The 121896-nt window shown below is 31.8% G+C and overlaps 17 protein-coding genes across 42 annotated transcripts; 10 read left to right on the plus strand and 7 right to left on the minus strand.

Annotated features, from left to right (window-relative positions):
* Positions 1-426: 426 nt before the first annotated feature.
* On the plus strand, positions 427-6342 carry LOC114415110 (proline-rich receptor-like protein kinase PERK15). The gene is made up of 8 exons (XM_028379650.1): positions 427-1490; positions 2130-2582; positions 2786-2872; positions 3460-3530; positions 3718-3803; positions 4069-4213; positions 4602-4763; positions 5725-6342. The coding sequence occupies exons 1-8, from the start codon at positions 740-742 to the stop codon at positions 5989-5991; spliced, it is 2022 nt and encodes a 673-aa protein (XP_028235451.1). The 5' UTR covers positions 427-739; the 3' UTR covers positions 5992-6342.
* A 3335-nt stretch (positions 6343-9677) lies between these two features.
* Positions 9678-15354, plus strand: LOC114415111 (signal peptide peptidase-like). Of its 2 annotated transcripts, none has more exons than XM_028379652.1 (12): positions 9678-9823; positions 10067-10174; positions 10451-10566; positions 10674-10825; positions 10914-10999; positions 11768-11895; positions 12165-12215; positions 12612-12698; positions 12833-12902; positions 13533-13669; positions 13766-13843; positions 14984-15354. In XM_028379652.1, exons 2-12 carry the CDS (start codon positions 10135-10137, stop codon positions 15062-15064), a joined length of 1026 nt encoding a protein of 341 aa, XP_028235453.1. In that variant the 5' UTR covers positions 9678-9823; positions 10067-10134; the 3' UTR covers positions 15065-15354. The 2 variants fall into 2 exon arrangements, with proteins under 2 accessions (XP_028235453.1, XP_028235452.1); XM_028379651.1 differs by having other exon boundaries at positions 9817-9958.
* A 9031-nt stretch (positions 15355-24385) lies between these two features.
* On the plus strand, positions 24386-29278 carry LOC114415112 (sulfite exporter TauE/SafE family protein 3-like). Its single transcript, XM_028379653.1, has 12 exons — positions 24386-25090; positions 25957-26116; positions 26585-26785; positions 26865-26929; positions 27176-27203; positions 27305-27384; positions 27460-27546; positions 27638-27691; positions 27869-28090; positions 28459-28552; positions 28670-28810; positions 28920-29278. The coding sequence occupies exons 1-12, from the start codon at positions 24875-24877 to the stop codon at positions 29003-29005; spliced, it is 1434 nt and encodes a 477-aa protein (XP_028235454.1). The 5' UTR covers positions 24386-24874; the 3' UTR covers positions 29006-29278.
* Positions 29279-31352: 2074 nt separating this feature from the next.
* LOC114415116 (coiled-coil domain-containing protein 25-like) lies at positions 31353-34672 on the plus strand. Of its 2 annotated transcripts, XM_028379655.1 has the most exons (7): positions 31481-31739; positions 31865-31931; positions 32293-32420; positions 32685-32788; positions 32940-33027; positions 33208-33269; positions 34210-34672. In XM_028379655.1, exons 3-7 carry the CDS (start codon positions 32309-32311, stop codon positions 34360-34362), a joined length of 519 nt encoding a protein of 172 aa, XP_028235456.1. In that variant the 5' UTR covers positions 31481-31739; positions 31865-31931; positions 32293-32308; the 3' UTR covers positions 34363-34672. The 2 variants fall into 2 exon arrangements, with proteins under 2 accessions (XP_028235455.1, XP_028235456.1); XM_028379654.1 differs by lacking the exon at positions 31865-31931 and having other exon boundaries at positions 31353-31739.
* A 3180-nt stretch (positions 34673-37852) lies between these two features.
* On the plus strand, positions 37853-41356 carry LOC114415117 (la protein 1-like). Its single transcript, XM_028379656.1, has 10 exons — positions 37853-38019; positions 38108-38186; positions 38299-38448; positions 38630-38769; positions 39187-39335; positions 39667-39768; positions 39847-40234; positions 40487-40634; positions 40920-40998; positions 41120-41356. Exons 1-10 carry the CDS (start codon positions 37969-37971, stop codon positions 41214-41216), a joined length of 1383 nt encoding a protein of 460 aa, XP_028235457.1. The 5' UTR covers positions 37853-37968; the 3' UTR covers positions 41217-41356.
* Positions 41357-43484: 2128 nt separating this feature from the next.
* On the plus strand, positions 43485-50185 carry LOC114415118 (transcription factor MYB3R-1-like). 2 transcript variants are annotated; one of them, XM_028379658.1, is made up of 12 exons: positions 43485-43742; positions 44472-44671; positions 45059-45113; positions 45505-45562; positions 45839-45933; positions 46074-46177; positions 46369-46497; positions 46574-48308; positions 48387-48664; positions 49006-49120; positions 49200-49433; positions 49860-50185. In XM_028379658.1, the coding sequence occupies exons 2-12, from the start codon at positions 44595-44597 to the stop codon at positions 49977-49979; spliced, it is 3000 nt and encodes a 999-aa protein (XP_028235459.1). In that variant the 5' UTR covers positions 43485-43742; positions 44472-44594; the 3' UTR covers positions 49980-50185. The 2 variants fall into 2 exon arrangements, with proteins under 2 accessions (XP_028235459.1, XP_028235458.1); XM_028379657.1 differs by having other exon boundaries at positions 43485-43706.
* Positions 50186-51136: 951 nt separating this feature from the next.
* Positions 51137-55927, minus strand: LOC114415119 (aspartate aminotransferase 1-like). Its single transcript, XM_028379659.1, has 12 exons — positions 55557-55927; positions 55026-55097; positions 54750-54811; positions 54570-54653; positions 54377-54476; positions 54159-54279; positions 53886-54049; positions 53473-53610; positions 53140-53261; positions 52676-52770; positions 52252-52372; positions 51137-51403 (listed from the first exon to the last, which is right to left on the minus strand). Exons 1-12 carry the CDS (start codon positions 55761-55763, stop codon positions 51319-51321), a joined length of 1371 nt encoding a protein of 456 aa, XP_028235460.1. The 5' UTR covers positions 55764-55927; the 3' UTR covers positions 51137-51318.
* Positions 55928-57550: 1623 nt separating this feature from the next.
* LOC114415120 (eukaryotic translation initiation factor 3 subunit L-like) lies at positions 57551-61645 on the minus strand. The gene is made up of 6 exons (XM_028379660.1): positions 60664-61645; positions 59533-59872; positions 58753-58901; positions 58544-58637; positions 57978-58049; positions 57551-57879 (listed from the first exon to the last, which is right to left on the minus strand). The coding sequence occupies exons 1-6, from the start codon at positions 61512-61514 to the stop codon at positions 57835-57837; spliced, it is 1551 nt and encodes a 516-aa protein (XP_028235461.1). The 5' UTR covers positions 61515-61645; the 3' UTR covers positions 57551-57834.
* Positions 61646-62431: 786 nt separating this feature from the next.
* On the minus strand, positions 62432-65424 carry LOC114415121. Its single transcript, XM_028379661.1, has 3 exons — positions 64729-65424; positions 63352-63432; positions 62432-63241 (listed from the first exon to the last, which is right to left on the minus strand). Exons 1-3 carry the CDS (start codon positions 65105-65107, stop codon positions 62823-62825), a joined length of 879 nt encoding a protein of 292 aa, XP_028235462.1. The 5' UTR covers positions 65108-65424; the 3' UTR covers positions 62432-62822.
* Positions 65425-66459: 1035 nt separating this feature from the next.
* On the plus strand, positions 66460-69248 carry LOC114415122 (D-amino-acid transaminase, chloroplastic-like). Of its 2 annotated transcripts, XM_028379663.1 has the most exons (6): positions 66460-66560; positions 66701-66747; positions 66838-67016; positions 67911-67952; positions 68043-68584; positions 69074-69248. In XM_028379663.1, the coding sequence occupies exons 1-6, from the start codon at positions 66518-66520 to the stop codon at positions 69166-69168; spliced, it is 948 nt and encodes a 315-aa protein (XP_028235464.1). In that variant the 5' UTR covers positions 66460-66517; the 3' UTR covers positions 69169-69248. The 2 variants fall into 2 exon arrangements, with proteins under 2 accessions (XP_028235464.1, XP_028235463.1); XM_028379662.1 differs by having other exon boundaries at positions 67911-68584.
* A 3980-nt stretch (positions 69249-73228) lies between these two features.
* LOC114415123 (TOM1-like protein 9) lies at positions 73229-79914 on the plus strand. Of its 6 annotated transcripts, XM_028379666.1 has the most exons (11): positions 73232-73458; positions 74286-74789; positions 74974-75052; positions 75675-75773; positions 75857-75970; positions 76229-76389; positions 76822-76903; positions 77043-77128; positions 77292-77489; positions 78375-78856; positions 79159-79914. In XM_028379666.1, the coding sequence occupies exons 4-11, from the start codon at positions 75717-75719 to the stop codon at positions 79755-79757; spliced, it is 1779 nt and encodes a 592-aa protein (XP_028235467.1). In that variant the 5' UTR covers positions 73232-73458; positions 74286-74789; positions 74974-75052; positions 75675-75716; the 3' UTR covers positions 79758-79914. The 6 variants fall into 6 exon arrangements, with proteins under 6 accessions (XP_028235465.1, XP_028235467.1, XP_028235466.1 ...); XM_028379664.1 differs by lacking the exon at positions 74286-74789 and having other exon boundaries at positions 73229-73458; XM_028379665.1 differs by having other exon boundaries at positions 74286-75052.
* Positions 79915-81121: 1207 nt separating this feature from the next.
* On the plus strand, positions 81122-83957 carry LOC114415129 (protein PEROXIN-4). 2 transcript variants are annotated; one of them, XM_028379685.1, is made up of 7 exons: positions 81122-81320; positions 81410-81447; positions 81672-81791; positions 81878-82006; positions 82765-82894; positions 83482-83533; positions 83637-83957. In XM_028379685.1, the coding sequence occupies exons 2-6, from the start codon at positions 81442-81444 to the stop codon at positions 83520-83522; spliced, it is 426 nt and encodes a 141-aa protein (XP_028235486.1). In that variant the 5' UTR covers positions 81122-81320; positions 81410-81441; the 3' UTR covers positions 83523-83533; positions 83637-83957. The 2 variants fall into 2 exon arrangements, with proteins under 2 accessions (XP_028235486.1, XP_028235485.1); XM_028379684.1 differs by lacking the exon at positions 83482-83533.
* Positions 82854-89860, minus strand: LOC114415127 (putative esterase YitV). 11 transcript variants are annotated; one of them, XR_003667317.1, is made up of 15 exons: positions 89631-89858; positions 89445-89518; positions 89284-89370; positions 89052-89183; positions 88830-88916; positions 88198-88251; positions 87970-88060; positions 87825-87895; positions 87666-87735; positions 87091-87143; positions 86759-86852; positions 86312-86409; positions 85767-85801; positions 85292-85370; positions 84809-85174 (listed from the first exon to the last, which is right to left on the minus strand). XR_003667317.1 is itself a non-coding variant. In XM_028379680.1 (14 exons), exons 1-13 carry the CDS (start codon positions 89716-89718, stop codon positions 85778-85780), a joined length of 1023 nt encoding a protein of 340 aa, XP_028235481.1. In that variant the 5' UTR covers positions 89719-89858; the 3' UTR covers positions 84809-85174; positions 85767-85777. The 11 variants fall into 11 exon arrangements, 8 of the variants coding, with proteins under 8 accessions (XP_028235479.1, XP_028235481.1, XP_028235477.1 ...); XR_003667316.1 differs by having other exon boundaries at positions 85767-85811; XR_003667318.1 differs by lacking the exon at positions 85767-85801.
* Positions 89861-92283: 2423 nt separating this feature from the next.
* LOC114415125 (putative esterase YitV) lies at positions 92284-96765 on the minus strand. The gene is made up of 13 exons (XM_028379671.1): positions 96447-96765; positions 96268-96341; positions 96108-96194; positions 95866-95997; positions 95665-95751; positions 94998-95051; positions 94759-94849; positions 94608-94678; positions 94449-94518; positions 93990-94042; positions 93645-93738; positions 93293-93390; positions 92284-92620 (listed from the first exon to the last, which is right to left on the minus strand). Exons 1-13 carry the CDS (start codon positions 96724-96726, stop codon positions 92531-92533), a joined length of 1281 nt encoding a protein of 426 aa, XP_028235472.1. The 5' UTR covers positions 96727-96765; the 3' UTR covers positions 92284-92530.
* A 1842-nt stretch (positions 96766-98607) lies between these two features.
* Positions 98608-103779, minus strand: LOC114415126 (putative esterase YitV). 5 transcript variants are annotated; one of them, XM_028379672.1, is made up of 13 exons: positions 103496-103778; positions 103318-103391; positions 103137-103223; positions 102914-103045; positions 102711-102797; positions 101762-101815; positions 101528-101618; positions 101368-101438; positions 101201-101270; positions 100724-100776; positions 100386-100479; positions 100003-100100; positions 98608-98987 (listed from the first exon to the last, which is right to left on the minus strand). In XM_028379672.1, the coding sequence occupies exons 1-13, from the start codon at positions 103704-103706 to the stop codon at positions 98898-98900; spliced, it is 1212 nt and encodes a 403-aa protein (XP_028235473.1). In that variant the 5' UTR covers positions 103707-103778; the 3' UTR covers positions 98608-98897. The 5 variants fall into 5 exon arrangements, 3 of the variants coding, with proteins under 3 accessions (XP_028235473.1, XP_028235474.1, XP_028235475.1); XR_003667314.1 differs by having other exon boundaries at positions 98963-98987; positions 100003-100144; positions 103496-103779; XM_028379673.1 differs by lacking the exon at positions 101762-101815 and having other exon boundaries at positions 103496-103779.
* A 419-nt stretch (positions 103780-104198) lies between these two features.
* LOC114415130 (protein SENSITIVITY TO RED LIGHT REDUCED 1-like) lies at positions 104199-108063 on the plus strand. Of its 2 annotated transcripts, none has more exons than XM_028379686.1 (2): positions 104199-104620; positions 106797-108063. In XM_028379686.1, the coding sequence occupies exon 2, from the start codon at positions 106858-106860 to the stop codon at positions 107686-107688; it is 831 nt and encodes a 276-aa protein (XP_028235487.1). In that variant the 5' UTR covers positions 104199-104620; positions 106797-106857; the 3' UTR covers positions 107689-108063. The 2 variants fall into 2 exon arrangements, with proteins under 2 accessions (XP_028235487.1, XP_028235488.1); XM_028379687.1 differs by lacking the exon at positions 104199-104620 and adding an exon at positions 104712-106180.
* Positions 108064-113390: 5327 nt separating this feature from the next.
* LOC114415131 (protein tesmin/TSO1-like CXC 5) lies at positions 113391-119095 on the minus strand. The gene is made up of 8 exons (XM_028379688.1): positions 118294-119095; positions 117155-117262; positions 116837-117014; positions 116335-116682; positions 115931-116031; positions 115741-115835; positions 114512-114904; positions 113391-113911 (listed from the first exon to the last, which is right to left on the minus strand). Exons 1-8 carry the CDS (start codon positions 118605-118607, stop codon positions 113697-113699), a joined length of 1752 nt encoding a protein of 583 aa, XP_028235489.1. The 5' UTR covers positions 118608-119095; the 3' UTR covers positions 113391-113696.
* Positions 119096-121896: the final 2801 nt, after the last annotated feature.

The raw sequence follows: 121896 nt of genomic DNA on the forward strand, positions 1-121896 counted from the left end.
ATCTTAGTAGATTCTGAAAAAGGTCACTCTACGGGGACCAATACTATTATATATTTTTCGTAAAGGTCAACCACCACATGCAGGTCACTCTCTCTCTCTACTTTGATACCAAGAAAACATTTGAAATGTTTATGAATTTGTCCTAATAGTTGGTTAAAGAAATTTTGTTTTCTTTCAATGACTGTTTTCGTTCTTATTCTTCATGTACTAATTAAGTTTTTAACACAAGAAAACAATAAGAAAAAAATGTGTTGTAAGTTTGTTTACTCTTGTACAACACTTGTTCACTCTCATTATAACTAAGTTAAAAACCATACAAAATGTTATTTGTGATTCAATAATGTGCAAAATTGTAAGTATAAATCATTAAACTCTTAAAAAAAAACTGTTATAAACTTTTCTTTCTAAGTATTTGCTATCATTAGAGTTTATACAATTATGTCAAATATCCAAAAGATAGAGGTTTGTTGTCTATGATCTCTGAACCAACAAATTAATAAACTTATCCCAGTCCAAATACATGTGGTTGATAAAGTGTTGGTAACTAGAGTTGGATTGCACTAGCCATTAGTGGAGCAGTGGTGCTGGCACCATAGCGTTCGTAGCTCTTCATTTTCACTTCTCACTACAAATTGCAAAACGGCCACTATTATAATCATGTATTGCTTCGCTGCTTCATGTGCATCAATTTCTTCATAACCATTGTTTATTTTATACAAAGAAAAGGAAGACAAATTTCATGCTTGCAGTTGCACCATATTCCCCGGCGGCCCCGCCACCACTGTCGTTGCTGTTTGACATAACTCCTCCGCCGTCACCTTCAATGTATCCGACGCCTCCAGCACCTCCAGTCACCCCGCCGCCGGAAACTTTACTCGTTCAAGATTCGCCGCCGCCATCTTCAGTCACACCACTTCCTCTCACGGAGCCGTTGTTGCCGTCTCCCTCGCCGGAATCTCTGCCACCGCCATTGCCATCGTCCACTGTTACGCCATCGCCTCCAACTCCGACCGCCGAATCTCAGCCACCGCCGTTTCCATTTGCCACAGCTCCTGCACCGACAACGTTTCCGCCGTTTGCAGTTGCACCGTCGCCTCCAACTCCAACCGCCACTTTTCCACCTGCATTGCCAGAAATGCCTCCGGCGACAGCGGCGACTGTGACTGTTCCTTCGCCGCCTCAACATCCACCATTCATGACGGAACCTACTTTGGCAACGCCGTGGTTTCCTGCGTTGCCGGCATCGGCGCCGGAAGTGAATTTTCCGTCAACAGCACGAGGTGGAAGTTTGCCGGTGGCTGTGGATGTTCAGAAGCCTTCAACATTCCACGTGTCAAGTGGTCTCATTTTTGGGCTTGTAATTGCAGCTATCGTTTTCGTCTTTGTTTTTACTGTTGGATCAGTGCTACGCTGGAATAGGAAGAAAAACAAACACAATAATCTATCCACCCCTCACTATAAGGAATCATCTCCCTCTCTTGGATCCAAGGGTTAGAAAATCTTATCCTTTTACTTTCTTTGTTAATTAAATTTCCAATAAATTTATGGACAAAGCTTAAAATTAGATTTTTTTTCCTGCTCCTAATGGGTATTTTCACAAGTCACAGAAAGAGAAACTAATCTCATTTGCGTTAAATGAATCATATATTCATTTCTCACGTATAAACACATCAAAACCTTATAATTAAAACACTTTCCTTTCTTTCATAAGTTTCAATAGGTATTTTGGATGATGTTATCCAATAAGAAGTTTTACTAAACTATGTTAACCTTGAATGTAGATCTTTATTAAATGAATTATTGAGAATAAACTTCAATTTTTATAGAAAACACTAAAAAAATGCTTAGAATTCTATCTAAGTTTTGTTCATTCTTTAATATAGTTTCATTTCCATAACTCATGCTAACCTCTAATTTAAAGTTTTATTGCCTATTTAGCGAGAGAAAACTTCACTTCTAAGAAATATTACTAATAGAATTTAAAGGTTGCATCTAAGTTTTTTTTCCCCTATATTGAAGAGCATAGTTTAATAGTACATGTGATAATAGAGTTCAATGCTTTTCATGTTTCATTAGATTTGTTTGATAATTGTTGAGATGCTTGCACACTAATTTAAGCTCATCATCAGGGTCTCATGTTATTCGAGTGTCACCAAATCCAACGCTGCCACCACCGCCACCTCTCACTGAGGGCGGTGGAGCTTCTGGCTCTTTTAATTCAGTATCTGTGAAAGCAATTCCAAATCATGCTCCAAGAGGTGCCTTTGGTCCCGCGAATGGTATTTTCACGTATGATGAATTATTAGTGGCCACTAAATGTTTCTCTGAGTCCAACCTTCTTGGAGAAGGTGGTTTTGGGTATGTGTACAAAGGAGTTCTCCCATGTGGAAAGGAAATTGCAGTTAAGCAGTTAAAATCAGGAAGCCAACAAGGAGAGAGAGAGTTTCAAGCTGAGGTTGAGACCATTAGCCGAGTGCATCATAAACATCTTGTTGAATTTGTTGGATACTGCGTTACAAGGGCAGAGAGATTGCTCGTTTACGAATTTGTTCCAAATAACACATTGGAATTCCACTTACATGGTAAGTCTAAAGTCTAAACTAATTTAAGGTAACTTCATAAAAGCTTTTCTGGTGTGCTGATGCTTGGCAATGGCCTAGTGGTTTCTTGTGACATAATGTTATTTTAAGTACCCTTGCTTTGTTATGTCTAGAGTGGACAGGTTTTTTTGCTGTTCCATTTTACAGTTGCATGGTATCGAACATGACATAAAAATGTATTGCAGGGGAGGGGAATACCTTCTTAGAATGGTCGATGAGGATTAAAATTGCCTTGGGATCTGCAAAAGGGCTGGCATATCTACACGAAGATTGTGAAAATTCTTCCCTAATCTTTTGCTTTCTTGATTTTTTTAAAGCCTGTCTATATCTATTAAAAATTTGTTGCTGCATATCTCATTACAATGACAATTTCAAAAAGAAAAAAAGGATTGAGCGCCAATAAATTCATTCAGATGAAAATTTAAATTTTAATATCTAAAAGTAAAAAATATGCGATAAATTAATTCATCTATTAATTTCTGTCCATTACTGTTAATGAAAAAGTATTTCAAAGACAAAAATAACTATTTACCTAAAATATAATTTAACATCTTTCTAGTTAATGAAAATTAAATTATATTATAAATAAATAGTCATTTACGTCCCTGAATGTATAATTCGTCTTTGAATGTTACATTTTTTTATTTTTAAGGATTAAAATTTAAATTTTCATCTTTTGAAGACGAATTTATTAGTATTCCATACGTTTAGGAATGAAAATTATTATTTATTCAAGAAAAAAAAATCATTTCTCACATGAATCCCTTGAAGTTTACATACTTATGTCTCATATAAACACACCGTGCTTATGGGGATTAGGAATGGTAATTGGTTTCAATTATGATCATAATGTCCACAGGTAATCCGGCAATTATTCACCGAGATATTAAAGCATCTAATATCCTTCTTGATTTTAAGTTTGAACCCAAGGTAAGCCATACTATACTATCTTGTTCCCATAATTGCTTATTACTCTTTAAGACAGAACTTTTGTCTTCTATATTTTCCCAGTGCATCATCCAGCACATGAAGTGTTCCTATGTTAATACTTTGGTCTGAGACGTGTGTTTCTCTAATTCTTTGGAAATATATTGATGATGAGCTTCTGTTTGTTTAGGTTTCTGACTTTGGCTTGGCAAAAATCTTCCCTAACAACGATAGTTGCATTAGTCACCTCACCACTCGAGTGATGGGAACCTTTGGGTAAGACCACTTTTCATCTTACTACACTACACGTATCATAAATGCACTACTTGACATTGGTCCTCATTGTTTTATTAATAGAATTGTTTTTATGTAAATAAGCATCTCACAGTTTAAAATCAGGCATGCAGAGTATACGTGTTAACAAAAATGGGTAAAAATGCGCAGTTTGTATGTTCCTATACATCAATGATGTGTTGACAACGTTGTCTACTGTACTACTATGTCAAGAGCAGCTTTAGTCAACTTTAGAATTTCGTTGCAGGTATCTAGCTCCGGAGTATGCATCAAGTGGTAAATTGACAGATAAATCAGATGTATATTCCTATGGCATCATGCTTTTAGAACTTATAACCGGACATCCACCAATCACTACAGCAGGATCAAGAAATGAGAGCCTCGTCGACTGGGTGAGTTGACCAAGTTCTTTCCTATAACATGTTGGAAAATGTCATTTTGTTTTTTAATCAGTTTGAGTGCTCATGCGTGTGGATGGTTACTAGGATGATAATAGATATTTTATTGTTGAAGTACAAATATAATATGAGATGAAGTCCCATAACATAAAAATGAGAAAGTTTCAAGGTTTTGGGTTGAAATGTGTATTCAAATTCAGTAGCTTGGTTATTCATTACCTATTAATGTAAATTTCGGTGGTGTTTACTCCTCAGTTTAACAACATTTACCAACTCAAAGCTGTAGTGAATTTGAGGGGCAGTTTTTTCTTGTTGCTCACAAGGTCTATTTTTCTGCTAACCCTCATAGTATAAAAATGACATTGCAATATGGTGATTACAGGCTAGGCCATTGCTTGCTCAAGCACTACAAGATGGTGACTTCGACAATCTTGTTGATCCAAGGTTGCAGAAAAGTTACGAAGCTGATGAGATGGAAAGAATGATTACCTGCGCAGCTGCTTGTGTGCGCCATTCAGCCAGGCTTCGACCTCGAATGAGCCAAGTAATAATCTGTTTGTTGTTTTTCATTTACATCAGCAATTCATAAGGGGAGAAAGACGAAAGAATGAATCTAATTAGAACCTTTTTCTCTAAATCCCTTGCTAGATCACTGAGAGTAATTCTGACAGAATGATAATTATAGAAAAAAAGATATGGAAATAAATAAAGGCAATTTTCTTCATAGAAATCAATTAAGGACATTAGACAACACTTAAAAATCTTAGAAGTAGTTCTTTAAGTGTTTAATTATATTGTTCTTCAATCCCTTGATAGATCACTGAGAGTAATTCTGACAGAATGATCATTCTAGAAAAAAGATATGGAAATAAATTAAGGCAATTTTCTTCATAGAAATCTATTAGGGACATTAGACAACACTTAGAATCTTAGATGCAGTTCTTTAAGTGTTTAATTATATTGTTCTTCAATCCCTTGCTAGATCACTGAGAGTAATTCTGACAGAATGATCATTATAGAAAAAAGATATGGAAATAAATTAAGGCAAAATTCTTCATAGAAATCAATTAAGGACATTAGACGACACTTAGAATCTTAGATGCAGTTCTTTAAGTGTTTTATTATGTTGTTCTTCAATCAAAATGAATTTTCACTTCAATATTTTGTGTAATGAAAATTTGTATTAAAGGTCAACATAAATTACCAAAGTAAAACACTTATGCAATGGTATCTAAGTTCTGTCCATAAATTAATATCTTGGCGAAATTCTTTGGAACTACTTTTTTGATGGATTTGCTTCAACCTCTTCCTAAATAAAATGTATCCCCAATCCTCTTACAAAATTATGAGTATAAAATATTTCAACCTTCAATTCGGACTTGCAAGTAGACAATTAATTCTTAGTAGCTAGATTTCCTTTGTTAAAATCCCAAAACATGGAATGTTTTCAAGAAGTATAAATACATATATGAGTCTCTGATCACAAAGTTCACAATTTGTAACAGATAGTTGGAGCCTTAGAAGGAGTGGTTTCTCTAACCGATCTTGTTGGGGATGTTACAACAGGGCTTACCACAGACACGGTATACAATTGGTCAAATATTTTAGATTATGATGCTGGCCATTACCAGCAGGACATGAGAAATTTCAATTTGGCATTATCATGTCATAAATACAGCTCCAGCGGGTATAGTGAAACCACTAGTGCTTATGGGCTTCACTCATCAGGCTCAAGTAGTGAGGCTCAGCAATCATTTCGAGACATAGTATAAAAGAGGTCAAAGATAGTGGAATGTATTGTGAATTCTGAACTATGGTAATTATGTTCTGCTCAAGATGTAAAGCTCGTACTGTCCAGAGACTTGAGTGACTAGATGTTCAAATTCTTAATCAGTTTTCAATTTTTTTTAACTTATTATTAAAAGCTTCCTCGGCTTACTGAATTAGAGGTTTCAAACGTGAATTAGAGTTGATATATATTTTGGCAAAATGATGAGGATTGACACTTCGAACAGTGGGTCCAAAAACACACTAGCAGGCACACAAGAGCACTTATAGGAAATTTGAAGTTCTTTTTTTCTGATTCAACACTACAAGACAGCAGCACCAATAGACTTTATGGATCTTGCATGTTTCTTTATTGTTTTCAATCCATCTATCAATTTACTTATCCATATGCCATCGAATATGACTGATAATATATATATATAGATAGATATATAAATCTGATGCGCAAGATGCACGTGGAGTCGGCATATCTAAGGACACTCACTATTATCAAACCATGTTAACATGATCATTCTTTGTTAAAAGAAATGATAATTCTCTATTATGAAACCACGTCATTCATCCTTACCTGCAATTATAATTCTTATTTACATTAATGTTTCTTTAATTAGAATGCTTCAATTTTTCCATTACATAGCAATGATGAGTTTGGATAATTTGCTTAAGATCTTTTTTTATGTCAATTTGCACAAGATCTTTGAACCTTATTATTGTCATAAGTGGCGGATCTAGTAACTTGAGGCGTCGGTGTGGGCAACAAAGCTAACTAGGATGTAGTGGTTTTAAATTAAATATACTAATTAACTAAAGGTGCTCAAAACACGAAAATTTAAGATATTTATTTGTAGTTTTATCAAAGTCAGAGGAGTGCATTGCACACCTTAAATTATAGATAGGCACATCAATGGTAGGGATGTTCAAAGGGTCTTGTGAATCCGTGATTTTACCTGATCTAATCATATTCAATTTAGGTTGAATTTTTTTAAATGTTTATATTAAACTTAATTAGAATTCGATTATATACAGGATGAGTTATGAGTTTTATTTTTTTAAGTTGAATTTAACTTATATTATATAATTAAATTTATTATTATATATAAATTAATTATTAAATAAAAATACATTAATTTTTAGTTCATATGATTTATTAAATTATAAAATTAAATTACTCATGATTTTTTTTGTTTTTTAAGTTATTATTTTATCATGTCTTGATTTTGTTTATATTTTTTCATATTAATATAATATTTTATCTCTATCTAAAATAAAAAATATCGTATTAGCATTAAAATTATTAATTTTATTAGTAAAATAATATCACAATTTTATCTCTTTTTGAATGCATTGAGTCATTATATAATTACAAAGTTTTAAAAAAAATAAATTCTTATTCTAAAAAAATAATTTTTACAAAATAAAAAAGAAATTAGATATTTAGATCTGAATAATAATTTTGAATACATTAAGTCATTATATTATATGATTGGATTAGATGATGTATGTATTTTTTTTTTTACAAATTTGATTCAACTCAACTCGTTAAATTTTGATCATGGATAATAAATTTAACCAAACTCAATCCAACCCAATCAACAACCAGCCTTAATCTATAGTTGGCATTAATCATTATCCACGAAAATGAATGTTTCAGTTTTGTAACTCTAACTCATTGTAATTGTAATTATTCATAAATGAGGGATATCAATGCTAAATTTTCAGTTTTTACACCTTGTAATTAAATGTAATTATTCATAAACGAGTGGTATTAATGTTGAATTTTAAATCGATGAAGAGATGAAATATGTTTTACTAATTTTTAAGATGATTTTTTTTACGCAATGAAAATGATTATTATTATTCATATTATTGCTAATTATTAATATTAGTAATGTTGTTATGATGATAGTTGTCATTGTTATGGTTTTTTTTTTCATCCATCCAAGTTTAAAGATGATTAGAAATCCATTCTTTAAGAATTTCCTTAAGTAAATAACTTTCTTTCTCTTTTTTTTAGAGAAAGGAATTTTCTTTCTCTTAAGGTATCACTTAATTGTCCATTATAATAATCTTCTGCTTAATATTTAATTTATTCACCGAATATTCTTTTAGGTCTTTATCTAGATTTTAAGCCATTCCTTTCCTTTCAACCAAATATTCTATTTGTCATTGGTATTATGAACGTTGTTGTTGTTCTTGTAATTATTATTATTATTATTATTATTATTATTATTATTATTATTATTTATGTTTATAAAAATCTGCACATATGTTCTTATATATATACCCGAATTGTATTTATTATTCCTATGATCATTCACATGTGATTTAATAAGTTGGGTTTATATCTCAAGAACACAACCTGGCTTGGCTGAGTGGTTCAATTCATTATTATTTTATATTAAGACTTATGAGAGGCGTAATTTCTTTTTATTATCATATTATTTACATTTATCATTTTTTTATCTTATTTAAGAAAATCAAATGACTCAAACAACTAGTAGAAACATATAATATTATTAATTTTTTTGTTTACATAATTTATTATTAATTGAATTATTTATGTACTCGTAAAAAAAGTTGAATTATATATATGTAACTGCTTTACTATGAATAGGTTGTTTACACTTGAATGGAAGGCTTGTTAATGTTATTGCTGTTACACAATTAATATACCCTTCTTAAACTCCTTATTTAATACATTTTATAAATTTAATATGTTTTAATACTAGGGGTATTTGCGGCCGGTTCAGATTGATTTTGGTCAAATTTTTAAAAATCAATCCAATCAAATTTTATTGATTTGATTTTATTTGGTTTATACAATTTCTTATAAATACAATTCATTCATGAACACTTTGGTTTGGGTCGATATAATAGACTATCCATTTAAATTTGATATTTTTTTATGACTATTATTTTATATTATGATTCATCTAACCACATAATATAATTAACATAATATTATAAAATATTTAAAAGTAATAAAATTGATTCATTTAATACCATCAACATAATATCCTAAGGTAAACTAATATAAATTAAAAAAAATTCAAAGAGATTTACTATCAGAATCTTAATCACAATTATTTCCTGCCAACTAATTTATTGTATTAAGCTTTACTACAATTCAGATTTGCTAAAAATAAATGAACAAAACTTGATCCAATAATATTATAAATATGACAAAAAAATAAAAATGAAAAAAAATGAAACAAACAATAATATTCCTGAAAGTAATATGTGATTGTTTTGGATTGGTTTGAGTAAATTCAAAATCGCGAATGAGTGATACTTGTGAGTACCCTTATTTAATAGATTACATATTTTATTTTATATATTTACTAATTTGATTATATATTATATTTAATAAATATGATATTCTATAGTAAAATTTACCTATTATATTTTAAATATGACATTTATTATTACATATAATATAATTATTAAATTTAATATATATTTTAATACATTAAAAAATTCTACATTTATTTTTTTATTTTTTATTCATTTAACGGTTTGACTACATATTAAATGCGATATTTATTGAATGTAATATATTTATAAATAAAATTAAATAAATAATAGTCGTGATTGAGATTTAACAAAGACAGAAGTTCCGAAATCTTACGTGGCGGCTTGCGAAAATTTGATTGGGTGAGATAGCTCAAACTACGTGGGTCGGTTTAGCAATAGCAGAGTCAAAGTTTGATGTATCGTCACCGTAAGTAACCGCGGCCCAATTGATTTCTCACAGCACATAACAATCACGGCCACTTTGCCACGTTCGCAATCAAACCTCTCTCTTTCACTCTTCCGGTAAATCTTAAAACCCTACTCTTCAATTTCTTTTCTTTTTTTATTTTCATTTTCCCAAATCAATTTCTCTCTCTTTCTCCGATCTGTTTTGCTTCTGGGGCTACCCGCTCCTGCAATTTGCTTTTGCGATTGGAGGTTCCTTTCTTTCTTTCATTCACCACGTTTTATCTCTCTCTTACAAAATTGATCGATGAATATTTTTTTATTATTTTTTTAAATTTTTTTGCTGTTTCTTGATCGCAGTGGAAGGCCATTCTCGCAACGTTTGAGTTCAGCAGATCCAGAATTTTTCAGAAACCAGGTTAAGGAGAATGAAGAATACGGAACGAATTGCCAATTTGGCTTTAGCAGGTTTGCTTCTCGTGTTTCATGCTTCAGTTGATACTCAAAATTTATTATAAGAAAAACCTTCAAAGTTACTACTGTCATTATAAGAAACCTTCAAAATTGATTATAAAATTGCTTCTCTCTTTTGGCATTCTAGTACAATGTAGTTGCTATATCATCCATTTTCTGATGGACTAGATGTTTTTCGAAATTTGATTCTGAATTACTAGGGTCTCGGATTGGGGGAGTGGGTCTTGTTTTTGTTTCTCAATGTTGATGGCATTTTATTTGTAATCACAGGTTTAACCTTAGCGCCGCTTGTTGTGAAAGTAGATCCGAATTTGAATGTTATTTTGACTGCTTGCCTCACTGTGTTTGTGGGATGTTACCGCTCCGTTAAACCAACCCCACCAACTGTAAGTAGTGATTCTCTGCTTATCCTATTCTTTGTATTGTGTTTTTCGTGGTCCAAGATATGATTTCCGTGAATCGTGTTGTTGATGTGTTGCTAATGGTTTTGCAGGAGACAATGTCCAATGAACATGCCATGCGTTTTCCCTTTGTTGGGAGTGCAATGTTATTGTCACTTTTCTTACTCTTCAAGTTTTTATCTAAGGACTTGGTGAACACTGTATTGACAGGCTACTTCTTTGTACTTGGGATTGTTGCACTTTCGTATGTTCTTTCCTCCATGCCCAATGTGCTTGTCATTTAGATTCAATAGAATATTTTTTTTAACATATTTGCTATTTTATGTCTACAGGGCAACATTATTACCATTTATTAAACGTTTTCTGCCAAAGCATTGGAACGATGACGTTATAGTCTGGCATTTTCCATATTTCCGTTGTATGTGACACCCTGCCTCCTTATTTTGTTTTTTCTTAATGTTAATATTCTTGCTATGAACTTGTGGTGTATCTAGCCTTTGGCTATTATTACCACTGATGACATTGACTGCTACTAGTTTTGTGATGTACTCGATGAAATATCAAAATGTTTGGGTTCTTTATTTAATGTCGAATTGACAATGAATATATTTTCCTCTTTTAACTATATATGTAAGTTTTAACCCTCCATTTAGTGATATTAATATCGATGAGTTGGTTATGGTGTATTTGCCTATACTTATACTACTTGCACGACATTATCATCTTGTAGGTTCTAATTGCATTCTTGAATGAATTTTGAACTATTTTCTAGAGAAGGGATTTGAAATTAACCCAGTATAACACAAAATAATGATAAATACACTCATACCTCACAGATCCCACATGGCTTATCACAATAATTAGAAGGGTAGTCATTCTATGATCATTGTAAAAATGGTTGACTAGCTGGCTATTCTAGCTATGCCCACTAATTATATGATTTTTTTATTTATAAGTTCTGTTGGTCAAAGTATGATCAGTAATTTCTTTGGCTAATTATTACACTTAACTATCTATGTTGTTGGTTTTTTAATACCTTATTTATTATCATGATATGATTATCCTCTTGTGTTGAATTGTTTGTATTGTTCTGTTACTTTTAGCTGTTTGCACTTGATCTAATTGACATTAACTTGCTTGTATCACGCAGAATGATATACTTTTGCTTAACAATTTTCTTACACAGCTTTGGAGATTGAGTTTACAAAGTCACAGGTCGTTGCTGGAATCCCTGGGACTTTTTTTTGTGCATGGTATGCTTTGCGGAAGCATTGGCTAGCAAATAATATATTGGGTCTTGCCTTCTGTATTCAGGTTTGTTGCATTTTCTATATATAAATGTCTGATTTTTTGGTCAATTGCGCCAACCAATTGATTATATTTTTTATACTAAATTTTGGGTATCCATTTTCATGGTTTGAAGCAATAAAATTTTAGAATTAAGCTTATTGCTTAGAAAATTAATTTAAAAATAAATTAAAATATTCTATCATATATGCTATGAATGTTTGTGTAATACTGTGAATCATTTTTGATTACTAGACAGTATTTAACACCGATGACTACATATTTATCACTTACAGGGAATTGAAATGCTTTCTCTTGGGTCTTTCAAGACTGGTGCTATTCTCTTGGTAGGTGTTTTTCTTTCTATCTTTAGTAATTAATGGTGCTCAAAGCTTCTTTTTAAGAAAACATATATACCAATAATCCTTTGGCTGAAGATAAACCATACCAATTGTCTTTGTCTCGTTCATCAAGACAAGCATTGACCCTTTTTGGTCTTAATGGAATACATTTAAAGGCCTTGACCTCAATTTGCTCTCTCATCTGATTTCTTAAGTTTCTTTGACCTTTTCAATCAAATGTGAGCTCATAAAATGTCGCTGATTGCATATTATGTTTTATTCCATGCAGATATAATAGAATTAGTCAGTTATTAAAAGATCAAACATATGCTTTTCATTGTATAATTCTCTCTTTTTGTTTCAATATGGTCTTTGACTCTCTTACATTCATGTATTTTACAGGCTGGTCTATTTGTGTATGACATTTTCTGGGTTTTCTTCACTCCAGTGATGGTTAGCGTTGCAAAATCATTTGATGCTCCAATAAAGGTTAAGTTTTTTGCTAATGAAATGGAGATTTCTGTTTGTCTTTGTGTGAATTTTAATTGTATATTTACTATGATATCAGATAAGAAAAATGTAATAAATCTATTCCTAATATTGTCATTCAAATTATTTTGCAGCTTTTATTCCCCACAGCAGATTCAGCAAGGCCATTTTCAATGCTTGGCCTTGGTGATATTGTTATCCCTGGTAGGATGACCCTCAAACTCTCTTCCCCTTCACAAGTTTTGGAACTTCCATTTAAGGAGACTTGTTCCCTTTTCTACCTTCTTACTTCAATGCCTGAATAACTCCTTATCCAAATAATAACAGACTCCTAAAGCTAATTTCAAAATTAAAAACTCTTGTGGTGATACTATCCCACTCCCCAACTAAAAACTCCTTCGTAAGAGACATTTTTCTGACCCTTATTTTTCTCATTGTGTGTAACTGTTTTGTTGAGTTAAACTGTTAAATTTGTTGAGTTTGCCTAACTGGTCTAACTTTAACATATGGCAGTGGTGACTGTATTTTAATGTGGATTTTATAAATATATTTTGCATTTATAAATCCAATCAGGTATAGTAGATGCAAATTCATGCTTTTGCTGGTTTAGTTTTACAGTTACAACGTTGAATTAGATTGATAAATAAGTATCTGTCCTTAGCTTTATGAGGATCTTTGACAATTTTGATGTGTTTTTACTTCCACGTTTGAAATGTTTATGCTGCAACCAATTGATGTATAAGATCCATGCATACATGTGAAAGGAAAAAATTTCTGTATAATCATTTGGTTGTTACTTCTATTTATTTTGACTACATATTTTTTTCCCTCCAGGTATTTTTGTAGCATTGGCTTTGCGATTTGATGTGTCCAGAGGAAAACAGCCCCAGTATTTCAAGAGTGCATTTGTAGGATACACTGTTGGCTTGGTCCTTACAATTGTTGTGATGAACTGGTTTCAGGCTGCACAGGTAACTGTGGTGTGGGGTTGTGAAACTATCATGGATTTTTGGTGATCAACCTTCTCTATTATTTTTCACACTTTCTAATTGTATTTCTTTTGCCAGCCGGCTCTTTTGTATATTGTACCTTCTGTAATTGGGTTTTTGGCTGCTCATTGCTTATGGAATGGTGATGTCAAACAGGTTTGTTTTCATTGCGTAGTTTTTCGATTTCTCTGGTCTCATATCAATGTTAATCATCCTTTTTATGCATCTAGTTTTCTTTCAATCATTAGTTTTACTTCAGTATAATGCTTCATGTTTTGTATTACTATTATGTAATTTGTATATGAGAAGTCTGTAAATTTGATTTATATCACGTGTTAAACTATTTACCCATCAATAAACAATAGGTGCGACATCAATATAATATTGCTGTAGACCTTTTGATGATTTTTTAGGAGGCATGAAATAGTCACTAATATTGGAAATTGAGTCATTGACAATATACCAAAGTTAAATTCTGTAGAATATTAGAGTTTGTTTGTTTCAAGTCATACAAATTTATTACCGGGAATGCGAGTTGGGAATGGATCATTCTCATGTTTGATACAAGTTATAAAAAATTATTCCGGGCATGATCTATTCCCTGGAATATATATTACAAATTTCTCTTTCTTTTTTAAAAGGGTGGGAAGTTATTTTATGAAATAACTTCTTACTATCACTTTATTCTATTTTTTTAGTATTTTTATTTTTTAATTGAAATAAATTTTTAAAATATTCCAAGAAATGTTAAGTAGTTACCAAACATGTTGAGGGGAATAGTTCCTAGGAATATCATTCCCAGGAGTATAATTTAGTCCGCGTAACAAACACTCCCTTAATTGACATGATCCTTAGCACCAGTGTACCAGTAACAATATGTACTAATTTTACCTTTAAGTAGATTGCTGAACCCTCTTTACATTTAAAGGTGCACCAAGTTATGAAATAGCTAAGCTATTTACAGATGATTATATTATATGTATCCATGCTTTCAAATTAGTTTATGAAGGATATCATTACCAGCAATTTAAGCAAACATGTAGAAGATGGGCTTCTGTTTACTACTTTCTAAAGGAAATTTTGCTTGTTATACACAGTTTTAAAAGGTTTCATGCAATGTATTTTGTTGGATTGGAAAACGACTATATTTTGGAAGTTATTGGAGATGTGATTGTGTCATTTTAAATGGTTACATATTAAGATTTAAAGATGGCTAGGATTTATGCCTACCGTGTATGCTTCCAAAATGTGGTTTAGCTAGTTCTAACAGCTTTTCTTCCTTTCTATCAAACGCAGTTGTTGGAGTTCGATGAGTCAAAGACTGCCAATTCACCTCAAGAGAGTGATGACGACAAGTCTAGCAAAAAGGTTGAATAAGTTGAAGCGTGCCCAATACCAATACTTTCGAGTCACAGAAAACCGTTACTTTTAAAGCTAACTTATTCAGCAGCACACCTATGTAACTGATTTTGATTTTAAAAAAATGTATTACTTATTTTTCAAATTGGCATTTTGCTTTTACTGCCTGACTGCCCGCCCAATCTGGGTTTCCATAGCAAACTTTTCAAGAATTTTCTTCTCTTTTCTCTCGAGCGCACTCGCACATGCAATTATGCTCTGCCTAAGATAATGAAAATGACACATTTTCAGCGGTGTTCTGTGAATAATTCTGAAATCTAGTCACTAGTTAATATTCTGTAGCATCTGCAATTGTTTTATTTGACTTTAGTTTGTTTACCATCCAATAAATGGATGCACCATGTTTAACACTCACAGGTAGAGCTGTCAAAACGGTGAGCACCCTATAAATGATCAATTTGATGCGACCCACTTAAGGTTGAGTCTTGAAATAAATGACCTTGTCCGATCCACCACGTGTTGGTGGTTAAACGGGCTGGTTCACAACCTACTTAAAATAAAATTAAATAAAATTATTTTTTTAAAAAGAAAATCCAAAAATTCATTTTTTTAGAAAAATTAAATTTTGAATAAATTAAAAAAATATTAGTTAAATTAAAAGTTTTACTATTCACACATCATAGCTAGCTACAACAAGAACTATGATAACAAAAATTTAGAAAAATAACAAGGATTTTATGTTTACATAATAATCTAAAATAAAATAATTTTGAACAAGATATTAAATAAATAAATTAAAATATAAAACTTTGAAGTCTTAAAATAATAATACAAAATAATAAATATATTTTGTAAGTGAATTATTTTTTTAGGTGAACCAACTAAATCCAACAGCTGGAATGAATTTGATAAGTTTTTCAACCAATCGTAAATTCTATATTTTTATGGGTCCAATTCGATCAAAATTCATGATGGGCTCGGTTATCTCGTGGGTTTAGACCCATTTTGATGACTTTATGGGTGGATTTTCTCTTGGGTGTTGCTAGGTGCACCAGGAATGTTGCTTGTGCACCCAGCATACAAAACAAATTTTCTAAAATGCCCTTCATACGGATCATCCGTATGAGTTATACCGATCACCTCCTGATCCATAAGTGTTTTTCCCAAGCAAGAATCGAACTTGTGACTTTCGCGTTATTAATGCAACATTCTAACCAACTGAGCTAATAGGTCAATCATGTTATAAAATAAATAATGGTGTTATATATAACAATAAAATTTCTAATGTATATTTAATGCGCATGTAAATTTAAATAATAAGTCTTGTGACAATTAATTTGATATAACTTATACGATTAGTATTAAATATACATTAAAAATTTTACTGATAACAACATTTATTTTATAACATAATTGGTCTATTAGCTCAGTTGATTATAACTTTGTATTAATAACTTGAAAATCACATAAAGGACATTTTGGAAAATTCACTTTATATACTGGGTGCAAGCAACGTGCCTGCTGCACCCTTTCCTCATTTCAACTAATTTTTTTTCTACACCCTCTAAGTGAGGACTTAAACCATTAAATATATATTTACGAGACCCGAGCCTATTGTTATCATTAATTACTTATTGGTTGGCTTTTAAAAACATGTCAACAATGTTCTTAATACATGGAAAGAAAAATATAACAAAATTATATAAAAAGTAAAAAATAAAGATAATTAAGATAAAAAGTAGATATACTACTCACTAGGATCAATTTAACGATAAGGGTTAAGGTAATTTGTACGAAATTTTGTTACTGTTATTGTAAAAAAAATTAATAGGCATAATTTTTTTCAAGTCAAAACCCACTTTGTAAGACGTGACCGATAAGAGAAAGGAAAACAGACTCTCCATCTTATTAGTAATTTCGATTGGAGGAGAATGAGAGAAAGAGAACAGGAAATATTTTTTTTTTTAATTTTATGACATTTGATTTAGAAATCTAAAAAAGGGAGGAAAACATAGAAGAATGAAAATAAAAGAGTACGTTGAAAAATTGTATTGTTAACATGTTTTAAAATATATTATTTTATTACAATTTTTTTAAGGTATCCTAATTAAGATAATAGACTAAATCAAACACATCACCAATGATTGATTAGACACAAAGTATTTAAAATGTAAGATTGTAAAGTATAAGACAAATGCTAACTATTAGGGGAAAAAAATATTAAATACTGCCGTTAATGTACCTTTTTCATAATTCTTAATAAGTATCTCAGACATTGTTTAACAGCATCCTAATTCCTAACTATAAATATCGGTGGAAGTAGTAGCACATGTTTTTTGTAAGCAAATAGTAGCAGCACATGTTAAAGTTATATTTTTTTTTCTTTTTTTCATTACTTTTCTTTTCATCTTTCAATCAGTTGCAGGTTGCAACTCAATAAATAATAGCAATAATTTAGTATATGCGTCAGCAGATTATTATAATGTGAATCTCGAGGACACAACAAAGGTACTTACTACATATCTACAGTATTCAATTTAATATTTATAATTAGCTGGTGCTGGTAAGTATAAGGTTTCGACATGTATATAATTTTTTTTTTATGAATCGACACGTATGTAAATGTTATCATGTCACTTAAGAAAGGCTTAAATATTTTCCTAAAATTTAAATATTTTATTTTTCAATGTCTATAATTTTTTTGATTATTTAATTTTTAAAACATATTTTTATTTCTTCAGTTTTTATCATTAGATAATTATGTAAAAAATGTGATGAGAAATAAAGTGGTACCTCACCGTATTAGTTTTTTTTTCATTCATTCTCACCGTACTAGTTGTCCTTAAAAAGTAAATAAAATATGTTGGTTACGAATATTTTAGAATATTAGTTAAAAATTAATAAAAATGCATTTAAAATCATTAGTTAAAGTTTAATAAGAAAATTATTAAAAATACATCTAAAATCATTATAGTATGTATTAATAATATTTTCTAATAATTTTATAATTTTAGTTAATACTCTATCGAGTTACAATAAATAAATTACTTTGGAGATGTAAAATCCATAAAAATAACATAATTCTTTTGAAAGAAACTCACTTATTTATTATCCGAAAGAATTAAAGACAATATTATAAAATTTATAATATTTATATGTGTTCAATCAATTGAATTAAATATCTTTTAGTAAAATAACTATTTAATTGTTGATGAGAAATTAATTGTTAATATTACATGTGTTTATCTATTATTTTTCACATATTTTTATTTAAAGACAACCTTATTTGATAAACTATCATATACTAAACATCTTTAAGCTAAGATTCGAAGTTCATATCTTGCTTCACCACTTTGTGAGATGTCCCAACTCCCTTTGATCTACATATGTGTCTAACACACTTAATGTTGATGTATGACTAAGGTTTTTCATGGCCATACATCATTTGGCGTATTTTTTACATTATATTATATATTGGACAATTAATTTTTTTCTTTTTCTTATTAAAGCAGACATCTAACTAGGTTGAAATTTGTTCTTTCAGAATATTCACATGTGCAGATTCAACATCCAAGATCCGAATCTGAAAGAAAACAATGAAGATGTCAAACAACTGCGAGATACAGATACAGTGGTACAGAACTATGGCCATTGCAATAACTCAATAATTCTTAATGCATTCCCAACAAACATAGACTTTTATATATCATTGAGAAGATTTAGCTTGCCGTTAAATAATATATTAATTTCACTCCCCGTTAAATAACACGCACTCGCGCAGAGTCTAGCATGAATCGCGTTGGATTATTTTATTTTATTTTATACATAAAAAAGTCTGTCTAATTTGCTACTCGTTGTTTGACTGAAAATTGTTTGAGTCATCATCTACAAATTTAATCTTAATTGATTTTAATTTTAGCTAAGAATAATTCAAAACAATGATTGATTCTGTTTAACTGAACGGAAAAATTGTAAGTTATGTTGATATTAAATATTACAGACTCGACCACATTAACCATCTCCAGTAGGTTTAATTTGTTCAATGGTTTGGGGCTTCTTCTATTGGCTATTGCCTGTCTTGGAGAAGCATGTTCCAATAAGACGTGTTATGGGGGAATAGAGATCGAGAAAGTTGTTTTGCCATCAAAATATAAGATGAGTTGAATGATTAAAAAAAAATTACCAATTTGATCTCTTATACTAATAAAATTAATATTTTAATAAATTAATATTTACTCATAAAAAAAAGTTATTTCATCACAGTGTTGCACATTAGGGAAGTTCTCAATGAAGATTGGGAGGTAATACACACTACGGATTCAAGCACTAGAGGTTGATGTATGTACGGCTTGGTTGCTCTAACTCAACTAGGCAGTAATTTGGTGTTTTTGTGAGATTTTTTTTTGTTAAATTATTTATTTCATCTCTATAATTCATGATTCTTATTTTTTTAATTTTTATAATTTGAAAATAATATTTTTAATTTCTATAATTTATATTTTAATTCTCTTTTAATCCTTCTAGTTCAAAAGAAAATTAAAATATATATTATACAAATTAAAAATATCACTTTCAAAGATTAAAATAGAATTAAAATATAAATTATAAAAACTAAAAAAATCACTTTCAAACTATAAGGATTAATATAAAATTATAGGAACTAGTAATTTAAACTTTTTTTATTTTTTTGTTTTTAACATGGTCTAAACGCATTTCTAAACAGCCTACGTTTCAGTCTTTGATTAGCAATTTCTTATATCTTGACAACCTTTCAGACACGTTATACATACTGTATCTAAGCTTATTCGACGTTGATAAACCATACTTGACGCAACAACACACTGAATTAATAATCGTAAGGTGACGTTGACAAACACCATAATACCAACCCTACATTCTAAAAGTGGCATGAAAGATGAAACCATGATAATTTAAAATGACAAAGCCAAAAGAAAGTGACTTTTACAAAATGGAATAGTAAATGTGACTTTAAGCTTTATCATACAGACATACACCTTTTGAACTGTGCAGAGGGACAACACAGACAAATTGTCTGACTTTCATTTTCATATCCATGCACCTTCCGAATTTCATCCTTGAAGTTTCAAATTCGATTATTTTCTTCTTACATCTAGCTTATTCTGTCGTTGTTATGCTACATGGATTAAATATTTGTTTAAAAGTTAAATAATACATAATTGATTTTAAATAATTAAATAAAATTGAACTATATATATGATTAAATTAATTAATTTGAATCTTATATTTAATATATCAAGCATTTAAAGCATCAAGTGAAGGAATAGAAACCCAACTTTGCTAGAAAGGCAGCTGGACCATTAGCATCGATCTCTTCCAACATAGGCTAGCTACTTGCACCGTCCATTGACTCTTGATAATTTCTGTGATCACATCAAAATTTTGAGTATGAAATTCATTATCAGAATCTTCCTTATGTAAAAAGAAGAAGAAAAACTTTAAAAGCATCAGATTCCAAAGAGAACAATTCTAATTCCTCTGTCCCAACTACTACTACTACTTGGTAAAGATCACACCATTCTTAATTGCTATTAATTCAGCAAGAGGTCATCTCCATGACTATCAAAACTAGAAAAACCAGCTATATATCCAGTTCCCCCTTTGAATCACATCAACTGAATTGTTTGAGTTTTCTAGCTATAATTTCAGAGACATGTACACATCACAATCAGTCTGTAATTCATCGATCTCTTCTATTGATCAATGAAATTCTGCTTTTAAAAAAGAACTATTCATGATTTCGACCTAATACAAGAAATATATAATTCCTTATTTAAAATAAGTTATTATTGTACGTTGTTACTATTTGCTATTTAAAAAATGATTGGATTTCATTTTTCACCACCACTAAAATTTATCAAGCAGTCATCGTTATTGACAAAATTTAGTTAAATTATTAATGATGTAAGTTTTCTGACAATATGTCATTGCTCTTTGTTTATAAACAATTTATCTTCTTTTGTTTTAGAAAAGTTTGATCCTTATTTTGGTGCTTTAATTTAACCTTTAAGTTAAAACTTAGAGTTTTGTTATATTCTTTCATAACACTGTTTGTTTATTTATTTATTTTAAACATTATCAAAATTATATACGCACACCATTCTGTATTGCCAAATTCATATACTTGATAATTTATAAAATTAATAATGTTTTGAAACTATCCAATGATACGTGGACGTAGCATAAACGGAATAATACAGAGGTATATAATTTATTATTTAGAAAACATCATGATTGTATTGACTTTTGGGTATTGGAGAACATAGAAACAATTAAGGTAGAATAAAACGCTATGTTGCGCTGACAGTGACACCACGTTTTTTTTTGTTTTTTTATAGAGTGGCATCACATATTACAAACTTCATAATGTGCTGGCTATATATTTATATATGCACTTATATCATTTGATAGGCACTTGAGATTATCGTTGATCGTGCAGGTCCTACATCGAATTAATTTCGATAGGTTATGGTTTATTTTTACTGCAGGTTATTTTTTTTAAACTGAGTATAAGTGTCAAGTATTTATTGATTTATTTAATGATTAGATTTTGTTACAGAATTTGATTGGATTTTTTCAGTGAGTTTTTTTTTTCTTCATTTATAAAATTTGAATTTCGAATTTTACTTAAAAAAACTTAAATGTACACTAACATAATATTTAGATAGGCTATATAAATTTCCAAAAATGAAAATAAATGCCGAAAAGAAAAGTTACCGTGTGTAGCATATATAATATTTTTTTATCCAGCAAAAAAAAATTTGATTATCTTCTCATTATCATTAATTTTCTTTATAAGTTTAATTCTATGTTAAAAAATTAATTTTAGATCCATAATCTGAATTAAAATAAATAATTTTTGTGTTAGACTAAAAAATTATACTATGTCCTACTAATAATTTGTTTTATAATATTTAAACATAAATTACATCATTTAAAAATAATTTTTAACCAACATTAAATTTATAAAATTAATTTAACTTAAAGTTAATATTATCAACTCTCACTCAAACATATTCCTACATTATACCTATCTCTCAAAAAATATATATTATTTTTTTGAAGGAATCTCTCGATATATTACATAATCTAAAAAACACATTTCTTTTTTGGATTTCTTTATGTCCTGACGACGTTGGAAATAAAAATATTTTGTAATTCTCCACCAAGCAACTGACGTCGGAAATTCTTATTAGAGTGAATATAATAGAATATTCCTCACATTCTAACTACCGGAGGAGGAATCTTTAGTTTCCCTTGGTTTGAACGAAGAAAATAAATTTAAAACATTATATCTTAAATTTCTTTTTCTTTCTCAAATTTAAAATGTTTTCAATCTGGCAAATAAATAATCATGTCCATTTCATGCCGCCCTGCCCCCAATAAGTCATTTAAAATGCAATATTAACCTAGTTTTGCTATACTCAAAATTTTATTTAAACGATGTAAAAAAAATTATATTCATTATTATTTTGAGTAATATCTTATTTTAACACTATTCGTCTAGTTTAAAAATTTTAATTTCATGGAAACATTTTTATTCCTCTTCAGAGAAAAAAATGTTTTTTTAAAAAAATACTTGTTATCTCGTGGAAAAAAAACTTACTTTTTAATTTACTTTAAAAAACTATTTTATCTAACACATTAGTAAAAAGTACCTTTAAAAAAAAAACAAAAGATTCAATCTTTGTTTTGACTAATAAAGTAAAAATGATTATCATGCGAATATTGGTTTGGTGGTGTCTGTCTTTAATCCCCCATTTGTCTGGTCGTGGTCGTGGCTCTAGTAAAATCCAGCATCTTTCATATATCGAATAAAAAAAACCCAGCATCTTTCAGGTTTAATGTACTAAAAAAAGGTTAAATGAGTTTAATTAGTCTGCAAGTCAGTGGCCCCTCTCTCTCTCTATACTAAAATATCTAAATATGATGATGTACCACTAGGTTAATATTCAATCCGATGGAAGAAGATTTAAATTTAATTTTCATTTTTTTAAAGTAAGGAAAATGTTATTAAAGATCAAAAGTGAAGAAATAAGATGATCTAATTTAATTGATTGAATAATTTGCATCAATTATTATGAGTTTATTATAAGCGTGTTAATAGTATCTTTTGATTCTCATACATTTTTAAAAAGCATCAACCATTCCACCAAAATTCAATGCACTTGATGTCCTTCATGAATATAAAAGCCATATAGTAAGAACTTATCTTCAGTTCAATAATATTACCCTATTCTCTCTTAAAAACAAAACATCCAGTTCATGTGTGCTGGTCTCCAAACCTGAAACATATATAGGAAACAATTTTAGGGAAAAAAAAATATTATTAAGAGAATGTTGTTGGTCATTAGTCATAAAAGAAGTTTTTTTCTTTTCGTCTTTCTTATTTTTATCACTTACGAAATTAAAATTCAATTAATATCTTGTTCAAGATAAATTAAGTTCTTTACTATGTGGACCACCAAGTATTGATAAACAAAATTATTTTTGAGTGACTTAAACCCAAGAGAAAATAAGCTATGCATTGAAAAAAACTCCCGGATGAATAATCAAACATATATGCTCACCCTAATATAGGATTTTTTTTAATATATATAATATCACAGGTATCTTGATGTTGGTTTGGATTTAAAATAGAATTTTATCTATATAAATTACATAATAAAAGTCAATATTAAAAAGGTTGATGTATATTATTACAGTAGCATTAATTTTAATTAAACTATAGCATAAAAAATTACATATTTTAATTAAGTCACTTAAAAAGTTTTTTTTTTAAAATATTTGATAAAACTTTTGAGAAACTTATAATTTATTCGACCAAAAATTTGTTATCCTCACTTATCAGTCTATATAGTAAGAGCTTTTTTTTCCTTTCTTTTTCTTAAACAGCATATCAAATTTTTAGTTTGGTAAGTATTAAAGAGAAAATATGTTGTCAATAAAATAAATTTATATAGTCATTCACATGTAACTTTGTGTGTATGATAAATTTGTTAACTTTTATAATAGATAAATTTGTTAATTTTTATAATATTGATGTATAATCATTAAATTTATTAAAAATAAGAAAGACTAAAAAAAATCTTCTATGACTGATGATCATATGAAAAACATTTTGTTAATAATTTTTTTCCTAGAACTGTTGTTGATGTCTGTCTGTCTAGTTTTAGTGAATTTCAACCGACTCACCAAAACATGTAATTCAGAAATTTTTTTAGGGAAATAATAGAGTAGTTTCTCTCTCTCTTTTTTCTATTGCAAACACAAGGAAATAGTGAATCTCAATTATTTTGATTGCTTATAAATGGTAGCTAGTAGCATGGCAAGGAAGGATGACTTAGAATATAACGAGAGAGACACAGCGCGCAATTCGCTGCTGATAAACCCGCTCACTGCAAATTGTTGTGATCCCTACCCATCCATCCTTCATTTCCATCTCGTTTTTTTGTTTCAAACAAAGAAATCTTTATTTTTTTCCTATTATATTTTCAATCACGCGAAAGTGAAAGTTCTTCGGTTGTTGCTATTGCTCATTCATTTTCTCAGGGGAAGAAAAATCATTTTTGTTCCCCCGGATTACGTTCCTAGATAATAGCTTTTAGCCAAATATCAAATATCAAATATCAAAACCACATTTTTTCTTCGGTTCTTCTTTTCCTTGTCCGAGTCTTCTCATTAGCGGTCAAACACAGACTCTGTTGATTTCATCAATCACCGGAAGGTTATACAGTTTAGGAAAAGTAGTAATTTCAATTGAAGAAATACATATAATATAACAATACGATGGCCGAGTTTGGAACGAGAACGGGATCTATATGGACGGTGCTGTTCTGTTTTGCGTCGGTGGTGGCGATCGTTGCTTCAGAAAGAAGCATTATGAAAATGGAAGTGGCGAGATTCAATGTTACCACCTCCCGAGAGCCTCAACAGAGTTTCCTCACCAAAGCTTTGAATTTCTTATGGCAATCTGGAGAATCAGGGTACCAACACGTGTGGCCGGTAAGATCTCCCTTTCGTGTTGAATTCATATGGTTTTGTTTTTCTTTAAGCCAAAGGTAAACAAAAAAACTAAGCAAGTTTCTTTGCTTTTTTTTATTTTTATGTTTAGCGATTGGTGAGTTTGAATTTGGATGTGGATGCGGATAAGCTCATTTGACTTCTTTGATGTTCTCTTTTTCTTTACTCCATTTTGTTGATTGATATGTTTTTTTGTGAATTAATGTTTCGATTGGATCGAATGAATGACAAAGCCAACAGAGGAAGTTAATAATGCGTTGATTGGATCGGATGAATAAGGCTATTAGAATTCTCTGTGTAATTTATGAATAATTAAAATATTACCATTTTACTATAGTTTTTAATTTTTTTTATTACTACTGTATTATAAGTGCAAAATACTTAGTGAGTGACTAATCTTCAAAGAAAAAAACCTGACTGAGCATAACTTAAAATTTAGGGTCTAGTTTAAAATGTTTGTTCAATATTTAGAGGCTATTAAACATGATTTCCCATATTTTTAAGATTACTTAGCTACTAGTTTTTCACTTTATGAGCTACTCAAGAGAGAATAAATATTTCAAGGATAAATTTCATGATTTATCCTAGAACATTTTGGATTGAAATGAAAGAGAAAATGGAAGAAAAATAAATTGTTATTTATGTATTTTTCCCTCTCGTGTAAAGTGAACATGGGAAAAAGTATTTGGCTGAAAAGGTGGTGATCATGGATTTGTTCGCTTTCTGTGGTGGACTTTCACTTTATTGTTGCCATATTGTCACTATTGTGAATTGGATAGATATCATGCCATGCCATGCCAAGGAAAAGGAAAAATTATGTTATGGTGGATGTTATGTTACTTTTGCAGGATATGGAATTTGGATGGCAAATTGTCGTGGGTACTTTTGTTGGGTTTTGTGGTGCCGCGTTTGGAAGTGTTGGTGGTGTTGGTGGAGGTGGCATATTCGTCCCTATGCTTAGCCTAATCGTTGGATTTGATCAAAAATCATCCACAGCTATCTCAAAATGTAAGATTTGACTTGATTATTAGTTTGCTTTTTTAGTTTTACGGTTTATTGAAAGAAAAAAATATTACTGCACACTCTTATAGCAGTTGGATAAAATAATTATTTTCTTTTTCAATAATACTATTTCATTTTTAATTATTTAAAGCCAACCATTAAACTTATATTAACAAAATTAATTATTCTTGTATGTCCTAACATCATTAAATATACCTTTAAAAAAAACATCATAAAATATGTTCGACTGGATGCAATCCTATTATTAATAGGATGAAGAGAAAATAAGAAAGAAAATGAAAATTTGGATTAAAAAATAAAAGATTTTTTTACAAATAAAGTTTTCCTTCTCTTTTCTTTTCATAAAAAATGTTTCACAATATTCGTACTTTTTTCTCTCTATTTTCATAAAAGACTTGCACCTTTCAAGAGCCCCCACCACATTTAATTACCAAGTGTTCTATTTTGTGGCAGGTATGATCATGGGCGCAGCCGTGTCAACTGTTTACTACAACCTTAAGCTAAGACATCCTACGTTGAATATGCCCATCATTGACTATGATTTGGCACTTCTCATTCAACCAATGCTCATGCTTGGCATCAGCATTGGAGTGGTCTTCAACGTTGTATTTCCAGATTGGATTGTGACTATATTGCTTATTGTTCTCTTCTTAGGTAACAATTATTTTAACTGTGATTTCAATTAGTCATTCTTCTTTATGCTACCCCTCTAACGGATTTTATTGTCTTGCAGGCACATCAACAAAAGCATTCTTTAAGGGGATTGAAACATGGAAAAAGGAAACCATAATGAAAAAGGTCTCCTTTAACTAATCATTTATATTTTCACTGCATATTTTTTACTGAGATGTTACCATAACAAACAACAGAATTTAACGAGAAGAAAGTAATGTTTTGTTAATAACTTTGTGTCTTTGGATTTATTGACCATAAAAGATCAATTTATGAAGGTTTTCTGATTAATAGTTTAATTATGTGTGTTTTTGTATATATTTAATATGGAATTTATGGCTAAATGTCTGAACACATCTTGTTTCAATTCAGGAAGCTGCTAAACGTCAAGAATCAAACGGTGAGTTCCGACTATTCATTAGCACACCAAATCATATTAAAGTTTTACCATATCAATTTCTTTCTGATGTCAGAGTACATGCAACTTTCCTTTTGGTGTAGGTTCTGGGGCTGAAGTGGAATACAAACCTCTTCCCAGTGGACCAAATGGTGCCAATGAAAAGGACACCAAGGAACAAGAGGTCATTATTCTCTGCTCTAGTGAGTTCTTATGGATGTGAGGTGATTTTCATATCTAACTAATGTGTATTTTGCAGGTGACTATTATTGAAAATGTATATTGGAAGGAGTTTGGCCTTCTTGTATTTGTTTGGGTTTCATTCCTTGCACTACAGATTGCCAAGGTTTGTTTGCTCTTTCATATCTACTAGTACCAAAGAATAGTTTATATCATGCAATTTATCTAACTCGAGACCAATAATCTCCTATTGACAGGAAAACTATACGACTACTTGTTCAACATTTTATTGGGTACTGAACTTGTTACAGGTAATTCTGTTCAAGAGTTGGCACCAGAGCATTACACTACCCTTATATATATACAATAAGTCTCTTTGCTTTTAGTGATTGCACATGTTATGCTATTATTGGTGCTTCTTTTAAAAATAGATCTGGATGTAATATTTGGAAAACGTTTGAAGCATGCTTGTTTTCCTTGTTATGCAGGTTCCAGTTTCAGTTGGAGTAACAGCATATGAGGCAGCTGCCTTGTTCAGTGGACGTAGAGTAATTGCTTCCACGGGAGAACAAGGGAAAGATTTCACTGTTCTCCAGCTAATTATCTATTGTGTCTTTGGTGTACTGGCTGGTGTAGTTGGTGGCATGTTGGGACTAGGAGGAGGATTCGTTATGGGTCCACTTTTTCTGGAACTGGGAGTCCCACCTCAGGTGAGTTTCAAACTGCATTTTGTAAGAAGTATTTAGGTATATATCAAATGAAAAAAGTATTTATATGATAAAGGTGTGAGGAATAAATCAACACTTTTTTTCATCAGACAAACGTTAGTTTTTGTTAACAGAAAAGATTGAACAGACAATTTTTCTAATCTTTTTTTTTTAATCATTCAACCCACCTTATATCTCTTGAATAAACCCACACTTATTTAATAATCACATAATTACTTAAAAATGTTTCATGATTTTTGTAATTTAATATTAATCCTTTATGATTTGACCTGTCTGACTCTCACGTAATAATAGTCCCCTATTAGTTTTCGGTTTGAAATTATTCACAGGATTGAATGTCTTGTGTGCAGGTTTCTAGCGCCACAGCCACCTTTGCCATGACCTTTTCCTCATCTATGTCTGTTATAGAATACTACCTGTTGAAACGTTTTCCAATTCCTTATGGTTAGTGTCCGAGAACTTCTAAGTTCTAATTAACTGTGTATATTTGATGCAACTATTCGATTAATTAACTTGTTTGCCTCTAACTTATGTGTTTTGTTAAATGTTTTGTTACAACAGCTCTTTACTTCGTCCTTGTGGCTACTATTGCTGCCTTCGTTGGACAGCACATTGTGAGAAAACTAATCATCTTATTTGGGAGAGCATCTCTTATCATCTTTATTCTAGCCTCTACAATATTTGTCAGTGCAGTCTCATTAGGTGAGCATGCATCGTAACTTTCTTTTGGTTTTTCTCAAAACTTATTACATGGGTGACATAATATTAACGTGCTTATGAATTCTTAAACGTTTTTTCACTCACGTGTTAGGTGGAGTTGGCATTGTAAATATGGTACACAAGATCGATAATCATGAATACATGGGATTTGAGGATCTCTGCAAATACGGGTCATAGCACATATTGGAAGATTATTTTGTCGTATTTACATTATTATTCAAGGTCCCTACCAAAGCCAAGAACCAAGGTGGCCAAAATTGACTTCAATTTCGTGCCATGGCTACAATAGTGTTAGTTAGGTGTCATTTATTTTATTGCTTGCCAAGTCATGGAGTGATTCGGTGGGGAATTCAGATACTGAATTATTCAAAATATTCATTGTGTTCAGCTTCAGCTTTTGTATCATCTAAGATTTTTTAAATTATAAGTTCGCGTGATCTTAATTTTTCATTTTTTGTGTTGTTTAATGACAACTTGGCAATAATTTCGATATTAAAATATCAATTATAAGAGAAAACGTAGGGGAATCCAATCCAATCCTTTTATAAAGAGGAATCAAGGTGTGGGGTCAACTTCTGTACCATTCGCGCTGTGATCACGGAAAAAGCTTTCATACGGAGCATGCATAAATGCATTCGTGTATGGCTTGAAGCTTACTGGTCATTATTAATTTAGTATTGGTAAAAATTCGGGTTAATCCGGTTTCTTTTACTATTTTGTTTTATCCGTAAATATTAATTATTCATTAATTCAATTCATTTGCATTTAAATAAATTTGGTTGGGCTAAACCGCTCATTAAATGGATCATATTTTTATCTAATTTTTGTCTAATTAACTTACTTTACCCACGAGTTAATGGACAACTCTACAGGCCCAGTAATTAAAAAAAAACATATAAAATATTCAAAAAATATGTAACATAAGATTAACGACAAAAATATAAGAAAATATGCACAAATTAATAAATCTGTAAAATTTAAAAGAAAACTTATTTTACATCACTCAAAAAATCCATGTCTTTAACTTTTTACATAATAAATAATATTTTAAAAAATATTTTTTATTTGAGTTGGACCATAGATTAAAAGACTCAATTATATATTCAAACTCGTATACCCATCTCTAGTGATTATGCATAAATAAAAATGCAGAGTTGTATTTGCATACTATTTTTTCCGTGTTATCTTTTTGCGGTTATACCACTTCCAATATCATAAAATTGATTCTAAATGAGGTTTGTTTCCATAACACATTGGTTCAAATTAGAGGTGGAAAACGACCTACTTGACCAAATGTGGTCCAATACAAGCTAAGGCTTCCCGAGTAAAAAAGTTATAAATTAATTTGGATTTCTAAAATGAAACACTAGCCTCGTAAAAGTTTGTTTTTTTAGAGCTAAGTTCACATTGTACCATAATTGAATCCGACTATAAATATTTAAATTTAATTTGAACTCAAAATTTAAGTCCAATTCCAACATTGGATTGGATGAATTCAAAATTGGTTTGATTAGTTCAATCCATTTTGTCACTTTTAGTTCAAATTAATTTATGTGCCAAATATAAATATAAAATGATAGAAAATATGCACAATTGATATTAAACGAGTACTATTATGTACTCTATCATAGGGCTAATTTATTGATATAAGTTATTTTGATATAAAGGGTTGCATCAACCTAAAGTGTAGGGATTTAATGAAATCAATGTCCAGACACTTGTTTTTAAGATGCACACACGCAACCAATTGCAATGAGTTATATTTTGATCTAGAAAAAAAGATACCTTATAATTACCCCACAACAAAATTCATATTATCTCTTTAGAGTCCAAAATCCAACTCATTTCAGGTTTTTAGAGACATGGCAAATGTCATTATAGTAAGTAAACATTTCTAATATAATTGTTATTATGATAAAATCATTATTGACCTGAAGTGTGACAATATCTTTTGCAAGCACCTATACCTGATGATGACATTTTGATCATGTTGGAGAGTTTACCATTAATTGTTTTGTTAGACAAATGATAGAATAATATGAAGATACACGAGTTAGATTCTAAAGTGTTTTTTATAACCCAATCAAATTCCTCCAAAAGCACGTTAATCAAAGTAATACTTTGATTTTGATTGTTAAATAAAGATTGAATTAATTTTATGCGCAATATAGTAATAATGACCCTAAAAGAAAGAAAACCATAACATTCACAACAAAGATTCGATAAAATTGAATATAAATAAAGTTCGGGAATTAGAAAAATATGGACCAATGATTTTATACTTGTCTAACTGTTATTATTTGATTAAAATTGTGAATTTTTTAAAATAAAAAACTAAAATTATGAATAAAAAATTATTAAAAAGATTAAAATTACAATTTAACTTAAAATTTACAAGCATTTTTCAGTCATTTTACTAATAAATTGTTAGTTGAATGATGTTAAATTTGATTCTTTTAACAAAGTGTTAGAGTTGGAGTATGCAAAAGAGATGTGTTATTAAAAATGTTCACCCGGATGGTGCTAATGGATCATGGTAGAAAAAAAAATTGTTTGCATTTGATGAGAAGCTGAAAATTCCAAAGCAGGTATTATTATATTATTTGTACTAGTAGCCAGTAGCCGCCACAAAGGCGTATTCTTGGGCTTTAGTAAAAGGTGAAAGGGAAGGTTCCGTGATTTTGATTTACGCAGCGATTCGGATAACGAAAGCAATTTTGATTTGTGTCGAGGAAAGGACAGGTCTTAGAACCCTTCTTTTCTTCCTCGTGTGCGTGAAAACGAAGCAACGCCACACGATGGTGTTCTACTTCAAAGCGCGCCCTGAAGCCGGCGATTTCACCATCTTCATGGGCCTCGACAAGTTCGAGAACGAGGAACTCATCAAATACGGTTTTCCCGAAGACATCTGGTAACCCTAATCTTTTAATTCCTCCATTTTTTTTTCAATTTAATTTCCGTAAATTCTCTGCTCCCGACACAGATTATTCACACGACCTATGTCTGGAACTCGATTTGATTTGATTTTATTATCAGTTGTTTGTGTAGCGAAGATTTTTATGCTGTTTCGCTTCGATGTTTTGCATCACCTAGAAAGTTGAAGGTGAACATTTGTTAATTTGGTGGTTAATCTTATCATGTAATAATTAATAGTCAGGTGTCTTCACAATTGTGATTCAAATAATTCTGTTCTTATTGGAACACGATCTTTATTTTTGCGCGTGACATAATTTCGGTTGTTTTCATATAAGAAGCAATCAAATCTTTTGGGATATGATATTATTTGTTGGCTATTTGTTCTATTATGGAATAGAAGTCCCTTTACACATTTATTTCGAAAGTGCGTTGCCTGGAATTGTTACTGCATTATATTTTGGTTTGATTTGATGATTGCCTAGATAGTTGTATTATTGTTATTTTTGCTTTCTATGAGGTTCTTTAATGATAAAATCTGTGTATTGTAGGTTCCATGTTGATAAAATGTCTTCAGCCCATGTCTATGTCAGGCTGCACAAAGGCCAGACTCTCGATGACCTGAGTGAGGCTTTACTGGAAGATTGTGCTCAGCTTGTCAAAGCAAATTCAATTCAAGGTAAATGCCTGACTGAGTATATTCCTCTGGTTTATTAGTTTTAATTGATTTAAAAGTCAATTTTATGTATCATTGCAAAGCTGGTAAATAGCATGTCACGATGCCCTTATTTGGGTTTCTTTTGTTATATTTACAATTGGAAGTTGGTCTCGTACTAGTTTCAAGATACATATATGTAGTAATTTTTCTTCAGATTCATGTATTTCCTTCCAATTACAAAATTCTATGTGTGTAGTGCTCACCATTTTTCTTTATTCATGGCAGGAAATAAAGTGAACAATGTTGATGTTGTTTACACTCCCTGGTCTAATTTAAAGAAAACTGCTTCAATGGATGTTGGGCAAGTTGGTTTTCACAACTCAAAAATGGTGAATTTTCTTACACTTAGATATTTTGCGTATTCTTTCACTTTTTTTTTCCAGTTCTTCGTCTTTTGCCTTTTTTTTCACAGTGGGTGGGTAGATGAATGGTTGAGCTTCCGTTTTCAGAGTATCATTTTCTGGTTTTCGTGTATTTTAGGTTCGAACTGTGAGAGTTGAGAAGCGGATAAATGAGATTGTTAACAGGCTAAACAAGACAAAAGTGGAAAGGAAACCTGATTTGAAAGGTACTTCATAAGTTTGCCCTCTTTCCGTTGAATACAGTTTTCTTTTGAACATTTAAGTTTTAATAGCTAAGAATTCTATTTCTTTATATGCTTACAAACTTGATTTGACTTATCCGATCTTGATATGTAATAATATGCTTACAAATCTCATGTATATTAAATATACCCAATGTGCTGCAGGTGAGCGAGAAGCAGTCGGTGCAGCTGAGAGAGCTGAGAGGAAACAACAACTGAGAGAAAAAGTGTGTATTGCTGGATTGTTCTTTATCTTTTGTTAATTCATTGACAACCAACTCATGGCTGCCATTGCCCTTAATATCTGTGCATATTAAATTATGGTTAATAGACTTGGATCTAATAGAGTAATAGTGTAATTTACTCTTGATGCATTGTCAGTGCAAAAGGTTTTACACTTTCATCCAATTGCATCATTTAATAAGTTTGACATCTTCATGTAGTTTTTTACCTATTTAGGCCTGTTTGAATACATTTGTCCGTTAGCACGTAATGTAGAAGAAAATAAGAATATAAAGTGATTTGAACTTCCATAAGCTAACTAAAATCAATTTATGCTCTGAACTTTTATGGAAGCTCTCTCATCTAACTTTTCCAAAAGCTGAAGTGCATATGTTGATTTTAGCTGATGGGAGAAGCTCATTTTGTTTTTTCTTATTTTCTTCTCTTATAAGTGCTTATGGAGAGGTTTATCAAAACAATGTTCTAAACTAACTAGTTATCATATCAATGGATTTAATTGAAAACTTTTTATGCTGATGGAGCATCAAATTAAACTCATAACCTCCATGTTGCGTACCATTCTGATGCGTAGTTTTCTAAATTATATTTTTGTTTGGCCTCATCCACTGCTTTAGTTCTTTTGAGTTACATTGTAGCTTGTTGCCCTTTAGGATATTTTGTTCATGAACTTTGTTAAGAAATAGAGGATCCAACCCAAGGTTTCAAGGGTGTTTGACTCTGCAAACTTTGCATGATAAAATGAAATGTATGCTTAGAGGTGTAGCATATGTGAAATTATATTACTATGCTTTAATTGATAACTTGCCCTAGTGTCTTCTTGCTTGGTTTATAGTTCAATCTGCATATGAAAAAGATGCTGGAATGAAAAATGACGTTTTTATTGAACAATTTTTCTTTTATTTACCCACATGTTTCTCCATCCAGAAACGCCGTGAGGAATTGGAAAGGCTTGAAAAGGAGAAACAAACAGAGCTTAGGAGCTACAAGGGTTTGATGGTTGCAGAAAATATGACATCCAACAAACAAATTGCATCAGGAAGCAAATCATTGCAGGAACTGGAGGAGGATTTCATGTAATCAATCATTTTATTGTTGGGTTATAGGCAGATGACTGGTGGCCAACTTACCACCTGGCAGATTTATGTTGATTAAACAACCCTACTTTGGATTCTGAAGCTGCATTATCTTGTTTGAGGAAACCAAGTAGTGTGTACACAAATTGTGATTGAGGGATAAAGGAAAAGGATGGGGGCAATGTAATGAATGGACTATGTTCCTGGTAAGGGCAATATACCTTATCTATAACTATAACTTTGCTTAAGACAATGGTTTTTGTTATTGATATTCTCACAGTCGATTAAAAAACTGAAATTTCTTGCTATTTTTATCATGGTCGTTTACGCCTGTCCGGTTTTGAAATTTGTTTCCCTCTTTGAATTGATGTTCACTGCTTGCGAAATTATTGGGGACATTATGTAGTGTTTATGGTACTGGCAGAGAAGCTTTCTATTCTTCATGATATTAAGACTAATGATGGGACACCAATTTAGCGAGATCATACCCTGTAAGATTTGCATATAAACAAAAGTACATGCAATGGAATATCTGCTACCGTATATTAATATTTGCATGATACGATGAACTCTTGTTCGGGAAGTAAAAAATGTAATTAAGTATAATAATTAAATATATGAAAAATAAATGACCATATTTTTAGACAATATTATGGAGTGATGGTACTAATATATTTAAAATTTTGTTATGTAGGATACATACTAATTATCACCCTGTATTTTTTTAAGAGATTATTACCCTGTATTTAGGAGTGAAAATTGGGCAAATCAGTTCTCGAGGGTGTAAGATTTAGGTAATGTTTAGTTATTAGTTGAGGGACCTTCGAAACGTAAAATGAAAAAAATAATTGTTTGATTTTAAATTTGTTCCGATTGTAAACTGAATTTGCCTCAACTATGTCTTGAAACTCCCTTTGAAACAGAAAAGGTAGGGTTGCCTTTACAAACTTAATTTTTAAAATGTTGTTTATTTAAAGTTTGTAAACTTTAATCTAGATGTATTTCTTTTCATTTGGTATAAGCTGGATTTATTTATTCAATGGGTGAGGACAATACTTCTTTTTTAAAAAATATTTGTTTAAAAAGTTTAGGGTGTGTTTGGTTTGTATTTTTATTTTTTGAAAACAGTTTTTATTTTCAAAATATTAGAATTATGAAAATATATTTTGTTTGACTTCTTGTTTTTTGTTTTCATGAAATAGAAACACTCAAAATTTATGATATATTGACTTCTTGTCTTTTTTGTATTTTTAGATTTGTTTAAAATTATATTCCTTTCCATCGTATTTTCATTTTACCCACCATTTTCTGTTTTCAGTAAAAATGAACAAAAAACCTTTCAGATTATCCCTTCATGTATGTCTTGTATAGTTCAGATATATGCATATATGCAATGCACAAACCTTTTTTTAAAGTCTTTCATAACACTTCTTTTCTTTTGTTATATAGTTATAGGCTTTTTCTAAGTCAATAAAAAAATTATATGTAAGTATCTTCCTTTAGTTTTGTACCCTTTCATTAACTTTTGTAAAAGATAAATGTCTTTTGTTCTAGACCTTCTCGCATAAAATCAAATTGGTTCTCTGTTATCCTTGTTTTTTAATCTATGCTCAATCAACATTTTTCATAAATTCACAATGTAACTCATAAGTTTCATACCTTTGTAGCCAACACAATTTTAAATATCTCATTTGTTCTTAGATATTGGGGCCAAAGTGTTCTTCCTACACTCATGACATTTTCTTATATGTCAAAATCTCATTGAGAAGTTTAGGATACATTTGGGATAATGACAAGTTTTTTATTTTATTTTCAAATGTAATTTTTAAAACAAGATATGTTTAATAAAATTAGAGCTAAAATAATTATTAACTCAATTTTAAAATATTTTTATATTCGTTTTCAAAAGGAAAAAAAATGAATTCTAAATTTAGTTTTCAATTTTTTAAAACACACTCTTACTCTTTTGTTACTACTATTTTTAGTAGGTTTTGTTATTTTTTGTTTTTAATTATTTTATTTGTCAATATTTTTTCTTATATTGTATTATTTCATAATCAAGAGAGATAAGATGGAATATTTAACTCATTTTATTTATCTTTAATTTGCAACGATTTTTTAAAACTAAAAACAAAAAAAAAACTGAAACTAAACTGATTTTGGTTTAACAATTTTCAAAATTGAAAATAGAAAACCACTCCAAACGGAAATGAAATTTTGTTCTTTCGTTCACTTCCAAACTTTCTATACAAAAAAAAAGAATATTTTTGGACAAACAATTTTTTTATATGATTTTCTTTTTTAAAATGCTAAAATACATTTTTATTTCTTTTATTTTCTCAAATCTATCATTTTAATCTCTTATTTTATTAATTGATAAATTTTATCAGTCAATTTTTAAAAGTTTGTCATTTTATTTTCTTATTTTTTAATTGACATTTCGTTTCTCACTTTTAAAATAAATCATAATTTTAGTCTTTATAATCAATTTCAAAGGTAGATTTATGTATTGTGTAAACATGAATTGATACATGTTTATTTATTATTCACATGACAATTTTTTTTTTAAAATATTTAATTGCTAATAAATTTAATTTATTAAAAAAAAGAATTAATAACATAGATAATCAAGTTTGAAATTAAGAAAGAGGATTAAATTTACAAATTTTTTAAAGTAAGAGACAAAATGTCTCAATTAAAAAATATGAAAAATAAAATATAATTTTTAAAAAAATGGAATATAAAATGTTTCAATTAAAAAATAAAAGAATTAAAGATCGCGGATTAAAAAAAAAAAAAGAGAACTAAATTACATTTAAGTCAAAAAAGAAAGATTTTCTCTTCTCTTCTCAAACAATGAAAAATTGTTATTTTTGTTCTAGTATACTCTATTTATGTGAAACCTAACACATGATTAATTAATAGAGATGAAGGTTGACGTCATTCTCTTTTAAATACACATGTAATTGATTAGAATTTATTGAAAAACATTAGTTTTGATATTCTTGCTTCTTATTAAATAATATTGACTCATGAAATGTGTATATAATATACTTGTTATCTATTTAATAATTATATTAAAAGTTATATTATGGATGATTTCTAATTATTTAAAAATTACACCGACAATGCATATTTTTTCCCCGAAAAGTTAAGCTCAAACTTTATATAACCAACTCAGTTCTATGAATTTGATTCTTTTAAGGTGAATAAATACATAAAATAAAATAAAAATATTTATTATGAATTTAAAAATGATTTATATTATAAAGTACGTTTATTAAAATTAACAGCAAATATACACTTTATTTATTTATTTTGTACATACATTTATTCGTTTTGAAAGAGATAAATTTCATTCTCATCTCTCCTTTAATTTGTTGAAAAAAAAGTGGACGCTGTCGGTTTGGAGTTGGAGTGCGTAGTGGCGTAGTACATTCAGTTATCTTTATCCCCCCATATTTCGTGTTTATATTATTTCTAATTTCTAATCTAAACTGAGCTTTTAAAATTACAAAAGAAACACCATACTTTAAAGCCCAGAGTGCAACGTACTTTGCAAAAACCCTAAACCCTCTCTCTTTCTCTCTCGGCGACTCTGCACTCATCAATGGCAACGCAATCGTTAGACGAAGAAACAACTAAGAAAGTCATACGACAGGTATCACTCATACTCCAATCTTGCTTTCTATTTCAACTTTTATTTTTCTATGATCATTCAATTTTCGAGTTTTTTCTTTTTGGCTCAGGTTGAGTTTTATTTCGGCGATAGCAACCTTCTCACCGATGGTTTCATGAGGAATAGTATCACTGAAAGCGAAGATGGCAGTATCCTTGTTCTTCAGTATTAACTGTTCTTATTTATTTATTTATTTTAAGTGTAGCGCTTTTGTAGAGTAATTTGAATTTTTCATTGTTGGCCTTGACTGTGGTCTCACAGTGATTAGTTTGGCGCTGATTTGCTCGTTTAATCGAATGCGAAAGCACCTTAATTTGGGTGATGTAAAGCCCGAAGAAGTGGCCCAAGATACCGTGAATGCTGTTGCTCAAACTTTGAGAAATTCAGCTACACTCAAGGTCTCCGAAGATGGTTAGTTTACTAAGCTCAGGTTCTTTTTGTTTTTTGGTGATTGAGAGATGAATTCGTCATAAATGAACTTATTTGCTGTTTAGTTGTCACTCAAATGTTTATTTTTGTATGTTCATAGGTTAAATGAAGAATGATTAATTATATCCTGGGTTTTTCCTTCTTTTTTATTTGTATGTTTCAGGGAAAAAAGTTGGCAGGAAAACTGAACTTCCAAAGCTAGAAGAGGTTGAGCAGGTGGAGATAAGAACACTTGCTGTATCGCCATTTGAACATGATCTGAAGCTTGAAGATGTGGAGAAACTCTTTGGTCAATATGCCAAGGTAATAATATTAACACTGGGGAGTCCGGGACCTGTATCATGATTTACATGCTAACTTTTGAGTTAAAAAGCACTGTGTTTCTTTTACTTATCCGAGTTGTTAATGTATGGTGTGAGCCAACTGGAGTCAAAACTGCATGAAAGAAGTTTCTTAATGTTCTTGATTGACAGGGAATTAAGACTATATACAAAATGCTTCTCATACACTTAGGACATTATGCATCATTTAAAGATAAACCATGACATTGTATTCCTCTGGTTAATTTTTGAGTGCTTTAGATTTATGTAGTATGTATTACTTTCAATGAGTAGACAATCCGTGTTGTCTAGCTGATAGTTCTTTAAGTGCGAAGTATTTTGTGTGAGCTCCTTTCTTTCTAATTTAAATTTATATTATATATATATTTTGGGGTTTCAGGTTAATAGTGTCCGGCTTCCCCATCATGTTGGAGACAAAAAGTTCTTCTGTGGCACTGCTCTTGTAGAATTTTCTTCAGAGGAAGATGTAGAAAAGGTCATGAAGGAAAAATTGGTATATGCTGGGGCTGAGTTAGAATTAAAACCAAAGTAAGAAAATTCTTATAGCCTCCCAACACCTGAACCTGAAATTAATTATATTAAAAAAAGGTCAAATATTTGGCTTCTTAAAATAATTTCTAAAATATGTGCTATGAGGGGTTCCTTTATGTTAAAGAAAGTATTGCAATAAGAATTGCACATTTATTCTCTATATTTCTGAAAAATATAAATAAAAGGAGTTCCGTTGGTGCCAAGTTCTCCTGGCATAGTTTTATGAAGAATTTAAATTCACTTCATTGCTGCTTGTAACTTGTGCTTGTGTTACTAAGTTTGAGAATTTTGGTATTTGAGACCGTCTGATTATATTTGCCCAATTCAGGAAGGACTTTGATGCAGATAGAGAAAAAGAACTAGAAGATTATAAAAAATCTCGTCCACCTGTGGGTTCAAATCAGCAGAATAACACAAATGTAGAAGAAGAGTAAGAAGCTACCAACTTTTAATCGCCCAAAAGAAAGTACATATAGAAACTGATAGTTTTCATTCAATTTCATAACAGCTACCCTAAAGGCTTAATTATTGCCTTCAAACTAAAGAGCATTTCAGATGAAATTCCTTCAGAACAAAATGGTGTTGACCAACAAGCCAAGGACAATAGTGTTGTCTCCAAAACAGATGAAAACCCCCACTCTGAAATTACTTCAGGAGAAAATGACCAAATGGTAACAGAAAATGTTGGCGATGATGAAGAAAACTCTGAGACGAAAGAAGCAAAGGAAACTGAAAGTGAAGAAAACAATGGGATGAAAGAAGGAAAGGTAACCGAAGGTGAAGACAAGAAACGACAAGCTGGTGGAAAATTTTCTGCCGCTGCTTACAAGGACAACATGGATGTTGTCTCACGTGAGGATTTGAAGAGTGTCTTTGAGAAATTTGGTACAGTGAAGGTAATCGGGTTTCCTCCTTCCTCCAGCCTGTAGAACCGTACGCCTTCTGTTAAATGTTTGTTCTAGGTTTTGCAGCTGTCTATTATAAGTTATAACTATCACCCTCTCCCCCTGGAGTTTGTTTTACTGTTTCTGGAAGGAGGATACATTTCTTTTTTGGATTTGTTTGATTACCCTGATGGCAGTTAGATTCCTGTAACTGAAATTGTCAAACTTTCTTAATTGATTAAATACTCTTGATTTCCTGCTTAGTACATTGATTTCAAGATTGGAGCAGAGTCAGGATACATTCGCTTTGAAGAAACTGAAGCTGCTCAGAAAGCACGTGCTGCTGCAGTTATTTCAGAAAAGGATGGCTTGGTTGTAAAGAATTATATTGCTATTCTAGATCCAGTGACTGGTTAGTTCTACTTCAATTTCTTTTTTTCTTAAACAGTTATCTAATTTTTGTTTGGATTTCGTTTGTGGGCTTAAAATACTATTTCTCATAATCAGTTTCCAATGTACTCTATTTAAATTGAAAAAAATATTGCACTCGATGAACAAAACCTCTTAACTAGGAGGAAAGGGATTTGGATATGGGAGAGAACAGTAGCTGAGATTAGTACCAAAGTGGTATCTTCTGACAGTGAAAATTGGATCGGGTTAAGTTGAGAGCCACTTTTATTTGTTATGGTGATCACAGGTGAGGCCGAAAAAGAATACTGGAACCTGCTTCGTGGTAATCAAGGCAAGCACCGTGAATTTAAGAATAAGCAGGGAAGGTACGTGACTGGATTCAACGATGCCGTGAATTTGACTTTAGCAATTGTCTATACTTTTTTACTGTGTTGTTGGATGCTCATAAAAAGGTGGAACTTAAATTAATTATATCTCTCTTTGCAGGGGAGGATGGCATGGTAGAGGGGGCAAACATGCACGCTCTAGAGATAACGGGTCTAGAGATCGCCGAAATAAGGCTCAGAAAGTTGATGCTGCATAATGGGTTGGTTGCCTGATGTATTATCCCCTAATATATACTCAAGTTTTGATTTTATGGTTCGTTGTAACATGGCACATTATCATTACTTGCAATATTTCTTTATAATTTATAATTTATCGCATGCCATTTATTTCTCTCTATTCAGTCTATTGTTTGTGTGGTTCATACTGAACCTAATTATGGATTAGAATATCGCAGAGTAGATGATTCGATAAAAAGTTGATAACTAAAAGCCCAAAAAACAAAAAAAAAAATTATATAACCCTAAGACATTATTTTCACCTTTTGTTGTTTCTTGCAATTCTATTCATTGAATTGTAGAGAATAGAGTACGATATGCGGTATCAATGTCTAATAATGGTGTATATTGTTGGGGGTAATAAGTAAAATCTGAGGTGGAAAAATACTTTGTTTTTTTAAACTTATGGAAAAAAATATTTTTGCAAAAAAAGAGTGTCACTAGGAAGGAAAAGACAAACGATCAAAGATAGAAGGAAAACAGAGTGTCGATGGAAAATTGAATGTTCACACTTTAAAACATCTCAAAACATATGTAAGAATATAATAAAAAATATAAAATTAAGTTGTACACTAAAATAATTAAAAAATATAAACATTACGAAATAAGATTACTGTGACTTGAATTAAAATTAGTAAAAATCAAACTAGTTGTGAGTCGATTTTGAAATAATTATTGTATAAAGGATCCTGAGTACTCCTAGTTTTGAGAGAATAATTTTTTTATTATATAATTCTCTTATTTTATTTATTAAAAATACCAAAAATAGAATGAGAAAATTTTGAAAAAAAAATCTTTTAATTTTGATAAAGAGGACATTTAAATCAAGGCATATCTAAAATGATATAATTATCTTAAAAAAGTATATGTTAATTTTTTTAAAAACAGAATTTATTAAAATCATTAATGCACTTAATAATCATAATTTCAAATAAAAATGCTTTATTTGACAAAATTCTATAAAATTAGTTCTCCAAAATTAATTTGCCACTGATAACTAATATTATAAGAACATTAATTAAGAAATATGGAAAAAAAATTTATTAAAAAGAACCATTAGTGTATTCTTAAAATAATTTCGAGTGTATCTTAATGTAATTTTAACACTTTTAAAATATTAATTCTTTATTTAATAAACATTGAATAACAAGACCCAGTTAACTTTGGTTGTATAAGAATAAAACTTAAGAAGTATTCGAACAGTAGCCTATCATTGACTCAAATTATATGGTCAATTTGAATGATATACTAATTGATCTGTTTATGTGTAAATTTGTTGGTATTAAACAGGAATAAACGCGACAATCACATATGCCATGTTTGATATTTCCCATGTTGCGTTCGGATTTCTGAGGCATATCTAAAATGAGTATCAAACTATCTTTGACTATTAACACAATCTTAGTTAACATGAAACTACTATTATTAGCATTAAAGAACAATTAGTTCAATTGAAATATTTCAAAGTTAGTTCATCCATCTCTTTTGATATAAACCTTTTTCAATATTTCTACGCACTTCGCCACGATATACTTATTGGTATTTTCTTGATACAATATTTATTTGTCAGCTTTCTTTTCTTCTAAAAAACTTGTCTATTATTTTACGATAAACTCTACTTTAAAAATAACCGAAGTTTCAAATCTTTAATCATTTTAATTTTTATGTAAAAATTAAAATTTTATTCTGATGCTATACTATTTTTTGAAGTATGTATTAAATGCATGAATAAAAGAATAAAAGATATGGTAAATTTTGATAAAAAAAAAAAGATATAGTAAATTCTTTCAACCGTTTTCTTGTATCAGAATTACATTAACCGTCGTGAAACGTAAGATCGACTAATTTTAAAAAAGATTTGATTTTTAATGCTTATTAAATGTAAATTTAATAGCACTAAGAGTAATAATAGCTATCTTTACCTTTAATGTAAATTTTTATTCTCATTAAATGTAATTTTAATATTACTAATAGTAGTAGCTAGCTTTATCTTTATTGTAAAAAAAAAAGCAGGATCACTCTAAATAAATAAAACAATGAGTATAAATTTGAAGAAAGAAAGAAAAAAGAGAGAGAGAGAGAACAGAATAGTATATTTTTTAAAAATAAAACTTGCCCGTTGTACTTTTCGAAAAAAATGTACGCTACCGTGCCGAGATGGAAACATTTATCCGACGTGTCGAGATCTGAACCTTTTATATGCCAAAGATGTTCGAGCTTTAAGCATAGGGTTTGAAACGCAAGAGTCCGCCCCTTTATGTTTGAATAGAGACGAGGACCGTTTAATTTAACTCTTTTTCTCTCTTTTGTTTTCTTTTCCTTCCATTCTTCTATTCTGGGTTGTGTGGTGGTTGATGTGCATTTGCAGATCTTGTTTACTTCGCCATCGCTCGCGTGTGGATCTGCAAATGCGCACCGTTTCGATCGCTTCAGCTTCGTCTATTATCAATCTTTCTCTGAAGCTCAGTCCGGTGAGATATCCTTAACGGTCACATTTGCATCTTCGTGTTCGTTCTCCGATCTTCAAATTGTCTTTTCTTAACTTTGATCTTGTTAGGCGAGGAATTTTACGAATCCTTATTGGATTCCGAGTTTTTGAACAACTTTAATTTGAATTGCTCTGTCTTTTTTCTTCTTCTTCTATTATTTTAATTTTAAAATCATGTTTGTGATTTTGAAAGTTTGAATTTGTCCTCTTCGACTGAGATTCTAGTAACGAATTATGTAATTGGGCTAGTGGTTGATGGTGGATGTAGCTTGTGTGGTGCAAGCGGTCGAGCTTCAAAAATGGTGATGTTTTTTGGTTAATGAAAAAATTCTGTTCTTAAAATCATGTTTTCTTACCTTCGATCCTGATCGCTGTGGAATTTTAGGAATCTTTATTGGATTTTGAGTTTTTGACAACTTTAATTTGAATTGCTGTGTGTGTGTGTGTGTGTTTTTTTTTTCTTTTTTAATTTTAAAAATCATGTTTGTGATGTTGAAAATGTCAATTAGTCTTCATCCACTGTAATTTTAGTATCGAATTATGTAATTGAGCTATTGGTGGATAAGTTAGATGTTGACTCGTGTGATCGAAGTGGTAAATCTTCAGAAATGGAGATATAATGTGATTTTTTGAAAATTTTGAATATTCTTTTCTCCGATTGTTTGGTTGAGAAAAAAAATCTTTGATTCTTTTTTTTTTCTTTCTATTTTTGCTTTTAACTTCTCCTGATTCCTGTGTTTGTTTGCAGAAGTTTGTTCATGGGATCTCTTAATTGAGGGAGGGATTATAATGATTTGGAGAAGCAACTGGAGAGAGAATTGCAGTCCAGTGGGAATTGGGGTATTCTATTTTAGTTATCTGCCAACAAACTATGGAAGGTGACCAGACAATCCCTGCTGCATCAGATGTGGTGATAGAAGGTGTTCAGAAAATTAGAGCTCTTAATGGGTAATTCTTAAAATCATCTCTGTTTAATTACATTCGTTCTTTTAATATTATGAAGGCCTTTAGCATTAGCGTGATACGTGAGTGAAGTGAAATTATACTGGTGTTTAGCCTGTTTCTCTCTAGTTCAACACTTAACAATTGACATGTTTATAAGTGGAGCTGTTACATGCTATCTTTTTAAAAATAATTTATTAATTTCCTAATAAATTTTTTATGTTCCAACTTTATTCTTGCTCTCTCTGTGTCCTGTCCTTTCTCTTGAACAAATAATGTTTCACATATAAAAATAAAGAAAGACAAAAGAAACCTTTGTAGATAACCTTAGTAAATTGTTTCTATGAACACAATGAAGTGAGTTTTTTCTTACGGTGAAATACATATATGTAGGAGGACTACTGGCCCTACAAGGCGCTCTACCAAAGGACAATGGACACCTGAAGAGGTGAGTTTTTTTTAAGCACTTAAAACATATTTCATTTTTGGAAATATGGTAATGTTTTGCTTGTGCTACACTTTTTTTTTTTAAATTTATCTATTTATAGACTGGTAATGTTTTAATTGTACTATAAAATTCTGTAACTGGTGAAACTAAGCATGTTTACGACTTATTCAAATGAATTTTGCATGTAAAAAATATGTTTACTTACAATCAGTTATAGTTTATTTTTTTGAATTTTGTTACCACAAAAAATGGTCATAATACATTTTTTTTAATATTTTTGATATGTTTGTGCATTTAGAACTTTAAGAGTTAAGAGCTTCTAGGATATAAAGTTTGATTGATAATTATATTGTATATTATTTGGTGATATTCATGTGTTTTGTTTTTGCAGGACGAGATTTTGCGGAAGGCTGTTCAGCGTTTCAAAGGAAAGAACTGGAAAAAAATAGGTACTATTTTGGTAGCAGACCCACTTATATAGTGTGCATTTCCAATTTTATTAAGTTATATGCTTGAAATTTAATATGCTTAACGGGGAGATATAAATTGGGGGAAAAAGGACTACGTTTCATGGGGTTCAATATTTTGGTCCCCTCCACCAGTTTGGTATTTCTACTCTATTTCTCACATACACACAGAGACATATTAAGCACTTTTAATTTACCCAAACTAATTATGCAATATTTTGTTATGTGACCTGTTCTGATTGCCGAATTTGTATGTAGCTGAGTGTTTCAAGGATAGAACTGATGTACAATGCTTGCATAGGTGGCAGAAAGTCTTAAATCCAGAACTTGTCAAAGGTCCATGGTCTAAAGAGGTAATCTCTACTTTCCATTTCTTGCCCGTGCTGATCTTATCTCTACATGTTAGTATTTATTTTGATGTAATATTAGAATGTATAATTTTTCTGTTTACACATCTAATGTGAAGTCATCTATCGAATCTGAATGCAAACAGGAGGATGAAATAATTATTGATTTGGTGAATAGATATGGACCTAAAAAGTGGTCTACTATCGCACAACACTTACCTGGACGTATTGGTAAGCAATGTCGAGAAAGGTATGGAGGCTATTGGATTTCTATTGCTTTGCGTAAGCCACTAGCATCATTAATGCATCTTTTGTGATAAATTAGAGTATAATAATAAAATATTTTATTCAGATTACCTTTATTCTTATTGCCTCATATCATATTGGAGAATTTCGATAGATGTAGTTAATTCTCACTTATATAATTTGTAAAATGTATAGGTGGCATAATCATCTTAATCCTACTATAAATAAGGAAGCATGGACGCAGGAAGAGGAGTTGGCTCTCATACGCGCACATCAGATTTATGGGAACAGATGGGCAGAATTAGCGAAGTTATTGCCTGGAAGGTAAATACATATTGAGTTCCTTCTTTTTTGGAAGGTAAATACACATATTGAATTACTTGTGCTTATGTGGCAACAGGACAGACAATTCTATAAAAAACCATTGGAATAGTTCTGTAAAAAAAAAATTGGATTCTTACTTGGCATCAGGCCTGCTTACTCAGTTACAAAATGTACCACTTGTTGGAAATCCGAATCAACCTATTGCTTCCATCTCTTCGAGGTTGCAGCAGAGTGGAGATGATAATGGTCCCAGGGGAACTGAAGGAGAGGAAGTTTCACAGTGTAGCCAGGAGTCAGCTAATGCTGGTCACTTTTCATCAGCCAGAGATATGAGCAGTGTTGTTTTACAAACAGGAGAGGAATACAGACCAAGTGAAGAACCTAGTCAAGCATCCTGTTCAGAGCCATATTATGTGTCTCTGGATGAAGTAACTGCATCCCTTCAAGACATGGCTGGCCAAGAGATTTGCACTTCTCAATTCATTGAACAGAAATATTCACACAAACCTAGAAATTCCTCAAACGGGGACTGCCAGCTTGATTTACTTGACTTGACCAATATTTCCTCACTGGACTTTGGGCAGGAATCATCACAGATGCAAAATGATTGCGTAGCTCCTAGTGAAAATCACAACATTGTGAATGTTCCGTTTCAGACTTCGATGGGGTTAGGTGTTGCAACGACCATGGGACCTACATCTGTTAAACCAGAACACATGTTGATGTCTGATGATGAATGTTGCAGAATCCTATTTTCAGAAGCAATAAGTGATGAATGCTTTTCTTCTGGAGATTACAGTAAAGGTGTAAACATGGTTAACTTGTCAGGATGTACCTCATTTCTTTGTCAGTCATCATTACCATCTGTCCCATCAGTAGTTTCTTCTGCTGGTGATAGGTTGACGTATACATATACAGCCGAAGCCAATCAGTTGGTTGGGTCTGAGGATCAGCAGTTTGTCTCCAGAACACAGGACAACATAATTTATGCTAATGACTTGTCCAGTTCTCCTTGTATCCATAGGATAGACAGCACAGAAATGCAAGAGCCATCAGATGTTGTGAAAGGTGATTCAAAATTGGTCCCTGTAAATAGTTTTGGCTGTGGATCAGACGCTAAGCAAACTTCCTATCCAACGGATGAAAAGCCAAATATGCTTACAGAACAGGAGGACAAAGGTGCCCTATGTTATGAACCTCCCCGCTTTCCAAGCTTGGACATTCCTTTCTTAAGCTGTGATCTTATACAATCTGGGGGTGATATGCAGCAGGAATTCAGTCCCCTAGGTATCCGCCAATTTATGATGTCTTCTATGAATATGGACCTAACTCCTTTTAGATTATGGGACTCACCTTCTCGTGATGATAGTCCTGATGCTTTGTTAAAAAGTGCGGCTAAAACCTTCACAGGTACACCATCTATATTAAAGAAACGAAACCGAGACCTTTTATCTCCACTATCAGATAAAAGAATTGACAAGAGACTTGAGATTGAAATGACATCAACCTTGATAAAAAACTTTTCCCGATTGGATGTCATGTTTGATGACAATGAGACTCAGGGAGCAGATTTGCTTCCTGCATCTTCAATGCAAAAGAGGGACTCTGGTACCTCTGTTGAAGGTGATAAACAGAATTGTGGACAAGCTGTTAAAGTGGAACAAGTAGAGGATAAAAACAAGTCTGCAATTTTGAACGACAAAAAATCAGAAGACGATTCGGGTGATAACAATTCTCTGGATAAAATTAAGCAGCAACCTCTTGATGTTGATTCTGAGATAAAGAATGATGCTAGTGCTGCTGCTGAAATTGTAAGTATTATTCTCTTGTAATAAGCTGTTAATCGAAATTTGTAAATATTTACTTATGCCGTTATTTTTTTTTGTCAGGTGCAACAACCATCTGGAATTTTGGTTGAACATGATAGGAATGATCTGTTACTGTATTCACCTGATCAGGTTAATTTGAAATCAGAAAAAAAAATTAGTTTAAGCGCTAGAACTAAAAAAAATCCATGCTCAAGGATTAACTCACCATCTGCTTGGGTAAAGGAGCATGAAAGACTTTCAGTTGCTGTTACTTGTGTACAGTCTATCAGTTCATCAGGCCCGGGGGAGAATTCGGGTGATCACATTGGAAACGATGGTGGTCTTGAAACATGTAACATGTAATTTTCTTCAAACTAATTACATTATCATTTGCTAACTGTTTCCATTTTCCATTATTTATTTGGGTTTTTATTAACAAGGCCGAGTTATTTGATCAACCTCCAATAAGGAGTGAGGCTTCATCCATTTAACCTTATTTGATGTTACTGTTAATAGTTTAAGCTGCTGCAATGGAAAGTTCTCCCGTTATGCGGCACTTGAAATATTCATTTATCTAGTTTTTGTTATTTGCAACGTTTTGAACTCTAATGACAATTGTTGCCATTGACCTTTTGCTTTAATTTTCAAATTATTCAGTGTCAACTCACTGTGGTTCTGACAACTGCTTGTTTGATTTCAGATTTGGTGGAACACCTTTTAGGAAAAGCATTGAATCACCTTCAGCATGGAAATCTCCTTGGTTCATGAACACTTTTTTGTCCAGCCCCAGGATTGATACTGAAATTACAATTGAGGTACTGTAGGTTCTGTTGGATAATAATTTTCTTGAAGTAGATTTTAATTCACCACAATAAAAACAGAGCATTTTTACAGGATTTTGGGTATTTCATGAGCCCTGGTGACAGAAGCTATGATGCAATCGGGTTGATGAAACAGATCAGTGAACAAACTGCGGCTCAATATGCCAGCGCTCAAGAGATTCTGGGAAATGAGACTCCTAAGGCATTACCAAAAGATGCTTCCAGAAACGACAGGGATGAAGATCAGGAACATATCGATGCTCATAATCAGCATGGGAACCATTGTCAGTTGGCTTCAAGTGCTCTGGTAAAGCTTAACTTAGTCCATTGTCCTTTGATCGACATATTCACTTGATCCTTTCCCATAAGTCCTATCCCTTAAGTTTTTCTTGAAAGCTGAAGCATATGTAGATCTATATATTTCATCATGTGGCAAGAGAAACACAAATAACATATTTAGAATATAGATATCATAATATTTCACCATCAAGGAGAAACACAACTATCCTAGTTAAAACTATAAGTGGTTTATTATGTGTGTCTGTTTAGAAACAAAGCTGCAGCTGAATTCCATCCCCCTTTCCGGTGTTAAAAGTGACACACAAAATCTTCACTAATAATTTTATTTTTCACTTTAAAAAGCATAAGCTTAAAAGATTTGAGCCATTGGAGATTTCAGGATCCCTGCACTGCAGTTATTTTCTTATGCTTAAAGGAAATTATATGTTTGCAGGTGGAGCGACGTGTACTTGACTTCAGCGAATGTGGAACTCCGGTCCGAGGTGATAGCAGCAAATCCTCAGCTAAGAACTTTTCAAGCCCTTCTTCGTATTTGTTGAAGGGCTGTAGATAGTTGATCGTTTGCACCGAAATGCTATAAAGCCTTCATCTCCAAGTATATTTTATATATAGTTTACTATTTTTTTTTATCTATCTTATATAGTGATAAGACTTGAATTTGTAATTGTAACAAAAAATTCTATTTAAGCTTGTGACGATTCTTGATTCTTAATTTGTCACCTCTATAGTAAGCAAATACACATGAGATGATTTATAACATTCTTCTTGGGTTATATTTTTTTTCTCTTACCAATTGTCCGCGACAGTCAGCACCTACAATTACAAACAGCTATGGAGGTAGGTGAAAGAGCAAGAAATCTCAAAATCTTGCTCTTTATAAATCGTATTACAATGATAAAATAATATTATTATAAATGAATTATCAAATTTTTTAAGTCATCATATTTTAATATCAAGAACGCAATTGCTATGCGAGTTGATTAAAAATAGGATAAATTATTTGATTAAGTTTGTCGTTATTACTACTTATATAAGTGCAACGTTATTATAAATTTCCTACATTATATTTGATTCTCACGAATAAAAGAAGATAAAAGTCATTGGCTTTCTTTCTGGGTTGTCTATTGATCTCATTAGTTCACTCAGTTGAGGAATGTTCCTTGAGTCTTTTGAGTTAAAGGAGCTGATTGGTGTTCAACCAATGGCTAAGTACCCTAAAAAAGTACTTTCTAGGACAAGACTTAGCAGAAAAAAATTAAGTTAAACACTTCCTTCTAACAACCTTAACATGAAATGAATGGTCAATACTCTTATAAATATTTTCGTACTTTCTCTCAACCTCTGATGATAGAAGTATAGAAGTATTGAACATCCAATATACTCTTTCTCTACTCATCTCTGAACCACCGGTTTTTCTCAATGTCACTTTATCCTTTTTCTCTGATAAACTCATTCTTAATCTTATCGGAGATATTCACTCGTGCACCATTCTCATATTTACATTATATTTATTCATAATACTTGGTTCCATATGACATCCCGAGTCTTTCTAATAGTATGATTTAGACATTCCGTTTCACACACCCCACCACAAATCTATCTCGCCACATTTGAGTTTAAACTAATCCATCGGATGTTTGTTTCTTTCCAACAAGGACCCTCGGAAAAAAAAATCCCCCTAAGAAACATTTGATCATGCCACATTGGGAAACGGAATAAAAATGTTATAATGCTAAATCTCTGGATGGAGCCCGGTAGGCAGAAAAGTTTCCTTTAAAAATCTCACATCAAATAAAAGGTTTCATTGTTGATGTTGACAATTATTAAACAAAAATAATGGAAGTTCTCCTATAGGGACTAGGGAGCATGTTGAAAACTGTTGTCAACATGTTTTAGACAACTCGGGTTACAGCTGCATGTATCGCATCCGCCAGAAGTGGGACAGTTTTGGAACTCAGACCAGCCATGCTAATCCTCCTGCAAAACAAACCGTGCATGTTAAGTCATTTGGAATTTCGGCATAAAAGCATAACTATATATAAGGGTTGTCAAACACGTGTTCAACATAATTGACATTTCTCTTTATTATCCATAACTAAAATATGTGTCTGTGTCTATTTATATAAATCATATCCTGAAGAAAATTAATGACAATGCCTATGTAGTAGATTTGCTGAAAAACGTGTTCAACATAGTTGACATTTCTTTTTATCATCCAAATTCCAAGAAGATAAATCTAACTCGGGGACAAGTTTTCTTCCAAGAGGGGAAGAATTGATATGGAATAATATTTGTTTAGACAATGGTTGCTAGGATACTTAGTTGTTTATCTGACAATGTTTGTTTTAGGTTTATTCCTTCTGGTAAAGATGATTTAGTCAAGTTGTTAAGTTCTATTATCTTGTTCCTTAGTGTTAGGAAAAGTTAGGTGAAAGAGGCATATATATATATATATATATATATATATATAGACCTAAACTAGCTACTGTGAAGCATTCAAATTCAAGTATACAGTAAGTAAAATAATAGTTCTTTGCTTTAAGTGGTATAGCTACTATTCGTGTAATGACTATTTTCCCCCCTTCTTTCTATTATCCTGCATCAAAAAGGGTTTCAAAAAATGTAACCTCTCATCATGGGACATATTCAACTTCATGTTTATTTTACACCGGAAAAGAATTAGACAAATACATGGTAAGCAAGATAACAAGGAGCATTGCTGCCATATTCACAATTGACTGGAGCATAGAATATGCAGAAAAGAGAATGCGTATCATATTCATTTGAACTCATTCAATGAAGTCATAATAAATAGAGTATCTTACCCATCAGATGTCATGTATATATGGAACTCTTTAGTCATGAAGGAAACTTGTTCCGCATTCAATCCAGTGAAAGTAAACATTCCAATCTGTTTGATAATGTGACTCCAATCGCCAGGTGTGCCTGACCAGTTAAAGGAGAAATCAATATAACTGAAATAAACGTATCACAAAAACAGAAAACTAGAAAGAACAGAGTAAGATAGTAAAGAATGATCAAACAATTAATAGCTTCTTGCGTACTAGTGCAAGTGCAACAATAATGATACAGATCCATCCAAAAAGACAAAACTTAAGGAATTGAAAAAGGAACTCAGTAGAGGCTGACCTCAGAAATGAAAAGCATAAAAAAGAAAAAAAAAGGATACAGATCCATCCACAAAGACAAAACTAAAGGAATTATAAAAAGAACTTTGTAGACGCTGACCTCTGGAACATAAAGCATCGAAAAGTTCTTGGCGCATACTGATGATGCGATCAGCCATTGCCTTCAACTCAATAGTCCAGTCATTGAACAAATTCCTGAAAGAGAAGCAAAGACAAGTGGGAAATTTTAACAGAAAAAAGTCACCTAGCAAAAGAATGTGTACTAAGAACACCTCCTAGGCAGTATTCAATATATATGACGAAGCAATCACAACCAGGAAAATCATCATCTTGGATAAAGACAATGCTCAGTATAATCTCCCTTCTAATCAAACATATATTGGAAGAATGGCCTCTATAAATACCAAAGTAGTTACAACCATCAAATTCATTACCACTTGACACTACCATTCAAGACTAGCATTCATCAGAAAAAAAAGAAGTGGGGAAAGAATAATAAGATAGTCAACAACAAATCCTTCTTTGTGTAGTTCATCTTAGGAAAGCAGAAGCTTGGCTCATTACCGGTCCTTGAGAATGGCAGCCACAATGGATGCACCATGAATGGGAGGACTTGAGTACATGGGCCTAATCACTAGCTTCAGCTGGCTCTCAACCCTGCTTGCAACATCAGCTGACTTGCAGACCTAGGTGAGTTTATTTTAAAAAAATTAGGGCAACTTATCAAATCACTAGAAGCTTCTGTCATCAAAGAAAAATAAAAGTGTAAAGTACACTATCTTCCCTTAGGATACAAAGAAAATAACAAGATTCAATGGGACAAAAAACATGCATAATTCAATTATCGTCACTAATAAAAAACTTCATTCTCTCCATTTAATGCTTTGAAGTTCTTACAATGCTTAAGGCGCCAACACGTTCCCCATAAAGACCCAGATTCTTTGCATAGCTTTGTGCTACCAGCAATTCGCCTCCATCAGCAACAAACAAACGAACAGGTTGGGCATCTGCATCTAGACTTCCACTAGCAAAACCCTTTAGAACAAAAAATGATAGTTTAAAAAAATATGTTTTTAATCAAAGAATAGGCATCTGAGACATAGTAAAGATAAATTCTTCTGTGGACATGAACCACCAGGGAAAATGCCAAGAAAAAGGAAGCTAAGCACTCAAAGTTTGATTTCTTCTGCCGGTGCAAAACACCAGGATTCAAGAGATTTCAAGTGGACGGATTTGTAATTTTAATGCACACACACAAATTTCACAATGGTGAGAAGCAAGAAGTTAGTTGCAAGCAAAAGGGGGCTTACCTGATAAGCACTGTCAAAGAAAGGTAACAAAGCTTTTGATCTTATTAGCTGCCTAATCTGCTCCCATTGCTCAAGGGTTGGATCCACACCAGTGGGGTTATGTGCGCATGCATGTAGCAAAACAATAGATCCAGATGGAGCAGAACCAAGGTCTTCCAGAAGTCCTGTAAGGAACAGAGGGAAAAATAACATTAAATAAACTTGATGAATATGAAATTGATCATGATACAATAAGTAACAGACACTTCACAGCTTGATACAATAATTTACAACCTTGAAAGTCAAGTCCTCGTGTTGCTGGAGCATAGTAGCGGTATGTTTTGACAGACAAGCCTGCTAAGTTGAAAACCTTCGGGTGATTGCCCCAAGTTGGTGTTGGCAAGTATATAGTCCGCTGAATTGACAAGTGCAGTAAAAAATGTTAAGGTGGGATCATTAAATTAACATCGGTTAAAAAGGAGGACAAAAAAGTCAAGGACAAAGCACTTTACTTGGTGATAGTGTTTAGCCAAAAATTCACCCCCAACTCTTAAAGAACCAGTTCCAGACAAGCATTGAACAGTGGTAACCCTGTTGTCTTGAATAGCAGGGCTATGACAAAAAATGTAAAACATAAACAATTAGGTACTGATTAGGAAAAATCTTTACAAACAAGAAACCACTGATTTTGTTTCTATTATTAACCTGTCAGCCCCAAAAATAAGCTTAGCACTCAATTTATTAAAATCAGCAAGCCCAACGATCGGAATATATTCCTTGTTGCGTGACCTGAAAATAATGCAGAACAGAACATCATAAAAAGTTCAGAGCATAATGTCACCGGAAATGAGAAGAAAGAAAGTATATTTATAGTGAGGTACTAACACGTCATTTATGAGTTGCTGTTCAACTCGCCTCACTACATTCAAAACAAGAGGTTTTCCTTCCTGGAACGGAACAATTCACAGTATTAGTAAAACTCACAAGTTTCCAGTGGAAGGATTATATTCGATAATTGTTAGTTACATTACAACAGGACATTCTCATGATTCATCCGCTAGCATTTTCAGAAACCAAATTAAATTTAACTACCGATTATATTTATGAATTAACATAATCTAGTAAGAAACAAACAAAAGTGTAACCAAATATCACTCTCACCTCAGTTCGGTAAGCACCAACTCCCAAGTTGAGCTTAACTGGACTTGGATCTTTGTTATAAGCGACAGTTACCTATTTTTTTCAAACACGCAACGAGAGTCAATAAAACGGAGCAAAAACTGATAACGTTTCGTATGAAAGTAGCTCAAGATTAACCGCTTCGGTGTAAAATTTACGTGAACTAATTCTCAAACGCAACGCAACAAGACACAGGCAAAAGGTGTCGTGCGGCTTCGAAATTCATACGTAAACATAATCAGAGCTTAAGATCACGCAAGGAAACAATGAATTTGCACAATAATCAATCCATACCTAGATTCAGTAAACAAAATTAATATCGAATAATCATAATCATCCAAAAAAAAAGTCACTCAAATGATCTATAGATCGTTGAGAGCGAGATCTTAGAAACTCGGAGAACGAAAAGAAAAGAAGAGAAAAAAAGAGGAGGAAATCGCGATCTCGTGTCAAGCGTTATATAATAGTTATGAAATAGAATAAATAAAGAGTGATGCGAGAAGAAAATAGTACCCCGAGGATAGGATCTTCGGGAGCACGAACGAGGTGATTGAAGACGGAATCAGAAGCGGAGGTTGGAGAAGCGGAGATGCTGTCGTGAGAAGCCATTTGCGGAAGGAAGTGTCTAGCGAGAGTGTTGAGTCTGCGATCACAGGGTGGTGAAGAAGAAGAAGAATCCAAAAGAGAGGTGGTAGTTTTGAGAATAACCGGTGGGCGCATGCTGCTGTCTGTATTACTATTAATTATAATTTTCTCGTCTGTAATTAAAGTGCGTGCGTAATGGAAAAGTATTCCCTCCACGAATTACAAAGTTGAGTTTTTCTTATTTCATTTTTTTTCTTCTCCTTCCCCTATTATGTAAGAAGAATGAGTTTGTTTTTTCTTCGCTACTATTATCAAATGGAGTATTAATATGTAATGGATGGCGATTGAAATGTCACCGCTTGTATCATCGTTTAGTCGGTGGGTCTCCTTATCGCTTTCTTCGCTACTGTTCGTCGCTTCTACTTTCTCGATGCAATAAAAGCGTGATACATACCATCTTCTAACATAACCTATTATTATATTATAACTAGTCATTGAAATTAACACCGTGCAAGGTGACAGCACATATATTTTATTTTTATTTTTTAAAAAACATATTTTATATTGTAATAACAAAGCTGAGTAGTAGGAATATGAATATATAAAATTTTCTGTAGCTTTCGTCATTTAAAAAGAATGATAGTATTGGTGGCACTTGACTAGATTGACCTTCACGACTCACGAAAGAATATTTTAATTAAAGTTAATCTTTTGGACATAAATCTAGTTCGATCATGACTTTATCAATGCTTTGGACAGAGATCAAATTATATTATATAATTATGTATATTTAGATATTATCTATAAATAAACCATAACATTTTAAAATAAAAATTATATTAAAATAGATTTTATAATATATTTTAAATAAACTATACTAATACATACACTCTTATATATTATAAAAAGAATAATATAGTATAAGCCTTAAAAGAAATACTTTACAATATTTCTTAAAGAAATGTTTTTTTAGAAGCACTACAAATATTATCAAGAAAGTGGTTTTGTTTTCTTCTTTTTTGAGTTCACCCTAGTAGCATATTTCATATCCATTTTTGTTAATGTATTATCATGAACTGCATAAAAATATTAATTTCAGTTCTATTTTAAAAAAATCAAATCAAGAAACTTTGTAATTTATCATTAATTGTTAACAAGATAAATTTAAAATGTCATGTCATTTACATAAGTTAGGTAAACATTAATAGCCTGTATATAATTGTTAATCTTGACCAAACCTTCTAAACTAGGTTAATGTTAATCCCTTTCGAACTAAGTTAGGTGTTGTGATAAGCACCTTACACAGTCAAGTATTTGAGTCGACCATGATACCTTCGCTTGACATCATAATGCAAGGGCCTAAACTCTCAAGGTCTATGTGACTTCTATGGGACATGACTCATACAACTCACATTGTCTTTAAGTTGTCAGTTTGAAGTTTGAAGTATGATCTCGATCCTCATATACTTTGCATAGGATTATTCCTAACTTCGACAATGATCTTGCTTCTCATGCCCTCATTGAACATTACTTCAAGCCTAAGTTGGATGTGTCACCATTTTGATTCACATGCCCTTTTATCTAGGTTTGGGTTTCACTTTGAACTGAGTTAGATGTCACCTCAAGCAACAACCTGAATCCTTAAGTCCCTCCCTCATTTAGGTTTAGACCTTAATTTAAGCTTGAGTCGAATGTCACCTCAGTCCTTTTCCGTATCTAAATATAATCCTATTTTGATATCATAAACTTGGATCATTTAATTTTATTTATAAAAAAAATCAATTTAGTTACTTCTCCTAAAATTTATCCAAATAATATAGGATTTGAGAGCCCTGTTTGGTTTTTGATCTCGCTCAGATATCAATTTATTTCGCCGGGAAATTATTGCATAATCTATACTAGTACAATCTAACTTGCTGGGAGACGGACAAAAGTGTTAAAGCTATATAATAAATCATGAATCAAATCGAGCAACACACATGAAGAATTATTAACTTCTGTAAGCCCTCTTTTGAAACAATAAATGGGTAAGTTAATTCGTAAAACCAAGTCGGGGAAAGAAAATTTTAGAATTACATGTAGAAAGCTAACTACATCCTCCACCTCAAAACAGACTCCTCAGCAAAAACTCCGCCTGGAGAGCAAGTAGAAAGGGAAACCCACAACGGAATACTACCAAATCCTTTAGCATCTTATAGGCAGTAACTCACTCTAGCTTTATACCGTCCATCTCATTGATCACCCCTTCAAGCTGCAAAACAAAACACAACAAAATGGTCACATACAAGGAAACAGGAAGAAATCTTAGCAAATATGAAAATTATGCAACAGAATGCATTATAAGCATACCTTGACAATCTGACGCAAAAAGTAATCCCCATAACGTTTGGCAGGCTTAGACTCCATAACATGAATTGTGTCCTGCAGGAAATGAGAAAGATGTTCAGAATTTGCAGCCCTGGGCAAGATAGAAACTGGTGAACTGCCATACAGTTCAATTCCAAAAACCTAACTTTTGCATGACACTATGAACCCCTTGTCCAATGTTTACAGCATTGGCACAAGGTAGTCAAGCAGGGAGTCCATTCACCACTGACACCCCTGTGCCTTTGGATTATTCTTAATATACATAAAAGTAAAACATAAGTCAATTAAAACACAAATGGTAAGACTAATCAAAAGACAATCACTGGTGTACTGCTGACTCAGTAATGTATTTGGTGGTCTGAGCTCAGACTTGATCCTTATATCAACAAAGACTTAGAGAGCAAGGAAATGCTATTATTATCAAAGAAACAAATTCAACTGAAAAGGACACTCATGCCAAAATGGCCCAGAAAATCTGTTAACATTCCCAAATAGCATTTGAAATAAGAGAAAAGGAATATTCAGGAGAAAATAGTGAGCAAGCTTACATCATTAATATAGAAATCTAAATCGGCATTGGATGTAATTTTCCCATCACTATCAACAGCATGTGTCTTGTGCTTGTATGTCATCAAGATAGTCCTGTGGCCAAGCATCAAAACGGAAGTGCATGAATAAGCTTATGCACAATTTATATTTTATAAAAAAAAATCCTGATAACCAAGGGGAATGCTAAAATAATTGGATGTCTTGCAACCTTAAGGTGGGTTCATCCACTTCCATGTAACTTGCAAGTTTTGTGAGGGAGATTGTTGAATACACTTTCAAGAAGGTCCGGACACCTGATAGCAACTGTTGTTGCTTTGCTTCATAAAGGAACAGTTTCAACTGAAGTCTATAGGCATCCTGACAAAACAAATAACATTTAGTTATTCACAATTTCACTTGGAAAAAGGGGGAATGTAAGGGAGCAAAAAGAATATCCAAACAATTATTTCTAACAAGTTGAGCAAGTCTGCCAGATCAATGCAAGCCTTTAATGAACCCATAAACATAGAAGGCCCAAGGTGTAAATAGAAGTCTAAGGTCAACATTATGAAAATGAATACCAATATTAAATAAAAAAAATCAAATTCTTGACTGAAAAATTAAATAATAAAATACAGAAAATACACACTCTAAAGATTAAGGTATCTAGCATGCTCTTTAATGAAATCAATGATAACAAGAACTCTAAAATACCAAAATTCACTTCAATGTAGTTCACTAACTGCTCAGTTGACTATTGTTTAGTAGATCATGTTCTCTTCTTCTGTGTGCAGTTTTTAGTTTTTAGGGGATGGATAGATATTCCTAACCAGATAAAACTTCACCCATCAAGATTGTGGAAGGAGAAAAAAATTAGTTATTAGCTCAATAAAGAATTTGAACTTCAAATTTCAGTTTAAGTGGAGCTAACTTCAAATTTGAAGTTTTGGGGGGCTATGCACTCACTCCAAATGCTTTTCTAGTGACCCACATTGCATCAAAGGCATACCTGATTGTAATTTACAAGAGGCTCCTCAAAACTAGGTGCTGAAGGGGTAATGAACTTGGGGCATGCATACGAGAAGAGCTCATCATAGATAGCAAATGCCTCATCATCATATCTCTGCATTCTAACCATCTTTTCACCATACTTCTCACGTAACTGAGAGTTCACAGTTTCATCAACAAGCCTGCTTTGGGGGCAGAGTGAAAGGCTAATTGCCAGCAAGGCATACATTTGTTCATTTTTCTTCAGTATCTGCTCATATTGGGGTGATTTCTGATGATACTGCTTTGTCTTAAAGATGTACAAGAGAATTTTGTTAAATTCACGAATTGCTTCCACATATCTGTAAAATAGGCTACAGGTTAGGCCATGTAATGAGATAAATAAGAGGAGAAAATAATAATAAAAAACACCATCTTGAGGAATAGAATTCTTCAATAGAGACACAGTCTTCAAAACAGCCTTTTTAAATGGAGCATTATTTTAAGCCAACATGCGGCAAACTTTATCCAAAACAATGCACGGGGGAATATGTTGTATTATTGGTCTGATCTTCTAAAAAGATGAAATATTGCAAGTGCATAGTACTCCTGAATAGTTGAGTGTTTACCCATTTCTATTTTTTTAACAAATTAAGGAAATTCAGTACAGAAGTAGATCAGTTTCGGCTAAATGGCTATTATGAGATGGAACAAGACAAATTTAATTTCATTAATTCAATTTATATGACTGTGGAATAATTAGAAAATTACAAAAATGAAACCATTCCATTTTAAACAACAAAGACAAATTAATAGTCCAACGAGGAGTTTCACGACAACCCACAACAAAAAACCACCAATCCTTTTTTGGGTGAATAAACATTACCAATCTACGCTAGCAAAAAAGAAGGCCAATTACAATGGACAAGGTGCTTCAAATGGTAAAATTTTATTCACAAGCTAAGGCAAGAGACATCATCCACAATCTTTAATTACAAATAGCAATGGGAACATATGACCCCACCCAAACGACCATCCAGCATCGATCAGGATTCAGGACTAAAACAAATCCATTCAATAGCATTGTGAAGCTATCAATTCAAGAACACCATGTGATTATATATAAAAACAAACTCACAAACAAAAACATTACCTGCGGAGCATGAGATTGGCGAAACCATAGTGATAAATAGTGGTGATGTGACTCCCAATAACACTAGTATAAACCCCTTGCTGAGTAATATCAATAGGAAGCAAGCACTTGAGCCCAGTATGATAATCCCCCAACAAACAATGAACCCTAAGCAACCCCACCATACTAAAATACCCTAACACCTTTAGCACATTACTCCCCCCGTTGTAATCATACCCATCAGTCGCGGTAAACTGCTCAAGCCCCTCCTTCTCCTGCTCCAGAATCTGAATAATAGCACTCTTCTCCACCAGCGCCTGGAGGAAGTTGAGAACACCGAAAACATTCCACGCCTGGTCGAACTGTCGCAGGAGTGCAATTTCCTGTTCGGTCTTGTTCTTCATCTTGGCCCTGTACTGGCAGAAGCTCTGGAACTGGTAGACGAACTCATCGACCATGTCCCATAGCCACTGGTTGGGGAGCTGCATGTTGACGACGCCGTGGAGGACGACCTGGAAGAGGCTGCAGTAGTTGTCCCACGAGTCGATGCGCTGCCGGAGCGTGGGAGTGAGGCGGGCGTAGAGGTGGCGGAACCACATCTCGCGGTAGAGGAGGCAGAAGACGTGGTCGTTGTCGACGTAGTGAGCGACGGCGTCCACGGAGGGCCAGGGGGTGTCTTTGAAGAGACGCTCCGAGAGGGTCTGGAAGGAGCTCTCGTACATCTGGTGGATCTCGTACACGTTCTTCTCGCGGATGTGGCGGTAGAGGTGGACCACGAAGGATTTTACCGAGTCGGGGACGAAGTTCGGGTCGTACCCTAGCTCCTGCGGTTGTTGCTGCTGTTGGCGCTCTTCGAAGTCTTGGTTCGCCATGGTTGGAGGATGGAACAGGGTTCAGGGGAGGGGAGAGAGGTGCCGAGACAGAAGAAGAACTAGGTTAGGGTTTGCGTGCACACAGTCAGAGAGGAACTGAGTATGTTTAACGCTCTTTACCGAAGCAAAAAAATAAAAAGAAAATGAATAAACTGCTCTAAATCAATTAAGGTTATTCAGGCCCGTCACAAGTATTGGGCTTCTGGCTTCTTACAAAAGTTTAATAAGTTGGATAAAAAAGATATGGAAATTTCTCCAAAAATATAAAGTGAAAAATTGAAATACAATACCATAAAAAAATTTAAATACAATTTTTTTACTGGAATTGAAATACAATTTGTAATTGTATCTTAATTTTTATCATCATGTAAGCAATAGGGTAAGAAAAGTAATGGTATGAATATCAATTTTAGTTTATTTTAATGTGCATAAGTCCATTTATAGTAATGAAGGTCATCATTTAGGTAAATTTTAGTGTGATATTATCAATTTTCAAATTTTAATAGATAGAATTATGTTTAAACACTTACATTATTTGCTTGGGTTAATGACAACACGAACTGCAAGCAATATTAATCTTTAATCTCTGGTGGTCTACTTTGACTCAAAACAAACCAAAAACTTATATTATTTGCTTCGGGATTTTATTTATAATCTTATTTCCATCTTTTAAAATTTGAGAGATAGTGATAGGAATTCAGAATTGAGGATCATTAAGTTTGGAAAAATGTTTTCTAGTTTTATTTTTTATTATTAATTATAAAATATCACATTATTTTTATTTTATTGTTAAATACTTACATGAAAAATAAAACCATTTTTTTATTAAATAAAATATTTTCTGGAATCAAATAGACTTTAAGGTTCGTACTCTTATTGAGTTTTTTTTCACACATATATATTTAGAAAAAATCATATTTGAGACATAATAAAACACTAAATTTAAATAAAATTGTACATACCCAATAATTGGAGACTAAAAATGCAATTAAGAAAAGGCAGGCCCAGAGAGAAGATCGACAAGTGCACTTTGCGATCCACCTTAGGAAAGGCAAAGCTTGGTCAATGGTCATTCCCAAAATAAAATTATTTACAAGCTAAACTACACAAACTACCTACTTGACCAGATGAAACCGTAGTTCAAAGTTGAGCATCAAATCCATACTTCTTTAATCAACATTTGTTTTTGTCATATGATACGTGTCAACATTTTTTGTCCAAAACTGATTTCCAAACCATACAGCATTATTCAAGGCATGAAAGGCTGGAAAAGATGATGCGAGGCTCTTCACACTGAATTTATCCAGTTCAGAGTCTTTGCCTGTTTGAGTTAGTACGTGCTGAATGAGGTGCCTCATCATAGCTGTTAGGTTCGTCTTCTTCATCAGAAGAAAGAAGGGATGGACCCATCCATGCCTTAAACCCTTCATTAACACGCCTTTCCACCTCTGGTGTGACTTCCAGGGGGCTTGCTTCCAGCATTTCCAGCCCTAGATTTCGACCACTAAAATTTCCCTCATCAAGAATTGTGGCTGCCTTTCTCCTCAAGAAGAAGGCAGTGCCACCATATAGAACAACCAGTCCCCAACATGCAATTTCATAGCACCAAAACAGAGGTTTAGAACAGTTGCTCATCATTGTCAAGAGGCTTGAACCAAGAAACAAGGCAAGACCACCAAAGACGATGGCAAAGATAAGGTTTAAGATGGATAGACAGCGAACACCGCCTGTAGGTTATCCAAAGAAAACAAAAACTTAAGAAGAAAACTGATGCCATAATTGAAAGCGTAGAAAAAGCACACAAGGGAAAAAACCATTGACAGAGAAGAAAACATACCCCGTCTTGAAGCACAATAATTATTTTCAACCACCTTCAAGCATCCATGCCTATTTGGAGCAGAATATGCAACAGCCATGCCTGTGAAATAGTGTTATCAAATAATAAAAAACATCAAGCATAACCAAAGAGTCTCCATAGAAATTTTAGAATTAATAATAAAAAACACAAAGCTTTTAGAATTAATACTCTACCAGAGAAATTTAAAACATAGTTATGTGGCGTTATCTAAACTTCCAATAAAAAGGTAGGGGGTTGTATTGAAAATAGAAATGAGAAATACTCTACCAGAGTAATGGACATTTGTGCAGCTTTCTTAAGTTTAAAACGGAAAACATTTGACTTACATGAATCAAACTGTAAAACTGTGCAGGATTGTGAATCCAAAATTTGAGAATGTAGCATTACTCTACTAAGATAGTGTAGACACTATCACATATCAATTCTCGTCTTCGAAATAAATCAAGTGATGCAAATTAACAAGATGCTAGAAAGAACTTTTGAGAAGCACAAAATGATCTATTTCCCCACCCAATACACCTCTAGAATGCCAGAAATGCATAACTTCAAATTATCAAAGACAACGATCCCATATTCCAAATTTGCTCATATCAAACTTGTTGAAAATAACCCACACGCTACATCAATGCCTATAGATAATCCTTAAATTTCAGCAATCACAAACTAGACAAGTTAATAGGAAATCAAAGAATTGGCTTTCTAAATATCACAATAGCGAGACAATCCAAGTCCATTGAAGTATTTTACTTATCAATTCAACTTGTACCATGACTCATGTGAGCTAAGACTTCTCTCTCAATCTTTTATTGACATCAACCATTTTGCTTCCATTTCTTGTGATTTTAATTCCGTTTCACGACTACTTCCTTTTAACCATGATGTAAGAAATTTATTTCCTGATCATCCCCATAGAAATTTCAGATTTGACGGCAATCATGAATTATACGTCCGCCATAAATGGCAATATCAACAGTGCAATTCTTCCCACAGTGCTTCTCTAGAAAAATATTCCCAGCAGCCCCCATTCCTGAATTCTTTCAGTGCCAAACAATTCTCCACCTCAAATGAGCCCCCACGCCTAATATTCTCTCAATCATTATTTTATAGCCATAAATGTTTTAAAATCAAACTTAGAAGTTAGAACCAAGAGAAGAGGTCACCGAAGTGACATTGACATAATGACATTACATTTAACATACAGTCTCTCTAACTATATTTAGGCACCTTTCTCAATTAATACATACTGCAAACACCAACAATATTTTTTAAATGAAAATATTGCGCATTCTACCTCTTAACAATAATCAGATAGAAAAACATAGCCAAACAACTCAGCAATGAAATTCACTTCCTTACCAGCAACGAGATACACAACGGAGAGCGCGAAAACGATCATGGAGGGAATAAACACAACCATCCAGTAATAATCAGCAATCTCCTGGTCCGTAAGATAAAAAGCGCCAGGGAACAGATCCGAATCGGGACCACCTTTCATACCTAACTGTATGGATTGAAGCCTTCGATCGACGCAGAACGCTCTTCTTCCATCGCTACTCGGAAACACGATTTTCAAACTGATAACAGTGGACACGACGATTGCGAGCACGATGACGGCCACGGAAGCCACCGTTACGGGTCTCTGAAGCTTACCCCACGCCTTGTCTTCTTCTCTGAGGCTCTCGTACTCGCGCTTCGGCATGAACGCCTGGCGAAGCGCATCGCCGATGATCGCCATTGACGGAAGCACCGCGAGATCAAGCTGGCATGGATTTGTGGAATCTAGGGTTTCAAGCCTGCTCTGAAATTGGCTTTTCGAAACCCTAACATGCTGCTCCGATTAATTGATTTTTATTTTAGTGAAAAGTGTATGACTTCGAAGAAAATGGAATTTGAAAGATGGTAAAGAAACTTGAGAACAGTGACAGTGATAGAAACTTGTAACTGCGGGATTAGGGTTTGAATCGTGAATTAACAGATTGCAAGTTGAACCTAAACGTGAAGGAGATGGTAAACTTTATTCTATTTCGGTGCTCTCTCGTTAATTCTTTAATTTTGTTGAAATACTTTTTTATTTTTTAGGTGACAATCACAAAGCTGCTTTCAGAATTTGGTATGCCAGCGGCGGTATGCATACTTTGGAATGAAATGAATAATTATTTTTCATTTTAAACTTTTTTATTTTTTATTATTACATTTTTTATTTTTTTTATATTTTTCCTTTGAAATTATATTTTTATTTTCTATTTACACTTATCCAATCCAACCAACATTTATTTAAATAATTTTATTAATTTTTATAATAATAATAACTATAAAAAAATTATACCATTTTTTTATTAATTGATATTATAAAATGTAAAAATAGGTATTAAACTCTTTCAATTTATATCTTTTCCATATATTTTTTCTCTCTACTTTTTCTAGGGGTGAGAAAGATCTGATTGGTTCATTAACCCAACCCCTGAAATTGATTTTAATGGGTTTGGATTTTGAAATTAAACAGTGTATATTTTAAGATAGATTTGGGTTGGTAGCTATATTCCAATTCAGTTGTCTCCTCTCGCTGAACCTAGAATTGAACCACAGAGATGGTCGAAACTCGAAACATACAGCTTAATGACAAAAAGTGAGAAATAATTTCAGTGAAGCTTGAACAAAAGCAATAATAAAAGGCGTGTTCCCGTGTACTAAATTTGCTAGTTAATGAATTAATAAATTAAAAAAATAATGAAATTCATTATTACACTTTTAAATAAAATAACTTTACTTTTATCACTAATAGTAAATAATAATTGATTTATCTTAATATATTTTTTTCCCGTGTTCTGTACTATGTTAGCATAACTGAAGTCAACGTAATGCTTCTTCATAAACCATTAGCCTTCAAGCCGTTGGTCTGCTTATGACATGCATTCTCTCGTATTGCAAGAAAACAATTTCTTATTTTTTTATTCATTAAGAAAACAATTTCTTATTGGTTTAATGATTAAATTTTTTGACACTATACTTCTAATATTTTATTAATAAAACAAACCAGCTTCTAGTTGATAATGATCACCTTATGCAACTTATATATGCAACAATGCAGAATCTCTCACTTTAGGGACTTGACCACCGCTTTGTTCCACGTGGCTCCATCATAAAAATGAAGGCAGTGACAAATTGCAATCAATCTGGATGCTTGGCTTGTAAGTTTTTTTCATGAATCTGCTTTTTTATTTTTTATTTTTGTGGCCTTTTCATGGACCAATTGATATATCACAATAATCAAGTGACATGATTTTATGGTTAACAAATATTGATGTTCATAAATCATTTGATGTTGCAGATTCTAGAACTGAAATATCTGATGTTCCACTTTTGTCTTGTTCAGAGGTTTACCTTTCAACCTCTTCATTAATTTCGCATTGGCAATTTAATTAGTCACAAAGGTTACTTATGGTTTTTCATTTTTACATTTATCAGGCTATGGAAAAACTAAAATCATTCAGAGAAAAGGTAAAGGGCAAGCAGCAATTCCTTGCTATGTATTCTAGCATTTTTGGTGGGATAACAACAGACCCAGCTGCTATGGTTATTCCCATGGATGACCACATGGTCCACAGGGGCCATGGTGTCTTTGATACTACAGCAATAATAGACGGGTTAGTCATTTCCTCCTCATAATGAGGACACTGTATTCATATATATATAACTCAACATAGAGAAGCCCACACTTTGTTGCTAGCTAGAAGATCTATCAGATCTCAATACTTTATGCTGATTTCATAAGATGAATCTTCTGATCTACTACTCTATATCCCATTATGAATCATACTTAATCAACAAGGCATTAGATATATAGAAAGACGAGTGTTTTGTTTAAAATTTGATAAAAATTACAAAATCATAAATAGGACTTGAATCCACAAGGGTTGGTCCACTACGAAAGAGTATGGCCGAAACCCCCCAGCCAGAATCAAACATCTCGAGGCAACTATCTATCCCTCGGCCAAAGCCTAGTACCATCCTCAGATATAGCCAGATACTCCATCTGGTACAAGACTCGCAAATTTGTGGGTCAAATAAACTTCAAACAATAATACAGATTTTTTTTTATATAAAAGAATGTGTTTAAAAAATTGTATTAGAAACTATGTGACTGAAATTTAGATATAAAACCACCAACTATCCCTAAAACATCAAAGGATCATCGACAAGATGTGAGAAACAATTAACGAATGCTCTAAGGTTCGATCCTTGACACCCCCAAAGATTACCCTCCCCCACCATGTCAATAATATATATCTCAAAACTTCAACACTAAAACATTATTGGTTGTATATCTAACACAGTTTCAATACGAAGCAGGATTATTTATGAATTTTGAATTTATGATGTAATATAAAGTCTCTTATCTCATTTTTTCCTTTATATTTTTTTTTATCCATGAAAATCAAAAATAAAATTTTTATGTTCAACCAATTGAGTTAGAATTTTTTATTATTTTTTGTATATTTTTTAAGCTGTCAAATGATGTATTTTATGCATTATTATAGATACCTCTACGAGCTGGATCAACACCTTGACCGCTTTATAAGGTCAGCATCCACAGCCAAAATAAACCCCCCATATGATCGTGGAACCATAAGAGGAATACTTATCCAAACCGTGAGTGCTTCAAAATGCAGAAACGGAACACTACGTTATTGGCTCTCAGCGGGACCAGGAGATTTCGACCTATCTCCCTCTGGCTGCCACAAATCGTGTCTTTACGCAATCACAATACAGGATTTGTCACCAATCAACTTCAGAGGAGTTAAAGTTGTGACCTCAAATGTTCCCATTAAGCCTCCTCAGTTTGCAACCACCAAGAGTGTGAATTATCTTCCGAACGTGCTCTCCAAGATGGAGGCTGAGGAACTTGGTGCGTTTGTGGGCATTTGGCTTGATAGTGATGGGTTTGTTGCTGAAGGGCCTAGCATGAACGTGGCTTTTGTCACCAAAGAGAAGGAACTTGTGATGCCTCTATGTGACAAAATTCTAAGTGGCTGCACGGCTAAGAGGGTTTTAACCCTTGCTGAGTCTTTGGTTAGGGAAGGTAAGCTTTGTGGGATAAGAATGAAAAATGTGAGCGTGGAGGAAGGGAAGAATGCAGATGAAATGATGCTTCTTGGCAGTGGAATTATGGTTCGCTCTGTAGTGCAGTGGGATGAGCAGATAATTGGATGTGGTTAGTACTTTTACTACTTATTTTCTTGGGAGGAAAGACAATGATTAATATACAAATTTAGTTGAAATATACTGCGAAGGTTTTTGCTGCTATGATTTACTAATATACTTGAAAATTATTAAATTTTAAAAATATGGTATTCACTAATTATTATTTACTTACTAGTAATTGATAGTATACAAATCGCTATACTGATACTATATCAAAATTCTTGAAAACGAAAAGCAAGAGTAAAAACTTTTTACCGACAATACTCTTGGTCTTGGCTTATTTAGTTGTGACCTGTGGGCATTTGACATATGCTGTATATTAATTATCGTCAGCAGATTTAATGATGCTTATGTTCTTCTTATATATATATATATTTTTTTTTTTCATTGTGCATTTCTTGGGTGGATAGACATTTCAATAGTTATAATATATCATTCGTAGCTTAATGTTCTTCCATTTTATATGAGTTGATTTGATTTCGTTAATCATTTCTTGTAGGTAAAGAAGGCCCTATAACCCAGACTCTACTGAATCTAGTTGTTGAGGACATGAAATCCACCCTGCCAGCTGTTGGCACACCTGTTCCTTATTGATGCAACTTGCTTTTTGTTTTTTTAAAATACATGTATTATATTTTTTTTCCAATTTACTATCTAAAAATATTTATTTATTATTTTTTACGATCTGATTTTTTCATTTTTTTTTTATTTTGATGTCTATGTAAATCTCGATCTATTAAATGATGACGTAATAAATTACATAAAAAAAATCAGCCAATAAAGATAAATTAAAAAACTCTACACTAAATCGTCATAGAATTCCAAAAATAAATAAATATTAATTTTATGTCATATATAAATATATGGTGAATATTTGGTCCCACAAGAATAAAATAGTCAGTAAAATATGTTTTTTTATTATATTTCTTGCACTTAATGAGAAGTATAAGGGAGAAAAAATTGATGTTACAATTTTATATATCTATAATATAATTCCAAACTTCCAATCCTAAAATTTCACTTATATCTTTTATCGTTTGTAAATTATATCATATCCTTTCTCAATTTGGCGCTGATGAATCTATCTTGTTTGTTTATTTAACATTGACGCTACTGCCATATATATATATATGGTGGCGTTCTTTCCTTTAGCTGGCTGGTTTCCTTCTGAGAGCGGGCACCAAAATGAAGATGGCAATAGCGACATGATGGAGCCACCAATGTAGTAAACTATTGTATTGCACTGACAGAAATTCTGATCGTTGCGTCATAATTTTGGTAACTTTTGGTTTTGATTTGTAAGCATACTTTATCACTATCATTTATCTACAAGCTAGAAAGTACAATTATCTAGATTTTTTTTAAAATATTATCACAAGATTTGTAGAAAAGTTTATTTGTAGGATGTTTATAATCTGCAGTTTAAAAAAAGGATGTTTATAATCTAAATATGTTTATTTATGGTTTTTTACATCAATTTTTTGGTGGCTTTTCGGGGGATCAGACGCAAATTATAATTTTTTTACATGAGGCGCAAATTATAATTAACGTACATAAATCTCACCAAATTTCATTATATAAAACAATCTTAACAAGTAAGAAATATACAAATTCAGCAAGAAAAAAAGGTAAGAAGTATACAAAATAAATACAATTCATTCAATACAGAGGTTTGTTATCCTAGTAGAGAGAATATACGCTTGGCTATGGTCGATGGTTACCTCTAAGCCGATTTGCTTTGAAAGAGGTGATCGTATTTGTTTTCTTCTAGAATATTTTATTCGTGACAGTTGGCTTAATCATATATTAAGTTTTGCTTAATGATTGTGGTGATTCATGACATGTTATTGAAGGTTGACTTATTGACTTTAAAAAAGTTGTTGTAACTTGAGGTAAATATGAAAATTATTTATTACAAAAAAAAAGTGATGGGTAAATTAAAAATGTTTGTTTTTGCTCATTATAGAACATTAAAAGGAGATTTTGCTCATTATAGAACATCAAAAGAGAGAATTTGAACATCAAAAGGAGATTTTGCTCATTAAAAGTTTTTTTTAAGAGTTAAAAAGTCAATTTTTTTTTAAGAGCTAGTTAATTAAATTGGAATTATTTGATGAAATTAGTTATCAAATTAACTAATAAATGTAAAATAATATGTGATATATGATGTATGATGGCATACGCAATATATCAAATGAAAACTTTTTTTATACGTAAAAATGATAATTTTTTTACTATGAAAAATAAGAATTATAAATATATTTCATTAAATCATATTTAAATAATCAAATTAAAAGAAAAAAATGTACATGGTTTTTAAGTTATCATGTCATCTCTAATTTTTATTTTTAATTATTTATGTATGATTATATATTTTAGATTTATAATTTTAATTATAAAAAAATTCTCACATATACATCATGCGCAGACACACATCACTTTCAATATTTGAATTTATTTATTATAGTTCATCATCTTAAAAATTAGCTAGAACGATAATTTTTAAATTTCATATTACAAAGGAACGATGAAAAAATGATTATTTTGCTTAATTGTTCTCAAGTATGGCAATTCATTACTTTTGAAAAAAATGGGCAATTGACCAATTGTTTTTTGTGTGTGTGATGTGCGTCCTCTTCACAAAACAATTATAATATTATTTTAAATCATTTTTTAACGTTTGAATAATTTTTAATAACACGGTACCATTTTAAATAATATTTTTCTTTATAAAATGAACAAAGTGGAACAAGGTTTCAAGTAAATTGGTGCAGATAAAATATGAAAAAAGAAAATAAAAAGTTAGTAGTCTTAAAAATAAAATATTTGTTGAGGTTTTGTTTGGATGAGAAGAAGATAAGAAGAAAAACTGAAATAAAATTCTCTCAAATATTTTTTTTATTTAAATATGTTTTTCATATTTAGAAAATATATCGTTTTTAAGTTATAACCTAAAATTTACATTTGGTCATTTATGCACCTAATTTTTTTTAATGTTTTAATATAATATATGTAGTTAGTCTTATTTTATTATGTGATGATGTCGTAGATGAGGTATTACGTCACCAAGTTTAATCACTTGATACCTTAGCAAATTGAAGTCATATTATTATTTATTATTTAATTTATTTAAAAAAATTAATTATTATATTTTATTAACTAATATTTTTTTTAAATAAATATGACTTCACTAGACAAGATTGAGTTCACCACCATGCTCCTTCACTTGCTCACCTACCTCCCCCGCGCCACCTCTACTCCTACCACCTCATCCTCTGCCTTAGGTCCACTGATTGCGTCGTCCACTTCACCCCCATCATTAACCTTGACCTCCGTCTCGTCCACACTTACACCTTGCGTGCTGAGGAGATCACGAACACTATCATGACGACGACATGCATTGATGAAGTTGGTGGTGGCTGTCGCATGGGCATTGACCTGGCACGGTAGAGGGTCGTGGTGGGATCATGATTGTGCACAAATGAGGGGTGGTAGTGGAAGGATGAAGAAGATGGACCAACTTGGGTGGTGGTGAAAGGATGAAGAAGATGAATGGAGGAGGAGGAGGGAGGCGATGGCATGGACACTATTGGCGGTGATGGTAGCGGGAACTACGGTGGAGAGTGGAGGCTCATGAAGAAGAATGCAATCACAACTATGGTGATGCAAGTGAGTTTGACAAGAGGGGAGAGAAAAAGGGTTGAGTGAGATGTGAGAATGAAGATTTTTTGAATATGTGTAAGTGATTGGTCCTAAAGATGTGATACTCCACCTATACATTATCATTCAATAGAACAAGACTAACGATAAGTACTAAGTACTATACTGAAACCTAAACAAATTTTAGGTACATAAATGATCAAAAATAAATTTTAAATAATAATTTGAAAACGATTTATTTTCCAGGTATGATAAACATATTTAAGTCATTTTTTAATAAAATTTCTCATGACAAATTAATTTATAGAAGTTTTCTCATTTTAACTTATGTATAAGTTTTCATTTTTGCCATCATAAATATTAGTGTAAAATATTCATTAATTATATTGAAAACTAATCTCTACTAAAAAATATAGTTAATTATATTGACTTGGTCTTCTTTTTTAATCACACTTTTTTCTCATATAATTATGATAATTTTAATCATTATACTTTTATTTATTTTTTCCTCTTATAAGTGCTTTTTGAGAATTTTATTTAAATATGATCAAATTAATGTAAGAAAATAAGCTAAAATTTACTTAGAAATGGTTGTGTATCTCGTTCGCTTATTATTTTATATAAGGATCGAAACGGAACAAGGAATCAATGATTTATTTTAATACAGGAAAAAAGGTTTTAGACTTTAGAAAAATAAAGTTTTGGTTGATATATTTTTTATTAATAATCATAAAAATATGACCATATTTTGATTTTGATTCAGTTTCCTATTTTATGGTTTTGCGGAAACAACGTCCGCATTTAAATTCAAATACTGTTGACTATGTACGTATGATGCAAATCTTGTTTCGGGACTGTTACCAGGTGAAGGTGTGGCATAGCGAAAGCACGCCTTCACACTAACACGTGCACTTCAATTATTGGTCCCTTATTTCTCATTCCAATTCTACCCCTACTTTACCTCAACGGAATTCATTCAGTGACGTATGCAATCTTTGTTATTGTTGTTAGAGACATATAACGAGCGAGGCCGTTACTTACTTATATATCTCTGTGCTATTGCCGGAATCGTTCTTTCAACTCACCGGAAAAGCATCGATCATATCGTCGCCGGCGAGAGGCCATGGTGAATCCCTTGGTGGAACGTGCCACGAGCAGCATGCTCGTGGGCCCTGATTGGGCCTTGAACATGGAGATCTGTGACATACTCAATCGTGACCCTGGGTGCGTATACCTTCGGATTTTCGCGTCCTTTCTTTTTCTCAACGTAATTGTTTTTTTACGCGCTATTTTCTTCTTCTTTCTCTTTGTTGCGTGTTTTGATCGAACAGTTCTTTTTTGTTTCTGTGGTTTATGGCGGAATTGTTGCGAGTGAAAATGCACGAGTGAGATTTCTTTGGCCTTATGTTATGAATGAATTCTGACGATGGTAGCTAGGTTATAGAGTGGAGTTAGTGTCGATGGATGAAGATTTGCGTTTCCTAATTCCTTCTGTGTTTCTTATACTCTTATTTGTTTCATGATGATGATGATGATGATGACGGCTGTGATTTCACTTTTTGCATTGTTTTATTAACTGTAACAGCAATGGAACAGAGAGTCGAGCCAGAGGTTGGACTTGAGTTTTCACTTTTTGAATCGGTGATTGGGGATTGAGTGCTGTTGTTTCATTGATCAATTAGGGAATAGGGATAGTAGATGGTTATTATGGATTTCGCTAATTCGTGCATGATCATCTAGTTCAGTCTGATGCTGTGTGATGTCTAATTTGCTTCTGGTCACTATAAGTTGCCAGTTCCCAGTTCCCTTCCACAGGACATTATAAACCTTCTAGGAGCTCTAATACTTTTGTGTTTGTGTCCATTAAGTTACGTTTCATAATTTGGAAATCTCCAAGTTGATTATGAGTTGTTTCAGTCTTTTGCTAACGGGAGAAAAGGGTGGAACATCTTATTTTATTCTTTATTTATGGTTCTATGCATTTCTGAGTTTATATAGTTTGAGACTGGAATTTTTCGTTTTTTAATGGATATTGGTCTGAGGTGATCCAGAATGGGGTATATTCACTCTCAGATCAATTCAGCTCTTGATAGGCTTAAAGAAGATTGGACACAGCAGAGCACAATGAAGGTGGTGCAGTACCTGTAAAGACTCTAATGCTGGAGTTAAAGAGTGATTCTGGCAGAGTAACAATATATATTGAATCTAAGATCTTACAGCTAAAGGGGAGGAGGCATGTATTTACAGGTGAAGGTGGTGGATGCGTGATAGTTACCAAACCCAGTGGGTTGGTGGTGATAGACAGCCATATTTCGGCGATAAAGATGGGGGACTAATGTTGTCCTGGTTAAGATCAATGTTCAGGGGCCATCTAGAGGTTCTTAAATGACAAGGCGTAACTAATGTGGAAGAAGAAAGGGTATATGGGCCTTGTTGAGTGGGCAATACCTCATAAATGCAATCTGTACCTTCCTGTGCACCATGTGCTGGAATGAATCCTCTAGATGATCTGTAGTGAGATGTTTGCTTGGGCCAACTAGAGGCTGGGTTTCCAGGTTCATTCTGTCTTAACTGAGGCATTGTGGGGGACATATGTGTGGGGCCCACCGATTTTTGCTTATATGGGATGGTCCAGAACAGATATAAATGTTTAACTGGAATTTTATGTATATAATTATAATTTTGCTTCCTGGTTTGTCTTTGAGAGTTTGCTAACTCAGTTTGGTTATGATTTATCAGGCATGCAAAGGATGTTGTTAAAGGTTTAAAGAAGCGGATTGGAAGTAAAGTTCCTAGAGTTCAAATTCTTGCACTGACTGTAAGCTCTCTGCTTGTCTGAAATAGACATTTCCTTAAAATAACAATAAACCAAGAGCCTATGGTAAAAACCCTGTCTGATAATAGATTTAAGGAATAATAGATGCCACATTCATCAACTATTATGCCCGTGGATTAAAGAAAAAATTATTAGAAGAGAATAAAACTATTAACTTGTTTGATTCCTTGGATTAATTTTTTCAACGTTGATTGATAAATAACTGGCGGAAAGGTTTTGTTATCTATTGACTATTAGTGTGCCATTTTCTTTTTGATGTTTGAAATAGAAGTCTTTTCTTTGAACTAGTTTGGAGTAAAGTCAATAGTGTGATGTATATGGAAATTGAATGTTCCATAATGCAGTTGCTGTTCTTTGTTCAGATTGCCTGGATGTTTGAGTTCATAACTTCCATCTGAGAATACCTTATAGCTGTATAAATTAGGTTTGCTCAGATACGGAGGATTCTATCTAGTCTGCGTATAAAGAAAATGTCTATAGCTGTATAAATTAGGTTTGCTCAGATACGGAGGATTCTATCTAGTCTGCGTATAAAGAAAATGTCTGTATCATCTTTAATAATTGGAAAGGCTCATTTGTTTTCGATTTGACTGCTATATTTTAGCTGCTGGAGACAATCATAAAGAATTGTGGGGACATTATCCACATGCATGTTGCCGAGAGAGATGTTCTTCATGAGATGGTGAAAATAGTAAAGAAGAAGGTATTAGTTTTCATGGCATTCCTATTTTATACCTGATTTCATCATGAAAAGTATGTTTATCATATTTATCACACAAATTGTAGCCTGATTACCATGTCAGAGAGAAGATATTGATTCTTATAGATACTTGGCAAGAAGCTTTTGGAGGGCCAAGGGCAAGATATCCACAGTATTATGCAGCATACCAGGAACTTTTGGTATGTTAATCAAGTTATTCCCATCGAGATATTTTTTACCAAGTATTTCATCTCCACTTATCACTACAAAAAGGAAAGATACAGTTCTTAAAAGAAGCATTTGCCACTTTTCTTTTGGACATAATGCTCATCATCTGATTGCTTATATGGGTTTTGACTTTGAGTGTTAATGGTTACAATAAGAATATTTTCATAAATTTTTTAAATTTAATTTGTTTATCTATTCCTTTTTTTCTATAAAGGATTTGTTTGTTTCAGCATGCTGGGGCAGCATTCCCTCAGAGGTCTAAGCAATCTGCACCTGTATTCACGCCGCTACAAACACAACCATTGTCATCATACCCTCAAAATATACGAGACACTGTTGCTCAGCAAGACGCAGCTGAGCCCTCAGCGGAGTCTGAGTTTCCAGCCCTTAGGTACATTTCTATCTCTTTTCTTGTCATTATCTATAAGGAAGTCGACTTCATTGTTGATAACTTGATATTGATTGATACTCATCTCTTGGCTTCTAATTCCATGCTATCTTCAGATTTTTCTTTGATGGAATGTGTTAATTATATACTATCTCTGTCCCTAAATGTAAGACTCTTTTAGTATTTAATAGGGTGTACTAAATGCTCTTTAACTAGTGTCCTTAGGGTGTTTATTAGCATGACCCTATTCTTTTTTATTTATAGAATTTCATGTGGGTTTCACAAAACAGAAACTAAAGAGTGGGCCAAGGTTTTTCAATGGGTCTCATAAAATATACCCAATAATATGTTGATGATGACAAAATTATGCTAATGGTACAGACTACAGTCAATAATCATGCATGGATTTGCTTTGATTGAATTTTCTATTGCCAGTTTGTCTGAAATTCAGAATGCACGCGGTATTATGGATGTTCTTGCAGAAATGCTCAATGCATTAGACCCTGGTAACAAAGAAGTAAGTTGTTCAATTCAAACTTTCAAATTATGATGTAAATGAATAAAAAATATTTTGTGATGATTAAGGCTTTTATCAACAGAACTACTGATTCTATTGAATATATTATGACATTTCATGTATGACCTTCTATTTTCAGGGGCTTCAGCAGGAAGTTATTGTTGATTTAGTGGAGCAATGTCGAACATACAAGCAGAGAGTGGTAAACCTTGTTAATTCAACTTCGTAAGGCCTCATTCCCTTTTCATGATAAACAATGTAATTATTGCCATATTTATATATTCTTCACATGTTTGATTCATGTTAACTCTATTCTTAATAAGTTTTTTCTTCTTTAAATCCAAACAAAAAACCATTAATCATGGAATGCTTTTGTCTACTTTTTCAGGGACGAGTCACTGCTATGCCAAGGCCTAGCTCTGAATGATGATCTGCAGCGTGTCCTGGCCAAACATGAATCCATTGCTTCAGGAACTTCTGCTCAAAATCCTGCTGAGAAACCGAAACCTGCACCTACTGGAGCACTTGTAGATGTTGATGATCCTTTGGTTGATATTGGAGATACTAGTAAACAAACAGATGTGAGGTTGTCCATTGTCTATTGCTGTTCTCCATTATTGCTCCGCATTCATTGACATGATTTTATCAGTCAAACCCAATGAGGAGAATTCAAATAATTCCTTTTACACCCTATTGTAGTCCGTTTAATTCATTACCACTATGTTTGACCCAGTAAATTTTATAATTCAAAATAAATTCTAAACTCTGTGCCAATGGAACCCTGGAAAACTGTTTGTATTGTTTCTAGTGGAATGATGTCTTCGTTGTTAGGAATCAAATTGAAGATGATTTTTTGCTGTAAGCTTTAAAGCTAAGGCTTTTGTTTTTGTTCATTTTTGTGCTATTATTTTGTTTTGGATACTTTAGTTTTTGGTCATTCTTGCACTTTGGGAGTTGGGTGTGTTATATGCCATCATCAGAAGTTTCCAACAATGTGTCTTGCTTCATATATTGGTAATTGTTGATTCTCTTGTCTTTGTTGAACTACTCCCTCCGGTCTCTATTATAAGAAAAAAATGATTTCACTTAAGAAATTAGTTAATTTCATTGTGTTAATCCAAAACAAAAATAAGCTTTTTTCCTAAACTGTCCTTCATTGGAACTTGATATGAAGCATAAAAAAGTCTTTGACCCTATTAAATGAAGGGCATTTTGAAGATAGTCTCATTAAATAAGGCAAAGTTAGTTAACTTTTGCTTATATTTGAGACTAAAAAACAAGTGCTCTTGTTGCTTATAATAGAGACTGGAGGGAGTATGTAATAAGTCTAGATTTGGCTGCAGACTTGCATGTTATTGACTCATGTATAAACATGCAGAAACAGATTGGCGTATGAAATTAATTCCAAGTTGACTTATCCTGTCTGGTGCCTTCTGGTTATATGGCTTTTCATTTTAATATAATTTTGCAGATCGTCTTCTAGTGCTGGAGCTGGGTCTCAAACATTGAATCAGTTAATGCTTCCTGCACCCCCAACATCAAATGGATCAGTCCCCCCTGCAATGGTTGATCCCCAAGTGGACCTACTCAGTGGTGAAGACTATAACTCACCAAAAGCAGAGACTTCACTTGCTCTTGTTCCTCTAGGAGAACAGCAGCCAGCCAGCCCTATATCTCAACAGAATGCCCTTGTTCTTTTTGATATGTTTTCTAATGGAAGCAATGCACCTATTTCTGTTAATACCCAGCTAATTAATGTTGCTGGCCAAACCAGTCCGTTAGCTCCTCAATTTCAACAACAGACTTTCATATCTCAAGGACTGTTTTACCCTAATGTAAGTGTGCCAAATGTGGGGTCACCTCGATATGAGCAATCACCTTTTGCCCAGAGCACAGGTCCTTCTTGGAATGGCCAGGTTGCGCAACAGCAACAGCCTCCTTCACCAGTTTATGGTGCACTTTATGCTTCTTTATTGTGTTTAATTCCCGTTTGGCTCAAATCCTTTCACAATTGCATTCTCTTCTTTTTAGCAGTTGCTGTGATGAATTTTGATTTCTGATCCCTGATTGCTGCTTTTAACTTGGTTTACGGCAAATTCATATAGGTCTTCAACATTTTCTTTCCCAACTGACCGGCTGTAATTTGCTGGGTTGGTGACTGATTGGATTGGGGAGAATGTCAATGTATAGGATTTGTGCTCTCTTATTTGGGATTTTTTTGTATCATTCACCCTTTTTTATTTTCTGGTTTACAGGTACAGCAAGTGGTGGATCATTTCCGCCACCTCCCTGGGAAGCGCAACCTACAGATAATAATAGTCCAGTAGCAGGCAGTCAATACCCACAACCACTGCAAGTGTCTCAAATGATTATGACGAGTATACAGAGTGGTACACATCCTCAGGGACCTCAAGCAATGGGGCATGACCAGGCTGTTGGAATGTATATGCAGCCACATGCTGGCCATATGTCAACGATCAATAACCATGTCCAAAGCAATCAATTAGGCTTGTACCGACAGCATATTCAGGGTGCTGCTGGTCCCTATATGGGCATGGTTTCACATCAAATGCATAATAGTCCCGTGGCTTCCATGTATCCTCAACAGATGCATGGCAACCAATTCGGAGGATATGGCTATGGTCAGCAACCAGGAGTTCAATATCTTGAGCAGCAAATGTATGGTTTATCTGTGAGAGATGACGGTGCTCCGAAAAATTCTTACCAGGTTTCTTCTCCATCCTATGTGCCACCGGGGAAGCCTTCCAAGCCAGAAGATAAGTTATTTGGGGACCTTGTTAATATGGCAAAAGTGAAACCAAAACCTACTCCTGACCAAACTGGTAGCATGTAAAACTGTGATTGGGCTTGCATTTTTCACCTGTTTGCTAAATCTTGTCGTCTATTTTCTTGATTCTTTTCATTTTTGTTTTACATATATTAATTATAATAATGTATGTACATTATTTATTTTGTTATCCATAAAGTGTTGCTTGTTTGGCAATTGGCAATAAATTATGTACATTTTTTCTAGAGAAAATACTGAACATGGGGGAAAAAATAGGGAGAACATCCTATCGGTTGAACTGGAGTTTGTGGCATCTATCTTCCTCGCTCTCTGTAATGGTTAAAAGTTTGGTGTGCCCTCCAAATTGGGGTCAAATTACATGGAATATATTTCACGCAATTTTTCTATTCCCTAATTTCTCGCCTGTATTTTTAAAGGAAAAGAGAAGTTAACCCTACACGCTGACTGAAATGTGGAGAAAAGCATGTCTTACACAACAATGAAGATTGAGTCGAATAGAAACTTTTTGGTAGGGATTGTCGCTGCAGTAACTAACGGATGATGGGTTTTATTTATATTAAGAATATTATAGAGATAATTAATGCCAAAATTATTTACAACACAAACATTAATTAAGGGTGTATTTGGAGAGAAAAGAGAATAAAAGAAAATAAGAAAAAGTTAAAAAGAGGTTATTTGGTTGAAGAAAAAAAAGAACATAAGACAAATATTTAAATTAAAGTTAGTTGGTAACTAAGAAAAGAAAAAATAATATTAAATTTGTAAATTTAATGTTTGAAAAAATAATTTTATTTTGATTATATAAATTTTTAAATTAGACTAATTTATTTGTTAAATTAAATAAATTAATTTACATATATTTTTATTTACTTTCATACAAATTAATTATTAAATTACATGATTTCTTTATTAAATATTTTCATTTTATATAATTTACATACTTTTTATTAGTTCAAACACATTATAAATTGCATGTATAAACATATAAATTTATTTGTAAATGTGTATATTAAAAATAAAAATAAAAATATTTAATAAAGAGTATGCACTAACAACGTCACTTTATTATAAATTATATATAAAATAAATATATTAATTTTTATAATAATTATTTTAAAAATTATATTAGTAATAATTTATAATTAAATGATAATATAAAATTATTTTAAATTAATCATTCAATCCATATTAAAAATTAACACACAGACATATATGACTATGTTGCTGATATTTATCCAAACTAATTTAATTATGAGAATGTTAGCAATACATCTTTATTTATACTTTTTTTTATTAGAGAAAGACTAAGTGAAATCTAATAAAATTTGTAATTTTTAATAAATTTGGTCAATAATAAATATATATTTTAAAAAAAGTACTATTTAAGAATGTGTTTCAGTATTTGTACCATTTCTGATCAGGACGATCTAATCTCTTGTGGAAATATTACTGATTAGTTCCCACCATCGGTGTTGGTAACTAAAGACTTCTTGGTGGGTCCACTGTTTTAGGGTTTGTTTGCACACTTTTCATTTCCGATCCATAATTGTCCCAATTCTTTCCACTCGCGAAATCCAGAGATATCGATCAACAGATTCGTGCGACACGGTACCATACTTGGTTCCTTGAATCTTGTTTACGTTTTCTCAATTTTGTCCACACACACGCATAATGAAATTCATCTCTTAACACTGCAGTTAAATTGTTTTCAAGGTTGCGCATATCCAGGATGCAGGTTCGTTGTCACTCACTAGTTTTCTGTTTTATTTTTATTGTTTTCTGGTTAGAGTTGATGTGATGGACGCAATTGTTTATGAGTAATGAATCTGAATGTATGTAATTGTTATGGTGTTTTGAATTATTAACTTTGCAAGGGGGTGGTTTGTTCCTGATTTTGATGCCATCTCTTGCAATTGTACTGAGGTTGATTTTGACTTTGGATTGCGTTTTCTCACGCAGGCATCGCGGGCAAGGTTGTTCAAAGAGTACAAAGAGGTGCAGCGGGAAAAGGCCGTTGATCCTGATATTCAACTAGTTTGTGATGATTCAAACATTTTTAAATGGACCGCTCTTATCAAGGTATGCGAACTAAGGCTTGTCGATTACAACTTGTCAGTGATGGTTCTGAAATTTGCTCTGGTTTGTTTTGTTTTGTTTACAATTAGGGACCCTCTGAGACTCCTTTTGAGGGTGGTGTGTTCCAGCTTGCCTTTTCTGTTCCGGAGCAGTATCCTCTACAGCCACCTCAAGTCCGGTTTTTGACTAAAATATTTCACCCTAATGTGCATTTTAAGGTAGGATGGATCCCCGTGTATATTAGTTTGTGTTGTACTGGTACTTTTTGTCTTATGAAGATAAACTGTATGATTTCTGAGGAGAATTATATTATCCTAATTTATCTCACAATTTTCTCTGAAGAATGGTTTCTGATTTTTTCTAAGTGATGTACTGTTTAAAAAGTATCTATGGGTTTGTTTTGTGAATGGAATGGGAATTATTGTTCAAACCTCAAAATTGAAATTGCAATTCCAATATTGATTGGTTTGGAATTATATATCCTATGACTTGATACAATTCGGCTACATAAGATGAATCTCAAATGACTTTTGTATTTTATCGTACATGAATGAATCTGTGCAATTTTGTATCATCGGTATGAATCACACAATTCATTATTATTATTATTATTTTTGTTCACTTTCACTAAAAAAGTTCTGCAACTTTTATTATAGATATGCTTTAGTGCTTTTGTATGATGTTTGAAAATGATGACTGTTTTTGCTTGGTCTTAGTTTGAAAATGATTACCTTCTCAATGGTGGAAAGAGCTATAATGTTTACCATTTATGGAAGGTTGATAAGTAAAAGAAACCTAAGCTCTATGTCTACTATTAGCCCCTTTCAGTTTCATAAGGAACTCATTGAAAATTGAAAGCCTTTGATTTGAGTTTGATTGCATGTCTTTATAAGTTGATGGATGACATTTTTCTCTTAGAATTGGAGTTCTTGACATTTTTTCATGACAATTGTTTAAACATCTAGTAATTTTCCAGACTGGAGAGATTTGCCTAGATATCTTGAAAAATGCTTGGAGCCCGGCTTGGACGCTTCAATCTGTCTGTAGGGCTATAATTGCCTTGATGGCCCATCCAGAACCTGACAGCCCACTGAATTGTGATTCAGGTTGTTTAACTCTCTTCACTTTATATTGTTTTCTCATTTGTCTCTAGTTGTGTGGAATCAAAAGAAAGAACTGCAAGAAAAAGAAACTTGAATTCATATGATACTCTTTCATAATTCGTAATATATATGTTACCTTGATTATTGATGACCAAATTGAAGCTGGATATGAGGATTGAGAAAATGCAAAAAATATGCCAATTTTTATACATCCACATGCTTATCAGTCATGCTTGAGAGAATGGATGGGGAGGTGGTGCTCTAGAATCTGATGTTTCATTTGTTGTCTTTAACTGTGTGTTGTTTGAATTTACATGTATATTTCTAGATTTTTGTTGTTGATTATAAAACTATCTACAATAGCATTTTAGTATTATTGGGAAAACAGAGAACTTCAAATCCTTACGTCATCAGCTCATTCCAAATATATGCCCTCATTTTTTATTTTTTTTAGTGAAAGGTTTAATATTACTCATTTGGTCCCTACACATAAAAACTACTTTAATCTTTATACATACACTCTTTAATCCATTTAGTCTCTGTTGTCCATAATTGTTGAGACTAAAACGAGTTAAAAAATGTATGTGTAGGGACGAACAAGCAGTTTCTAGGCATAGGGACTCAAATATAAAGATTGTGCAGGTGGGATAATAAGTAATTAAACCTTCATGTAAAACTTGTAATTTTGCTGACCAGTATGAAAGGAGACCTTTTTTCTGGCACTTATTTTCATTTGTTGTTATAGGAAATCTTCTGCGTTCAGGCGATGTTAGAGGGTATCAATCCATGGCAAGAATGTACACGAGACTTGCAGCAATGCCAAAGAAAGGCTGAATGATTTTAGATAACTTGCTTCCTATGTTCGTTGTTCCAATCTTAATTGTTTGAAATGTATGCATTTTAAGACATGATATTGATTGTTTGATTATATGTATTAAAGTAGTGACTTGTACAATGTACAGAGTGTAGGTGTGACCTCGCATATCTGGATTCATGCGAGAATTGAGGTCAACATATTCAAATAATCCTTATTGCTTGAGTTTTATGAAAGCCTATGTTGCATGGATTCGGGTATGGGTATGGCATGAAATACGGGATTTTCCAAAAATATAGGGTACAGGTATGTTAATACAAATTCTTAAAAAAAAATGTATATATTAACAATAGAATTTAATACAAGTGTGACTACATTTTATAAATGATGGGAAAAAAACACAAATAAGCATAATCTATAATATAAAATGACATTAAATTCTTCAACCTGACAAAAAAGTATCTAATAATAAAAAATCGTAATAAGTAAATGTTTAACTGAAACTTACGACACCTAAACATTACTATGATATTACACATACTTTCAATCTCATTTTTTTGTCTATAGTGAAAAGAATTGTCTCCAAATTTGGTTAATCAAAGAGAAATAGTAGCAACTTCAAGAATTTCAGTCCATTCAAGTGGTTGGCATTCATCTTCACCAATATTTCACATTTAATCCTCATCCTCATCCTCTTTATTTATATATATATATATATATATAAAAGGATATTATTTTTAGTTATTGGACTTGGATACAGGCCCGACACATACCCAAAAGATCCCATAAGTACACTTTTTTTAAAAATTTTTTTTTTACGTATTTACGAGTGTCCAATATGTGTACCGCATGGTTTTAGGAGTACCCATGCTTCAGATGAAATTCCAGAGCTTGCGTTCAATAATTTGAGTTCGAAGCAGGATAGTGCTGTGCAATTACTTTAATGGCTTGTCAGATCCTATATAATTGACGATCTAATTCTTGTTTTCTTTTGGTGGAAGCTTTTTACTTCTTCCTTGTGGACTAACCATTTCAATATCAATGGGACTGAGATTCATTTATATCTGATGGTCGTAATCTTAGAGGAAGAAACTTCTTGGGGATCATTGCAACTAATCATGTCGTTTATGCATGTGATTAAGAATTTATTTTCAGTCTTAGTTTATGAGAGAATATTTGTATCTAGAAACATTAGTTTCTCACTTTTAATTGGGAGATATTTTTTATTCACACAAAATCTCAATAATGGACAAATTAGTAAATTAATAATCATAAGAAAGAGTGATTTTGATTCCACCTCTGTACCCTAAATTAGTAGGGAGGGGGACTCAAATTAGGATTAGGAGATTAGATGGAATTCGATGGAATCCATTAGAGACCAAAATCTCATGTGCAACCTCGACCATCCTTCGATCCACTCCATCGTGCTCCCCTTTTGAACACTGTAATTTCGCTCATGAAAACTCTTGCTACAAGAAAATATAACATGATTTGAGACCACCAAATATCAATAGTCTCAACTAATTTTCACATAACATAATTAAATTTTTTAATGTCACAGATATTGATGCAGACTAAATTTGTACCATCTAATTTCTCCTGATCTACAAGGAGAGACAAATTTTTCTGACAAGTGGATATCAAAGTAGATAATAATCATGTTTCCTAGACACAGAGAGGTCAGACATAAGTGGAATATTTTATAGTGATTAGCAATATCTTGGACTAGAAAATATATTCAACAAGAAAAAAAAAACATTTTTTAATCTTCTCTATATGCACGATCAAATAATTCAAACCATGTAGCATGCTTAAGGAACTCAGTCATCTATCAATTGTGTTGAACCTTCTTGGTAAAAAAAAAAAAAAAAACTGGAAAAAAGCATTTTGCTTTATTCATATCATGACACATACAATCATATAAACACAACTGGAATGAAGCAACGAGCTAGAGCAAGTTGGTTTATAATTTTACAACCACACAGGGCTCGAAGAACACATTCTGAGGGCACAGGCTTAAGGGTTCAAGAACCTATCAAACCAATCAGATGATTCTTTCACCTGAAATCTCGTTAACCGGTGCCAAATTCCAGGTTCTGCAATAAACTGCATGTCAATGCAACCAATCATAAACTTGGGCAAAAAAAAGCAACCAATCATTAAACCCCCTTAATATAAAACTAAAACATTTCTCTTTCCTTTCCCTCCAAACTTACTTCCAAACATACCCTAAACAGAATGCCCAACCAAACACCTCTTTGAGTTCTCGTAATGACATCCAACTTAAGAGGCTGCACCTATAACGGTGCCATTACTTGAGATTCAGATGTTAAGTTTATTGAATCTAAAGTCAAGCTGACAAGACAAAGTCAACAATATACATGCACTCACATGTTTGGCAGACTTTGGAAAGCGCATGTCAAATTCAAGGGACTTTCATTTCCACTTTTATTATGAGAGGTGTTTTATAAAATGGTGCTCCGTTTAAATCGGAAAATTGCAAGTTGCAACCAACTGTTAAACCCATTCTTAATAAACTGATAACGGACGACATTGGCATGTATAATTTTCTCACCGAAGTAACCAAACAACACAAGTTCATATACCTTTAAATTATCTAAACACTGAAACTCTCCATATGCCTGGCTTGCCATTGACCTTGGAATTTCCAAGCCTGCAACAGGACACCGACGATCTTCCGCACCTAGAGTTCTCAAAACCCAAACAAATGCTTCAATTCCTAGTTAGCTTAAAAAAATCCACAAAAGCTAAATGAACGGAATAACAAAATTGACTAAACAATACGGATGGATGCGGTCATGCAGAGGCCTACGATGTTATTGATATATATATATATATATATATATATATATATATATATATATATATATATATATATATATATATATATATATATATATATATATATATATATATATATATCTTAAAGAAGCAAAAACCTTATGTTGCAGCAGTGCAGTTACCCTGAATTGCCCATACATGAAGTTGTATATGAATAAGGTAGCCAGATTCAATTTGAATAAGGGTCTTACCACCAAGAATAAGCAATGGACGTGGTGCGATAGTTGGAATTGAATAGGGTGAATCAAATTGGGAAGCTAAACCAGGAGCTATTCTGTCCCACACCTGATCAGAAATATAAAATTTTGTGATCAGTATATAGTATCCACCGACAACAGTTTAGAACTAGAAGAACAAAGCTCTAGATGGAAATTGTGCCCAGTGGGTGAATAACTAGCAATTCTGGGATACGTATCATGGTACCATGCATTGTCAATTGACAATTGTTAAAGCAATAAATCAAATCATATAGCAATTCATTTGGAGACAACCAGAGTTGATTTCACAAAAACTCTTGGCTGACCTTCTCCACCACTTCTTTGTCAATAACATCTTTACCCAAATCATCACGAGCCACTGCATCCATGAACCCAAGTATGTTCAGAATATATGTTCAGTTGTCCACTGTTAGCATGCTTGAATGAATAGTACCTACATAATATATGTCAGTTTTTTTTTTAGCAAACATAATGTGTCAGTTGACTACTGTTAGCAAGCTTGAATGAATAGTACCCCTATTGGGTACCATTATACTCCTATTTCCCTTCTAGCTCTTGCTCAAAAACCGTTCCAGCTTCACCATGTAATTATATCGGATGTCCCCGAGGGGACCACCATGAAATTTAATCCATAGGCTATCTATTATAAATTACCAATTGTAAAAGAAATCATCAATTATAAGAATTTATTAGATACAGCATATGAAATCAAACACCATGCGCTACAATATAAATACATACAAGTTTACAGGATTTATATGAATACTAATTCCAATAGTATTATATAAACCAAAATGAAGTACAGGAAGCAATAAAAGCAAAGATAAGAAAACAGGTAAACATGAAAGAAATTTCAAAAACTCATTTAACATTATCTTACCCTCAAAAAGAGGCTTTATACTATTAACTCGAGCCTGCCATTTATCGTTGTCTATGGCCCATCTAAATCCCTGCAATCATATAGCACAAAAGTTGTCAAATAGTTGTTTCAGAAACACATTTGGCTAAATAAAACCTTCACTCAATCATTCAATGCCACCTGAACACCAATCAGAGGAACAACCACAGCATAGCGAGTATCAGCAACTGCAGCAAACCATGCGTGCATTCCTGCACCAAGGAATAAGTGATGAGTCACATCAAACATGCCATCTGGCATATTCCTTTCAACTTCTTTGACCAACCTCCAAATGATTCTCCACTGATTCCTATCCTAGAAGGGTCTATATCCTCTCTGTGTGTTAGATAATCTGCCAATTTAATCAAGTCCCAGACCTGCCAGATGAAGGAATAATGCACTATTTTTCTGAACCAAACTTATCATAGGTTTAAACTGCCAGAATTACAGTTCAAACAAATAATATGGAGAATTAATTGGTTCCGTCTTAACTACATGATAAATAATAAGTTACCGTGTCATATATGAATGGCATCGTCTCACCGGTTTTCCATGCAGATATAAGGGCCTGTGTATTTTTTTGTAGGAGAGGTTGTAGAGAAAACAAAAAATTTGTAAAGAAAGTCCATTTCTTCTTCATACATGGACGATAAGAATAAAAAACAATAAATTTTTCAGACAAATTACTTCTTCTGAGGCTTAAGCTATATTCTTCAGGGCAAATTACATACACTGTCCTCAGAACCGCTAAAATACAAAATAGATTTGATTTTTAGTAATCAAACTATTGTGTTTGGAATTCTTCAAAAAAAGACTATCTGAACTAATTTGCAAATGAAATTTATGTTGGAACTTACAATTCATTTTATTTAAGTAATTTACTTAATTATCATCAGTCTGAATACGTAAATGAGTAAAGTAATAAGGGAACATAGTTAAATAATTCAAACTGAATTGCAATCAAATCCAACAAATTTTGAGTAACACAACCTAAACTCAAAATGATTATAATCAATTGCTAAAATTTGTTGTTTCAAAAAAAGCATTTGAAGTACGAGTTCCGACTAAAACTTTCCCCAAATAAAATTGCGCAATTTATCAGGAAGACTAAACCAATAAGTAAATCAGAGCAAAGCAAACACGAACATCAAGATAGGTGGTTGCGCTGGTTGCACGTTCTCCATGGTAACGAGAATCGACTGAAATTGCTATATATCCTCGTGAAGCGTACGCCTAAAACACGAAGAATAAAAACAGAAACCGAAGCCAGAATGAAAATCAGCGATTATAATCATATCAAAGAGAAGTACAGTACAATTGCAAATGAAAAATAACTGATGAGTGAAGCAGAGAAAACGTTGTAGCTACCTTGAGCAATGGACGCATGGATTCTTTGTTACTGTACGACCTATGAAGAAAAACAACTGCAGGCCTTTTTCTCTGCTTATCGCTTTCCTTCAACTGCAATATCAATAAAGGCAACCGTCCTTGCTCTCCTTCCTACGATCCAAAGTCAACGAATTCCTCTCTAGCGCTCAAAATAACAAAATTATCGATTCAAAATTAAACTCAAGAGAAATCGAATTAATTAGTTACCTACCTCTACATTCAAGTAGAGGTTCTCCTCCTCGAGCAGGTCTTCGAGGTTCTCTACATCAGACTTTGGACACGACTCCATTATCTCGATCTATAAGGTTATCATGCGATTGAACCATCAAATGAAGCAGAAATTGAAAAAAAAAATGCTATGAATGTTGATACCTCTTTGATCGATGGAGGAGCGTCCTGAAACAAAGGTGTCGCCACTGGCTTCGCGAGTTCGACTGTTAATGGAACTGAAACATATACAACGAACGAGATTTAATTAAAAACATCATTGCGCAATACACAGCGAGATCGTGGAAGTTAATTAGTGAGTGAATTTTGATTGTTATACTAATTAACTACCTTGAGAGGGTCGCCTACTACGCAGGACTTGAAGGAACTCTGATCGGAGCTTTCTCTGAGCTTCTTCAATGGCTTCTTTTTCCGCCATTTTTGTTTGGATTCTACTTACTGTAAGTGGCTTTGGCGGCTTAGTGGTATTTATTGAATGCTCAAGGCACGTGCGGAAACAGAATCCGCACGTGCCTCGTTGTGAGCGGACTCGCAGGTGTAATGCAATGCACTTTCATCATTGCTTTCCAGCTGGCTATGGTGGTGTACTTACCAGTGGCCTTGCTCGTTGCGTTATCCTTTTTCGCATTTTACGAAATTTTTTAAAAAAGAAATTAAGCGGATGCTTGTAAAAAAAATAATGTTATAAATAAGAACATTCATTTAATCCTGATTTCTTCTTGTTATAAGATAAATTATGTTAAAATAAAAATATATTTTATGTACGTTTATTATTCTTGATAAAGATTAATTCTTCTTTTTTATGATGCTTATTTCATATTAAAATCGTGGTTAAAAAAAAAGAAACAACATTCATTTAATTGAATGATTTTATGTGATCATTTATGTTTATTTTGCTAATTTCGTCTCAGTTGATTCAAGCCTTAATAATCATGTAGTTGATTTTGTTCGTGTAATAAGGAATAAAATTATATTTAGAAGTTAATTCAAGACAAGTTGCCGTGAAGGGAAAAAAATCATGTTATTTTTTTATCATAAAAATGAACTGTTTTGTCGAACATATTTTTAGTTTATGAGAATGTTTGTTTTATGGGTAGATTTTTTTTTAGTTTGGATAACATAGGAGGAGGAAAAAAAATAGTCTGACGTTTATTATGAAGTAATAAATTAATTAATTTTGAATATATTTTTAATTTAGGTAAGCAATAATTTCACATTCATTTAATATTTATTCTCATGGGAAAAAAAATTTGTGAGTAAAAAATACAGATACATCTTCTTCATAACCAGGATAGCATTCCTCTTTTAATAATCCCTTCATTTTCATTGTTTAATTTTTGTCATTCTCAAATTTTTTATTCATGCATCAATGCTTATTTATTATCAATCTTATAATTTTACCCACAATATTTTTTGGTTTTCCCTCTAATTATTCCTTGTTCATGTGTGATGTAATGCATATAGGTATATCTATAATTTGAGTCATACTTTAATGAATAATAAATGAGTAGTAAGAATGATTTTGTATTAAAAAAAACTTGACATACATAATTTTTTGAGTATGCTTGCATTTGTTGGTCTTATAATAAAATTTTTTGTATTATAAAAAAAAATATTTTTAACATAACAAGAATATTTTAATAATTATAATATCTATTCCAAAGAAAAAATAATTTAACCAAACTTATGTCTTAATTATTCTTGAAAATATAAAAAATATTTCTAATTAATTTTGTAGTTAATTAAAGATATTTTTTTATTAAATACCCAAAAATAATATTTTTATATTTTATTTTCAAAAATAATATTTTTATATTTTATTTTCAAAAATAATATTTTCGAGAATAAAAAAATTATTCATAAAACAATCGTCTCCTATGTAAATATTGAAAGGGCAAATCTACTTGCTGAAGTATGGAATTTAGGAGAGGGGGAGATAAAATTTAGGAGATTTGATGAACAATAATAGGAATCCATTTAATTAGAAATCTACTTTATTTCATTCCAATTTTATCAATTTAAACATAGCATATTTCTTCCGTCTCAAATTAAGATGTTTTAGTTTTTCATGAGATATTAAATCATCTATTTTAATTTTGTCTTCTATTAAGTATTGTTGTATTAAAAAACTGAATAATATATCTATTGAAACTAAAAATAGAATAATAATATTTTAGAAAAATTGTTCCCAAATAAATACTTTTATCATACAATAATTATTATTTTTAATATGTATAAAAAACTTTAAATATTAGTAATTTAAAAACGAAAGAAATAACAAGATACCGCAACATTTCACCTCTTACCAATACTAATTAGCATTCAGTTAAGCCAACTGTACTGATCCCGATGTATCTAAAACATCAATACTCGTATAGTCGTATTATTCTGTGAATAATTGAATATGATACACTACAATACTGCATCTAGCTGTGAATCATTTTTCTCTCACAAGGAGAATTCAGCTTCTCCTCTTTATAATTTTCCATTACTGGTCAGATACCTTTATTGCGTTTGCTTAAGGTGCACTCAGTCAAGTCAACTATTGAGGGATTATTAATTAATGTTTAGTTATTTCTATTGGTTACTATATTTTTTATACATTTATTAGTTAGTACAAATTTATTAGAATAGAAGTGAGCTGAAATCTCATATTAAGAAAAAAAATAAAAATTAAATATCATATAAATAAAAGAAAAACTCATAAACATAAGTTTTAATAAAATTCATTGGTGTAAATCTTTGTCATATTTACCCTTCAATTGCACAACAATATTACCAATTTATTTTATAAAAAAAATATGTTACTAATTTATTAGCTTAATTACTGCATCTAACTTGAATGTATCAAGGTTTTTGCCATGAATTTGTCTGCACAGTAATATTGCTCTTTCGTAACATGCTTAACTCGTTGCCATGTTTGACAAATTTGTAGAAAATTGATTTTGTCCTGGAACAATGTTGATGAATTAACATGTTATTATAACGGGGCAAAAAAAGTTTGAATAAATAATATATGCAATGACAATATAATTTTTTTTTTACTATCATTCAATTACACACCATCATACATAATAAATTTATTGACTGTACCTTAAGAGTCATCATGATGATGATTTCTATTTGACAATTTATTGACTTTGATATCATGACACAATGACAATAGAAATGAGGCAATGAGCTAGAGCAACAACCACACAGGGCTTGATGAACACATATGAGGGCACGGGCTAAGGGTTCAAGAACCTGTCAAACCAATAAGATGATTCTTTCACTTGAAGTCTCGTTAATTGGTGTCCAACTCCAGGTTCTGTAATAATCTACATCTCAAAGCAACCAATCATAAATTAGGACAAATAAGAAAGCAACCAATCATAAATTAGGACAAATAAGAAAGCAACCAATCATCAACACCGCCTTACTATAAAACTAAAATATTTCTCTTTTCTTTCACTCCAAAACTAAATTACAAACATACCCTAAAAAGAATCCCCAACCAAACACTCAGCTAAGCTCTTCTCACAATCGCATCCAATATAAGAGGCTGCACCTTCAATGGTGTCCATGTTGGAAATTCCACATCAACATCGACTAGTGATATGAGTAAATTAAAGTATATATAAGTGGAAGGAAATTCTCTTCTTCAAAATGGCTTAGTAAGATTGAGTTAAGTTGAAACGCAAATTTTAAGAGCCTTGTGACTTGAGATGTTATGTCTATTAAATCTTACAAGTCAAGCTGAACAAATAAAGTCAACAATAGACATGCACTCTAATGTGTTTGCCATACTTTGGAAAGCCCATGTTAAATTCAAGGGACTTCCTTTCCACTTCTATTATGCGAGGTTTTTTATGAAATGATGCTTTGTTGAAACCGGAGGAGAATTGCACGTTTCGACCAACAGTTAAATATATTCTTATTAAACTAATAACGGAAGATCACTGGCAAATTTAAATTTGTCATCAAAGTGACCAAACTATACAAGTTCATACCTTGAAATTATCTAAACAGTCAAACTGTCCATATGCCTGGCTTGCTTGTGCCCTTGGAATTTCCAAGCCTGCAACGGGACACCGAGGATCTTCCGCACCTAGAGTTCCCAAAACCCAAGCAAATGCTTCAATTCCAAGTTAGCTTAAAAAAAATCCACAAAATCTAAATGAACGGGATAACTAAATTGACTAATACAGGGGTCTACGATTTATTGATATATCCTAAAGAAGCAAAAAGCTTATGTTGCAGCAGAGTGGTTACCTGAATTGTCAATATATGCCGTTGTATATGAATAAGATAGCCTGATTCATTTTGAAAATGTTTAATGTACAATATATACAAGGGTCTTACCATTAACAATAAGCAAAGGACGTGGTGCGATAGTTGGAACTGAATAAGGTGAGTCAAATTGGGAAGCTAAACCAGGAGCAATTCGGTCCCACACCTGATCAGAAATATAAAATTGAGATTAGTATATAGTATCAAGAATCAACTGCAAACACTGTAGAATAACAAAAACAAAGCTCTCTAGATGGAAATTGTGCGCAGTGGGTGAATACTGAATAACTAGCAATTGTGGGATAAGTATCATGGTACCAAGCATTGTAATCATGTTTAGTTAAAGCAATAAATCAAAGCTTATAGCGATTCATTTGGAGACGGAATCATAGTTGGATTCATAAAAACTTGGCTGACCTTCTCCACCACTTCTTTGTCAATAGCACCTTTACCCAAATCATCACGAGCCGCTACATCCACAAAACTAACAGCATTAGGGATAAATATACCAAAGTACCTTCAGAATATATGTTCAGTTTTCCACTTTTAGCATGCTTGAATGAATCCCAACAGATAGGACCAAGATTCATATCATATTTTCCCTTATAGGTCTTAAACACCGCTCCAACTTCACCATTTAATTTAATCCATAGGCATAATCAATTTTAAGAATTTATTTAATCTTGCATATGAAATCATACACTATATCCCACAAGTAAAAACTGCTACCTACAAGATTACAGGATTTGTGAATAGTAATTCCAATATTATATAAACCAAAAAAATTGAAATACAAGGAGAAGTAACTTAAGCAAAGATAGGAAAACAGGTAAAACATGAAAGAAATTTCAGAAAACTCGTTTGACGTTATGTTACCCTCAAAAAGAGGCTTTATACTATCAACTCGAGCCTGCCATTTATCGTTGCCTATGGCCCATTGAAATCCCTGCAAGCATTTAGCACAAAAGTTTTCAAATTGTTGTTTCAGAAACACATTTTGCTAAATAAAAGCTTTACTCAATCATTCAATGCCACCTGAATGCCAATCAGAGGAGCAACCACAGCATAGCGAGTATCAGCAACTGCAGCAAACCATGCATGCATTCCTGCATCAAGGAATTATATAAGTGATGAGTCACATCAAGCATGCCATCTGACATTTTCTTTTCAACTTCTCTCAACCAACCTCCAAGTGATATTCCAGTGATTCCTATCCTAGAAGGGTCTATATCCTCTCTCTGTGTTAGATAATCTGCCAATCTAATCAAGTCCCAGACCTGCCAGATCAAAGAATAATACACCATTTCTGAACCAAACTAATCATAAATTTAAACTGCCATAATTACAGTTCAAACAAATCAGTTGGAGCATTAAGTGGCTCCATCTTAACTACAATATGGTAAAGCTGCATGATAAACAAGTTACCGTGTCAAATATGAATGGCATCGTCTCACCAGTTTTCCATGCAGAAATAAGTGCCTGTGTATTTTTTTGTCGGGGAGGTAGCAGCAAAACAAAGTAAAACAAAACATGATCAGTTTCGAATTTTATATAGATGACTTATTTTTAACTTTCCTAATAATCTTGAATAAATATGTAAGCAAAAGAAAGTCCATTTCTTCTTCATATAAAGACAATACGAACAGAAAATAGAAAAGAGACTTGTGTAATTTCTTCAAACCTGAAGGGAGGTTTGTGTAATTTAATCTTCATGTAATTTAAGTAATTTACTTTATTACCATCACTCTGGATATGTAAATAAGTAAACTAATAAGGGGAGCACAGTTAAATAATTAAAACCGAATTGCAATCAAATCCAAACAAATTAGAGTTGCACAACCTAAAATCAAAATGATTTCAAAAGCAAATCAATTCCTAAAGTTTTCTTATTTCTAATCAAATCCAAACAAATTAGAGTTACACAACCTAAAATCAAAATGATTTCAAAAGCAAAATCAATTCCTAAAGTTTTCTTATTTCTAATAAAGCATTTGAAGTACGAGTTCATACTAAAACTTTTCCCTAAATAAAATTGCGCAATTTATCAGGAGAACTAAACCTAAAAATAAATCAGAGCAAGGCAAACACGTACATCGCGATAGGTGGTTGCGCTGGTAGCACGTTCTCCATGGTAACGAGAATCAACAGAAATTGCTATATATCCTCGCGAAGCATACGCCTAAAACACGAATAAACCGAAGCCAGAAAGAAAATCCGTTATTAGAATCAATTTATCATAAATGCATACAACAGAACAGTAAATTGCAGAGAAGATGCAGTGTTAATTGTTAACCTTAAGCAATGGACGTAGGACTTCTTTGTATTTGTTCGTACTGTGAAGAAAAACAACTGCAGGCCTTTTTCTCTGCTTATCGCTTTCCTTCAACTTCAAAATCAACAAAGGCAACCGTCCTTGCTCTCCTTCCTACGATTCATAATCAACGAATTTCTCTCTCTCGCTCAAAATCAAATCCGAATATCAAAATTATCGATTCAAAATCCAACTCCAGAAAAATCGAATTAATCAGTTACTACCTCTATATTCAAATAGAGATTCTCCTCCTCGAGCAAGTCTTCAAGGTTCTCTATATCAGTTCTCGGACACGACTCCATTATCTTGATCTGTAAAAGGTTCTCATGCGATTGAACCAGCAAATTAAGTAGAAATTGAAGGAAAAAAATGTTGATACGATACCTCTTCGATCGATGGAGGAGAGTTCTGATGCAAAGGATTCACCACTGGCTTCGCGAATTCGACTGTTAATGGAACTGAAGCATATAAAACGAACGAGATTTAATTAAAAGATTTGTTGACTCGTTGTGCAATACATAGCGAGATTAGGGGAGTTAGTGAGTGAACTTTGATTTTTATACCTTGAGCGGGTCGCCTACTACGCAGAACTTGAAGGAACTCTGAACGGAACTTGCTCTGAGCTTCTTCAATGGCTTTATTTTCCGCCATTTTGGTTTGGATTTTACTGTGAGTGTGAGCTTGAGCGATGGTTCTGCTTCTCCTGGTGAAATGCGTTCCGCGTTTATAATTAAGTGACTTTGGCGAGTTGGTGGTAATTATTGAATGCTCAAGGCACGTGCGGTGAAACAGAATCCGCACGTGCCTCGTGGGAAGCGGACTCGTAGGTGCAACTTTCATCATGTTCCTCTCTTGCTTTCCAGCTGCTATGGTGGTAGTACTTACCAGTGGCCTTTCTCGTTGTCTTATCCTTTCTCGCGTTTTTGCTAAATTTTTAGAAAAATAAATTAAGTGGATGCTTATTAATTGCATATCACAAAAATAATAATGCTATAAATAACAATATTCACTTAATTGATTGGTTTTATGTGATCATTTCAGTTGATTCAATGCTTAATATTCTTCATCTCGTTGATTTTTGTTCAATGCGTGTAGTATTTAGGAATAAAACTATTAAGATCCTCAATGATATATATCATTTACTAATTTAACCTATTTAGAAGTTAATTTATGACAAGTTGCTGTGAGGGAGGGGGGAGGGGGAAATCACGTCGTTTGATGAATATATAACAATAGTGAGTTGTAACGAAGCTTCATGTTCCTGACTTTTTATCAAAGACAAATCTCAGTGAGTACTTTGATTACTTATTCTCCGCATTGTTTAACAAGGATTACGACAAAGGAATTGATGCTGTATTTGTTTACATTATTGAACAACCGAGATCCAAAGGAATGTATCGAAACATTCACTAGGCTACATTGACGTACACATGCAAGGCTCTTTGTAGGTAATTTATAGATATGTTCTCATTAATAATCATACGAAAGAATTTCTATAAATTAATTAGTTAATGGTTAGTTAATTAAAAAAATTGTTTTAGCTTATGGAAAAGTTAAGAGAAAAAAAATTAAGTTTCTCTTAAAGTTAAAATGAATTTTTCATTAGTTAATTTATATATTTATCTCATTTTCTAGAAAACTTATAACAGAAAATTTCTACAAAAATTATGTAATGAAGAGTTTATTTTAACTTATGGAGAACTTTTTTCTCTTAAAAGTGTTTTTAGGAAAATACACCAAATCAGGCCCTAAAGCTTACTAATTTTGTATAGAATAGTTTTTTTTAAGCATCGGAATTATATATATAGAATAGTTAAAATTTTCCTATAATTTGTACTTCCAAATCTTTCTATTTATTAAATAAAAACTATTGAATGCTTGTCCTACTTTAATGATATTAATAATATTTACTTTTCATTTATTATTTATTTCATAGGATATTAGGAAAATTTGTAAGATAATATTTCCCATATCTATATTTATTTATTTATAAATAAAATATAATTAAGAAGAAATATTAATAAATTTATAAATAAATAGATTTCTTTCCTATATAAGTACTTAGTGATTAATCAAGCAATCCAAATTCTTAGTAATGAGTTTAAGCTCTTCATTAAGACTTTAGTCAAAGTTATTGAACAATAAATATATAAAGTCATGTGTTGATTAAAAATATGCATTAACTCATTAGAGTTTGATAATAATATTATAGTCTAAAGACAACTAAGAGCTATAATAAATTAATAATAGAAAAAAATCCTATTATATTATTTTTCATTAGTTCTTGAAATTAATTAAAAAAATATTACTTCATATTATATATTATGATTTAGAATGTTTATGAGAGTTGTCTGACATTTACTTTGATTAATAAATTAGTTTTGATTGATTTACTATCAATTTAATATTGAACCCACATGATCACATACATGTGATTTAATCTTTGTGTAGAAAAACAGTTTATTTGATAATTGAACTTATGTGATAACATAAAAAAAGTTTTAATTGTTTTTTATTCTTAAAATATTTTAAATAACACTTTAAACAGTATAAAAATATTTTGAATTGTGAATTTTTTTTAATGTAAAACACTTTAAGACAAAAAATAAAACAAATAAATTTTACAATGACTAAAACAAAAAAATAATTACAAGGATGAAATGAAACAAAAAAAATATTAAATTACCGCAAAAATATAATTAAATCTTTAAAAAAAATTTCGCATAATAAATTTTTAATCACCAAATAGGCAAATATATCATTTTATTTGGCAGTATATAACTTAAACACAGCCTTTTAAGTCTTAACTATATATCCATTATCCAATCCCTCCACTAAATCAGCCATAGTAGCTAGTGGGTTTCAACGGGTAAAGCATTTTGTATTGCATATTATCACGACGGACATACAATCATACAAAGGCGATTGGAAAGAGGCAATGAGCCTGAGCTCTGAGCAAGTTGGTTTATAATTTTATAACCTCAGAGCTTGAAAAACCCAGATGAGGGAAAGAGCTAAGGGTTTAAGAACCTGTCAAACCAATCAGCTAATTCTTTCATCATAAATCTCGTTACTTGGTGTCCAATTCCAGGTTCTGCAATAAACTGAATTTCAAAGCAACCAATCATAATATTCTTAGACGATAAAAAAAGACAACCAAACATTAGCATTCACTTAATTTTGTAGGGTAATTGTCTTCACAAATTTTGAATTTTATATTACTATTTCTTTTCATTTTTAGATGTGTATTTTACATACTATATTTATAATTAATAAAAGATTTTTCCTCATTCATTTTAAATTACTTTTCTTTTTATCTTTACACACATAATATTTGAATATTTTAATTGCCTATCATTTTCAATCTGCATTCTTTTACCTTTATCTTTCAATTAAATTTCAATAATAAAAAAAAATTCAATAGTTGTTTTTCAAAATAAAATATCAATAATTAAAAATAATCTTAAATCATAATTTAAGTTTTTCACTCTTAATTATATTTTTCATTCATAAATCTCAAACTCAAAAATTTATTTGAAAGATTAAATTTAGTATCACTCAAACTAATAATTTAGTTAATTATATTTATTTATAATTATAATTATAATGTAATTTATATTTTAAAAATTATTGTTTATTATTTAAATTTAAATTATATAAAAATAAACATTTATTATCTATGTTCCATAAAATAAAATACTAATTTATATACATAAATATTGCCCCCATAACCCAAAATTTCTCCATCTGTCCGTCAGGGATTCCAAACAGATCCTAAAAAGAATCCCCAACCAAACATGCCTTTGAGTTCTATCACATCCAACAAAAGAGGCTGCACGTATACAACGGTGCCATGCCATGACTTGAGACCTTAAGTCTATTAAATCTTAAAAATCAAGCTGATGACCAAATAAAGACAATAATATACATGCACTCGCATGTTAAATTCAAGAGACTCCCTTTGCACTTTTATTGTGAGAGGTATTTTACGAAATGGTGCTTTATTTAAATGGGAAAATTGCAGGTTTCAACCAAATGTTAAATCAATTCTTATGAAACTGATAACGGAAGATCACACTAGTTTAAATTTCTCACAAAAGTGACCAAACAAGTTCATACCTTGAAATTATCTAAACAATGAAACTTTCTGTATGCCTCGGTTGCCTTTGCTCTTGGAATTTCCAAGCCTCCAAGAGGACACCGAGGATCTTCCGCACCTAGAGTTCCCAACACTCAAGCAAATGCTTCAGTTCCAAGTTAGCTAAAAGAAATCCACAAATTCTAAATGAATGAAATAATTGAATTGATCAATACGGATGGATGCAGAGGTTAATTTACAATGTTATTGATATATCCTAGAGAAGCAGAAACCTTATGTAGCAGCAATGTGGTTACCTTGACTTGAATTGTCATTACATGAAGTTGTATATGAATAACGTACGTAGCCAGATTCGGTTTGAAAATGTTTAATGTACAATACATTACACATAGAAGGGTCTTACCATTAACAATAAGCAAAGCACGTGGTGCGATAGTTGGAACTGAATAGGGTGAATCAAATTGGGAAGCTAAACCAGGAGCAATTCGGCTCCACACCTGATAAAAAATATAAAATTTTGAGATTAGTATCAGCTGCAAACACTCTAGAATAAATAGAACAAAGATCTAGATGGAAATTGAACCTAGTGAGTGAATAGCTAGCGATTATGGGATAGGTATCATGCTATCAATTAAGCATGGTCGTCAATCGTGTTATGTTAAAGCAAATCAAAGCATATAGCAATTCATTTGGAGGTGGAATCATAGTTGGATACTTGGGATTCATAAAAACTTGGCTGACCTTCTCCACCACTTCTTTGTCAATAGCACCTTTACCTAAATCAGCACGTGCCACTGCGTACATAAAGCTAAGAGCATTAGGGATATATATATACACTAAAGTACGTACCTTCAGAATATATGTTCAGTTGTCCACTATTAATTAGCATGCTTGAATGAATAGTAGCCCTATTAGGTACTATTATATTTTCCCTTCTAGGTCTTACTCAAAAACCATTCTAACTTTACCATGTAATTTAATCTATAGGCAATCTATTATTATAATGTAAAAGTCAATTTATTTGATGTTGCATATGAAACCACACACTATCCCTACAAATATAAACCGGTACCTACAAGATTACAGAATTTATATGAATCATAATACCAATATTATATTAACCAAAATTGAAGTAAAAGGAGAACTAACTTAAGCAAAGATAATAAAACAGATAAACATGAAAGAAAATTCAGAAACTCATGTGAGATTATATCTTACCCTCAAAAAGAGGCTTTATACTATCGACTCGACCCTGCCATTTATCGTTGTCTATGGCCCATCGAAAACCCTGCAAAAGCATTTAGCACAAAAGTTTTCAAATTGTTGTTTCAGAAACACATATACATTTTGCTAAATAAAAGCTTCACTCAATCATTCAATGCCACCTGAACGCCAATAAGAGGAACAACCACAGCATAGCGAGTATCAGCAACTGCAGCAAACCATGCATGCATTCCTGCATGAAGGAATTATACAAGTGAATGAAGTGATGAGTCTCATCAAACATGCCATCTGACATATTCCTTTTAACTTCTCTCAACCAACCTCCAAGTGATATTCCAGTGATTCCTATCCTAGAAAGGTCTATATCTCTTCTCTGTGTTAGATAATCTGCCAATTTAATCAAGTCCCACACCTGCCACATCAAGGAATATAATACACCTTTTTTTAACCAAACAAGTCATAAGTTTAAATTGCCATAATTACAGTTCAAACCAATCAATTGGGGCATTAAGTGGTTCCATTTTTAAAGCTGGATGGTAAACATTAATGCGTTACCGTGTCATATATGAATGGCATCGTCTCACCGGTTTTCCATGCAGATATAAGTGCCTGTGTATTTTTTTTAGGGGAGGTTGCAGGGGCCAAAACAAAAGTAAAGATCAGTTTTGAATTTTACATAGATGACTTATTTTTCACTTTCTGAATGATCTTGGGTAAATATGTAAGCAAATTAGTGTCCATTATTTCTTCTTTATATAAGGACAATACGATCAGACAAAAATATGTTTTTAAGACAAATTACTTCTCCTAAAGCTTAACGTATGTTCTTGAAGGAAAATTTACCTATGTTCAGAATCACTAAAATACGAATTTAATTTGATTTAGTAATCAATTATTATGTATGGAATTCATTAAAATAATAATTTGAATGAATTTACAGACCAAATTCTATACCCGTTACAGAGGTAGATTATTTTAATTGGTGTGGATGAATAGAACACATTTGTTAAAAAAAAAAAGTTAGTTTGTCAATTTATTTGGTGCTAATATTATAAAATAAAGTATAGATTCTAATGTAAGCTTGTTGAGTTTAATAATAATTATTTTCTTCTTATATTTAATTATATCATCTAAAAAGTATCTTTTAATTTATTGAAATTTTATTTGCAATAACTCAATAACTCATTTTTATTCCTAGTATATCAAGTTCTAAATAAGAGTATTTTAGTAGAAAAAGTTTATTTTTAAAAATTATTAGTAGGATTAAATGATAATAATAGTATAAAAGTTAGTTAATTTTATATTTGAATTCAGTACAACTTATACTAATGGTATTTACTATTTAATAACAATATAAAATTGTATAAATATAAATAGGTGGTTGTGCAATTCATTAAAGTCAAATAACATTGTGCAATTCATCACGAGGTAAAAACCCAATAGCAACCACTTAATAATAATAAAAATTTAAAAAAGCATAGCAAACCAATTAAACTTATAGTACATCAATATAGGTGGTTGTGTTGGTGGCACGTTCTCCGTGGTAACGAGAATCAACCGAAATTGCTATATATCCTCGAGAAGCATACGCCTAAAACACCAAGAAACCGAAGCCAGAACCGTGATCATAATCAATTTATCATACAGATGTATTGTACAATCGCAAATGAAAAAAAAAAAAAAAAATAACCAATCAGTAGTAGCAACCTTAAGGAATGGACGCATGGATTCTTTGTTAGTGTATGAACTGTGAAGAAAAACAACCACGGGCTTTTTTCTCTGCTTATTACTTCTCTTCAACTTCAGTATCATCACCGGCAACCGTCCTTGCTCTCCTTTCTTCGATCCAAAATCAAAGAAATCAGAATAACAAAATTATCGATTCAAAATTCAACTCTAGAAGAATTAAATTAATCACTTAATTACCTACCTCTATGTTCAAGTACAAGTTCTCCTCCTCGAGCAACTCTTCAAGGTTCCCTATATCTGCCTTTGGAGTCGAATCCAATATCTCGATCTATAAGGTTGTCATGTGATTGAACTAGAAAAATGAATTACAAATTGAAAAGAAAGAAAAAAAAAAAAAAAGATACTATGAATGTTGATAATACCTCTTCCCTCGTTGGAGGAGGCATTTGATACAAAGGATTCTTCACTGGCTTCGCAGGTTTGACAGTTAGTGGAACTGAAACATATATTAAGAACCAGATTTAATTAAAATTATCGTTGCGCAATACATAGCGAGATCGAGGAAGTTAATTAGTGAGTGAATTTTGATTGTTAAACTACCTTGAGTGGGTCGCCTACTACGCAGGACTTGAAGGAACTCTGATCGGAGCTTGCTCTGACTCTGAGCTTCTACAATGGCTTCTTTTCCCGCCAATTTGTTTTGGATTTTACAGTTAGAGTGAGAACCACCGCCATAGCAGCTTGAGAACAAGAGGTAAATGACGAAAGATGCACTGTTTAATGCTATTATTTTATTAGGATTAAAATTCATTTTTATTCTGAAGAGAGATGAGAGATCTCAAGCTGGACGATGACTTAGTGGTACACAGTGGACCAATTATTTCATATCCTCATCGTTGGATATAATATAAAAAGAAATATTAACAACACGTTTTTAATATAAAAATAATAAATGGCAGAGATCGATATTTTTTTTCTTCAGTTATAACAAGTTTTCAAGAATTGGCTTTATTCCCTAAAAAAAAAAGAGACTTGGCTATATTAAGGGCAACAAATCTGCCGTCATAGGCCTTTGTTAGATCATTTTTTATATATTTCAAAAATAATAAATTCGATTATTATTAAGTGATTTACTTCATTATATTATTTGTAGTTAATTTGTTAATAAAATTATAGAATTTAAAAATATGCGTATATACATAAGATATAATAGTAGGTTATTTGAGAAGTTTTATTACTCTTTCTTTTTTTTCTGCAGTTTTGTTACTCATTTAAAAAGTTATAGGAAAATTAATTTATATTTACTTTGAAGCTCCTTTCGCATTCAAGCGCCCCTAGCCTGTTCATTGTTCTGAACCCTAGTCTCTTCCTTATGCTTGTTCTTCCATTGAACCTTAGCCTCTTTGACATTCAAGCAACACCCTAGCTTGTTCTTCTTCCATTGAACCCGACGAGGTCTACTTCCCGGTTCGAACTGGCAGTTCATGAAGAAAGAGATTGGTCTCACTTCGAAAAAACCAAGTTAATGAGTTACTTATTTAGTTAGGTTAAGCTTTGAAGAAACCCAGTCAATAAGGTTTGTGTAGCGTTGAAGAGAGGTCGTGGGTTTGATATAAGCTTCTTTTGCTGCTGATGTTTGCTAATGGTGGTTCCAGGGAAGACGCAGGTCATAAATGAGTTGTTTGTGAACAACAACTGATACCTTATTAACTGGGCTGCAAACGGGTCAGTGGCTATTTCTTAATTTTCTCTGGTTCATGCTTATTCCTATGGTTTTTTATTAGTAAAATATATTTATATTTATATATTGGTTATGTTTTATTAATTTGATATTTCTTGATATCTTCAACTTTCTTGATATATAGTTGATACTTAGGTTGACATGCTAATTGTTATCATCATAATAATTTTGTTACTGAAGAAGCATAATTTTAGTCAAATTTAAATAAAAATTCTTGATTCAAGTCATCAAATTGATTCCTTCATTATCTAAAGAAAAAATGTACACAAGAGGGTTAAAGATAAAGACACTTAAGCTCAAATAGGGGGGAACCACCATACTATACATATATCAGTATCCCCTTTAGGTATGTAGATCCCCTTTAGGTATGATATAAATACATAGTCAAATTTAAAGTGTTCGTGCATTAGAGTGTAAAAATATATGGAAGGAAATGATCAGTAATCACACAAATTATTACATGTTTACAAGGTATTAAACAGGAAAAAATAAACACACATTAAAATAGTCCACACAGACTAAGTAGTAAAAGATCAGAATAATCAAATCATGTTTGAAGTAGAATTATAGACAACAAAGTATTTAAAGCCACAGTGATGCTGAACTTGTCCAAAATAGGTACAATAGTCTTACCTTATAGCTTTCAAGAAATGCTGAAACATCTCCAAAATCAGTGCATCACATTCAAGGTCCAGCATTACCACACTTGATCTGACTTTAGTCTTACCTTATAGCCTAAAACACATTCTGATACACCTTTCAAGACTTTATATTATTGGGTGACATATCATATTGGGGACTAAAAATAACCCAGGCAGGTTCACTGTTTATTAGTAGGGTCAACATAAAATGTTAGCTTATTATAGTGTTCAAAATAAAATGTAAGAGTGTTTTCTTATCATTTATCTGATGAAGAATATATTACTATATATGCGGGCACAAGCACGAAAGACCATTCATTCATTGGATAAGCTTTTGGATAAGTGGGAATTCCACAACTTTGTAGTAGAAAAGAAATAAATTTGTTGAAGTTAATGCTACGAAGGATCAAATGTCATTTGTTAATGGACACGGAGTGACTACCAATGTTGTCAAATAGCGGCTATCGCGGCGCTATCACGCTATAGCGTAGCGGGTTTTTTGGAGAAAACGCAATTGCAACGGCGTCGCGTTGCGGATTCCGCGAGAATCGCGATCCCCGGAGCCTTACGCATTGCGAAACCACGTTGGGTCGCGGCTGTTGCGTCGTCGGTTTCCGACAAGGATGAATCCGGAGAGAAACTGCATCGACGGCGACGGCGACGGCGACGGCGCGTTTAGGGTTCATCGTGCTGACTGCTGAAAGAGGAAACCGGGTCGGAGCGGATGCGGGTCAGTGCGGATTGCAGTTGTTTTGGGCTTGCAGAATGCTCACAAGGGCCCAAAAGTAGCCTTGCTTATTGACTTTGTTAAAAGTTAAAACTCATTTTACTTTCCACTCTATTCCTTTTACTTATGGACTTGGGCCCAACAGTAGCATTTTAACTTCAGTTCTACTTCTTCACGTAAGTTTTTTCCAGAGCATTCTAGAACCTCTCATTTCCTCTGATTCTCTTAGTCACTACGTAGCATACTTCTTCGCCCAGCCTCTTGTTTTTTTACGGGCAAGATAACAATTTTTTTTTTCTTTTGTTTAATAGTTCTTTCTTCTTCTTCTGTTTTCTTGATGCTGGGGCAGGGGCAGGGGCAGAGCAGAATAAATAGATGTTTTCTTGATGCTTTTAGCTTTTTTTGATTATATGCCTTAATGGGACTTGTTTAGCTAATTAGCTTTCAGCTGTTTATAGCATTTTTTTATTATATTGGGGAAGGGGCAGAGGAGAATGAACATATTTTGTCTTGAGCAATTTAAATTGATCTTATAGCAAATAACATTTTTGTTTTTCCCTACTGAGGCAAGTACTCGTAAGGTGTTATACTCGATGGTTTCTTTGAAAAAATCTTATAGCAAATAACATTTTTGTTTTTCCCTACTTTAGTAATCTGCATTCACAAATTTGATCTTTGTCATGAATGGCAAGTACTCGTAATGGGACTAGTTACTTGTAAGATGTACCAGTCTGTTTATTTTGCATGACTAAGCATGGAAAGCCAGTACTGACACTATGTAAGTTAATCCAGAATTTGGTATTGCATTCTGACGTTGAAGCAGTGTATCAAAGACGAGAATTACTGTATCTCAATGGCAGCTTCAGAGAAAACTCTAACAAACAAATGCACAACAAATGAAGGTTGGACTGTAGTTTTACCCCGTCGCAGCAGACAAAGAAGAAAAGCTACCAAATCTGGAGTTTTGGAGGAAAAACAAGAGCCATGGACTCCAACAGATTCTCAGACTGACCCAAGCAAAGAAGCAACATTGGTGCAGAAAATGGAAAGATGTATAAATAGGATTGAGGGATCTGAATTCTATCATACTTTCAGGGATCAAATTCAAACATCCGTTGTTGATTACTTCAATAGAGTTTTGGGCTCAGAGATAAAGATGCAAATGGTCATTTATGGTATTGGCAGCATCAAATTGTATGAGCCCCCTCGACTGCAGCTTAGTCTTGCAATATTGATGAGAAGAGATTTGAGTTGGATTGGAAACATAGAGGTATTTGATCCTATTCTTTCTGCAACTGAGTCTCGGGTTTTGGAAGCTCTTGGTTGTTCTGTCATGTCCATAAATGAGCATGGGAGGCGAGAGGCTCTAAAGCCAACAATGTTCTTCATGCCTCACTGTGAAGCAGAGCTATATAACAACCTGTTGCAAGCAAATTGGAAACTGAATCTCTTAAAAAACATGGTATTATTTGGGAACAGCTTTGAAACATATGAGCAGCACGTGTCACTGTGTAAGAACTCACCTATTCTTAACTCTATGGGGCATATTTTGGCTGCTCAAGGATTCACAAATGAATTTAGAATCCAAACAGTTTCAGATGATTATTATAATGCATTCCATGATTCAAGTTGGCATTTTTTCAGCCCTCTCCTTGAGACAGAGCTGCCTATTATCAATTCTTGATCGAGGGTATCTTATAAGCATAAATTCATTTAAAGGGATGTATATCCGTATCAACGCGGTTGTACATCATTTTGTCATAATTATTGATCTAGTGTAAGAGACTGTTACCCTCCCATGTCTTCTTATTTTTTCAAATATCCTAAGCTTATGTATGCTTTAACTGTCAACTTGTATATTGTTTTAAGTATGCTTGTTTATCTTTGCATTGTTGCACGTGTGGTCTGGGTCTGTGATGACCCTGTATCTAGTGTATGTGGATAATAGATGAATAGGAGGCGGTTTGGAGACTTCATATCTGGACGTAAAGATGCGATATTTGTTTTTGTTTTCTTTAAAGTTATGTATAGTGCTGATCGACTTATAATTTATGTAGTTTATTTTTATAGTGTGGTTTAAGTTTATATGTATGTTTTGAGAAAATTTAGATTAATATGATGTGTGTGTGTATATATACATATATATCATGTAATGTTTTATTTTGGGGAGTTGTGCATTTTAGTTTTTGGCCTAAAAAAATTTATAAATATTTTCATAATCAAATTAATAGAAGAGTTTTAAATGAATTAAAAATAAAGTCTTATTTGAATTAATACTTAATTTCATATAATGATGATAAATGATTATATAGTTCTTATCAATCATATCATCTTTTATGTGAGTGATTTTTTTTTTCAAAGTAATGTTACTAATTCTAATTTTTTAGTTTTTGGCCTCAAAAAATTTATGAATATTTTCATAATCAAATTAATAGAAGAGTTTTAAATGAATTAAAAATAAAGTCTTTTATTTAAATTAATATTTAATTTCATATAACGATGATAAATGGTTATATAGTTCTTATCAATCATATTATCTTTTGTGTGAGTGATTTTTTTCTTCAAAGTAATGCTACTAATTCTAACTTTTTTATTTTTCACATAAATAAAAAAAATTATACTAAAAAAATATGTTTCAAAAACACTCTAATATTATCACAGATAAAGGAACAGCAGACGCATTTACATTCAAACCTCAATATCCATTTTGGAGTCTTTGGAACAATTTGATTCCTCGTGTGGTGGCAACAAATGATTAACATTTCAAGTTTGGCCCGCATTATATTATGCCATTTGAATCCATGTCATAGTTGAGAATCCTTTTGGTGTTTTATTTATTATTTGGGGTAGTCGTGATGTCATCATGACTCTTTTCTATTTAATCCATGATGTTGGAGTATTTGGGTTAGTATAAAATTAGAGAATTTTTTTTTTTTTACGAAAGCACATGTTGTTATTATATATAAAAAAACGTGTTAAATACTTTAGAATAAAATTTGTAGTTGTATTAAGTATTCATAATATATGTTACAAAATGTACCCGTGAATGTAGCTAGCAATTTTTTTATATGTAATAATTGAACTTAAGGATGAAGAATTTATAATAATTCACTCATATAACTCAATCAATTAAATTAAACTTATTTAATATAGTTAACAATTGATTTGTTTCTTTATTTTTAATAGATATATATATTTTTCGAACTATGCAAATACTATATTAGTTACTTATATGGAAAAATAAAAAATATCGTCATTTTATAATTTCGAAAACAAAAATATTTATAATCATTAAAAAATAGTAACCGGAAAGTAAAATATAAAATATATTTTGCATTTCATTTATAATAAGAAGGATAAAATATAATCATTAAATAAACTAATGAAAACTTTTGTATTTCATTTATAATAAGAAGGATAAAATATATTTTTGATTCTTAAAATATTTCATAATTTGATTTTAGTTATTATAAAATTTTATTTAGTCCCTACATTTTAATAAAAACACGTTTATAGTCTTCAATGAAGGACTCAAATTACATTACTTTTGCTAAATGTAGGAACTAAAATATATTAAACTTTTATATGAACTAAAACCTAATTTTAGGGTATTTTGAGGGATCCCAAGCATAATTTATTCTAATAAGTAATATTATTTTATTCAAATAATTTTTCTTGAAAAAAGTATTAATGGTTTTTAATCAATTAGAAGGCTTTTTTTACAACGACAACATATTAAAAAGATTTTTTTTACTTGTGTTTTTTTTTAAAATATTTGTTATTATTTTGTATGATCATATTAGATTATTTCATTACTATATAGTATTTGAAACAGATAAGTATTATATTTATTAACTTTTAAGAATAAAAAATTTAACATATTTTAAATTTAACTTTAAACATATTTGATTATTTATTTTATAAGATAAAATATTAAATGTTTTTGTTAGATTAAATGGATTTTTTGTTAATTTATTCTACTAACTTGTTCAACCTGGTGAAACTTGACAAACTAGAAAAATATATCACATTAGATTAACGTTTTGCATACATTAATCAAAATTGATATTGTTATTGTTAAAAATTGATCAACTGACCGATTTAATCAAGTAGAGATGTTTTAAGAAAAAACATTTTTTTGTTTAACTAAGATATATATGGAATTTTTATTTGACAAACTAAGAAAACATTTTTAACTTAAGAAACCTAACTCAAACAAAGGTCTAAAATTTTATTTTAGCTATAAAGTTGTTAAATTCAAAATAAATAATATTTTTTTCTCCAATAATTTTCTGAGGATATTAATTACTCGTTCATGTGTAATTTTGAGGTCAATTGTGCAACTTTACAAATCTATCTTTTTCAATTTTTTGTGTTAGAAAAGTTATCACAAATTTACTGTAATCTATCTTTAGTCATAAAAGAACAACCAACAAGCACAGTATCACTCATTCGGCTTCGTTGTTCTTCGTGGTTCCACCGTTTCGCACTAATTGTTCATCTACTCTCGTTTGCGCGTGTCAGCGCTTCCCTCGACTTAATTAGATCTATAATCTTTTTCAACTCTTTCCGTGTTGATAACTAGAATCAAAAAGAAAAATAAATAAAATACTTGCTAGTGGTGCTAGAGAGAGATATGTTTTTAGATCTTACATTTTAAATCTTTCTTTTTAAATCTTTTTTCCATCTATAATTTATTTGAATTTGAATTTAATATTATTTTTCTTATTCTAAAGAATATTAGTTATATTTCTCTAGAGTTTTTTTTTTCATATTCTATTGCATATTATAGTATAGGAAACTAAAATAATGACAGAAAATTAAATATATTCCATTGTGAAAATTATAGAAAAATATAAAAAATCATAAATAATATAATTTTATGAATCATAATAAAAAAATATTTTAAATTTTTTAACCATTATCCTAAGGTAAAACCTTTCCAGCCAAACTAATTATCACATGTGATTCAAACTTATACCATTTTTTTAATTTTGTTGTATTTTCATAATTGAACGAGTTTGTGTGTCTGTCATTTTGAAACTTATGGCTAATAATTACTATACATAATTTAAGTTTATAATTTCTATTGTTAGTTTCAAAAGTCTATGTGAACTTGTAAACTCAAATAAATTAACTCAATTTGAGACTACAATTTCAACTTTTTTTTCTTTGAAGACGAACACGTGAAAAAATAATCTATGGTGTACTTAAATGTTCCATTTACTACACACATTTTGTACGTATTAAGAAACTCGTTGAGTTCGGAAACTCGTTGAATATGGAAGAATCGCGTTTGGGATGTAAAAGTTGTAACTATTAGTTTCTAAAATCATATCCAAAACATAAAAATCACATTTGATACTTGAAACACCAAACACGTTATGCATATACTGTTGTTATATTTATCTTTGGTTATCGCAACAATTTTACATAAATACAAAGAAAATTATGCATATAAATTATCATCGATGTCAATTGTTATACTGTCTTGAAGGTGGACGTCATTTTCTCCTAAATTTTCAGTGCAACAAATAATCAATTGCAATAACTAAAAGACTTAAATATGATTTTGACCTATAAAATGAGTGAGTTTTAATTTTAGTTGTTATAAAAAGTTATGTTTTCATCCATCAAAAAGCTAAAGTCAATATTTTTATCTTTCACTGTTATGTGACACTCGTTAATGCATTTCGACCCCGGTTTTTGTTCTAAATCATTTTGTGACACCGGGCAGGCTGAACGAGAAAAAGTGTTACAATTTATGTATTTAACGAAGATCAAGTGACCATATTAGGTGATACTAGTATTTCTATGAACATGTTAACATGCGATACAACAAAAAAATTAGATCTCTAAAATAAATGTTATTGATGTATCTTGAAGTGAATGTTAAGAACAAAAAAAAAAAGAGATTTCAAATAGATAAAAATAAACAAAAATTAAAAGGACTAAAACTAAAACTGGATCCTTTTATAGGATTAAAAACATATTTAATTATAATTAAAATAAAAATAAATTATACTATTTTCCTGAAATATATAAGATTTATATTTTCCTTCATATGATAAAAATTTACCCTCCATCTTATGGCATTTGATAAAGTTAAACTCAATTTTTTTAATTTTCATCAAAATTTCGTTAACTTCTACTAAAAAATAAAGTTATTACAAAAATGTGTTTCACGCTATCATTCCCTAAGAGATGTAAGTGTTTCATTGTCCTTTTGTGTTAAAATACACACTACCCTTAGTAACAAATACAAATGTTACATGTTACTCAAAAACACACACACTAGTATTTTAGTCTAGACAAATATTTACTTTATATAATTAAAATTTATAATAAATAATTACTTTTGAATATATATATATATATATATATATATATATATATATATATATATATATTATAATTAAAATTTGTAATGAAAAAATATTTTTGAACATATATGAATTATATTTTAAATTATGATAATTTCTTTTAAAAATAATAAAATTTAATTTATAAATAATAATAATAATAAATGATAGATTAAAAAATGATGAAAGTTAGGGTGAATCAAAACTCTAAATTATTAGATTAATCTTTTCATAAATCATACTCTACATCTTCTACACTAGATTACTTCTCCCCCAACTCTCTTCTTGACAACCCCTCTGCAGATCATCATTCTTCATCGTTGGAGGCAATTTCCAGCTACAATGTTTCCATAAAAAATAGTGTAACATGTTTCACTCTATTTCATTCTGATTTGATCATCTCAAAAGAGGATGAACGATGCAGGGAGACAAGGGCTAAAATCGGATACAATTGTGGGGCTTGCCAATACTTTGAGAACTTCATCAACGACTTATCCAATAGCAACAAGTGGCTCCAATCGATTGGCCTTCAACATCTTCAATCCTCCACCAATCCCTTTCCTCTGCTTAACGTGATCTCATCATTTTTTTTTCCTTCTATTTTTCCTTTCCATTATCGGTCGGACAACATGAGGTGAGAATTATCTAATTCAATCTTAAAAATTAGCTCATGAGATGAGAATCACTTATTTACACTACTTTGATCATATTGCAAGTTAATAGAGGATCCTCAACAGTGTACCCAAACTCATTCAACCATTTGCCAAAAAAAAGTAATAAAACTATTTTTATGGGGATTCTATCTATCGCTGTAGGATCCCTATTCAAGATCACTGCAGTTCCTTTTCGGAACCCTTAAATATCTATTGGTATCATAATAGTAGCTCTCTTACTCCAATTCCTATATTCATTATTCTTCTATTAAAACATCTTTATTTTCTTTTGAAGCAAATATGATAGACGATGTGTTTTTCAGATACCAGAAATGGATTTCACAAGTATATTTACATTTTACACGGTAACATTCAATAGAATTTTCTGGTGTATATTAACTCATGTGAAATGATACAACTTATGTCATTTACCTATGAACAGAAAATACTTCTGTTTATATAGTAAAATCAAAATTGACCCGTGTCCAGGCCAATACTTAATTCTGTTGAGATGTCACTGCAGCAAAGAGGCTCCAGTTATATCCTATAATTCTAGACTAGACAAGCTCTAATTTAACAGCAGAGAACAGGGCTTGTATGTATCATATATAACCATGCACATCAGTGCCAGAAATTACTGGCTGCACACTGTCAACAGCAACATTTTTCATTATCAATCAGGTCAACGAAAGATCATTATTACCATGTCCATTAGTTACGGCATAATTTGTCTGGGATATTTTAGTAACAGATGGGATGAGGTAATTGCCAAAGGAGTTGTTATGAATTCCCTTCTCTCTCCCAACGTTAGTTTCAGCACCAATATTGGCATTGTCTGCAGGCTCTTTCTTGCTTCTCTCCCCTTTCTTGGTCGATGAAGAGCACATTGTTTCTACAACGTTAAAGATAACTAACATTAGTTAATTAGCATTAGTTAGATTCTTAATAAAACTTCATAGAAGCTCAAGGAGTGAAAGGATCAAACAGTTCTGATTATTATTCTTTCAATTGCAAATGTTACCGATATTTAAACAAACTACCAATGCTATTTTTAGGTCACTAATTCTTTCACTATATTCTTGCATTCAATAAAAACAAATACCTAAAGATGAACTGAGGAATTGGTCCTTCCTTTCTTTTCTCAGCATGAATTGGCCTAAGACAAATCACTACAAAGTACATCTAAGATACACCATAAAGAAGTTAATACCATCTAACAGCTAACATAAAATTGGCCCAAGACAAATCACTACAAAGTACAGATGCATCATAAAGAAGGTAGGTATGGGTACACTACATGGTCAGCTGAATTAGTATTTCAGTCACACCACATAGGGTAAATATTTGTTAGCCATGTTGAATGGGACTTTCCACAATGACTATTAATAGAATATTACAATCTTAAGACAGGAATATCCCGATTAATTTTTCCCAAACAAAGTTGTTAGTGTGAAGACTTCAACACCATAACACAATAACACTAAAGCCTAACCTTTGATGCTACCGTGAGTAACGAGTCCGCGAAGAACGTCCAAGAACTTGGTCAATATAAGCCTTTCCTGCTCTCTGCAAACATCAGTGCATCCATCAGAATTAGATGACTTTTGAATCATGTTTTGCAAAGTGCTGTTGCATGCAACTCCATTTGCAGAACTATTTCCAAAAATCATATCATCCTGTTCATCACACATCAATGCCAGTGTTTCTGGTGACAATGGCCTATTATAATTAGCAATATCAACTGCATCTGCTTCATCTTTATTCACGTGATCATCACAAACAAGCTGGTGGACATCTCTAGTTTCTTGCAGTGATTTAGATGATGAAGCAACAGAAGCTTCAAAGTTCCCAGTTTTTGTTTGCTGGTCTACTTTGCCTATCATTTCTGGAAAGTTGGAAAACAATCAAAATGCCTTGTGTTCAGATAAAATACGTTGAGAAAATATGGAAATAGGGAAAGCTAGAAAGCAGAGCATAGAAAGACAAAAATATTGACAGGTATTTGAACAGTGCATATAACATTGACTCTCAAACCTATGTTTCCAAAGATATGCCACTGCATAATGCACTTGTGGCCAAATTACATTTATGGCTGAAAATGAAAGACTTCAGGCATATTTTAGTAGTGATTATGGATACCTAACCAATTAAAAAAGTGAAAAATGACTGAAAGTATTCAGTGTGTGGAAGGTCTCTAAAGGTTTTAACCAGAACCCCTTACTTAAATTATTGTTAAATGACACTAGCTTCATAAAAAATTGCCTCATTAATTTTATTATATGTCTATAATTTCCCTTCAAACATTACAAATTCAACGCTTACAGAACCAAATATTCAATACTCAATAGTAAGTTTTATCAAACATACTTTAAAATCTTAACTTTGGATATGCATTAGTTAACTCTTGCCAAAGTACCATAATACTTTCCCAATTCCTTAGTACTTCCCTGAGAAAAATATATCCTGAAATATAACACCGCTACCCCATAATTTATCCCTTAATTACAAGTACATATGTAAATATCTTCAAAATGATAAAAAGAGGACAAAATAGGTGGGAAAATAAAATAAAACTGATGTTAACATTAAATAAATGTCCTACCAGCATGAAATTTGGAATATTTGCAAACAAAAATATTCAAAATTATTCACCAGACATTAGATAAATCAAATTATTTTAAACAAGATAAATATAGTACACATCCATGAGTTGCTCAAAACCTGCATTTGTCTTAGCAGCTACTTGTGAGAGAACAACAAAAAGTGAACAGAGATTCTTCACATTTTGTGGCTGGAAGAAATCTGCCAATACGGACCTTCAGCATGAATAAATTGTTAGTTGTACATTTTTTAAATTTATATTTAAAATGTTTGATAGATTTCTCAAATAATGATTAAAAAATTTATATACCGGTATGTAGATCTTGAAGACGCTGAAATTCTTGTGTTGGAAGGGTCAGAAACAAACGAATCTGACAGAAATGAAGGCGATGAAGCCATAGGATCAATTTCCTGATTAAAATTCAAAATAATGTAAAAAGCATTATATAAAGTTTTGATATCTGGGGATGGAGAAAAATGATTACTAAACCAACAGGAAAATAATATGGAAATAAAGTGTTCCAAGGGATAAAACTAGGATTGAAATGTTGATTTATGTGATGCGATAATTACAAGACAAAGTTATTGCTTTGTTGGATTCACATATTTTCATTTTCCAATCCAATGATAATGAACCTACCACATAAAGAATAGGTAAATTATTATTTATATAAATCCAAGTAAATCCTGTCAAGAATGCAAAGAAGAAATCACCTGTTGGTATTGAGCAGTAATGTTATCAGTTTGATCCATGGCTGACTTTCCAGGAAACATTTCATGAATTTTTCTCTTCTTGGGTGTTAAATGGGTTCCATAGCCAGATGATCCAGCAACTCGACTAATGGTAGCATTAGCTGCCTGTTTGATGTGAACTAGATTATAATCTTTGTGAAAAATTGCTCTTCTTTCATCACTTCCTTCAAAATTCTTGCAGTCCATGCATTTACAATTTTCAGAGCAGAGGATATTGGCTTGGAAGCACTCACAATACTTCTTAAGGCAACCTGATTTCTTGCAGTGACATCCTTTATTGTGCTTTCCTATTACTTGAATTTCACATTCCTGTGTTCAAACAAGATATTTAAATGCACCACAAGTTAACTAAAATATCAGATAAACCCAGAACAGTAAGTATCATCACAAAAAACTTGACTTAAAAGCATCATGCCAAAAAGCAATAACACCTGTTTGAGGGAGTTGAAATTGAATTACAAACCTTGGAATCTCTTCTTTCTAGCGGACTGCTAGCAATTTTTGGTCTGAAAGCATTTGGATTGCGTTCCAATGTTATTCCAACTGCCTCCTGTCTGGCAGCCTCATTATCCACATTATTATGGCAATTTACACAGTTGCAGCCATCACAATAGATCCCAGCTGCAAAACACTCACAGTACCTAGCATTTGCGAAATTAGGTTTTGCCAATTAGAGAGACAGAGAGCAGGAAGAAAACATGCAGGATGTTTAGATATAGCATGGTTATGTGATAAAGTATTCTTGATAAAACTTTTCATATAGAGAAGCTAAAGTACTTACAACTTGAGGCATCTAGAATTTTTGCAGTTACACTGTTTCTGTTTCTTTGGAGTGGTGTCCTTCAATTCCACATTACATTGAGGTTGTGATCTAGGAGACTTCGGCTTTCTGAAAGAAAACAAATAAATCCTCAAACAACAAATTCAAATTAGTACAAAAGTTCTTACTGTGAGGCAAATTTTAATAGTGAGTAAAGAGATGTAACAGTATCTCCAATCCCTTTATATGGGCTGGTGAAATATTTAAAGTTTTTTTTTTCCTTAACAAAAAATTTAGCTCTTTTGAGTAGTTTCCAAGCTTAGCAGTAATGATACTACTTGTTTTCCCAAAATATATACATACTATTTCCTTTTTTTTTACCCATAATTAAGATGATTACAACCAGCCCCAAAATGATAACAGTGAGCCCCACATTGCATGCGGACACAAGCAAACCAACCTCTTTTTTTTTTTTTTAAACGTCAGAAAACAAAATCAAGTAAACAAACATTTATGATTACTGAATTACTGAAATGATTTATCAATAGCAAGTTAGAAGCAATTCCAGCCTCCCACCCCCTACAGAAATGATTGTCACTTCTTTTTTTCCACCAAAAAACACTCTACTTCAGTACTTATGTAACCATCTCACCCTTATAAATTTTGGTTTAATTATAATCTTTACATTTTAATCCCTACAACTAGAAAGTACAGTTTTAGCCACCACACATACATTTTTTTTAACTCGTTTCAGTTTTTACCCATACACTTTTTAATCTCTCAGTCTCTATAATTTTGGACGCCAAGGACTAAAATATGAGTAGTTTCTAATTGTAAGGACTAAAACATAAAGCCTATTCAGAAATAGGGATCAAAATGAGTAATTAAACCTAAATTTTCCAAGAACCATTCTTTTTGGGGCATCTTACCAAATTATTTCAGCCAAGAACCCAGGTCTTCAAATAGAAGCTAACTTCTAGCAACTGTCTTCTTTTCCTACACTCTTACACAATCTTAATCGCACTAAAATTCAACATTCTAAACGCACAGTGATACACTTGAGCGCGATCCGAGTATTCCTTATCATTCAGACAGGGCAAACCAAAAACACTACCGTTTTCTTTTCTTTTTAATTTCGTTTGAGCTTTAAGAGTACTTACGCCACTTGCAACACCTTCACCGGAAGCTTCTTCACGGGGTGCGGAATTCGTCGAACCGGCGAAACTAGCTTCAGCCGCGGTGAATATAACCACGCCTGTTGTTCCTGCGGCTCTGAACATAACCACGGCCGTTGCCCCGGCGGCAGCAAATCCAATTGCAATCGCAACGGAGAATGCGACGGCGGTGGCGGTGACGGTGACGGTGACGGTGGAGGCAGTTTCAGGTGCGACGGATCTCCGTAAACGGCGGCGAAATTCAATTGGCGAACCAATTTCCTCGGAGCTAAATCCGACGCCGTTTCGCTCTGTTCCATCTTTCGGCAGTGATGAGAAACCGATCTCGTAAAACAGCGATTTGAATTGCAATGTTACTGCTCTCAACAACTCGCCGTTTGGAGTGGCGTTCCCGAAACGCGCGGAAAAGGCTTCGGCGAAGTCTGTTGTAACGAAACGGGGTGGCGTCAGCCTCAGAGTGGCGCCATAAATTCTCGTGCGTTATGAATTGAAAGGAATCAAGGGCATTTAAGAGAGGGAGAGTTTCGGCATTTGATGAAAAGAAAAAAATAAGCGAAATTATTGTGGTTCGGTGTCGCCGGAGAAAGGGTGCGTTGAGGAAAACTCTGGTGTGGTGTGGCAGTCGATTTTGAAAATTGAATTGAATAAGTTGGAAGGTTTGGTTTCACGGTTGTGATTTTCTGGGGGAGATTGAAGTGACCTGTGTCCGTTGGATAAGGAAAAAGGTAACGGTACTTTCGGAGTAGTGACGGAGATACATTTTGGCGCTAATTGAGTCCAAGTCCAACAGAGGAGTAAGCCACTCTGCCAATTTATCAAGACAATTATGGGAAAGATATGTTTTATCTCTCCAACAAATTTCGAATTTTATTTTAGTTCTCTAACGAACAAATTATCGCTTACCAAAAAAAATTATCGTTACTTTAATTTGAAAATATTTTAATTTTTATCTCCAAAAAGTATATTTTCTTACTATTTATAACTAGTTATATATTAATTGCTATAACCATTTTAAAAATCAAAACTGAAGTATTTCTAAATTAGATACTAGAAAATAGGATTAAATTTTTCAATACCAAAATTAAATTTGATTTTTTTATAGAAAAAAACAAAACATTTTATTCAACGATAATTAATTATCAATTAGTCTATTCTAATTCCATCGAATAAATAAATTTAATTTATTTTTACTTTTCATAGCATATTTTTACATATTAATAAAATAAGTTATGTCAATAAAATAAAATAAATATAAATATTATTATATTATTATTAAAGATAAAAGAGAGTTTTGTTAAAGTAGGTAGATGTTGTGATTTTTTTCAATCAAAATGTCTCTAAATTATTTTACTTTACTTTTTAATTCATAAAATACATAATTATAGCAATAAAAATGATTTTTTAAAGGCTAAGGAAGGTTATTATTTAATTATGAAATATTTAATTATGATAATTAATCATGATTTAAACATTTTAATTGATGTTACAATTACATATTCTAAATTAAATTAATTATAAAAGATAGAAAAAAAATCAAGTAGGCAAATTTGTCTAAAAAAAATAGACAGATATCATGTGATAATATCATTTCGATACTTTTTTGTCAAAGTATCTTTTTAAATTATTTTATTTTTTAATTCATAGAATACATAATTATAATAATTATTGAATTATAAAATATTCAATCATGGTTTAAATATTCTGATAATATAAAAAATCAAGGAGGTTTAACTAAATTGGTTAGATAGAATGTATGAGTGTTGTAAATCCCATGAATAAAAAAAATTGACAATATAAAATTCAAGTGATTAAATATAAGTGTTTGATGTGTTGAAGTTAAGATTGAATTGTTTAGATATAAATAATTGATAATAAAAATATATATCCTGAATTAAATTAATTAACTAGTATTTTAGTTTGTAGAATATATATGATATTTGTTTATTTTATATAACTTAAATTTATTATAAATAAATACTTTCAAATTTATAAATTTTATCATAATTAAAATTCATAATAAATTAACATTTTTAAGCATGATAATTATATCTTATATTTATCATGAATAATTTATATTATGATATAAGATAATTTCTAATTATTAGTAACTCTTTTTTTAAAAAAATATTAAAATTCATTTTAAAAATAATAATAAAAATGATATATCGAAAGAGATAAGACATTAAAAAATCTCTTAAATTGTTTTTGTTGAAGAAAATTGTCTAAGAACACTCTCAGACTAAAGATAAAGAATTACTGAGAGACTTGATGTGGGTGATCTGGAGGGAGAGAAGTGGCTGGGTTTAGTGCTTAAGTTGGTAGAGATGGAAGACGCTGCAAAACCACACATCGAGGGGAAAGGATTAGGTATTGGGCTCAATTTTTTATAGTCATGAGTAGGAACTGGGAAGGGTTCTTTACTCTTATCCTTCATAGACTTTGTGCCATTCTGGGTATTTTTATTTTATTTATGAATTTAAAAAAAAAATTGAATTAATTTTTCAACAAATAATTATAAAAAGAGGAAAATAAAATAAATAAAGCATATCATATAAGCTAAAATTATTTTATGCAATTATTTTATGTATTTTTCAACAAAATTTCTTTTACCTAAATTCTTTAAACATTAAATAGATAAATTCATTTTAATTTATGATAAATATGAATACATTTAATCTTTTAAAAAAATGTTTTACAAGTACCTAATAAACTTTTTATCCAAGCATATTTTTTTTAATTCAGGTTTGCGTCAATCGTTGCTTTTCTCATTGACATGAGAATAATTAATTTGTGATAAAAATATTTTGACAGATTACTTTGCAGTAATTTAAGGAAAAACGAAATTGTGATAAAAACATTTTTAATAAAAATATATTATTTTTTGTCATATAATTTTTTTCTTATCGAAGACGATATTGAGTTTACCACACTTAAAGATTTATAAATAAAAGTAATGTTCAATAAAATATTTTAGCTAGTTTCTTAAAATATCTTTAATGAAAAAAAAATACATTTTAGATTCTTAGATTACTCTTTGTTAGTCTTGTAATGTCACGGGGTGAAAGAACTTTGCTCATCTTTTGTTATAATAATAAACCCCAATTTGAATTCTGATAACTTTTTGTAAATTTCACGTCAAAGTTAAAATTAATTAGAAAATGAGACATTAAAAATAATATTTCTTTTAAGAAAGATAAGTTCTTAAAAGTTCTTATTCTAAAATTCAACTTATAGCATAAAAAACTTTTTGAGCAAAAATAGTAATAGATATGATGAATAAGGTTGTTTGAGCTTAAAAAATCCATTAAAAGATATTCTTAGAAATCTCTGATGGTTTGTAAAACGTTATGAAGTGGTATTTATAAAAGTTAATTTCTAATTTTTTATATTTTTTTATTTTTATCTTTAATATATTTATCTATTTATTACTTTAACAATTAATTTTATTAAATATTTATAATTTAATAAATTAATTTTTTAACTTTCAACTATCAACTAACTTTTTCAACTTTTAATTAGATTTTCAATTTTTCTATCCAACAGTCAAAATATTTTTTCACGTTCTTGTTTAACTAAATAAATTACTTT

Source organism: Glycine soja, chromosome 6 (genome assembly GCF_004193775.1).
Source record: "Glycine soja cultivar W05 chromosome 6, ASM419377v2, whole genome shotgun sequence".
NCBI lineage: Eukaryota > Viridiplantae > Streptophyta > Magnoliopsida > Fabales > Fabaceae > Glycine > Glycine soja.

Coding starts and splice junctions, on each gene's coding strand:
- LOC114415110 (XM_028379650.1), top strand. CDS start 740: ATGCTTGCAGTTGCACCATATTCCCCGGCGGCCCCGCCACCACTGTCG. Junction 3,531..3,717: donor ATTTTAAGTTTGAACCCAAG/GTAAGCCATACT, acceptor CTGTTTGTTTAG/GTTTCTGACTTTGGCTTGGC. Junction 4,214..4,601: donor ATGAGAGCCTCGTCGACTGG/GTGAGTTGACCA, acceptor TGGTGATTACAG/GCTAGGCCATTGCTTGCTCA.
- LOC114415111 (XM_028379652.1), top strand. CDS start 10,135: ATGAAGAATACGGAACGAATTGCCAATTTGGCTTTAGCAG. Junction 10,175..10,450: donor TGCCAATTTGGCTTTAGCAG/GTTTGCTTCTCG, acceptor TTGTAATCACAG/GTTTAACCTTAGCGCCGCTT. Junction 10,567..10,673: donor TTAAACCAACCCCACCAACT/GTAAGTAGTGAT, acceptor ATGGTTTTGCAG/GAGACAATGTCCAATGAACA.
- LOC114415112 (XM_028379653.1), top strand. CDS start 24,875: ATGGCCGAGTTTGGAACGAGAACGGGATCTATATGGACGGTGCTGTTC. Junction 26,117..26,584: donor ATCCACAGCTATCTCAAAAT/GTAAGATTTGAC, acceptor ATTTTGTGGCAG/GTATGATCATGGGCGCAGCC. Junction 27,385..27,459: donor AGGACACCAAGGAACAAGAG/GTCATTATTCTC, acceptor TGTATTTTGCAG/GTGACTATTATTGAAAATGT.
- LOC114415116 (XM_028379654.1), top strand. CDS start 31,627: ATGGTGTTCTACTTCAAAGCGCGCCCTGAAGCCGGCGATTTCACCATC. Junction 31,740..32,292: donor GGTTTTCCCGAAGACATCTG/GTAACCCTAATC, acceptor TGTGTATTGTAG/GTTCCATGTTGATAAAATGT. Junction 33,028..33,207: donor AAGGAAACCTGATTTGAAAG/GTACTTCATAAG, acceptor AATGTGCTGCAG/GTGAGCGAGAAGCAGTCGGT.
- LOC114415117 (XM_028379656.1), top strand. CDS start 37,969: ATGGCAACGCAATCGTTAGACGAAGAAACAACTAAGAAAGTCATACGA. Junction 39,769..39,846: donor AACACAAATGTAGAAGAAGA/GTAAGAAGCTAC, acceptor ATTTCATAACAG/CTACCCTAAAGGCTTAATTA. Junction 40,235..40,486: donor AGAAATTTGGTACAGTGAAG/GTAATCGGGTTT, acceptor TTTCCTGCTTAG/TACATTGATTTCAAGATTGG.
- LOC114415118 (XM_028379658.1), top strand. CDS start 44,595: ATGGAAGGTGACCAGACAATCCCTGCTGCATCAGATGTGGTGATAGAA. Junction 44,672..45,058: donor AAAATTAGAGCTCTTAATGG/GTAATTCTTAAA, acceptor ACATATATGTAG/GAGGACTACTGGCCCTACAA. Junction 46,178..46,368: donor GGTAAGCAATGTCGAGAAAG/GTATGGAGGCTA, acceptor TAAAATGTATAG/GTGGCATAATCATCTTAATC.
- LOC114415119 (XM_028379659.1), bottom strand. CDS start 55,763: ATGCGCCCACCGGTTATTCTCAAAACTACCACCTCTCTTTTGGATTCT. Junction 53,611..53,885: donor TCTTTGACAGTGCTTATCAG/GTAAGCCCCCTT, acceptor TTTGTTCTAAAG/GGTTTTGCTAGTGGAAGTCT. Junction 51,404..52,251: donor ATATACATGACATCTGATGG/GTAAGATACTCT, acceptor TTTGTTTTGCAG/GAGGATTAGCATGGCTGGTC.
- LOC114415120 (XM_028379660.1), bottom strand. CDS start 61,514: ATGGCGAACCAAGACTTCGAAGAGCGCCAACAGCAGCAACAACCGCAG. Junction 59,873..60,663: donor GCCAATCTCATGCTCCGCAG/GTAATGTTTTTG, acceptor CCTATTTTACAG/ATATGTGGAAGCAATTCGTG. Junction 57,880..57,977: donor TTTTGCGTCAGATTGTCAAG/GTATGCTTATAA, acceptor TTTGTTTTGCAG/CTTGAAGGGGTGATCAATGA.
- LOC114415121 (XM_028379661.1), bottom strand. CDS start 65,107: ATGGCGATCATCGGCGATGCGCTTCGCCAGGCGTTCATGCCGAAGCGC. Junction 63,433..64,728: donor CGTTGTGTATCTCGTTGCTG/GTAAGGAAGTGA, acceptor ACTATTTCACAG/GCATGGCTGTTGCATATTCT. Junction 63,242..63,351: donor TTATTGTGCTTCAAGACGGG/GTATGTTTTCTT, acceptor GATAACCTACAG/GCGGTGTTCGCTGTCTATCC.
- LOC114415122 (XM_028379662.1), top strand. CDS start 66,518: ATGAAGGCAGTGACAAATTGCAATCAATCTGGATGCTTGGCTT. Junction 66,561..66,700: donor TCAATCTGGATGCTTGGCTT/GTAAGTTTTTTT, acceptor TTGATGTTGCAG/ATTCTAGAACTGAAATATCT. Junction 66,748..66,837: donor CACTTTTGTCTTGTTCAGAG/GTTTACCTTTCA, acceptor TACATTTATCAG/GCTATGGAAAAACTAAAATC.
- LOC114415123 (XM_028379664.1), top strand. CDS start 73,358: ATGGTGAATCCCTTGGTGGAACGTGCCACGAGCAGCATGCTCGTGGGC. Junction 73,459..74,973: donor ATACTCAATCGTGACCCTGG/GTGCGTATACCT, acceptor ATGATTTATCAG/GCATGCAAAGGATGTTGTTA. Junction 76,390..76,821: donor TCTGAGTTTCCAGCCCTTAG/GTACATTTCTAT, acceptor TTCTATTGCCAG/TTTGTCTGAAATTCAGAATG.
- LOC114415129 (XM_028379684.1), top strand. Junction 81,792..81,877: donor AATGGACCGCTCTTATCAAG/GTATGCGAACTA, acceptor GTTTACAATTAG/GGACCCTCTGAGACTCCTTT. Junction 82,007..82,764: donor ACCCTAATGTGCATTTTAAG/GTAGGATGGATC, acceptor GTAATTTTCCAG/ACTGGAGAGATTTGCCTAGA.
- LOC114415127 (XM_028379675.1), bottom strand. CDS start 89,718: ATGGCGGAAAAAGAAGCCATTGAAGAAGCTCAGAGAAAGCTCCGATCA. Junction 88,252..88,829: donor GCGCAACCACCTATCTTGAT/GTTCGTGTTTGC, acceptor AAAAATACACAG/GCCCTTATATCTGCATGGAA. Junction 87,144..87,665: donor TATAAAGCCTCTTTTTGAGG/GTAAGATAATGT, acceptor TCATGGATGCAG/TGGCTCGTGATGATTTGGGT.
- LOC114415125 (XM_028379671.1), bottom strand. CDS start 96,726: ATGATGAAAGTTGCACCTACGAGTCCGCTTCCCACGAGGCACGTGCGG. Junction 95,752..95,865: donor TCCTACGTCCATTGCTTAAG/GTTAACAATTAA, acceptor TTCGTGTTTTAG/GCGTATGCTTCGCGAGGATA. Junction 92,621..93,292: donor ACTGTTTAGATAATTTCAAG/GTATGAACTTGT, acceptor TTTGAGATGTAG/ATTATTACAGAACCTGGAGT.
- LOC114415126 (XM_028379672.1), bottom strand. CDS start 103,706: ATGAATTTTAATCCTAATAAAATAATAGCATTAAACAGTGCATCTTTC. Junction 102,798..102,913: donor CCATGCGTCCATTCCTTAAG/GTTGCTACTACT, acceptor TTGGTGTTTTAG/GCGTATGCTTCTCGAGGATA. Junction 100,777..101,200: donor TATAAAGCCTCTTTTTGAGG/GTAAGATATAAT, acceptor TTATGTACGCAG/TGGCACGTGCTGATTTAGGT.
- LOC114415130 (XM_028379686.1), top strand. CDS start 106,858: ATGGCAGCTTCAGAGAAAACTCTAACAAACAAATGCACAACAAATGAA.
- LOC114415131 (XM_028379688.1), bottom strand. CDS start 118,607: ATGGAACAGAGCGAAACGGCGTCGGATTTAGCTCCGAGGAAATTGGTT. Junction 117,263..118,293: donor GTGAAGGTGTTGCAAGTGGC/GTAAGTACTCTT, acceptor GTTTTCTTTCAG/AAAGCCGAAGTCTCCTAGAT. Junction 116,683..116,836: donor TAGAAAGAAGAGATTCCAAG/GTTTGTAATTCA, acceptor GTTTGAACACAG/GAATGTGAAATTCAAGTAAT.